The sequence below is a fragment of the Phoenix dactylifera genome, chromosome 3 (genome assembly GCF_051530095.1).
Source record: "Phoenix dactylifera cultivar Ajwa chromosome 3, Ajwa_hap1_PhDact_Kaust_v1.1, whole genome shotgun sequence".
In the NCBI taxonomy this organism is placed as follows: Eukaryota; Viridiplantae; Streptophyta; class Magnoliopsida; order Arecales; family Arecaceae; genus Phoenix; species Phoenix dactylifera.
This window is the reverse complement of record NC_143192.1, coordinates 55,829,090-55,939,352: the sequence shown is the minus strand read 5'-3', so window position 1 is coordinate 55,939,352 and position 110,263 is coordinate 55,829,090. Positions and strand designations below refer to the sequence as shown.

At 38.3% G+C, this 110,263-nt stretch overlaps 7 protein-coding genes and 1 non-coding gene across 26 annotated transcripts; 1 reads left to right on the top strand and 7 right to left on the bottom strand.

Moving 5' to 3' along the window:
- Positions 1-13,469: 13,469 nt before the first annotated feature.
- LOC103708419 (protein ENHANCED DISEASE RESISTANCE 2-like) lies at positions 13,470-26,231 on the bottom strand. 8 transcript variants are annotated; one of them, XM_039116377.3, is made up of 23 exons: positions 25,498-26,231; positions 24,685-24,759; positions 24,494-24,547; positions 24,317-24,382; positions 24,183-24,244; positions 22,810-22,850; positions 22,464-22,553; positions 22,343-22,389; positions 22,165-22,265; positions 21,658-21,753; positions 21,500-21,564; positions 21,347-21,418; positions 21,077-21,223; positions 20,647-20,963; positions 17,986-18,058; positions 17,715-17,890; positions 17,189-17,290; positions 17,051-17,101; positions 16,801-16,944; positions 16,601-16,696; positions 14,116-14,217; positions 13,712-13,814; positions 13,470-13,621 (listed from the first exon to the last, which is right to left on the bottom strand). In XM_039116377.3, exons 1-22 carry the CDS (start codon positions 25,648-25,650, stop codon positions 13,719-13,721), a joined length of 2,226 nt encoding a protein of 741 aa, XP_038972305.2. In that variant the 5' UTR covers positions 25,651-26,231; the 3' UTR covers positions 13,470-13,621; positions 13,712-13,718. The 8 variants fall into 8 exon arrangements, with proteins under 8 accessions (XP_038972305.2, XP_038972308.2, XP_088575373.1 ...); XM_039116380.3 differs by having other exon boundaries at positions 17,986-18,049; XM_088719247.2 differs by having other exon boundaries at positions 13,470-13,814.
- Positions 26,232-32,890: 6,659 nt separating this feature from the next.
- LOC103708422 (Nucleotide/sugar transporter family protein) lies at positions 32,891-38,293 on the bottom strand. The gene is made up of 8 exons (XM_008793344.4): positions 38,098-38,293; positions 37,873-38,021; positions 36,709-36,893; positions 36,462-36,529; positions 36,181-36,313; positions 35,225-35,386; positions 34,050-34,322; positions 32,891-33,196 (listed from the first exon to the last, which is right to left on the bottom strand). Exons 2-8 carry the CDS (start codon positions 37,991-37,993, stop codon positions 33,071-33,073), a joined length of 1,068 nt encoding a protein of 355 aa, XP_008791566.1. The 5' UTR covers positions 37,994-38,021; positions 38,098-38,293; the 3' UTR covers positions 32,891-33,070.
- A 4,762-nt stretch (positions 38,294-43,055) lies between these two features.
- Positions 43,056-54,908, bottom strand: LOC103708421 (uncharacterized). 8 transcript variants are annotated; one of them, XM_088719245.2, is made up of 16 exons: positions 54,678-54,908; positions 54,075-54,527; positions 53,787-53,864; positions 53,629-53,684; positions 51,184-51,303; positions 50,994-51,064; positions 50,689-50,782; positions 50,275-50,487; positions 46,584-46,835; positions 46,359-46,467; positions 44,405-44,472; positions 44,001-44,070; positions 43,835-43,909; positions 43,584-43,675; positions 43,354-43,483; positions 43,056-43,239 (listed from the first exon to the last, which is right to left on the bottom strand). In XM_088719245.2, the coding sequence occupies exons 2-15, from the start codon at positions 54,381-54,383 to the stop codon at positions 43,402-43,404; spliced, it is 1,689 nt and encodes a 562-aa protein (XP_088575371.1). In that variant the 5' UTR covers positions 54,384-54,527; positions 54,678-54,908; the 3' UTR covers positions 43,056-43,239; positions 43,354-43,401. The 8 variants fall into 8 exon arrangements, with proteins under 8 accessions (XP_088575371.1, XP_088575372.1, XP_088575369.1 ...); XM_088719246.2 differs by having other exon boundaries at positions 43,056-43,216; XM_088719243.2 differs by having other exon boundaries at positions 54,683-54,908.
- A 5,490-nt stretch (positions 54,909-60,398) lies between these two features.
- On the bottom strand, positions 60,399-66,338 carry LOC103708423 (uncharacterized). 3 transcript variants are annotated; one of them, XM_039116393.3, is made up of 5 exons: positions 64,466-65,059; positions 64,112-64,201; positions 62,917-64,028; positions 61,903-62,573; positions 60,399-61,532 (listed from the first exon to the last, which is right to left on the bottom strand). In XM_039116393.3, exons 2-5 carry the CDS (start codon positions 64,166-64,168, stop codon positions 60,514-60,516), a joined length of 2,859 nt encoding a protein of 952 aa, XP_038972321.3. In that variant the 5' UTR covers positions 64,169-64,201; positions 64,466-65,059; the 3' UTR covers positions 60,399-60,513. The 3 variants fall into 3 exon arrangements, with proteins under 3 accessions (XP_038972321.3, XP_038972331.3, XP_038972326.3); XM_039116403.3 differs by lacking the exons at positions 64,112-64,201; positions 64,466-65,059 and adding an exon at positions 65,859-66,338; XM_039116398.3 differs by lacking the exon at positions 64,112-64,201.
- Positions 66,339-67,571: 1,233 nt separating this feature from the next.
- On the bottom strand, positions 67,572-80,586 carry LOC103708455 (clathrin interactor EPSIN 2-like). 3 transcript variants are annotated; one of them, XM_039116411.3, is made up of 15 exons: positions 80,138-80,273; positions 79,464-79,534; positions 79,183-79,315; positions 78,871-78,922; positions 77,818-77,897; positions 77,656-77,734; positions 77,226-77,309; positions 76,955-77,100; positions 76,535-76,876; positions 76,332-76,373; positions 75,810-75,905; positions 75,558-75,736; positions 70,764-70,954; positions 68,521-69,571; positions 67,572-68,372 (listed from the first exon to the last, which is right to left on the bottom strand). In XM_039116411.3, the coding sequence occupies exons 3-15, from the start codon at positions 79,215-79,217 to the stop codon at positions 67,864-67,866; spliced, it is 2,886 nt and encodes a 961-aa protein (XP_038972339.3). In that variant the 5' UTR covers positions 79,218-79,315; positions 79,464-79,534; positions 80,138-80,273; the 3' UTR covers positions 67,572-67,863. The 3 variants fall into 3 exon arrangements, with proteins under 3 accessions (XP_038972339.3, XP_038972340.3, XP_038972337.3); XM_039116412.3 differs by having other exon boundaries at positions 79,464-79,531; positions 80,138-80,266; XM_039116409.3 differs by lacking the exon at positions 79,464-79,534 and having other exon boundaries at positions 80,138-80,586.
- LOC149768170 (uncharacterized) lies at positions 79,312-83,439 on the bottom strand. Its single transcript, XM_089929962.1, has 3 exons — positions 82,597-83,439; positions 79,464-79,534; positions 79,312-79,315 (listed from the first exon to the last, which is right to left on the bottom strand). The coding sequence occupies exons 1-3, from the start codon at positions 83,437-83,439 to the stop codon at positions 79,312-79,314; spliced, it is 918 nt and encodes a 305-aa protein (XP_089786088.1).
- Positions 83,440-92,095: 8,656 nt separating this feature from the next.
- On the bottom strand, positions 92,096-97,255 carry LOC103708424 (putative cytokinin riboside 5'-monophosphate phosphoribohydrolase LOGL10). Its single transcript, XM_008793346.6, has 7 exons — positions 97,032-97,255; positions 96,106-96,203; positions 95,958-95,988; positions 95,426-95,525; positions 93,981-94,051; positions 92,623-92,766; positions 92,096-92,418 (listed from the first exon to the last, which is right to left on the bottom strand). Exons 1-7 carry the CDS (start codon positions 97,149-97,151, stop codon positions 92,326-92,328), a joined length of 657 nt encoding a protein of 218 aa, XP_008791568.1. The 5' UTR covers positions 97,152-97,255; the 3' UTR covers positions 92,096-92,325.
- A 7,408-nt stretch (positions 97,256-104,663) lies between these two features.
- Positions 104,664-104,765, top strand: LOC113462811 (U6 spliceosomal RNA). Its single transcript, XR_005510806.1, has one exon. It is a non-coding gene; the product is annotated as a U6 spliceosomal RNA (small nuclear RNA).
- Positions 104,766-110,263: the final 5,498 nt, after the last annotated feature.

Genomic DNA, 110,263 nt, shown 5'->3' with positions numbered 1-110,263 from the left:
GATCAAGATATTCCAATGGCTAAGTCTCAAGAATCGCCTAAACACCAAGAACAATGTGAAACGGCAGATGGGGAAAGATTTTGGAGGATACTATACGGTGGAGACTTGATTGGATTCATTGATGACTTTTATTCATTGGTAGTCTTTTATTAAAGGTATTTGGACAGAAGTATATTAAATACCATCAATTTACAGCATCATCCCCACGCACTTGGTACTCTTTTTTTTTTGAGGATAAAGAAGGCTCAAAAGGACTCCCAGAAATTTATTGAAAAGAGAAAAAAAAGGGGTAGAATTTACGCTAGATGGCCCGCTCTTATGAATGAGCAGTTAGCAAATGACAGTGTTCAGAACACGAGAGGAAAGTAAGGAAACAGAAACCAAGCTCCAAAAAATCAGACAAAGGTGCTCCTAAGAAAAAAAAGATTAATGTAGGAAACAAAATATTCAGAAGGTCGCCAACTTGGCTTTCCCAGTAAATTAGAGGTGGCAACGCCATGGTCCCGCTGGAAGCAAAGAAACTCGCGAATTTTAGCAATCAAAAGCAATCATTAAGTCTGCTGTCTCAAACAAACTTGAAGTTGGTCAACGAATGGTCCATCCTTTGATCTTTTAGACAATTTTCTTCTATCTGTTTCTAAGTTACAGAGCCTCATTAGGGATATATTATTAATTTTGTGCATTTCCTTGTCTTTTTTTTTCTTTTTGATCGTTTTCTCTCTTATCTCCAGTATTGGGGCGGCTTTGCCTCTCTCTCTCTCTCTCTCCCCTTTAAAATAAAATGCAAACATGTAGGTCAAATATTGCAGCTAGCCTTTAAGATAAGCTTAGAAGAGTGTAGCCTTTATGAAAATCCTTCCATCTCATTTGCAGGGCGGAGGATGGATTAGACGTTGTCTTGTTGTTTTCGGAACTGGAATAGGGGCTTCACGGTATAAGCAGTATGCTTATTTTAGAGTTAGCTTAAGGTCTCTTCTCTCTTGACATGTACATTCGCTGCAGCCAAGTCAAATTCTCTGGTTGCACGGAATTCAGATAAGATTATAATGTTATAACCATGCCACCTGCATGCAAATTTAATAATATAGCTTGTAGTTGCTTTCAATCCCCTGTCGTCTCTTGGGGCAGCTAATGACCGAGTGCTGTACTACACCTAGCTGATAAGGCGTTCATAGGTTAAGAGGGGAATCGTGTGGGTTGGCCTCTCCACGTCACAAGTAACATGAACAAGAACATACAAAGAAACATGGGGTCTACAGCTGCAAGGTCCCAAAGTTTATCGTCATGCATCATTGATATCAAGGACTCATTTGCTTTGTTGAAAAAATTTTCTTTTATTGAAAACTGATGTCTGAAAAAATAATCTTTGGTTGGCCATAAGAAAGTAATACATTTCAAAATGACTTATGTTAGGTTAAACATATACTTTTCTATAAAAATTATTTAAAATATATGTTATATTTTTAATAAAGAGAAATACCTTATTCTATTAGCATTTTTTTTAAAAAAAATATCCTAATTTTCGATTGGCTGAATTTGGACTTTTCCATAGATTTTTTTATTATAAAATATAAAAAACTTATTTTCATAAAATTGACGAAACTACTTTAACCAAATATTAGATGTCTCTCCTTTTTCTTGCCGACCCTATTTGTTCTCCTCTTCCTCCTACAAACCAAACTAGTCCGAAGTGTACTTGGCAGATGCCCCCTCATCCAAGAATGAGACGAATTCAACGAGGGGATGCTTGCCAAACACCGGAACACTACGAGCACATTAGAGTATGACGAATTTGCTATCATGTTTTAATTCGAGTCGTTATCATGGATATTGTTAATCCGGCCTGCATTATACCAAGTGCTCTCTGATTGGTCACGTAGGAATGACCACCATTTCCTGACAATGGACTTCTGCCTGCTCGGCCCTGGCTTGGTTGGTCGACAAGGATGTTTCTTATCTTTAGGCTCCATGAAGGGATAAAAGTGATAGATTTAAAATTATAATAATATATTTTTAGTGCTGTCTGTGTTTGTTTTTATTATTATCAAGACTATAACGGTCTACAATACTATCTGGCATTCGTTGACATCTTTGGGACATGACGGAAGCGTCCAAAGGACAGCTAAAATTATGAGTGAAGCCGGAATGCTCCCCTCTTGTTTGGTATGTATGACATTGCAAATGAGTTGTGTTGACTGATAATCCGACGACTCAAACCAATCTATTTAGATCCGATCCAATCTGATTTAAAAGATCCATGGAACCGGGTTAGGTTCTAAAATTAGACTCGTTTCATTTTCTGAGTCAGATCTGAGTTTACTAAATTCTGACCTGACCCAACCTATTCAATTTTTGGGGCAATTTTAGATTTCCTACTCTATGACACAACTTGAACCCAATACACTATTAGGGCCCTGCAGGGGTGCTTAAGAGTCTTTACTCTATATTCATCTAATCTCTTCTTATATTTAATGATGAAAGGAATGGAAGAGACTATTTTTGTGTAGTGTCGAGTAACATGAATTTTACTTTGAGGCTTAGATTGGTTATATTAAATAGAAACACTATTTTTCTAAAAAGAAAGTTCAAACTAATGAAGGCAAAATAGAGTATAATTTTGCTACGTAAAAGAAGATGGGTTCATGATGAGTCCTTTACAACTGTTGAATTTTACTATATATTATTATCAAAACCATATTCCTCATCTTTGCCTATGTATGTTTTTCTAGTGGTATGTTTAAAAAATGGTAGTAGATGTATTCTAACAAATTCGGGGGATATCACTGTCGAGCAAAAAAGATTAGCATTGATGCAATTCTTTTCTACTCAAAAAAAAAAAAAATTGTATACATGAACAGAAATTTTTTTATAGCTAACAAGGTTGAGCCTATCATTATTATGTTAGTTTATAATGATATCAATCATTGATGCTTAAGGCGCTTTCACTTGTATGGTCTTGTATAACTTATTTTCTGTAGTTTTCATTTATTGCAAAAGAAACCAAGCATAAGGAATGACAAGTATAGGAATTCAACTTGGAGTCAATCTAGACCTGATCCAAATCTGATCTAAATTTTTTGGGTTGGAACTGGATTATACATAGATCCGACCCGACTTGAATGATCCATTGGGTTAGAAATTTGAGCCACGGACCCGACCTGACCCAACCTGATCTTCTATTAGGTTGGGTTTGGATGCAGCATTGAAATACAAATAAGAAACTAGGTTCGGTCGGGATCACTCATGACTCAGTCTGATCCGATCCATTTGCACCCTTAGGTATATAGCACTAGAGATCAAAGGGTGTATGCCCATCAAAGGGCCACAAAATAGATAACTTATTAAGTGGACCGTATCTACAGTAAACCTACGATGAAATCATCCTAAATAAGTGGACGATAAATAGGGTGATTACATCCTTATTCCAGTCCAGACCCGGTCCACCTAATAATTTCTCCACCGATCATCCTTGACGCTTTCGCAACTCGGAGTCCGAAGGGATCACAGCGGTCTATTTATTTATCCGTGGATCCGGGGCATTGAGCGAGCCATCAATTGGCATTGTATAATAATTTTGACCGAGCCCGAAGATGACTCTTCCGTGAAGGGGTAAAAGCGTCATTGGGAAGAGGCTCGCTTCGTGCTGCTCTGGCGATTAGTTTGGAAAACTCGGCGATTAAATCTGGGTCAGGTGTGGATCCCGTGGCCGAGGCGTCGGGAAGGGAAAGCGACAACCGAACTCCGATGCCGCATCCATAAGCCCGATCCCCCGATCATCTAGCTCCGCTTGATACTCATGTCCATGGAACATGAATACGCATGAACTACCGTCATGTAGCCGTTATCACGTCCCGTACGCTTCTCGATCATCGGATTCCATTGCTCATGTCCTCATTAGGGGCTCGGTTCGCGGGAAGCATTTTCCTTCAAAGGAATATGATTTCTGAAAAATAAATTTCTAGAAAGAGAATGTTTAGAAAAATACTTTTGGCATGTTTGGTTGACCATGGGAAAGTGCAAATTTCCAAAGTGCTTATGTTTGGTTGGCCATCCACCTTCCTAGGAAAGTTATGTATAATTTCTATTATGCCCTTAATAAAAATTAGATTTTTAATGTCTCTTTAATGCTTCTTTAATGCTGAAGGGATTTTTTGGAAAAAAGTAAAAATGGAGTAATTCCTGCCTCATGGGAAAGTAACTTTCCCATGTTTCTCATGGGAAAGACTTTTCCATGAAATGTGGAAATTATATTCCCATGGGAATTTAACTTTCCCTTCTCTCTCCTTTGAAAACTCCAACCAAATAAGAGGCATCTCATTACTTTTCCGTTGACCACACTTTCCCTCCTTCTTTTTTCGCGAACCAAACGAGCCCTAGTATTATTTATAAGAAGAGAACTAAGCTCGGTCCATAAGTTGTTTGGAAAGAGAGGCGGATGATGGCCCTCGTGCTCGAAAAATATTTTAGTTGGATGATAACGGCGTTACCGAAAAGTTTTCCCACGGACCGCGGCGCGCCCGCGGGTTGTTTCATGTTCTGAAAATATTTCAGATTTTCAGTTGGAGGATAACGGCGTTATCGGAAAGGTTTTGCATGGACCACGGCGCGCCTGCGGGTTGTTTTAATTTATTTTTCTTTGACAGCTACGAGACAATGCGTCAGCAACAGTGGCCGTACACGTCGGACATGTCACGGGAACGTGTCAGCTTGCTGGAGACGCCACGTCGTGCTGCGGGTGGGTGGCTGGTCACGCGCGTGGGGGCAATTTTGTCGCGTCGGACGGACGTGACAACGGTGGTGGGCTCCCACCCACGAGAATCTGTGTCCCTCGGTCTTCCCCTACTCCGCCGGGATACATGTAATTTGATGCGCACGCACGCACCTTAGGTTGGAATTATGTGACCTTGCATCTAATTTAAGGCCCCAGAAGTAGAACACCTTGCGGGAGTGTTTTTTTCGCAGAAGAAAAATGAACAGTTACATTTTTGGATGGATGCAGAGTTAGATCCTTTAAAGATGCGTGTAGATTTAAAAGATTCGTAACAAACAAGACATTCTTGGATGCCACCATTTTCTAGCTGTTTGACCGTCTAGTGGAAATGCGGGAATTTCTGTAGACAAAACTGATTTGCTTTCCTCCTTCTCTCAAGCATCTCTGTGCGAGTTTACAATAAAAGCAGGGATCGATAGATTAATCGTGACTTCGTTGTTTAAGATCAAACCATTTAAGCAATTGTTGAGAAAGTTCTTTTTGCAATTTTATAATTCAACCGAATACAACAAAAGTCTTAAATTTTCTTTCTTCTTTCTCTTTTTTTTTTTTTTCTTTCATTGGCTATGTCTTCTATTAGACAGCCGGACAGAACCTAAATATATTTTTAAGAAATTCTTTCAGTTTCGTATAAAAAAGTAGAATATGTTGAAAATATCAATTTCGGAGAATGCGAGAGAAGTGGATTAGTATTGCTTAATGCTCAGCTAAGAGTTAGGAGTAGACGTGTCGTCGGACTCTTTCATGTATTCGATGGTTGCTCGCTTGTTTGTGATCAAGTTCTCCGTGACATTAGATAATAAATGTTGGTCTTTATACAGGAGCGATGCATATGTTCATCCATCCCTAACCAAAGACAGGCAGACAACTGAACGAGACTGCCATGTGGTGTTTATTAGACCAAATGGTCTAGCTGTGTCCCATCATGTCCCTCCCAAAGATAAGCTATCTTTTAGCCTTTTAGACCAAGAAAACTCGTAAAGGACACGGGCATAGTGAAAACACGAGCATGGTTACTCCCCACATCCACCAAAAGCCGCAAGTTGTCGGCCCCATCTTGGTTGTTGTGCGTTGGGTTAAATGCCCGGTTTGTGATGGTTCAAGGCCAGCCCACGTCCGTAATCAAAGTGGCACAGGACAAATACAATATTGGCTTGGTTGAAGCAGTGATTAGCGTGGAGTGTTTCTACACTCAAATTGAGATAGTTCTACCATCGCTGGCTACATCTATATTTGTGTGGAGTTTGGCGTGATGATGCGTCTCGAGATATATCCACCTCTTTTGGCTGACCACTTTGGTGGAGTGCTTTAGATCGATATGACACTAGCTTCATCTTGACCATCATCTAGCTGTTTATGAAGTATTGGAACAAAACAATATATCTTTTGGTTATAACTACTGGATCAGAACAAAATATCTATCGTTTGTTATATGGTTGTAACCAATATGATCATAACGCTTTTCTATCTTAAAGAAAGAATGATTTTATGGGTATAACTATCGAGCAGAAGAATTATATCGCTGTAACCATGTGCTTTTGTACACCCTATATATATATATATATATATATATATATATATATATATATATATATATATATATTATTATTATTATTATTGGGAATGATAATCTCAGCAGTCGAATCATTTACCTCGTCCTTCTTTTCCTGCAATACAAAAACATTTTTGTCTGGACAAAAACAAACGAAAAAAAGATTCTTCTTTTCTCCACCTCTACCGACCGGCATCATCTTCCCATTTCCCCTCCCGCCGACCGATCCCCGCCTTCTCTGTTCTCGCCCCTGCGGCCCCTCTCATTGCTGATCCTCTGCCGGCCGTAGCTCTTCGTCGGAAGATCCTAGTGCCTTTTTTTGATCTCAACGTCCTATTCTTGACCAGTAGATCCGGTATTCCCAGGGTACGTACGCGTTTTTTTTTCTTCATTGTGCTTCTCTTCCTCCTCCATGACCGTGCCTGTCATCCTCTTCCATGCATGTGGCATTCTTGTGCACGCCCATCTTGCCACATGGCATTCTATGGGTGCGTCTCTCTTGCGCTCTCAACCACCTGGATATAGCGTGCTCCATTCATCTTTAGATGAACACATCCAATCAAGCATCTTTTTCGTTTACCCAGATCACAGTGTCCTGAGAAATTAACCTCCATAGATCCAGGCACGTTCAGTCTCAGTCTGGGCGCGGTTTGGCCTCGAAGCCAGTAGCGTGGGCCTTGTTCTGACGGCCCTCCTCCTTCTCCTCACTAGTAGTATCTTCTCCGAGTGCCAATGGTCTCTCACTCAGTACATTACAGCATAACTCATCCGGTCTCTTTTTTTCATCATGGCTGCTCCCTCTCACAACTACTCTCCTGCCGCTCAACTAGACGATCCGTTCTTTCTACACTCCTCCGACAACCTAGGTACAATTCTTGGCACTGGAAGCCAAAAACAAAATGGGTTTTGTTGTTGGTTCTCTTCCCAAGCCTGAGCCAACCGACCCATTGTTCTACGCCTGGAAATGTACCAATAATATGGTCCTTTCTTGGCTTCTCAACTCAATCCATATGGATCTCGCTCTGTCAGTACTTTACGCTAACTCTGCAGCCGATGTTTGGATGGAGCTGCACGCTAGGTATTCCCCTAGCAACGACCCTCGGGTCTTCATGCTCGAACGTGCCATCGCCGCACATCAACAAAATTCCGACTTCATCTCAAAATACTACAACTTGCTCAAAAGTTATTAGGACAAGTTGGCCACCTATGATCCCCAAATACTTTTTCTTAACCATTGTTGATGACTATACTCAATACATATGGACCTTTTTAATTAATGCATTTCAAATTTGAAACTCTTTTCGTCTTCTAGCATTATCATGCATTTGTCCACCTTCTTATGACCATATCTAGGTACTTGGATGTCTTTGTTTCGCTTCTACTGGTCATTTAGTCACTGATAGATTTACTCAAAGAGCCAAGAAGTGCATTTTTTTGGAATATCCTAATCATCAAAAAGGTTATCGTCTTTATGATCTTGAGCACCAAACTTACTTTATTGAGATGTTGTATTTCATGAATCTCATTGTCTTTTTCTTTCTTGTCCAGCCTCACCATCTTTCTCTTCCCATGTACTTCCCCATTCTATTCTTGATTTCTCAACTCCCAATTTCGCACAAGAGGAACCTCATGATGATAGGACCTTACATAGGCATGTTCCACCTTCTACTTTCACCATACTACAGCCGAACATCGCTCCTGCATGCTCATCATCTAGCCCTGCACCCATACCCGCAACCACCAACCTTCATACTACCTCCTCAAATCACTCATCTCCCACACCTTCTCAACCTCCATTACATCATTCTGATAGGCCTAAGAAACAACCTGCCTATCTCAACGATTTCTATTGTGATGCAATTCTACCCAACCACTCATCTTCCACCTTATTTGCTTCTAGCACCCACCACCTCATCTTTTCTCACCTGACTTATGACCACTTCTCCACCAAATATAAAGCCTCTCTTACCTTTATATCCAGTGAGACCGAGCTTACTTGTTTCACCCAAGCTAATATACAATCCAAATGGCAGGAAGCCATGACAACAGAAATCCAAGTTCTAGAGGCCAATAATACCTGGACAATAACTAATTTGCCCCTCGGTAAGAAATCTAATGGTTGCAAATGGGTTTACAATATCAACTATTGTTCTGATGGCAATATTGAGAGATACAAAGCCAGACTTGTTGCAAAGGGCTTTACACAAATTGAGGGCCTAGATTATAATGAGACTTTCACACCCATTGCTAAACTTGTGACTGTTCATTGCTTACTCGTGATTGCTTCAGTTAGAGGCTAGCCTTTAGATGAGGAGGTTTGCATAAAACTTCCTCTTGAATTTGCCAAACAAGGTGATTCACGAGTTTGCCGTCTTCATAAGTCACTTTATGGGCTCAAGCAGGCCTTTCGCAACTAGTTTGCAAAATTCTCATCTATGCTTCTTACTGCTGGTTTTCTCCAATCAAAGGCCGACTACTCCCTTTTCACATCTACAAGGGACACCCTCTTCACTGTTGTTCTCGTACATGTGGATGATATTATCATAACTGGGGATGATTCTCTTGTCATTACTTTTGTTGAAAGGCTCCTTGATTCCAAATTTCATATAAAGAACTTAGGACCTCTCAAATATTTTTTTGAGATTGAAGTTGCCCGATCTGTTCAATATATATATCTCTCACAATGAAAATATGCATTAGACATTTTAGCTGATGTGGGTGCTCTTGGTTGCCGTCCATGTGTTTCACCTATGGAGTCCAATCTAAAACTATTTTCAAATGGCAACCCCATTTTTTTTGAACCTTCTCCTAATCGGAGACTTGTAGGCCGCTTACTTTATCTGACCATTACAAGACCTGGCATTCTTTATCATGTCAATATTCTTAGCCAGTCAATGCATGCCCCATGTCAGTTCCATTGGAATGCTGCACTTCGAGTGGTTCGCTACATCAAACCATCACCGAGAGCAGGTCTTTTCTTCTCTTCTTCCAGCCCATTATTACTTTCTGTTTATTCAAATTTGGATTAGGCTTACTGTCCCACTTCTTGGAGGTCTGTCAGAATATATTGTACCTTCCTTGGCACCTGTCCTATATCCTGAAAGTCTAAGAAACAAGATATTGTTTCTCGTTCATCTGCTGAAGCAAAATATTGAGCTATGGCATCATCTGCATGTAAAAATCAATGGTTAAACTACTGGCTTCATGATTTGCAAGTCCCGCAACATACAACCACTCTGATAACCAATCAACTCTACATATTTCATGCAATCATGTCTTTCATAAGTACACCAAGCATATCAAACTTGATTGCTATTTTATTTGCGAGAAGATCCAACGTCATCCCATCAAGATAGCTTATATCCGGTCCAATAAGTAAATTACAAATCTATTCACCAAGTCCCTTAACCGAGAGCAATTCCAGCATTTAGTTGTCAAGTTGGCTCGTAATCTCCACCCTCCAATGACGTCTTGACCATCATCTGGTTGGTCATCAAGTATTGGATAAGAACAACATATCGTATTGGATAAGAATAACTACTGGATCATAACAAAAAGCCATATTGTTTGTTATATGGTTGTAGCCAATATGATCATAACGCTTTCCTATTTTAGAGACAAAATGATTCAACGGGAGTAACTATCGAATAAAAGGATCCTATTGTTGTAACCATGTGCCTTTGTACAACTTATATATATTTCTTTTTATAGCGCTCTTTGGGACTTGCTGCTTTCTAACTCTCTAGGATATATTCAAACAAAAATGGTATCGAACATCCGTCTTAGCAAAAAAGAAAAAGAAAAAAAAAGATCCGTTATCAATACGGATAAAAATGCGGCTTAGTTCTTTTTAAAAAAATATATACAGCTGAAAACATAGCTTAACACAAAGGAAAACCTCATGTGTGCTGGTGAGTGATGACACATCAACCACCATTTGATTAGGTCCTCATTTCTCAAACTATATATTATATCCTTCCCCCACTCCATTGCCACCGTATTTCCAATTCCCGGAGACCCCACCCTTGTGCCGCAAGCGTGGGAAATCCTGACATTGGGATCCACGTAAAAGTGGCATTTCTGTACCTTTTCTAATGGGATCATGGGGGTTGAGATATTTATTATTGCTCGATGACTAATAATGTGAATGTAGGAAAGACGCAAGCGTAGGAACGTGGATTAATTTAAAGGCAGCGTGGGCTGGGTCATGTGACACGGTCTGTCGTCTTAAGAACAAAGATTCCGGGGTCAGAGTAGGAGCACATTCCGCCCCACGTGACCACGCGGCACGCACACGTGATGCCCGCATCGCATCGTGCGGCTCCCGTGCCGCCTCAGCGGGCGCACCCGGTGCACCCGGGCGTCGCACCCGTTCGTAGGTCCCACCGGGACTCTCTTGCCCACGAATAGAATATAATACTCGAACTCGATGTATATAATAAATTAAGATATCTCTTACGTATTTCTAAATTACTAATATATTTTGTGTAAAAATGTACGTAGGCTATGTTCTGATGCAGCGGTAACACGCGAGGTTCCACGTAAAAAAGACGCACGACAATTGAGGCATGCGGTGTTGGTTGCAGCTCCAGCTCTCTCTTCCAATAATTCATGAGCTGATGTATTGAGGCCCAATACATCATGGTTTTTGGCAGAGTTTGAAATTACATATTTGTACTCTAGCATGGTTTTTGGCAGAGTTTTGATACACCAATTCATAAAATTGTATGGATTCTTGATTCCAACAAGTTTCAGGCAAATTTGCACCCATAAATGCTAGTTTCAGGCAAATTTTTTTAAAAAAATAATTATTTTTTAAGGACTCATTTGATTTACGGGAATTTTTTTTTCATATAAAATTTTTTTTCTAAAAAGCTCATTTCTAGAAATATAATGTATAAAAAATGGTACATTACAGAATTGAATATTTACTTTTCTAAAAAGGTTGTGTAAAATATCTATTATATCTTTAATAAAGAAAAAAAATATTATCTAGAAATTTTGATGGCTTAAGAATAGCTTTATAAAAAAAAAAATTCCAATTGATTGAAAAGTAGTTTTTTATATTCCTCATAATTTTTTTTATCATGATATATGAGAATCTTATTTTCATAAAAATATTATTTTTTATTTTTTTTTAAAACTCTAACTCAATGAGAAGTCTTTCATCATTTTTATCGTTGACCAACTTTTTCTCTTCTTTTTCCGCAAGCCAGTTCCTTGCTATAGTTAGAAATACCTTATTTTTTATTCTTCAACAGCAGCAACATCAAAATTTTTTTTATATTTTTATTTGTCTAATCAAATAGACGTTAAGTTGGCAACCCCCAAAGTCATTCAATAGAGCCAAAAAAAAAAGAAGCTTTATTATTTGCCGATGCATGGTCATGTACTATTTTGCTACCGGCGGCCGTTTGCTTAACAACTCAGTTTGGATGATTAGCTAGAATTTTTGGATCTTTGTGAATCCAATTTGCGATGATATTCATTAAATTAAATATGTCCAGCATTGTATGCGATCCGTCAGAAAATAACAGGGCGACTCTTTGTGACTTTTATTACACAAGCAGGCCTTTTTTTTTTTAAACAATAGCAAGAAAAGTAACAAGAGATAACAAGAAAAGTAATAAGGGCCTCAACAAGAAAAGTAATATAGTAATCCATCAGAAAAGTAATAAGGCGACTATTATATATTGTTAACTTTATAAATTATTACAATTTGCAATAACAAGAAAAGTTATCTCAACAAGACATGAGAAGAAATAAAAGTTAAGAAATAGAAAATCAATAGGTCCAACGCGATGTATAGCCAAACCTAAGAAAACATTATTTCAACCCCCTAGACATGGAATGAATTGGGCCTCTAGTTTGTCTCCAAATAAAAGCCCACCGGGACATGAACGACTATGAATCTCATTCTTTATTTAATCCTAAATCTAAACAGCGAAGTCTTCTATTGGGTTGCAAAGACCAAACCGCAGCATCCCCACATCGACAAAGGTTTTCTCCATGCAGATGTAGGCTGACTGAATTGCGCCGCAGATGGCAACAACACCAAACGAAAGTCTCGCCTTCCTTTGTGGCGCCAAACTAGCTTATTAATTGTGTTATTTAAGATGCCCATTAAGGATAAGACAGAGAGCCATTAGAAAAGACATGGTTCCAAAGTTAAAAGTGGATTTCGATCTTGGGTTTTCCAAGTTTGACCTGACCAAGCCAATGGACCAGACTTTATTTGATTTCATATAAAGTAATGGATTAATATAATGGGAAACATATGCGTCCATAGAGACATTGGACAAGCTTTGGTTGTAGAAGCTTAGGGCACCCCTATGTGAAATGTTTAGGGTTCCCATTAATAGGGTTTGTTGGCTTGATTAGTTTTTTTATTTCTTTTGCTACGAAGTATTTTAGCTCAGCTGTTGGGATCCGCGCAGTGTGTTAAGTTTGACCTGCACATTACTTAAATCAGTAGCTGTGACCTACCGACCAACTACAAAGACAATACGGAGCATGGACCGGTTGGGGATCACACGGGCCAGGCTGGGCTTGGCCGATGGTTACTATTGTCCTGCGTCTCTCTGAAAGCTAGCTGAGCCGGATGATTTTTTTTTTTTTTTTTTTTTTGGTTGACACAACAGCAGCTATGGGTGTGAATACAGCCAACAAAATTAGAAAACAATAGACTACAAAAAAACTCCTGCGTAGACTCATGATCCACCCAGATGAACCTTTCAAAGGATGAGCAGAGGTAACCCAATCACAAAATTCCACCTCATCCTGTCGCGCACCCGCTCTATATCGAGTTTGATTGAAATTTTTCACTAGGAGCCTTCTATAAGATAACTCGACTCGACCATGCTAGACCTAGACTAAGGTTGGCAACTCGGCTGAGTCGCACCCTCAAAGGAAATTATTCTCTCGAGGAAATCTTGAAAAGGGGCTTCCATTACCAGCTAATCATGATTCGAGCAAAATTGATCAGGGTCCAGGTTCTATAATGGTCCTCCATTACCGTCCAAATACGGAAAGCATGGATCTTCCAGCGAAAGCTGTATCATATTTTCTACCAACATGATTTCTAGCTTTGTTTGCCCCCATGTCCAGAATTCTAACCTATGCTTTACACTGATTAGAGCTTATTAATAATAAGAAATTAAAATGAATGATGAGAATTAACTATAAAGTGATATCTTTACAGATTTTCGTAGGGCCTCTCAAGAAAAGCTAAAAAATATACAACTTTGCTTCATGGTCGGAATTTCGATCAGATGAAAGAATGGCAAGTCAAAATTAATCTGCAAGAGAAAGGAGAAACAAAAGGACGGACTTGAGTAACTGATGTGCTCGAATCCCATTGGCCAAGGTCAGAAGGGCACAAGATTCACCTCGATATCACCATGGGTTAATTGAAACTGATTTGGAGGCATCAAGATGGTTCAAACGGCAGGTTCCAAGAAGGAGCTCTGGGAGCTCTTCTTGTGTATTGCCCTGCATGGCATTCAATTCAAATGGATTTGTTAAGATTGTATGGATGCAGAGGCAGGAGTAATAATATCCTGAAAGATAAAGCAAGTGATTATTTTCTATAGGTCTTGCATAAGATGTTCAAACTGAGTTACTTTGTCTCGAAACTCAGAATTAAATCAAATAGACCTTTTGCTGTTTCCATTGGAAGTTATGTGGTTGTGTCAGTATTCGAGAAAAGGAAATTCCAACTGATCCAGGATATGTAAGCTAAAATAAAAGTTTTGTTACATATTAACAACCAAAGAATCATAAATTTCATTACCTGTATTAGAAATGCCAATTCTATCACTAGATTGTTCAAGTAACCAAGCACAAGACTCACAACTCCCCTAGCAACTGTTGATGAGCCAGCATCGATTCCAACCTGAAAATTCACATTTGTACGAAGCCATTATAACTCAGCCATGTCAAAACTTATGAAGTTTTAAGAAGCAACTCAAACATAAATCCTTGCATGTATATACACAATAAATATAAAAGCATGCAACACATGGTGCACTATGCATGACTGCATGCTTTATCGGCACACTTGGTTGCCATTGATAGCACTATACCTATCAATATTTTCACCACAAAAGGAAATAGAACATCTTCATTTACATGTGCAAGGACATTTCGTCCAAAATCTGATACGACCCCAAGTCCATATAGGCAATTCCATTGATCCCTTTCTGACAATCAGCACACCACCATGTTTCACTACGCCCACCACCTAATGTCACCAGCACCACCACCTCTTGAGGCAATAGATGAGGGAAACTGGGGCTAAATGCAGCAGTAAGAGAGCAACCTTGATGAGAGTGTGATGACAGAGAAGAGGGTGGAAGAGGGAGGCCTGGAAGGTATGAAGCTGTAGAGGGTTGGGGTCGAAGAAGGCAATGACAAGGTGTAGATGATAATGAAGAGGTGAGGTGGAGGAAGCAACAATGGTAAGTTGACATGGTGACAGGCAAGTTGATGGCTGGTCAATGAGGGGGAAGGTAAAAGAGGGGATGAACAAGGATGAACATGCATACCATGATGGGACTAAGATCATGCTCTAGGAAGGAGAGGCCAGTTGGAGGGCTAAGTAGAATCATGGATTTAAGTAGGCATGAGAACTGTGGGGATAAGTATGATCAAGATTGAGAGGAAAAAAAAGAAAGGGGGGTACAGAGAAATGCACTGCATATGTATTTTTAATTTGTTTGGAATCGCAACAGGTTGATTAAAAGAGGGCATCAATCCTAATGGATATCAATATGGCCAGTATTGCTGCATGCTTCAAAATTTTGGGCAATAAAGAGGGGCAAAAAATGACAAATGCGGTAAAGATGAAAATTTTGAAATATATGCAGCAAAAACTAGGGAAAAAATGAGGAATATGAACAATAGAAAAAGTACAAGTGTTGCCCTTATCGAGCATGATGTGATGGACCAATCAAGATGGTTTGGTACATACAAAGTAAAGATCTACGAGGAGGCCATGATAATGAGAGATGCTTGAATTTCTATTTGAAGATCAGGAAAGAGGGATAGATAGACATATCACATAACCAGGACTGATGAAATTATTAGAAAGGAATGGAAAAGATTCAAGTAACACCACAAGTAGCCCTTGATGGGAGTAACCATGAAGTAGACTCACTGGTTTCCACAAGTGGTTGGAGCCATAGTTGATGGTTACCTATAGCACATCATGTATATTAAGATTTATGTAACTTGTCCTCCTTACTAACTTCTATTTTATACTAAAATGTTGGATGGATAGAAAAGATATATGCCATTCTATATTATCTATCTACTCTTAGTTCATCCTTTCATCCTGAAATACACCCACATTTTTTTTTAAAAAATTCTGTCTTTCCTGGTAGAAAGAGGCTTGTTAGCAATGGCCATTTACTGGGGCAAGCCTCAAATACCCCAAACCGTCAAACAATGGTAAAAGCAGACCCAAATCCATGTCTCGGGTAAACTACCAAGAGACTTTACCAGCAAGGTAAACCAGCACCTTTGTAGTTCTTCCATCTTAGTTTTGCAACCATAACAGACAACATATACTTGGTACTAATTTTTGTTAACTACTGGACTATCAAGTATGCACAGAAAACATGCACATCATGCATTCTGTAGAAAAGAAGTTTCATATGTACATAACATTTAATAACATTTGAACAGCTTCTAACCATAATCGTAAAATGCAAAGATGGATGGTTTGCAATCCATATATATAATGGCCATGTAATTTATATATAGATGATCTACATAGGGCCCAGAAGTCTCAGTCCAGTTATCGAGCCAACTGGGGTGCTACATGCCAAAAATTTTGATATATAAGTTCATGGTCGAGGATTTAACTACTGGGCCATACTGGGCCATACCAGAAGGTACCAGTACTAGCACAACACCCATAGTGGTACTATGGAGACTTATGGTACTTCACCTCTATTTTGCTGTACCAACACAAAGAACGGTACTATGTGTTGGTATAGCACATACAGTACAAGGTATTGCTTGCATCACTGTGCATGCAAGAAAGTATATATCTAGAATCACCGCTTTCATCATACAATTTCCACATATATTACATCCATTAATGTACTCTGTCATGTTTACAGATGAAAGTTAATTGTTGAAGATGCTAATGATGCATTACATGATTTGAGAGGTGACAGAAAGCACTTCAGCACTCCACATATGGCATGACCTTATATTGAATATCTTAGTTGTTTAAATGTGTGCTATTATAGTGATTATCTAAATTTTACCTCCAAGTAGTTGCTCCCACGAAAATAATGACTTGCCAGTGCTTGACCCACCAAACATGCTTTTTTGCCCACACTTTGCTTCACTATCCAAGATCCCTACAAGAAGATCAAAAGAACGGGAAAAAAGAAAAAATAATCATGCATGATAGCAAGGCTTCAGCATACACTAGTTTAGATGCTATTGTACTGCATACACATACCTTTGATATATATGGGATGAGTTTAAACCTCGAATTCCTGTATGCATCATCTCCTTTGACAAAACTTTCAAGGAGGGGAACATTTTCCAATGGAGTATCCATCATATAATATAAAGCGAGACTATATGTAGATGAACCTGGGATCTGTTTCATAGACAAAGATAAGATATTTGGATGTTGAGGGTCTAGATTTATTAGAGAAGATTGGTGTCTCCTCTTTGCACCTAAAAGGACAAAGAAGATTACTCACTTGTATGTTTACTATGAAGAAAAACTCGCTGCCACCTTGTGCTGCATATTTCTGCAAGATTCAAAACCTTTTCCTATGAAGCTGAAAAAGAAAGAAGATTACTTGTGCAGCATAAAGTATTTGTGATTACAAAGAGACCTGTACAACGCCCCCAGGCCGGCCACCAAGATCATCTTCACGCTTATCAGAATTTAGCCAATCAGCAGCTACCATTTGCATCAAGGTGCTATTGGCTTTAATCTGTTAATCCAACAAATCGATGAAATAAACAACAGAATTATCAATTTTAGCAAAACTATGAAAGACCGATCTATAATTTAGTATTCAAGAATTCATATATTAAAACTAAAACTATTTCACAATTAGGCACATCTGGAAGTTCATTTAAATGAAAAATTGTAGGACAAAGTGGTGATATTAGGATATGTAAATATCTAAGATTTACAGCTAAACAAAGTGATCCTCCCTCCTAGCCAGAAAGAGATGTTTATGACACTGTGAAATCGAAGATCTGATATTAAGGGAAAACTATGAAAGCTTCACCGTATTGTCTGGATATAAGAACACGACGAGCCTATAAATATATGCTAATTTTGCCTTCTCAAAAGTTAGTAAACATACATTTTTACAAGAGAAGAAGCAAAATCTAAGCAGGAGATTGCACCTTCTGTTGGTCTCGTAGGTAAGATTCACCGCGAATTAAGAATGATGTAGGGTCTGCCATTGCCCAACTGCAAGTCATAGTACAACTTGGGTCTTTTGGAAGAGTGGTTCCATAGCTGCAAGGTGCCATATCTCCCATCGAGGCCTCCTGTAAATCAATGTAGCCTTTCTTTTGAACTGCATAAGTACAAGAGAAACAAGTGATCATTTTAAGTATAGTAGCATCCCTGACATAAATATTATATTAATTGAAAGAAACCTAGTCAAACTACCTGCAAAATCATGCAACTTCTTCACAAAAACTGCAGCTGTTGATAGCTTGTGCTGGCGTTGTTCCTGTACCAACTGATTTTAACAACCAAAAAATGACATGCTAAAATTTAAGCTCAGTTTCTGTTTTACATATACAAGTTCATCTGTTTGACAATGCAGATTGTGTTTCAATCAATATATGAAGGATACAGCAACCAAAGAGGAAAAGAAAAATTTAAGCTAAATGAGGCCTGAGAGGGAATGCCGATCTTTTGAGAGCTTCAGTAAAACAATAAGATTAACAAATGCTCAGGCTTCTAGGTGCCTTTTAGAATATTTCGAACAGCTAAACACCACATAAAAAATGGAAGTATCCAACTTCTGAACAATGCAATCTAAGATTCATAGCATGACGGCCTTAGAAAGTATCTGAGGCATGTTTTCAATATTCGCCATCTTGGTACCGGACCCCGTACCGGTGCCACACTAGCACAATGTCCGTACAGTACGGTACAAATTTTTTTTGGCGTATTGAGTGTCGGTACGCCACCCGTACTGGATACCGGTACCGTAAAAGTATGGTACACCCCATACCACGCAGTTCTCAACTTTGAGATGGTTTCAAGAAAAAACAGACACAACATGTTAGCATTGACAAAGGTGTTGTTGGTATTCAATATACTGAACACGGATACAGCTCTCAAAGGGAGCAAACGTGCTTCAAAGACTGGAAACATTCTTCGTTTTCTTTATCTCAAAACAAAGATTTTGCAATTCAGTTTTCATTTCTAGTTCAAGTTCATTACTTCCACATGTTTATCCATACATTTTACGGCTTGTTTCTTTTCACTTGCTCTCCATGATCTCTCAGCAATATCATCTTTGTAGATTTTTTTTTTTTGATTATTCATATGATTTTTCTTCAGCTTCGTGATGAGTTATGCGCATTTACCAGTGATGGGTTCTTCTAATGCCCGTTATGTTCCCTTACATCGCATGTTATTTACAAGTTCTATAAATTCCCATTGGACATGCATAGCTGTTGTTTTCAACCTGTCTTCAGCTACGATCACACCATGACATTTACTGGGCCAACATATGGTTTTTGGAGGGCCAACATGCAAGACATCCTTCCTTGCTCCTTGGCTAAACCCAATCTACTTTGGAGATACAGGGCCCTGATAGCTTCAGACCGACAACCACATGATTTTTTATTAGTTTAAGACCTGCTCACTCTCCTCATCTTTCTTTTCTCTATGCCTCAGATTAGACCTCTTTACAATATCTCACATTTATCCAGTGCTTCTCTTTTGGTCCATATATTCTTCTTATACAAGCCACTATGAATTTGGTTGAGAGCATGTTAGATGCACCTTTATTTATTTTCCATCTTCATCTAAAATCTTCAAATTGTATGTTTCTTACCTAATATTTGTTATCACTAACAAGGCTATGCTTTGGAATATGCACATGTTCTTCAACTTATCTAGGTTGTGGTGTTCATTTCATTAACATCATTTTCTTCATTTTGTTAAATTGATGGTTATCATTATCAAAATTGCTGTCTTAGGATCTAATAAACAAAAGAACGGAGAAATTGATAAAGACTTGTTTAGTAGAATTAGAACAAGATGAATGAAGTGAATAAGTGCTTAAAGTGTCCTACATGGCCAACGCACTCTATGACAATTTAGGAGGGGAAAATTTTGATGGCAATAAGTATGCACTGCTGTGTGGCTAAAATGTTTCTGTAACAAGGGTCCAAGAAAATAGGTTAAATGTAACAAAACCGAGAATGCTAAGATGGATGAATACTAAAACTACAAAGTAAGGTTCGCCGTCTCGGTACTGAACCCCATACTAGCACCATCCTATTACTGTATTGGTACATCCGGTACAAAGGGCAGTTCGGAGTACCAACACTCGGTATGCCTCCTGTACCACATACCAGTTTGGTACCGATACAGTACGGTCCGTATGCACCAATACTGACCGGTAAAGCAAGCTATGCTACAAAGGATAGAGTCATGAATGACTATATTGGAGGAGCAGTAGAAGTTGCATCAATAAAAGACAAGTGACAATGAACCAAACTAGAGGGTATCAGCATGCAAAATAAAAGTCCAAGGAGGCTTACGTAAGAAGAGGCATTCCAATTTTTGTCGAAGGATTTAGAAAGGAAAAGGAAAACTAAGGTAATAGGAATGGAAGTTGCACGAAAGGATATGAAAAAGTTTGCAATAACATTAGGGGCAATTCTAAAATTAAATAGCAATAATTCGAGAATGAGGATTCATAAAGAAGACCAAAATACTTGGGATAAGGCTTGATAGCTCTGGTTATGGTTTAATGTCATTACTGCTATTTTCACCATCTACAGTGATGGCAGTTGTTTCTGTTCTTGTTATGCGATGATGGATGCAGTGTGCACACTAAGCTATCTGGGGACCAACATTAATGGAACACAATAAGGGAGCAGTAGACCAAAACTTAATGAATGACAGGCTTGAAGTGAATTTTGCAAGCATTTCATGTCGGAGGGGCATGGCAATTCTCATTCTAATAAGTAAAGATCAAAAAATTAAACAGAATAGTATGGTTACATGGCATCGGGGAGAAAAAAAAAAATCATGTCACAGAAGCATAATGGAAAAAGAGTGAAAATGACACTAGGCACTCACCTGAGAGTGCATGCCTTCATCAGAAGGCCACAGAGCTTCTGTTTGGTCATTATCAGACTCATCAATAACATCAAAGAATTCATCAGCTGCATCATTTAGTTGAAGAAATGACCCACTTGTGTTTGCATGGCTGGAAGGAGACTGTTGTGGCGCTTCTGCAGAATCTGCACTCTTACTATTCTCACCTGTTGTCTGCACTTCTACCTTTATGTGTTCTTTTTCACTATACGGCAATCCTATCTCCCTTGTCAATTCACCTGATGAGTAATCAGAGCATGTGCAATTACCAAGTTTTGCTCGGAAGAACTCCCGCAAAGCTGCAAAGTAAATGTTGAAATGAGATATTCGATCATGAGCTCCTTAGATTGCTATAATCATAAGGATTGTGATTATAAAAAAACAAACAGGATTCTCATGCCATAAATCCTACCTGCAACTCTCCCAAGCATCCGGATTGTAACATACTTTGCAGATGATGTAAACATATAAGACCTCCAGAATTTCCAATCAATTGCAAGCATGTGCTTCACAACTGATTGTTTTCCTTGGTTCACAGGAGATATTACATATCCCCCACCTACAGAACATAAAGAACATAAAATACTGCATGAACATGCATGTCAGTTAAATGGCTGGCATTTGCCAGCACAACTAGGAAGTCTTTAGAAAATTTTCAACGCAAAATATTAAGCTACATTACTTTTAAGGCAAGCACGAATATAGCCTCTTTCAGGTCGACAGTTTTGATGGAAAACAGAATGGTAAAGAATTACTGCAACGAATTACAAATAGAGTTAGTCCATGGCTTTGCTCTACGAGCTAACAGTTGCCAGGATCTCATTAATGGCATTACCATATGTTCCATCATCTTCCCTCCTCCAGTAACGCCGTAACAATAAATCTCTTTTGTTCATTCCCCTGAAAATTAAATAAAATCCCTTCAGAAAAGAGACAGATAATTGATGAGACAATTAATAAATTTTCTGAAGGTTTAAAGGTTTGGGATCTGACCATGGTAACCAATCACCATGCAATTTCTTGTGGATTATATCAGTGTGACCATCCAGGTGTTCAACCACTCTGCCTTCTAATAAAGAGAAATCCCATCTACAATAAATTTCAAGGCCTTACTTTTAGAATATAGAAATTCCAGAATATATTATTGCCTAGTAAAAATGTCAGATTTATCTGCATGTGCCTAGTCTCTTTTATTTCCATATCTATTTTGTGAATAACAGTTATCTATTTTCTTATTTATTGAAATAACTGATACAAAATTGCAAGATATCATGCTTATCCTATATGCGCTACTATGTTTTTTACATCTACTATAATTCAGAAGAATATAATGCTCCAACGTAATTGGTCATGAATGCAGCAGTGACCTTGGTTCTATACGTTGCTACATGGTCATGTACTTGGCATCAACTGCGATTATTGTCTTTTTACATAGGACAAAAGCAGAATATGATGTCAAAAATTTAAAACTGTATGCACAGCAGACTGTGGCACTCTTACTCTGATCTTGATGGACCAAGGGACATTACTGTCCGGAAGATGGCCTCAGAAGTTGCATCAACCACACCTACTGCCATTATTGCTGGATGATCGTCCCAGTGCTGAGCAAAGGAGCATATTTAATAATACTTAGTGGACTCGAGATAATGGATATTTGTTGATCAAATTAAATAGATACCTTCCCAAGAAAATCACCCTCATTTGACTCTTTAAAAAGTCGTAAACCTGCAAGGAAAATGTCCATGGATTTAATATAGAAGTTTTGCTACGAATAGAAAGATGAAATAAGAAACTATTACCATTTTTACAGCCAAATATCATCCATGGGGAAGGAGCAATAACATCAGACGCCATCGGATCAGTGTGCACAGATGAATAAACAGTCCAGTCTAGCAACATTTTCATTGTCAGATACTTCAGTAAAAACAAAATCTAGGAAAAAGGTAACACTATAGCAATGACAGATCATTTACAAAATTCTGTAACAATCAGATTATTTGCGATTAAATACATTGTTGCAGAAGCAATATTGACATGTTTGAATTTTTCCAAGGGATGAACGAAAAAGATATCTTGGAAAAAGATAGTTGAGCTACAACTTTTAGGAAGTCTAAATTCTGAAATAAATAAAAAAATATAGCCTACCAATAGAGTGCATAAGACTTCTTGCCCTTGTGCGACTCAACCTGATTCAAAAAAAGTCAATAAAAAGGGCATAAATAACAAAAATATTCAGCTGAACAGATATTCTTATTTTACATAGCAAAGGAAAGAATGACTTATTAATCTGCACCACAAATCATGGAACTACAGACATGCATGTCATAGCTCTCATCAAGCAGGCTTGCAAAAACATCTGGCAAGTAGGCAAGGATGTCAAAAGGGAACCATATACTTCATAGATCAGCTAGTGGCACATTAGACTGGTACACTACAGACATAAACCCTGATATAAACTAACCTCTAAAGGACATCGTATTTCTTCCCATGAGTACATAGAATAAGGAAAAAAGAGGCCAGCACGATATAATTGTTTCTTTTACAGATGAACAGAAAAATTTAATAAAAGTATAACACAGACTGATTTTCTTGAATGCTAATTGTTTGAGTATCCCCAGATAGCAAGGAAATGTGCAGAGAACACAGACAAACGAATCAATAATGACATGCAAGTAAAAAAGTGAACAAGCATCCAAGATTTAAAGTGCACATGGTTCGCCCAGGGCCAATGAGAAATTAGTCTCAAATCCCTCCTTATCACAAATTAACATGGCAATTGGTAAGGTTTAACTTTTCTCCAAAGCATAGCTATCTACTTCCCTCAAATTAGACTACATAGCAAAGAAGAAAAGGATGGATCTAGGTCTCATTTATCCCCAAACAGCCTCCTTGACCAGATTCCTCCAAAGGATAGCAAAGATCTTGGTAAATCAAAACAAAACTGACCTACTAAGAATTTCAAAGTGTCTGTTGTATTCAAATTTAGCCTTGAAACCCGCATCAATTTCTAGTATCACTTGGGAAGGTAAATAAGGACTTTATGTGATGGTTCCATTTGACCCTTTTCTCTAACATCTCTTGCATTCCCTACTAAACAGAGGAGTGTTAGGGTGGATGATAAAGATCTGTGATTCCTCAGCAACCCAGCCTTGACAGGATTTCTAGAGGATTGAGCATCAAAACAGCTAATTCGCTGTCATCTCACAGCAGCACTAAATGACAACTTCCAAAATAATAGACAAAGATGGGGAAATACAACACAAGCAAGTCCAGCAAAAGATTAAAGATTTAAAGTTAAATAAATCATAGTGTAAATTAATGGAATTACACCTTTTGATATATTATCGTGCTGATATATGCCTATCGTCAAAGATGAAGATAACTATAATCAAAGTGACATAGTTTGAATATGTTAAACAAGCTAAGCTTTCCTGCTATTATCTAAATGAAATAACAAGGAAGATATTTGCGAATAGTTGATAACTAATTTGTGTAATGGAAAGGGAGCTTCTTCTGACCTTAAAGAATGCCGTCTTCTTTTGGAACAAGCCACAAATTTCTCGTCTTTGTTTGGGCACTCCTGCAAGTAACAAAATAATGATATATCACATTTTTAGGCAATACAGTCAATTTAAAAAGTCAGCATCAAAACCTTCAACGCTGCTTCCATTAAGGATCGGATCCAGCTAGCTGCTTCTTCTGAGCTTCGAGCACCCAACTGCAGAGTCAGATTATTCTTAGTCTCCATTCATCATGAATGTAAATCAGAACCAGCAAATCACAACTAACAAACAGGTTTTTGTAACGGTAAGCAATTATCCTCCCGTACCTTAAGTTGATCATTGTGATTAGAAGAACTATAAAGCGTAAATATATAGAAAACCTGCAAAATGCCACCAAAATTCACAAGTAATTAGCTCACATGCGGTAAACCTGGAAATTATTGAACCAAATAGATGACATATGGGAGGGCAAGAAATAAAGCTCTTATGGAAAATCTGGTCCAGGCTTGTCTCTTACACTTCTATGCATGCTCGCTCTCCCATTGTCTGTGACACGTATGCAGGAATTGATCAGAGCACTTCTTATAGGATCCTGAGAATGTTAAGCACGTAGAATATTTGAGTTTCACCACTCGAAGAAAAACAGATATCATTAGCAATCTCACATTGATTACCTGAAACTTGAAATGGTTAGCATGCTAGTTTTTAATCATGAATAAGTTTCTTAGTTTCCTTTCAACCAAATAGAATTGTGTGAGACATCTTATTCACCAACCACATGGATGTCATCATTCAAATTCAAATCTTTCGACAGATTTTTTTTTTCCCCTTAACATTCGTGTTCAAATTGTGCCACCCAAAACCAGATTGCCACTAAAGATTCCTAATAAGAAATATATTATCATACAAGACAATTTTCGGTCAAACTGGCTCATATTGATCTTTGAAAAATGAATTTCCGCACTAATAACAAACATGTTCCCTTCATAAAGAAAACCCCATATATTTTTGCCAAAGTTTGTTTTTTTTTTTCTTTCTTTGTCGCCTGAATACTTTAGTTTCAAAAAACCAAAAGAAGATACCGAGCAATGGAAATCCAATTTCCAATCTGTTTTTGCGCAAGAATTCGATCCAATACAAACGAATAAAACCAAGGCTCCGAAAAGAGTTGCTCTCATCATCCAAACGAACCAACAATAAAGATCATCTTTTCCCAAAAGAAGAAACAAAACCAAATAAACCAAACACCTATTTCTCTTTCTTTACATATCAAAGGAAAAGCCCAAAAATACAAAGAAAAGAAGAAGCATCAAGAATCGATCCGATATACCTCTCTTCTTGATGCGGGCACGGCCTTGTAGCAATTGAGGGCGTTGTCCTCGAGGACGAAGTAGCGCTTCCGGGAGTACTGCAGCCCGAGTCGATTGGACCGGATGAGGTAGAGCCACCCCTCCATCCTTCGATCCTCCTCCGTGATACCCATTGAAAATCTCCCTCTCCTCTCTCACTCTCTCTCGTTGCCTCTTTCTTCTCTCTCTCCCTCCCCCCCTTTTAGAGTTCAAATTCCATTCAAGGATTCGAGCTTCGGACGTCCCTTCTTCCGCCGAGAAGAAGCGGGGGAGGCCTCAGCTCAGGGGCAGAAGAGAAAAGAGGAGTTTGGAAAACGATGGCAACGAATCTAATAAATGAAATCCTCCCACCGAGGAATTTGAACGAGAGTGAAAGAGGAAAAGAGACTTTACCAGGGAGAAAGACAGAGCCCCTCCCAGCCTCTGAAACCCCCCTCGTGAGGGAATCAGATGGCAGAAAATTCCCGACCCCTCCTAACCTCTCCCTCTCCCCTCCTTGAAATTTCCAAAAGGACACCTCTCTCTCTCCTCTCTGTCTTTTTTTTTTTTATCCAAAGGAAAAAGTGATGAATTTAGGGACACGCGAGACAAATGATGGGCAGGGGTTAAAGTTTATTTAAGGTAAAATGGCTTTGCTGGCCTCAAGCTTTTGGAGAAATTGGTTTTCCAGTTCTAAGGGAATTGAAAATGGCCTGCCTTTTTTTCGTTGTTCCCCATTGCTAAATTGGGTTTGGTGGTTATTAACTTCTTAAATTTAGTCGCTTTCTTCTGGGTAGAAATTAGAAAGAATTCCATGGGTGATTGGTTGCAAAACGTAATGAGCCCCCCCCCCCCCCCCCCCCCCCCAACATGGGCACTCAAAGCTAAAAGTCTTTAATATCCTGTTTCGCAGAGCTTTTGGTAGTACAGGAAGCATTTTATGACCCTCTTTTGATAGAAGAGAGATGTTTAGTGAAAAAATCAGAAAATTATTTTAACTTTCTAGCAAAGCTGAAATAGCTTCTTAGAAAAAACTTCAAAATAAAACTTTTTATAGCTCAAAATTCTTCATAAAATATTGGGTCAGGCTATTGTTATCTATTCTTACTGGAAATGAAATTGTGATGTTTATTTTACACTATTCGAAATATTTTGATGCAAAAGTATTATCTCTCTATCAAATAATTACTTTACCTTTTCTAGATTCTTATCAAATCGAGTTATTAATCAGCGGTCGCATCGCATGGGCAAAGCAGTTGAACCACCTATTCCGTTGTTTTCCAATCTGAATTTGAGAACATTTGTTCAAACGTGCATCACGGCCGCACCTCATATCTCGAACAAGTATTTATAATGCCTTTAAAGACATCAGAAAAGGTATGGATATGATTAAACTCGAGAGCTAAATTAACCCGACCAATGAACTAAGATTGACAGAGATGTCAATGACAAGGTTCAAAAAAAAAAGAAAAAGTGGGGGGTGAAAATGGAAGAATGTGGTCCTGTCTATGTTTAACTTGGTGGGCCCAGTGCTTACAAATTAATATTGAGATGGCCATTGCCTACAAGCCTTGACCAAGTTGAAGTTGAAGTAGCCTCCTTGAAGCCATGAGTTGGTTCGAAATTTGCAAGTGTTTGGTGAGCTCAGTGATTACAAATTAATATTCAGATGACCATTACCTACAAACCTTGACCAAGTTGAAGTAGCCTCCTTGAAGCCATGAGTTGGTTCGAAAACTGCATTAAGTGTTTGATATGGGAGTCCATAAGCGATTAAATATTAGCAGGTGGAGCCAACTGGTTTGCTAGTATTAAATATTTTAGCAAAGGAGCCTTTCACATCATCAATGGATTTTCTTAAAACAGAAAAGTCTTGAGAGAACTAGTAGAAAACTAGTCGAAGTGACCTGATCTAAGTCAACGTGAACTGGGATGCACTTAACTTGAATTCATCGAGGTAATCTTTTTCTGAAATGGTCATGCAAGCAAAATATTGATGTACAGAATCTTATCGCTTTGAATTTTTACTTCTTACAAAAATAGTTTCTAAACAACTACTTTCCTTTGAGACTGGGCATCTTTGAAATAAAAATCAGCAGAATATTTATTTAGAGTTCCATATGAAAGCGCCTAATCATTAACACTAGCGGATGGAGTCGATGATAGCAGATTTGCTAGTATAGTGCACCTGTTTTCTCTTTGTTTTAGATCATGTGAGGAGATAAGTTCTCTACAAATAAAAAGCATGAATGTGAGGAACAACATAGCAATGCTCGCAACTTATTGAGGTGCAGCTAAAAAGGTTATAGGTGGAGATGAATGGGTTTTATATCCAAAAGTTTGCATTATATATAGAAAGATTATAAATTGAAAGATTGGGCATGCCAATACTTGAGTATATACAGTCGGAGCCTAAATTCTCGAACTATTTCTAACCAACTAAATTTGTCTTAATTATTTGGTACCCGTCTCCTCCATTCATGCTGACTCCAACTTATGACTGATGGCATATTTAGTGCTATTCTCCAAATAGACAAACATATCCAAAAAAATGAAAAACAAAAAAAAATCTAGGTTACTAGCTTGAGTTTGCTTGGGTTAGGTTTTACTCGGTCGTATCTCAATTTAACTCGAGTCTAATATTTGTTTGAAATATTTTTCTCTCTCTTTTTTATTTTTTAACGTCACCATAAATCAATATTTTTTTGTCTAAGAAAATAAATAAATATCATACCAATTAACTGCTATGGGAGCAAAGCAAGCAAAACGTTTTCCGTTGATTTGTGCAACTAACAACTAGAATAGACAACTTATGGCGATGGCATATCCATTGCTATTCTCTAAATAGACAAACATACCCAAAAAAATAAATAAAAAAATCTAGGTTGCTAGTTGAGTTTGCTTGGATTAAATTTTATTCGGCCATATCTCGTATCTGATACAAATGGTTGTGTTTTGATTTGACTTGAGTGTAATATTTGTATGAATTATTTTTTTTTCTTCTTTATTTTTTATATCACCTTAAATTGATGATTTTTGTCTTAAAAAAATAAATAGATACCATACAAATTAACTATTCAAGGAGCAAAGGTGGCAAAACTTTTTCAGTTGATTCGTGTAACTAACTACTAAAATTTTATCATTTCAATATTTTCTCTCCAGGAACAGAACTTATATGTATTGGAAAAATAATTAATATTATTCCAACTTAGAATTTGGTTCATCTGCTTATTGTAGATCAAACCAGACATTTAAGATGAGATCCGACCTCCTCATTGGCCGCGAGCCTCATTTACCAGAAAAGAAAAAAAAAAGAAGAAGAAAAAAAAAAGAAGAAAAAAAAACAGCTTCGCCCCCCCTGCGTCCATACTAGAGGGGTAGTTTGGGTAAGATCAAATTAGCTATCTCATCTTTCCAGGGTAATTTTGTAAACTTGTCCATCCTGGGTCCCACTCTCCGGAGAGGATCCAAGCTGCTGAGGAATTATTCTAAAATTATATCATTTATTATCTGTAAAGTAAAGTGAAACAACTGACAGGTTTTACGGTTACCATACGAATAGGAAGGAAAGGCCTCTGAGTTGACTGGGCCCTCAGGCTCGGTGGGAAACAGGGAGGAGGAGGGGCTGCTGGTCTTTCGGTGCGGTCGCTGAAAGCCAAAGTGGTCGGTCGCAGCCATGGAATCGGACCCCCATCCGGTAGTCCCTGGTTGGCGTAGTCTCGCCTCTGCATTTTTCTGCCATATCATGGCTCATATAAAAAAAATATAAAATATATAAATAAATTTATCTAATTTTATTAGCTTAAGCTTTTTAACATGATATCAGAATAGAAGTTCTGAGTTCGAACTCTATCTCCACACTCTTTAACTCCATTATTAAAAAATTTCACATGTTGAGCTCACTCATTAAAAAAAAAGTCCGGCCTGTATATGAGAGAAAGAGCATAAAAAATATAAAATATGTAAATAAATCTACTTCATCCTATTAGCTTAAGTTTTTGAAACAAATAGCGATTTTAATAGCCCAGCCATGCTAATATCAAACACGGGCTTTTCCAATTTTTGGGTGCGTGACCGCCCCCAAGGTTCGCATTTTGTCACTCCAGCCATGCTAATATCAAACTCGGGCTTTTCCAATTTTTGGGTGCGTGACCGCCCCCAAGGTTCGCATTTTGTCACTCCTCCGTGCCTTTGACATCTTTCATATGCCATCAATCTTTTGCACGAATCTCTCAGCCGGTTGACATATGTTCTTCATCCGCATTTTGTGGAGAAATTATATCATGGCCGTAGATGCTGCCCATCATAACTGCTTGTTCATGCAATGATGTGCCGAGATGAATGCTCGATGAATAAAGCTCATGGAATGAACAGCTGTGCTGGTAATATGCTCGGCCATGTAGTGCATGTCATATAAAATATAATTTTTTTATTTTCACATCGTTCCTATCAGTTAATTGAATATATCATTTATTTTTATATTATTCTTTTAGTTATCCACTAGAGGCATGTAATATGATCACACTACAAAAAAAATTGATATATTCCGGCGTTTTGTTAAAGCGTCGGTAGGATCTCTGCCGATGCTCCCAAAAGTGTGGGTAAAACGTCGGGCAGGTGGGGGTGGGCATAGTTTGCGCCGATGCTTCCAAAAAGCGTCGGCCAAAAATGGAATCCATGCTGACGCTTTTAAGCGTCGTTTTACTTGGAGTCAACTGACGCTTAAGACCATATGTTTGTTTTAAAAGCGTTGGTCTATCTTCGACATTGCTCGACGCTTTAAAGCGTCGATAAAGGCGTGCCAGTTTTCTGTACCATTTGCTATTGTCAACGTTTAAAAGCATCGGTAATAGTGATTTTTTTTAAAAAATAATAAAAGCTATTTTTAATACTGTATATATTAGATTCCAACAAAACAAATACACTAAATCACATAGATAACAAAATGCACGCCACAAACAAGAACTTTTCATTCGAAATGTTCATATTATCATATTTGATTATATTGTACTTCAAAAATATTAAAAACATACATATCAAATTCCTAAATAAACAATCTACGATGTATCAAGGGTCGTTGGCATCATCATCTCTACGAGTAGATGAAGTATCAGTAACCTACAAGAAAAAAAAAAGACACTTTAGAAACTAAGAATACGAAAGTTATCATGCTCATACAAGAATACATTACAATTACGTAAAATATTCATATAGATTTAGTTATTTACCGGAGAGGCAAATCTCTGCAAAAAAGATGAAATATGGTCAAGCTGATTCTGCAAAGATTGTATCTTCAATTCTTGGCTTTGCTTCAACTCCGCCATATCGGTCATATGACTCTGCCTCATCTCCTCTATCTTTGTCTCATATGACTGCTTTATCTGTGCCATCTCTGTCTTCAGACTACAAACCTCTGCAGTGCTAGTACCTTGTCCGGCATCTTGGGTATATCAGCTCACTGCAGACAACTGAGTGGGTGTAACTCCAACGCTATAACCCCTCACTCGACCATAACGTTCTGGGCCCATCAATTCGGCATAGATCTGAGCTTCGACGGGACTGGCTGCGTCGAATGATGATAACTCTCCGACGCGCTCCGAAATAAGAGTTATAGCTCTTTTCTATATCTCTCTAAAAAAAACAGTCACATTAATATTTAAAAAAAGTAAAATTAATAAAAACATCGTCCTAGGTTCAGTTTCCACGCTTTCCAGCAACACTTTTGTTTGAGGACTACGACGATGCTTGTAAGAGTCGTTGGTTCTTTCAAATTGCGGCAAAATTTGGCGACGCTTTTTTCTAGCGTCGGCATTCAAGAGTCGGCTTTGCTTCTTTTTTTTGTAGTGCCAGTTTGGATGGTTTGTCGACTAGACGAAGAAAATGGTCCAACATCTACGGGGTGGGTTCTTGATGCTGAAGATATTGTTTTGTTTTTGTGTTATAATTATGTATGATGGAAAAATCTTGATTGAATACAAGCTACAATGGCCGGGTCGCGGGATTCCCCTTCATAGTTTAATGATGCAAGTCTGCAACATCGCCCCTCGAGGTTCATATATATATATATATATATATATATATATGAAGCTAGTTGCCCTCATAAGGTCTCCTACGGATAAATTGAGTGCATGCACGGAACCTCATCATCAACACCACAAGGTCCACAGCCCATCTCTTCATCATCTTTTGTAACTTTGTTCGTTGCGAACTTCCAGGTTTTCTCGTGTTTATGCTACAGAAAACTGATGATTAGGCTCCAGGACTTGTCTTAAAATATTGATTAAAATAATAGTTAGGTCATCTCTATGAAAATAAGGCTACGACGAACATTCATAGTGTCAATTGTCGGGAGGGAGGAAATTTACGTTGTTGGAAACAAGAGACAAAAATGTCGCATCTTTCGAGGGATTTTATATGATCGCTTGTTGGGCTTTACCCATCAACAGCCACCTACTTGCTTATATATAATATAACACCCTTTTGATTATTGAGTTCCTAAAAGTGGAACCACTTTGTTATCTTGTAAGATTTTTGCAATTATTTAGCTCCTAAGTGGCTCGGCATGACCGGGTCCCGAAGGAAATTAGCTTCGATGTAGAAGGCCAAACCTGATTTTGGGTCAAGTCTTTAGCATCTTTGTTTTTGTTTTTGTATTTTTTAATCAAATATCGACTAAAATTATTCTGGCCGGTTTCGGTCAGTCCCGAACTAGTTATGTCGTATCTCTATTACAAATTGGCTTAGATTTCAATTTCGTGCCTAACTTAGCGGGTCCAACTTCCCAATTCATTTATCTACACAAATCTCAAAGGAATCATTGTACAATCCAACAGTGGATTCGGAAGATAAATCCTCCTTTCGCATGAAAGCTACAACATCCATCCTTATTTATGTTGGATATAATGTGAGCCGTGGTATGCTTCATCTTTTAATTGGCCATGAGCATATACTAGAAACCTAACAATTTATATTTAAATTTGAAAAGAGACACGATTAGAGTTTAGAATTTTAGGGTGCTTGAAGAGAAGTGAAAGAACATACCTAATGATGAAGTTTTTTTTTTTTTTTATTTCATATGGTGTTTATGTAGCATTGTATGTCCATCATAAATTATGTCCTCTAACAGTGTAGGCAAAGAAGCTTCTGAAGTGTAAGCATCATTACTGGAACATGGTGAGATAATGTTGCTCCATGCATTCATTACAGGACTATGATGTTTACAACCAGCCAAGTGGTATTAAAATATCTCTCTTTTTGAAAAAATATTGATGAAATCATTCAATAAATGTAGTTTCTCTTCTAGTGATAGTTTTTTGTTTTATTATTCGGCCAAATGGGTTGTTAAGAGTACCGTTGTGAAATCTAGCTCTCTTGTTAGATTGTAGTCACGTTGGATGAGCTAAAGAAGAAAAGATTTAGAGATTATTAAAGAATACAAATGATGTACGCTCAATTGACAAGAATGGTATGAAACACCATTCCAAAACATTGGAAGGTTTCCGATTCCTACTGCCCGCTAGAACAAAAACTTCACCATGCAAGAGATTTTTTTTTTTTTTTTTTGTTCGAGAGTAACTATGCAAGAGAGTTCTTGGCAGCTGCAGGAATCCCGTCAGCTTTTTTAGTCTCGTTGCCAGCTTTATCTTGATGATGCCCCAAACTTTTGGTAGCCAAAAGAGGCGTGCTCTCCTTGTCCGCCATCTACAGTAACACCAAAAGAGTATAAAGGTAATAAAAGAATGTGAGTATGGGTGTCGTGAATTCTAAGACTCAAACACCTTGTGCTGAAAAAAAAAAAGTTATTTCTGGTCTTATGATTGATCAGCCACTGTTGACTGATAAAGAATTCTTTTTTTAAAAAAAAAACCTAAATAGACAGTGCACCAATTTGGTTTCTCGTGGCCAAAAGATTATATTCAGATTCATGGAATTATAATTTTTAAGATAAGTTTCCATGCACTCAAGTTATGTCTCTCTTGCTTTCAAATATTCCTTCTCTACTATCTTATGGTCATTTTTGCTTTCTACAAAAATAAAAGCATAATCTGTAGTAACTTTTCCCACTTCTGTTTCAAACTTCTGTTAATGAAACATGAGGACATACTTCTACAATTCACAAAAAGGTAGAGTAGGTTTGTCTCACTCTAGCTTCTCCTGATTAAGAATAGATCAAGTTATTTGTGGAAAATTGAGGCTGCAAAAAATCCGAGCTGTTTATGAACAGCTCGGAATTAGCTCGATGATGGATCGTTTAAGCTTGTGTCAACTAGGAAATTAGCCGAGCTTAACCACATTCTACTGATTCTAGAGCTTGGCTCATAAAGGAGCTGAGCCAGCTGAAATTTTAGCCAAGCTTATACAGACCTGCTATATAGCGAGCCAAACCATATTAGTAGCCCACTGCTGGGCTCCACTTGGCTCGTTTGCACCCCACCTCTAGTGAAAATAGAAAATTTCGAGAAGCTACAACTATGAATAACTGAATCAGGGAGCTAACACTAGTAAGATATATGATTCATTATAATAAAGGTGAGATATATGAGATGAATCAAACCTGCGAGATAGGCAAGACATCATTGGCCAATTTCTTCTTGGTCTCACGTACACAGAAGTATGAGTACAGAGCCATGCCAAAGATTGCAATAAGGATGCCTACAATGTTCCTTGCAGTGAAGGGGTCATGCAACAGGATGTAGCCAAAGGAGAGGACGAGACATGTTTTAAGGTGGCCGAGCACTTGGTATGTCACCGGAGATGTCGTCCCAATCACCAAGAACGTGCTGAAGTTTACAGACACCGCGATCAAGCAAGATAGGATGATGAACCCCTAAAGACGGTTCACCAGAAATTTCAGCTGTATGGGCTATTCAAAAATGCATACATGGTGGCATTAACATGATGATGTCACATGATTAACGATTTGCATATTAGTAATGATATCGAACTGACCTAAGCATTGGAGAGTATTATCTTAAAACCACTATACTATTACAGTAATTTACTCATCAGATGATACAGGTGATACAGTAATTCACATAATTCCCAACACTGTACAGTTGGCACTTTGGAAAATTCAGTGATTCATCAAAGATGTGTAGGATTATGATTTCTCACTGCAAAATATGAACTAATTGCCCTAGGTCGCTTAAATATGAACTAATATTTAAGCAAAACATCCAGTATCCCATTTCACTTGCAATGCAAAGTTTCCCCCCTTATTCTGAAGACTTCATTTAACTAAATTCAATATTAGTGGAGATGCCAAAGCAAGAAGTTCTCTTGAGGAAAAGGGCTGCATAGTTATACTTCAATTAAACGAGCAGTTGTTCGCCACCATCTTGCTTAAATATTGGATGATTGTTCAAAAAATTATATAAGCAATGCTATAAATGTTACTTATATCTGATGCGTTCAAATATAGACTCATGAGTTGCCACGCCATGTGAATTTATAAAATATTAAGCACTTTGCAAAAGTAGGGCATAAGATTAACAAATCAGCATAGAAAAATCATAACTAAATCTAATTAAGAAATGGCATGAACAAATCAATATGGAGACATGTATGCTTGAGCCATTTGATTCGCATACATGAGACCTATCCGAATGTATGCATGTACATATAATCACCATCATATAAGCATTCTTATGCACATAATGAACAAGAGGGTGCATGCACGTATTGACATGCAATGCACAAAATACAAGGTTGGAGGTAATGATAACATACCAAAACCACAGGAGTATAGCTGAAGGCAAAAACACTGCGCTCGGTTAGCAACCGGTCCACAAAAGGGCCAGTGACAAACAAGATAGCCGCCTGGTAGGGTGAGGACTGGTAAAGGAGCTGCGTGGAGGAGACCTTCAATCTCTTCTGTATTGTGTTTGTCATCTTTTGTTCAAATTAAGGGTTAAGGAAAGCATGCTAACATCATCACACGTTGTGATAATGAGATACCATACCAATTTTCCATGTGAAAGAATCACGCACAAATTTACATGGCTAAAATGAATAAAAAAAGCTGCAACCCAGCCCATTGCCAATAGGTTGAACCACAGTAACAGGGCACAAAGTGAGGTATATATCCATTAAGAATTAAGCCAACCGTAGCTCTAGTGAAAGCAAGCAGAGTAGCTATGGTTCTACCATGTGCAACTTGAGTTACTCAGCATGCTTAGGACTCGTTTGGTTCGCAGAAAAAGGAGAGAAAGTGTGGTCAACGAAAAAACGAAGAAAGACCTCCTGTTTGGTTGAAGATTTAAAAAAAAAAAAAAGATGGAAAAGTAGTATTCCCATAAAAATAAGATTCTCATGTTTCATGCGAAAGAAAAACTAATGAGGAACATAAAAAAGCTACTTTTCCGCAGGTTGAAAATTATTTTTTTTTCCTTTTCAAAACTACCCTCAAGCCATCAAAATCAATACATAAGGTCTTTCCCTTTATTAACAATATAATAGATATTTCTCACGACTTTCCCAAAAAAGTAGATTCTCAACCAAGCATAAGCCACTCTGAAATGTACCACTTTTTCATGGTCAACAAAATATGCCAAAACTATTTTTTCAGGCATCATATTTCCAAGAATCAGCTTTCCAAAAAAAATATTTCAGTGAGAAAAAAAAAAATAGTGAACCAAACGAGTCCTTAGTTACTAGCACCCAAATAGGAACTCAATGCAGGATACAATTTGGCCAACACATGTAGTAGCAATGGCAAGAAGGGAAAGAACGGAGCCAAGAAGATTGAGCTTGAGATCGGTGATAGATGCAATGGCAACTCCAATGAGCAAGACCAGAAGTGAGAGCTTGATACTCTGGCTGCAAGAGAGAGCAATTCATGATGAACTTTGAATTAATTGCCTTATTTGCAAGGAGTTTTGCTCTACTAGATACGCTTCAGGAATGAAAAAGAAATCAAAAAGACAAGATGAGAAGTGGAGTAATATCCACTGGTGGTTTGTACGACCTGAATTTTTTCTTTAGGAAGATAGTCTCTAGCAGCACTGTGAAGGGTATGATGGCGAGTTTAGTCATCTGCATACATATCAACACATAATATTGATTATATTAACATTGCATATATTTGTTAGAAAAAAATATATATAGAAAAAAATTGAAATATTTAGAATGAGGCAACTATTATCATTTAACTAGATTTATAAGATGATGATGGTTATGGGATGTGAAGATGAGGTAGTAGCAGCAGCACTAGCCTGGTAGAATCCGATGGAGTTGAAGCCAAGGCTAAGGTTGAGGAAGCCAATGGAGGTGCCATTAAGCAAGCCAAAGAGGACCACCGTCCTTCCATCAATGTACTTGGGCTCGAAGAACTGTAGGCGCTGTGCAACATGGAGCGTGCAGAAGGTAACCATCAAATGCCAGCTTGTCAAGGTCGTCGCTGCCCAGATTCAAATCCACACCGAAATTAGAGCAGTGAAACTAGTCTCCAGTTATTATGCCATGGCAAACTAGTCTCCAGGTGCAAATTTGATTCAAAGATTTATGACCCTCGACTTGGTGGCAACGTTAGGTCTCCTTTTAGGTTAATCTAAGGACTCGTTTGGTTCATGGGAAGAGGAGAAAGAAAGTGTGGTCAACGAAAAAATCAAGAAAGACTTCATATTTAGTTGGAGTTTTCAAAAACGAGAGATAGAAAAGTAGCTTCCCTATGAGAATAATAATAATAAAAAAAACCTATATGGGATATGAAAAAGTCCAATTTCCATGCAAAAACTACTTTTTCATGCATCATATACCCATGCATCAACTTCTCAGAAAAAACATTCCATTCCAGTAAGAGAAAATTTTTCGTGCAAACCAAGTGGGTCCTAAGTTTTTAAGAGAGTTTTTGTTTTTTTTGGATCATATTCAGTCGGACTAGTTCAAATTTACAAGATTCAAGTCAAATCTGTTGGGAGTCGAGTCTTGATCCGAGACCCTGTCTTGGCCTGACAGACCTGCCTTGACTTCAAGGATGGCCGGGTCTATGTTTGGTTGCTTACTTGGGTTTTGCTTGTTTGGGACCACCAGCCCACTTGCACACATGAGGCTAGCTGTTATTTCCATTACGAACGCTAACTCAGTTTTGGATGGGAAATCATCGCCTTACCGAAACCTTAGATCAAAGTCATTCACGTAACAAGTATCACCCTGACCAGTCCTAATTCATGTCAGATTAAGGCCAAGTTTCAGACTCGACATTATGAACTCCACAATAATCCAGTCTACTCGAGTTCGGCTATTCTTCATCCGGACTTTGTTTATTAAAAAAAAGAAAAAATTACAATTTGTACATGGCCCGGGTAGCTCTATTATTCGCAAACATATAGAATTGGAAAATGACAGCAACAGAGAGAGAGAGAGAGAGAGAGGCGAACCAAAAGGGAAGCCGAGGGAGCTAATGAGAGCCTTGTTGCAGATGACAATGGCAACAGAGGATGCAACTGAGAGAGCAAGCGACCCAATCACACCCAGCTGAAAGCCTGACCGCTCCGACATCTCCTCCGGTCTACGCTAATCCGAATGGCTGCAAGCGAACAACACGGTCGTCATTTATCCATAAAAATGAAACAAAAACTCTTATTTAACCAAATAAAAATTACCCTAATATTGCGAGATCCTCTTCCTCTCTCCCGTCCGGCGTTCTAAAGCTCGAGCAGCCTCCGGTGAGACGGACGGACGATATCGCCTGCGATCAGGAGGGATTGGGAAGGGAGGGAGGAAGGGAGCGAGAAGGGCAGGGCGGCTCAGCGCTGCTCTCTAATATAATGGAGGAGCGAATGCGCCCTTTTTATTTTCGATCTCCGGAGGCTTGACGCCGTTACGGATTTCCGCCCCGGGGTTGGTGGGGGGAAGGGAGAACGCAGACGGCGACGGCAAGCAAACAACGCGGTCGTCATCCTTTCAATTCCAAGGTACAATTTTACCCCTACTGAATTAAGTGCGCCCGGGGGAGAATGTACCGCCAAAAACTTAAGAGGACGGTTAACCGGGGGGCGGTTTTGGGCCGTCCGTTTATCCGAGCGATCGATGATAGTTTTGGTGGACCTGATGTGGGCCACTGCGCGGCGCGGGTAAATTGTTGCGGACGATTGGGAAAATCTCTGACCGTCCATCTACTTGATCCTGATGTTGGTCCCACCAAATATGCAAGCGTAGCCGCTCAAATTGCAAGCTGAAGATGGGGACTCGAAAGTTCTCCATATAATTTGGCAAGATCACAAGAGTATGTGGGACCCACTTGGAACGCATACTTGAATATTAATCAATCTTGGTAAATACAGAAAAAAATAATGACATTTTGCTTTTGTTTTGAATGTTAAATGTATCTTTCTTTTTTTTTTTTCCTTTAAAAAACTAATTTTAATATTTTTTGAACACTTTTGTCCTTACACTTATGGATATATTCTAATTTATGAGTGAACAAATATATTTGTTGAACTTTCAGGTTAAGTATGTATTTAGAGAGACTAACGGGGCTGTACACTGGATGGCCTCTTATGTGGCCAGTCACTCCGAAAGTACTCTATGGATCGAGAAAGGAAAATTGCTTAGAGCGCTCCGAAACTTATTATTGTATCCGTACTGAAAATATATGAATCATTCGTTTTCAACAATATATATATATATATATATATATATATATATATATATATATATATATATATATATATATATATATATATATATATATATTGAATATTAATAGTATGTATATTTAATTCATCATAAATATAGGTTGGAGTATATTAGTTGGTAATAGAAGCAAAAGCATCCAAAGAATTTAAAACGGAGCAATTACCACAAAACCCTATATATATATATATTGAATATTAATAGTATGTATATTTAATTCATCATAAATATAGGTTGGAGTATATTAGTTGGTAATAAAAACAAAAGCATCCAAAGAATTTAAAACGGAGCAATTACCATAAAACCCTATATATATATATATATATATATATATATATATTGAATATTAATAGTATGTGTATTTAATTCATCATAAATATAGGTTGGAGTATATTAGTTGGTAATAGAAACAAAAGCATCCAAAGAATTTAAAACGGAGCCATTGCCACAATACCCTAAAAATGGTTTTTGGAATTGTTTTATAGCTTTCTATCATGCGATTTTGGAGCAAATGCCCCTTGGAATAGTCCATGGTAAATGCAGAAAGGCATCATGTCTCAAACGTAACTCTCAAAACGTATAATTAGCTCACGAAAGTGGACAAAGTTTTCTTCTCCACGGTGAATTTAACCCTCGACGAACTTTTGACTGTGATACTCTACCCATTTTAAATTATTTAATCCTATAGATTTAGAGTATTGGGTTGATTTGATCAACTGGGTTAGGTAATCTTGACTAGTTGATGGATAATTTTGTTCTTTTATGTAAAAAAACCAATTGAAAGAACCTTCACATCGTCAGATGGATTTTTCATGCAAGCTTTTACCAGAAAGGTTAAAGAAATAGAGAGGCATAGAGAAGGGCAATTAGTTCCGAAGGACTGTGAGATTGGTGACTTGACTTTAAAAAGTGTAAGAGGTTTAAGAAATATGTTCCTTTCCATGCAAGCTTAGAAGGTGGACTGGTCGATGTAGCTTGAACTTTCTGTGAACGCAAGCAAAGGCAATGGGCCAACAGCCAGGCAAAATTATGTGGGCGTTTGGTGAAGCTTAGAACTCACTTTCTCTGAAAGGAGCTCTCCTACCAAAACTGCCTTTTTCCATCTCAGTATTCCTTAGAAATCAATTGAGTTTCCCTGCGTATACCTGGAAAAGGAAGAAATTTGGAGAGAAGAAAACAAATTCCTGTGCTTTATTTATTCTTTTAATTTTGCAGATAAAAAACTCTCTTCTGGTTTTTTTATTTAAACAAATTGATTGGACATCAATTTTTCTTCTCCTTTTTGGATTTCCTTTTTTTTTTCTTCTGGTTTTTGGGGGTGGGGGGAGGGGTTGGAAGGGATTGTTGTATGTCCATATTCCTGGACAAATACTTTTTCACAGAGTAGGCCTGGTCTTCGACGACTGCGGCTTCTGAACAGGGCTGAACCACCCTGCTGCAGGCAGCTACATAGAGTTTTAACTACTGAACTTGGAGGAATCACCAAGAAAAGTCGCTTTGCTTAATTTAATGGCACACTTGACGATGCCAATTAAAAGAGCCAAGTGATCTCTTGAGCGGCCTATCACTTTCAGTCAGTGGAGTGTCAATATCTGGGCCAGTGTATGAACCGGTAACGTATCTTCTATGGGTCATCGGTTTTGTACATTTTAGTGAGAAATTGATGCATTGGATGCCAAAGTTATCAGCCGTCCATCGGAATACAAGGGACTGAAAATTTCCCTGTTAACATTTGGATTTGTTTTTTTTTTTGGTACAACGGTGGCTTACGCACAACGGATGTGAATGCAATAAAAAAAATCAGAAAAAAAAATAATATAAAAAATAAAACACCGACACATAGTCTATTCAGGTGAAGCCTCCAGAATGGTGAGCCATAAAAAAGGCTATCCAATTAGCAATGCTATTCGCCTTTCAGTAAATATGTGTAGTCCGAGAGAGACCATACTCATCTTAGAGTCTGCCGATGTCATGGAGTAGTGTTTTAGAACTTTATTCAGAGTCGTTGTAATCATGTAATTTAGTTGTGGTAATCCGCAAGAGCACTGCTACCGATCACTGCTTAGTTCACAGGGTTAATGTGGCAGTCTGGGTTCGTGAGGTGCCATCGAAGTAATCAGCGAATTCCACATCATCCAGTGATCGAACTGAGCAGTGATCTGGCTTGCGACTTCAAGCATTTTCCTAAATCATAGCAGCGAGGCCAGCACTTCGGCATTTTCAATTTGATGGGCCGGTTAGTGTTGGGCTTTGAGCGGTTCTTTTAGTCCAACATGCTGTAAGGTTGATTCTGCTTGGAGTGGGCCTTGATAATTGGGATGGCTGGCCTTGCCGCCATTGTGCTGAAAGAAGCATTCGAGGGGTCGCACGGCATATGAAACACGTTTTAATTCGTCGATTGAGGGAATCTGCTGACAGGATCATGAATGGAATCATCATGGAAGGTGGCATGAAACTAAATTGCTGACAAGCGAAAAGCAGCGGGAAAAGAATCAAAAAATCATAATTGCAACCATTTTGGCATTTTCAAAGATGTCTGTTGCCCCACGACATTTGCAAAGCACCGGAAGAGTTTAACTCCTATCGAGTCATACATGTATATCGAAAAATGAATGGTGCTACAGACTGAATTGCTTTCTTCGCGGTTCATCACTCTACAAGTTTCTTCGGAATAGACCACAGGACCGTGCTAATGCTTTTGTATAGTATTTTATTTTCTGATTTTGTTTGCTATATTCATATCCGTCAAATATCAGGCGGCGATATATCAAAAAAATAAAAAAAAAATGTCAGAAAAAACTAGCATAATTCAAAATTGTTAATGTTTATATCGATCCTTATAGAATAGAAATTTTCTTTTTTCTTTTTATTAATTTAAAAGTTGTTTCCAGTCCTAGAGCCAAAAATATGGATACATCCCCAACATAAGCCTCCACCACAACCGTATCTCAAAATAAAATCAAACAACAATCGGCTGCATGGTCATTATTTTTCCAAAACTAAGAGATTCTAAAATCATTTTTCTTTAAGAATACTCCTTCAGGGGTGTTCACAATCATCAAACACATCATGCAAAATCAACGCTATTATATATAATAGAGGGAAAAATGTGTCATCCAGCCCACAGCTAAAAGGCCGCCCAGTTTCGGCTCAGTAAACACCAACAACAATCGGATGAATCTTCATCTCGACTTTCGCCGGAAGCTTTACCAACTCCGAACACTTGCCAACCAAGTTCGAGGTGCCTCTAGACAAACACCGACGCGTCCCGACCAAGTTCGGGACGCCAAACCTCCAGCGGTACGCTCAGATCTTCGAGCTCGAGGCGCACCTCCGAGCACACCCCGGAGCCCACGAAACCGAGCTACTCTCAGTATCTGCCAGGCCGACATCGTCAAACGTATGACATGACTACTTAACGAATTCGGCCTCGTCAGCGACCGCACCAGCGTACGAGCCCATGCCCACCTACGCGGCCGTACTCCACCACACTACCGCGTCATGCCTCCATAACCGACTAATAGCAGTCAAACGGCACCGTGACTACTCCAGTCATACCCTACTGTGACTGTCAACGCCCTACTGTTCTTGAGAACGGGCTGTACCGCACGTCACCTGCCCATATGGGCTGCACATCATCTGGTTCAGAACCATACCCCCTCATGATGGGGACTGACAGTACCTCCGTCACCCGGACCACTCCACTAAGGCTATAAATAGCTCGGTCAGGTAATTCCGAAGGGACTCTTTTTTTGGATAGGCCTACAAAACTCCACTCTAACTTGAACGCGAAGGACCCTCACCGGAACCCTCACCAGTGAGGCTTTGTGCAGGTTCGCCGCCCCGCGGAAGGTGGCGCTCGTCCTCTTCCTCCACTCACCGGCAGCTCCCTCGACTCCGCCGGCATGGTCATCCTCGGGCCAGATTTGAACCACAACAATATATATGTAGGAAAAGATCATATTTTGCTTTTGCTGCTTTTCCAACAAATCAAAAAAAAAAAACTCTTAACTGTAGCTTCAATTTTTCCTTGCCAAAACCTTGCCCCCTTTGCATAGATTCCTGCGAGCCAATGAAGATAACACGCTGCAAACCGAGAAAGACACCGCCTTTACATACAAAAAAAAGTGACAGCATTTATTTCTTGTTCTTTCCCATTGTGGAAAATACAATCAAATAATTCCAAAACTACAAAATTCAAGAGATGGGCAAACTGCTCTTACACGGACAACGATCAAACGACACACTGAATATACAATAAAGCCACGAGATCATGCAGAGTGCCTTTGGTAGATGTATTTCGTTCTTGGATCAACAATTACACCCTTCCCTCCATTCACCTCAAGATCATGTCTGGAAAAGAAAAAGAAAAAAGACACTATTCAATAACCAAATTCTCCATGAATTATGCATCAATTTATTTAAAGTAACATAAGGGTTATGGTACACTCACTGGAACACAAAGTCGGGAATAGTCAACTGCTCTCGAGGCACATATCTGAACAGCTGCAAAAGTCGATCAACATATACTACTTTTTTCCACACCTACATACAATGATTAAAAAAGTCACTTATAATGAGAACAATATAAGCTTTATTGGTTAATCTAAGCCACCAATAGAAGGCGCATGCGTGCGTTTGTGCGTGTGCGCACAAGAGAGAGAGAGAGAGAGAGAGAGAGAGAGAGAGAGAGAGAGAGAGAACTTCTCCATCAACAAATAGCTGCAATGCGAAGATTGCAGCCCTCAGACCCAGGGTTGGATGGAGAACATAAATTGCCTGCAAATGTCAAGGGAATGATCACTTTAAACATGGCAATGGATCTTGCATGGGCCCAAATAAATATACCAAGTTGAAATTAGGTACAAACATGTAGATTACGCTTGTGTTTTCGACCAAGTATCTGCTGTAAACGCTTCATCCATCCCAGATCTGGTTGCCTGTTATTTTACATAATTAGCATAAAAGAGACTAAATTAAGAAAAGAAGCAAATAATAATTCCACCAAATGGAGGTTTACAGGCAATAGAAATCCAAAGCTATAATGTGACAGGCAAAACTCTGCATCAAATGGCAGGCATCAGAAAACCAGTTAAATCCAATCTTTGTGACCACAATTGGTAGATATAATCCAAGATGTCCAGTCTTGGGGAGACTGAGCTATGTGTATCTCCAAAAAGGAGCCAGAGCACCGAGCTATGTATATCTCCAAGTGTAAAAGACATTTTTAAGTGTGCTACTTTCAGGATTCCAATTAATCCATAGCATACTTACAACTGTAAATTTGCTGCAGAATGAAAATAGACAATTGTGTAAGGCTTCTGAAGCAAGGGTTCAAACTCCTGTAGATTGAATATAATATTAGTCTCGCGGATATTACCATGGAGAGTGAAAACATAGATGAAGAGTATCATAAGATGCAAACTAAGCAAAGTAACTCCAGCATAATCTTAAGAGCAACATAAGATGAAGAGTGAAACAAATGCTACATTCCTCTTGCAATGACAATATCCACCAGACTACAAACAATGGAACAATATTCCATTTGCTATTGTTATTGACCAAGTTGTCGTTAAAAAACTTCCGCTCTAATTAGCCAGAACTCCCTGAAAAAGGTATACATGCTAATGAACTATAACCATACCATCAAGACTTGGCGGTTGAGAACTATTTTTAACATCAGTACATGATAAAATAGTGGCAACGTAAACTAATAGCAATGCTGATAAGATTATTTGCAACTTTGAGATTAATGGTTCAAGTGATCTATCATTGTTTTGTGCAAATGTATGGAGATGATCACTTGCTTGGGCGTGAATGGAAAGATACACAAACACATACTCTACAACTAACCTGGATTTAAAAGTTTTGATGTTGTGAGAAAGAATGCCAAAGATCCGTTTAGATTAGAATATTGTAAAGATCTTTGAAATAGAATTTCTGATACCAACTTCATGAACAATGTATACCAACTTCATGAACAATGTATACAGAGATAATTTACGCAATTTCTACTAATTGTTCTAAAACTTTATTTCCAATATCAAATTAAGGCGAATCATCCATCATGACCTAAAAAATTGTGAGGACAAATGTGCTGTTTTTGTTAGTTCCAGAATTAGAATTTCAGAAATGTGTTCATTTTTTGACCTACACAAACCTGATAAACAAATGGCTAGTGATTGGTTCCAAAACCTCAAGCTATGATTAGGTTTCACAAAGCCAACACAATCAATCTGGCATGGGTCATGCATTTTTTATTTTGTGCTGGTTTCAGGCCAAGCAACTTGATGCAGAATTATAAAAGGTCAAGTTCTTGCAATGACAAGAACATTTAGATTAAGCTGGCCTGCTTACCTATAGCCCATGCACAATCTACAACCACTACAGGCATCATTCCCTCTTTTGATTAAAAATCACCACAATGGTATGTCAACAATGAGTTACAGTGAGATATTCCACAATACCTCATGAATGACAAACCAACTGTGATTTTGCCCTCGTTGCCTCTCTCCCTTTTGGTGAAGTGGTGAAATTGGGTTCTACTCATTGAAACAAGAAATAAGTAGAAGATTTAAGAAAGAAAAGGTTTGTTAAACTGTTGTCATCTGGGAAACTCTTAATTCTTTATTTACCAAACAGTTTAACAATTTAATATGAGAAGCTATGGGTTCAATAGACAGAGAAACACGGTCAGCTTTGTTTTTTTTTTTAAGTATTTTATGATTTAAAACTTGATTTTCGACTATTTTTTCTAACATGTCAATTTAGGCCAATGTGGAGCCCGCTTTTTTGTGGGGCAAATGGGCTGGGTCCAGTTAAGCCTATGCAGATGGGTACGTGTCAAGGAATAATGAAATGTGCGAGTCACTCTAGGATTACTTAAGCCTTTTGCTGCACTGAAATTTTGTGATTTACATGGTACTGGAATCAATAGGTAATTCAAGCGGCATTTATCAAGGCCCACTGAATTTCAACTGAAAAAGAAATGATTTCAAGGCCATTTTATTGAGGTAGATGAAAGGACCACCTTGTCGCAAAAGACCCTGATTAAATTATTAAAACTTAAAGCATGAAATTTATCCATTATTAGCAATTAGAGAAAGTTCACAATTATGTTGCTGAGAATTTTGCGGAAAATTATTGCAAATTAACAATCTAAAGTGCAAAACATAAGCCAAACAGATCTAGAAGAGCAAATAATGTGATTCAGCATATGACTTGTTACCTTCACTACATAGAGAACAAAACGTTCCAAATCAAGACACCGTAAAAGAAAGTGAGCTCCTACAACAACCATTACAGGACGTCCCTCACTGTCTACTCCACCACGATAACTGAAATTAATAAGCAAAATATATTAAAGATATGATAATGACCAAAATCAACTTCATTAGAATACAAGAGATTTTAGCATATGCATTTACAGCCAATATAGAAAGGAGGAACTTACACAATTTTCATTTCAGCAATCTCTGAAAGGTTAAGAGAATTTGCTTTAGCAAGATATCTAGAATGAAGTGAGTACTCCTCAGCTGCAGATAATGGAGGGCCACCTAGATCACCAAATCCAAGCAGCTTAGCACAATTAAATCCACTTTGTGCTTGGGCCTTCTTTTCCCATTGCTCTTTCCGTCGCTGATCAGGGTCCTTACTCAATGACATAAACCCAGGATCCAAATATGAATCCAACTTGACAGACTTCCTGGTGGCATAGATAAATTAATGTTATTTTGAGCAATGTTTTTCTATATAGTAAGGAATTCAAATATAGTAAGCCCCAGATCCCCAACTGCACCCCCCACAACACCCAAAAAAAGAAAAGAAAAGAAAAAGAATTCAGTATTTTCCCTTTTTCAATTGCAGGAAAAGCAAACTTCACATAAAAGAGAATTATCTCAAAACTACAATCCCTGCTTCTCCAACCAATTATAAGAAAAGGAAAATAAGCCAAAGAGTGCTGAAGCAGACACTAACCAACCTCACCGGCACACGTACAAGAGCAAAAAGCAGATAAAAAACTAGAAAGTAACTCACTCCTAGCTTAAGTCTAGTTATGCTATAATCTACAGCAAGTGGGCCAAGCCGTCTATATCTATCTTCCAGAGACAGATATAGACTCCCATCACTTCAAGGTCATTAGTCTACAGAAACAAAAAAATAGTTGGGGTCTAACCTCCTAGCCAATCATCCAATGAACCACCCCTAACAAAAGATAAGAGTTTGATCCACCGGAATTTACCTACCATGATGCACTAACAGACACTAACATAACAATGAAACCACCTTCATGATCTCTATAAACATATCCTCTAGAGTTCCTGCCAAAGCAGTGATCTCTCCCATCCCCACCGAGTGACTTCTTGTTCTTCCATTGAGTATCCTCTATAGAATAAATTACAGAAAATTTGAATCATTGCAAATAATGTACCATCGGGACAGCCTCCAACTAGCAAGATGACAAATGTCATTCGGACCCTCCTTACTGGCTCCAACATTAATAGAATATCATTCAACATATTAGCTTTCTTGTTTTCAGTTTTTTCTTAAACACTAGTAACATTTGTATAACAATGAAAAATGATACATACACTTCAAGCCATCACTAGTCATTTCACTATTAAGGTCCTTTTTATATATATAAAGACCAGGACACTTGAGGAATTATCATGAGACTCTTCAAAGACAAAAGGATTGGACATATATTGCTGACCAACTAACAGGCTGGATAGTGTGTATAAGAATGAAAGCTCTCCATATCATGCAACTCAAACTTGAAAAATCAGATCACAGTTGTAAGAGTTTCAAATTAGCTCCCATGTGTGCACATCAATTTGCATATAATGAACAAGACCTTGATAATATATTAAATTATCATAATTTAAAGCTTCATGTGATTTCCAGCATTCAATTATATAGTGATATTATATATGTATGATATGTATGTGTAATAATGTTTTTGTTAGAGGTTTAGGAGTCTGCTTTTATCAAAAATAGAATATATTTTTCCATATTTCATCAGAGCATTTAAGTATTGTACTCTTTTAACCTGTGAACTTTCAAGCTATGATCACATTACATTTTGATAAATTGAATATAATGTTTAAAATTCCATAATATATTGAGTCAAGTCACAATCACATGGTAACTTTGTGCGGTATATTTTTAGCATGAACAATCTGCTTAAATGATCTGGCCTGGAACATCATAACTTAACCATAAATATATGTAAGATTTTTTAATGCACCCTTAGAAACTAGCATCTGACAGATAAACACTTGTAAAACCAATATGGGTGCATAAATCCTTGAAAAGAAATTAAATTGCGCATATGCAGCCCTTACATAGGTCTCCATTAGCTAAACCTACTTTAAGTTTGGGGTTAAACAGATGAAGAAATCAAAACCGAGCATAAGCCCTAGTAAATCAAGTGTTATTATGCGTTCTGACTCCATAACTTTAAATTTCTGAGCTATGAAATAAAAAAATCAAAATACATAAGATGAAAACTCAAATTACATTCCTGGTTGATATGGTCAAGTTATTATGATAACGGCAAGTGATGCATTACTAATTTACTATATTATGTAACATGATTATCCTAGAAAGTTCTGCCGTCTTGGATTAGATATGACAACGAACTCCTTTCTATTGTCAAATAATTCTACTATCACTTATTACTAAAGGAAAAGAACTTCAGGAATGGCCTCCTTATTCTTGATTTTGGAGAGACAAATTTACAAGATCCAAGTATCCATCTGTACAAAAAAGTTTCCCATTCAAGGCGATGATTGTCATCTTTATATCCTATAATTCTTATCTTTTACACAATTCTACAAGCATTTATCTTGAAGAGATAATTTTTTAACCATGTATTTCATTCAATCCACTATTTATTCATGATTATCAAAAGTCTCCTCACAATATAACCTTTCGGGTACCCAAAATCTATTTATAGCTCAGCAAAACCATCAACCAATAACCTTTCCTAGTTCCTCCAATTCTCCTGTTGCTTCCCTAATAATAATCCACTTTCAAGCTATCAATCTCCTCATCAAGGTGAAAATCAAAATTTTAAGTTGCATCTCTATCACCTTTAGCCAAACTAAACCCTCTCACACAACCTCACGACCTAACAAGTCATTTTCTTAAGACCCTATTTTCATTCAGTGTATGTTCCAAGATCTGTTATCAATCTCTTGCCCTTTAATACCTTCCTTTTATTCTCCTCTTGCCCTCCCTAATAATAATCAGCTTTTAAGTAATCAATCTCCTCATCAAGGTGAAAACAAGCAAATAATTAAGATGCATCTCTATCGCCTTTAGCCAAATGAAACCCTTCCCCCTTGTTCTCACACAATCTCAAAACCCGACAAGTCATTTTTTTAACACCTTCCCTCTTTCCATTTAGCATATGTGCCAAGGTCTCTAATTCCTCAATCCTACAAGTAGGTAAGCAGCAGGCTAGGCTGATACTTATTTGTAGTCTGATTGAAGCATAGAAGATAATTTTATACCCATGAGTTGTTTGAGCAATAGTATTATACTTCGCAAACTCTTTATTACTTTCTGAAGCTCACTATGTATAAACAATGGAATGGGTGGTTTAAATTTGATTTTCGGACATAATGAGAAGGGAAAACTATTGCAAAAAGATTATTTGTCTCAATAGTGAGTCAGTGCCCAAATAATCGGTACTTTATTTTCCATATTTTGTTATTTTGATGGGTGCCTAATAAGCAAAGCTCCTTGGGGATCCTTCTGCACTTTCACATGATACTCATTAGTTTTCTATTAGTTTCTGTTCACATACTAAATCAAAATTATGCTTTATAATAATAAGAACATAGTATCCATGCAGAGCGAACTTGAGCATGGGAATACGGTTCACTAAGATAATGTCATAAAATAGGAAGTTATTGGAATACATCTCGTAGGTTTTTAAATTGAAAAAGAGTAAGAACTGGTGGTCCATACATGGACATTAAGAATGTGGAGATCATGCCAAGGCCTGGCTTTCAGATCAAAGAATTGGAAACTAGCTTAAGGCTAGCACAAGAGAATAACCAAAAAACAGAAAAAAATCTTTGGAACTGTCTTACAGGCTACTGAAAACTAATTAAACCAAAGATTTTGGTACTGACTGTTTCATTGTCAATCCAACATCAGCAACAGGAGAATCAGCCAGGGATGCTGAAGGTTTTGGAATAGATGCTGACACTGCGGGCAATGGTTTTATTCTAATCTTTCGTTCATCTATTACTGTCTCACCATTCTCGTCTCCTACATCTGATGGAAGCTTGGACATTGCAATCTCTTCTTCATGCCGATCCCTAGGGAAATAAAGTGGAAGCAATCTGCATAATGAACTGGTGTCAGAATAGAAACCAATGAAGCAAAAGAAGAATATTGTCAAATGATATTAGAGACTTTCAAAGCAAGAGACTAGTTATGGCATAAAAGACAGATCACAGTATATAAATTTCAATTGAAACCTAAATATCTTGATCTGGATGCCACATTTCCTTTTCATATATGAGACATGTAGAAGCAGGTACCTTTTATATATTTCTGTATCAGATGATGTGGTAGTGCAAAAAACAACTGCAGTTATTTTGTCTTTCTGCTTCTCCAGAAACCGCCTGACAGTCCCTAGCCCATTCTCAAAACAAAACTAATATCAGTGAAACAAAATGACAAGAAAGAAATTGCATACAAGCAAATGCAAAAATATTGCACACATTATATGCGAGCACGTCCGTGCATATATAAGAATAGGAATTAGGTAAAATGAGAACAAAAAGGCACCATGTTCATGATAAACAACTGAGCACACAATGTTAAAGCATTTTGCATCACTCACTTATTGCAACATGTGCAGCTGGCTCACGAGGGTAGTTTTTCGCCTCTGTATATATACAGCCTGTGGCAATGCTGCATAAGGGTGTCAAACCTATAGTTAGTTTCATCTATTAGAACAAGACAGAAGCTAAGCCTATAAAATATTCAGAGTTTAAAGCATTTAAACATTTGCAGCATTCACCACACCCAACCTCTGAAGTCCATTCTCAATCAGAAGCTCCAAGCAAGAACGATAGCAGTGACTAAGTGCATTCTCAGCAGCAGTGTGGTACTTGACAGCATACTTAGGACCAACAGTATGTATAACCTTTCTGCAAGATCAAGTTGAACAAATGCTAACCTAGTCAGTGACAGTATGCACCCACAAAGCAAGCTTATATATGGATAATAGCCAAAGTCAAAATACACACAGGACCAACACCCCAAAATACGCAGGACCAACAACACTAAGTGTTCAATAATAAATCAATAAAAACAAGCTGGAGAAGTCACAAAAATAGAGAAGCATGTGTTCTGTAAGATATTTTAGAGGCATTATTGTTACTAGAATTGGCCACATAAGATGCAAGTGAGATGCTTTTCACACTGTTCCATGCAGTGCCTTGTTGGCAAGAGAAAGGAACAAAATGGAAAGGGACAATTTGGAATTAAAACTTAAAACAGGTTCAAGTCAGGGCAGAGTTAAGCTAGAACTAGCAGACTTAACCCACCTATGGTGTAAGGTTGGTCCTATATCTCACTTGTCTTCCAAAGATCTTGATGTAGAGAAAAAGTTTTAGCTTTATTTTTCTTTTGTAGTGTTGTAGGAATTATTTTTAAGGTAAACCTTTGAGTGTCTTTAAAGTCCTCAAATTGGTTGGTTAAGATCCAAGATGGTTTAGGCTATATCCATTTCAGAAAATTCATAATGTTGAATCAAATACAACCTTAGATTGATTTAAAAAGTGATTTTGTTGAACCAAAGTACGCTCAAAAAAATAATGCAGGGAAATTACTAGTAAGATGAGAGCCCTGATGAGGCTAGAAAGCATCCATTTTTCGAGCAAGAAAATATCGTTTCCTAGCCCATTCTTGGGTCTTTTAATAAGAAACCATGTTATGACATTTTTTTTCAAGATAAACCATTTTTTTTTCAACAGCTTGAGTCAAACCATTGAACGAAGAATTCATGGGACACGTAAACCTATCATTTTTAGAAAGGCTGAGGGAAGTAACCAGGCTTAGAATGCAGGGGAGGTAGAGTTGTGGTTAGTTGCAGAGAGGCAAACAAGGTGAAACATGCTTATTAAATAGGATTTGTAGGTCAACCTAGTCCTAGCTTATGATTTTTAGCATTTAAGCTTGAGAATGATGTCATAATGAGCATTTTTTTAGAGAGAGAGACCACTACAATTTACCATGTTAACTGGATAACAGGGATGATTATTTTGATGGAAGCACATTAATATGTAAATAAACACAGCTGAATGCAGAAAATCATGCCAACCACCATATCTGACTGGACTTGTGAAGAAATTTTAACACAGAAAAAGTTGTGGCTTGACTATTTATAGTGTTTTAGGATTTATTTTTTACTTGTAAACCTTTTGAGTGTATTTAAAATTCTTGAATTGGTTGTTTGTGATCCAAGATGCATCCATTTCAGAAAATTCACAGTGTCGAATCATCCAAGATGCATCCATTTCAGAAAATTCACAGTGTCGAATCAATTGTAGCCTTAGATTGATTAAAAAGTCATTTGTTGAACCAAAATATGCTAAAAAATAGTCCTAGGGAAAGCACTAGTACTAAAAAGAGTTCCTCCTTTCGGGCATGAAAACATTGTTTCCTAGCCCATTTGGCATCTTTTAGTAGGAATCCACGTCGAGTGTCATTTTTTTTAAGAAAGACAATTATTAATACAATAGTTTCTGGGTGGCCCATGAAACACTACACACAATATTTCTCAACAGCTTGTCCAAACTATTCAAAGAAGGATTCATGGGACACATAAACCTATCATATTTAATTACAAGGCTGGGGAGATGACCAGACATAGAATGGAGGGAAGGTAGACTTGTGGTTAGTTGCAGAGAGGCAATCAAGGCAAAACATATCTGTTGAATAGGACTTTTAGGACAACCTAGTTGTAGGTTAAATTATGACCAGTTTGCAGATCAAACTTACTACAGGAAAAAACATAAGTCGAAGATATTGAGATTAAGCAATATCAAAGGCTTGATAACTTAGCAGATGGAAATTTCTATCTAGGATATCTTACTTCACAGTCTCTCTAGAAATCCCCTCTGACTGCTACATCCTAAGCAGTTCCTTACTCTATTTTTCTTCCGACCTATGCTTGCGCTCGCCCAAACCTGCACCTGGTCCTGCTCTAGTTTCTGATTTTTAGCATTTAAGCTTGAGAATGATGCTATATGAGAATGATGCTATATGAGCACCTGATCCCTGTTAAGTGGATAACAGGGATTATCATATTGATGGAAGTGCATCAATACTTAAATAAACACAGCTGAATCAGAAAATCATGCTGACCAACGCAATAGATGATTTTATCCTAACTATCGACTTAGTTATCATAATGACTTGACAACTTCTGCATTATGAGTACTCCTGTTTGAGGGCTTGCAGACAACTACCTAGCAGGGAGATCATATGCGTTGGTCACTTTTGCCATTCCAGTTCGACATCCACCCTGCAGAGGAGACAAAAGTCTGATTGCTGTCAATGCTTCGACAAAACGAAGCCCAGATTAGTTGAGCTGATTAATATTTTACCTACAGTATTCCAAACTTACCAATGTAGCACATTCTTCTGCAAGACCAGGTCCAGCAGCGGCATGCAAACCAGGGCAGCTATGTGCTTCATCCAGGCTCTACCAAGCAATTTGAATAAGAAATTAGTCTTGTATCCAACTAAAAGCATCATACACTCCATATTTTGCAAGTTTGATAAGCCTTCTTTGGTAAACTATGTAGAATTTAAAACTAGTTTTACTTACAAGCAACCCTAAATGAACTCAAAAGTACCTAGAAATGTGCCAATTTTTTTCAACCCCTAAGCAGACTGCATATCAAATGCTCACCTCATTGGTGGAATTCACAACAGCATCAACCTCAAGATTCCACGGGTTGCCACGCCACAGATATATCTTCGAATTGATTTCATGATCCACGGGAAAGATCGAAACCACCCCATCACCCCCGGTCTCAGCTCCCGAAGACGACGTGAGAGGATCAGAGAAGTGGAAGAAGGGCGATGAAGTATCCCCAGCGCCGAAGGCTCGCTGGTCCGCATCGCTCCACCTCGGCACTTGATCGAGGGTCACCACCACATCTCCGCTGTCCGTCGCCATCCCGCCCCGCGTGGCACCTGTGGCCACGCGCTGGTACATCTCTCGCCCCCAAAGATCAAATCTTTATGCCTCGGCCCGCAAATTCCCCGCAACCAAGCACCAAGAACCCCACAAGATTCAATCTATTCTAGGGAATCTCGTGCTTCGATGCGCGAATCTAAAAACCCCAGTCCTGAATTCCTCCTAGAATACAAAAAAACGCATCAACGTCCACACAGAGAGCACCTCGCCTCCAAACCCTAACAACAACGCTCGGTGAGATGAATCAAGAAGAAACCCTATTGAACTCCGAATTGAGAGAACCGAATGAAATTTTTGATCAAAAGGCAGGACCTTACTCCTCGGAAACGCGTCGCTGCTCGAAGCTCTCCGAAGATCCGGAAGCTTCGGGTGATTGGACCCCAACCGAGCGAGATTTGTGCGAGAGGTGTCCACGTACTCACCGTTTCCGATCGAGGCCGGAACCCTAGGATTGGGCTCCCGCCGAAGGAATAAAGTATAACGAGACGAAATTAGACAACGAGAATTTTGGACATGATTTGTTCCGAAAATATAAACAGGAACAGTCTAAGTAAATAGTATGTGGGGTATTTGTTACCAAAAAAAAAAAATCCTTATCTAGTTATTTTATATAATAGAAAATTTTGCACAGTGAATTTTGTCCGATTAAGATGATGATTGTGTTAGTATTTCCTGATTAAAATTTCCTGACCTTCCTTGGATATAATAAATTAACTACACAGGATTCAAAACTGACCGTCTTAAATACTTAATAATCTTATATTTGTTGTATCAGCCAAGATTTTGTTGGGACCTCCAAAATTTAAGAAATATTTTCAATTTTTTTTGATCTTCCATGTCAAAGAATTTTGGATTTATAGCTCGTGCCATTGAGTTTAGTCTCATTGGTGTATGGCTCGTGCCAAACCCGAATAATTGTTTATTTTAGATGAAATATATTGGATCAGATTAGATTTAAATAGGATTGGAATGGGATTGGATCGAACTAGGTATAGATTAAGAGTAGAACTAAATCTCAAATAGATATTATTATTTGAAAAGCTTAGTTCCTTCATGCTAATTAAAATTGTTCGGCAACATTATAAACTCAAATTATAATTAACAATTTTACAAGAAACTATATAATAGATATAAATATAAAACATTTGATAAAATATCGAATATGAATTGGATTCCAATTAAAGTTATTAGATAGGGCTAATGAAAATCACATCCAACCGACATAACTTCAAGTTAGATAATTTTTTAGCAAGAACCACCACACGCTCTTTAATATTTTGATTCACATTAATCCCAAGCATTATACTTATCACTTAGTTGTGACTTTTTCATAATATTTCGAGTAATAAAATTGTTTTTCCAATTTCTTTCCAAGTCAAATATGTTCGACAGTAAAATTTTGATCTTAGATTGCAGTTGGTAGAGATGACTTTGGAACTATGCAGTTCATTTTATAGAACAAGTTAGCTTTGATGAAAAAATTAAATGCGCACGCAGCCATTCTCGGGCCGCGTGCGCAATAGCCAGGCGCCCGCTGCCATTTTTTCTTTTTTTTCATTTAAATTTCGCGAAATGCGTTTGTGAAAAAGATCTATTTGCCCCTGCACAATTATCCCTATAAATACCCCTTGATTTCATTTCTTTTGGGATACAAAAAAATTAGAGAAAAATACCAGAAAAAATCTAGAGAAAAGTTCTTTCTCTTAGTCACTTCTGATTTTTATTTTTGCAATTATATTTAGCTTATTTTATTCTCTTTATTTCGTTCTTCGCTGGATCTGAAAGTCTGATCGGATTCAATTTGGCTTCTTCCGAGACGTACCAAAGAAGAAGTTTAGGATCGTCGTATCTCTAAGGATGATTGCTGGAAGACCCGTACGTGAGGGCAAACACTTTTTTAGGACAGCGTCTACGCGCTTCGACCTGCCTTCAATCAGGCTATTTTTTTAACTTTTATTTTAAATTTAATATTAGTATATCTATAGTATTTGCAATTTTATGATTTAAATATATTAAATGAATAGGTTTATTTTGTGCTAAAATAGATTTCTTTTGTGTTAAAATAGAATTATTTTGATGCCGAATAATATATACATATATTATTTCTTTTAAGATTTTTCATTAATTGTAATTTTTAGATTTATTTGTTTATTTAGATAATATATTGCTAACAATCCAAAGAAGCGTCTGTTTATTTTTTTGTTAGTAATATATAATTCAGTAAATCATTCTAAAAGACAATAATTTGTTTAACCTCTAAGAAGTTTATCATACCTTCATTTGGACTCCTCAAGGAGTAATTTCCAGATCCTATTCAAATAAAAAATTTGAAAATTGGTTAATACATAATAATTAATTCAATTTTTTTTTGACACTATTAGTTAGTGGATATAATCACTAAAATCACACAAATTCAATTTTTACAAAAGCCTAAGTGCAAACTTAAATTTGTTGTTACGAATTAACCAAATTTTAGTGCAATCTTTTGTCATAGACTTTTTGCCTTCATTCAGATTTCTGTCTCTTCTTTACAATCTTGAACCTATGGCCTCAAACACTAGTGACTACCTTAGTGTCAAACCTGAAAAATTTGATGGCCATAACTTTAGAAGGTGGCAGAACCAAATGCGGTTCTGACTCACCACATTAGGGTTGATCTCAGCCATAGGTGAGAGCACCACGGAAGTTGATAACGGGTCCAACCTAACTACTTCACGATATGCTACTCGCCAAAACTCAAATCGGAATTCATTCTCCTTCCACACTAAACCTTCTGCCTCCACTAGCACACCTTCTAGGACACCTGATGAAATAGACTATCATTGAATTCTAGGTGCCCTTTCTGAGAGGCTGTATGACATTTATTATACAACCAAGAGTGCCTAAGAACTTCGGAACACCCTAAAAAGCAAATATGGTCTTGATGATGTTGGGGTGAAGAGGTTTAAGGCCTCCAACTTTAATAACTTTAGGATGGTGGAATCAAAGCCTATGAATAACCAAATTCATGATTTTGAAATTCTGATCTACCAGCTTAGTGCTAATAGAACCAATTTGGATGAATTATTTCAGGTAGCCTATCTGATAGATAAACTACCAAATTTCTGATCTGATTTTGCTAAGACTCTGGGCCATACTCAAGGAGGTCTCACCCTAACTCAAGTTTTGAACTCTATTAGAATAGAAGAGCAGCATAGGCATAGGAGTAAAACCTCTACTGGACACAAGAATAATGCTTATAATGTAGAGGCCCCACCTAGGAAAAATCATAACCGACCCTTCAAAAATAAGCATTACAAAAAGAAACCTTACAACCCTAAAAACCCTAACCATCATAATGGAAAATCTATCCAATCCCAGGAGCAGAAGAAGAAGAAAGAGAATGGTGGTGTCCATTTTTGTTATGTATGTGGTCGGACCAACCATTTGTCTCCCCAGCGCTTCTATAAGAAGACTGCACCTCTTTAATCCAAGAAAAAGGGTTCACACACAACCAGTGCTCAAGTCAACATGGTGACTTCCGGCGCTGGCTCCTCTGAGACAGCTTTCAGGTCTATTTTCTTCACTCCTGAAGTTAACATGACTTTACAAGCACTTGATTGGTGGATTGATACCGGAGCTGGTATTCATATTTGTTCGGATCGCTCCTGATTTTTCTCTTACCAGGTCTCAAGTGGAGGAGCTGTGATCATGGAAAACAGCTCGGAGGCGCGTATGCTAGGAGTAGGACGAGTGGACTTAAAGCTTACATCTGAAAAAGTTCTGTTCCTGTACGGCGTCCAACATGTTCCGGTTGTTAGAAGAAACCTCATTAGTGGTTCCTTGCTTATCCAGTAAGGCTATCGTCTTATTTTTAAGTCTAATAAAGTTGTAATTTCTCATGGTATAATGTTTAAGTGAAGGATTGTATAAGTTGAATATTATAGCTCCTTCAATGAACGAAAATTCTTTGATTATGAATATAGAACCTCCTTCTATTTAGCATGGTAGATTAGGTCATGTAAATTATAATTCAATTAAGCAACTTATGAACCTAAATCTAATACCAAAAAGTGATATTAAGAACCATGAGAAATGTCAAATTTGTGTAGAAGCCAAACTCCCTAGGAAGCCTTTTAAATCTATTAATAGGGATTCAGATCTATTAGAGTTGATCCATAGTGATATTTGTAACTCGGGTAGAACTTCTAGGGGAGGTAACAGATACTTTGTAACCTTCATAGATGATCTATCCAAGTTCTGTTATATCTACCTAATTAAAACCAAGGATGAGGTGCTTAGCAAATTAAGATTTTTAAGATCGAAGCTGAGAACCAATAGGAGAAGAAAATTAAAATTCTTAGATTAAATCGGAGAGGTGAATATACATCAAATGACATAACTCAATTTTGTGAAGATTATGAAATCATTCATGAAGTGACTGCACCATATTCTGCCCAATCAAATTGAGTAGCAAAAAGGAAGAATAGGACTTTAATGGATATGGTTAACTCCATGCTTATAAGCTCAGGAGTACCAGAGAATTTGTGGGAGGAAGCTCTAGTTTCAGCCGGTTATATCCTCAATAGGATTTTCTCTAAAAATAATGATCTAACCCCATATGAAGTTTGGAAACATAGAAAACCTAATCTTAGTTATTTGAAAGTGTGGGGGTGCTTAGCAAAAGTGAAAATATCTGATTTTAAAAAAAAAGAAAATAGGACCTAAAACAGTGGATGCAATATTAATAAGATATGCAGCCAATAGTAATGCCAATAGATTTCTGGTGATTAATTCAGAAGAAAATGATATTAGTAACAACACCATCATAGAAGCCAGAGATGCATAAAATTTTGCTATAGTAGATAGTGATATAGCTGGTAGCTCTAGTAGAATAAGGACAAGTCAAATAGAAGTAGAAGCAGAACCTAGAATGAGTAAGAGATCCAGGGTAGAGAAAACATTTGGAGATGATTTCTATACTTTTCTTATAGAAGACTCTCCAACTACCTTTGAGGACACAATGAAATCCTTGTATTCACCTTTTTGGAGAGAAGATGTGGACAATGAGATGCAGTCAATTATCCAAAATCATACTTGGAAATTAACTGATCTTCCTCCTGGCTGTAAAATTATAAGGTGTAAATGGATCTTTAAGAAGAAACTTAGGCCTGATGGCTCTGTAGATAAATTTAAGGTTAGAATAGTTGCCAAGAATTTTACTCAGAGATCTGGGGTAACTTTCTTTGATGTTTACGCACGTGTAACTAGGATTACAACTATTAGGGTTCTTATAGCATTAGCCTCCATCCATAGATTAATAATTCATCAGATGGATGTCAAGACAGCTTTTCTAAATGGAGACTTAAATAAATAAATCTATATGGACCAGCTAAAGAAATTTGTAATCTCAGGCCAAGAAAATAAAGTTTGCAGACTAGTCAGATCTCTCTATGGTTTTAAACAAGCACCCAAGCAATAGCACTTGAAATTTGATGAAACCATAATGATATTTGGATTTGAAATCAATAGCACAGACAAATTTGTATATCATAAGAGAGTTGGACACAAATTTGTGATCTTACGTAATCAATAATAAATAATTAATTAACAATTATCAAATAAATCTAATATAGGATTTATTAATAATTAACATATTTATTTATATATCAAAATACACTAAATTTTATTTATAATAATTAATCTATTCTCTCTCCGCTCCGACTCCCGTCAATGGTTAGTGTACTTAAGACTTCCTACTCTCTCTATAAATTTTCATTAGACTGTCGATAAAATATGGCTTCTTACATCATCGATCTACTCGTTACTTCATAGTTTCCTACCTAATATGTTAAAAGAAAACAAGAAGTTCTCTAATTAGCTGAAGTATTCTCAGCATTGAATTACCTACAACTGGCTTGCAACAGTTAGTCTCTCTGCATGTTTCATCCTCGATCTTCTCAGCCTAGCCAACGTGAATTCAAACGTCGCAACTGCCTCAGAGAGAGAGAGAGAGAGAGAGAGAGAGAGAGAGAGACCACTTTTGGTTATATTATTGAAAAAAAAAAACCCCTTTGTCTTAGGGTTAGTAACCACAATCATCAACCCTATTATGCTCACAAACATGACATAAAAAATCAAGAACTATTTTTTTAAAAAAAAATCATATTCAGAACTTGGTACAATTCTTAGGCAAGCCGGTACTGTGATCAACAATAACAAGCTCTGATTTGCTACAGCTGATCACATCTTGCCCGAGCTTCGCCCCTGCTGCTTTCAATCCCTTCAAAGGGATCGGCTGGTTGAATAGATCGATCACCGGCAGCTTCGAAGCAGGAGGCAGCTTCCCCCCGGGCAATAAACTCGTGAAGTCATCTTTTATCAGCGGCACCTCAAAGTCCTCCTTGCTGTGCCTCACCGCATTGTTCATGGCGTTGATGTGCGCGCCGGGCTCCATGTGGTTGGTCGAGAAGCTCATCTGGCCAGGGAAGTTTGGGTACAGGCTCACGTATCCTCTCAGGTACATCATATCGATAAGGAACTTCTTCCAAGAAGCTTGCCACCCGTTAGTCCTGGACCTGGGGATCTGAACTGGGTTTTGCTTGGCATCCACGGTGAACCTCGAGCCCATGTAAGCGTAGAATTCTCTCCAATGCTTGGGGAAGAAAACTGCGCCCCAACTGCACGGGAGCTGATGGAGATATGGGGTGTTGGGGTGGATCTTCTTGAAGAAACCAGTAGCATTCCATCTGGGCCTTTCTTTCAGTACTTCCACCAGGCGTGGGGTGTAGAGAGAGATGGAAGAGAGCTCTGGGAGCGAGACCTGGGGGTCGTAGTGGTAGGCTAAGAGCGCATACTTTATCCAGAGGTAATAGTAGGGAGAGACCTCGATGTCGTCTTCTAGCAGGAGGCCGAAGTCATTGTCGGATGACGGGTACCAGCTCTCGCTCACAGCTCGAATCAGCCCACCTTGGATGATACGCCTCCGTGTGAGCGTAGGCCCTTGCTTCCATTCGAAGGATCCCACAACCTTTAGTGTCTCCTCATCAACCTTGCTGTCCATGTTGAAGTTCAAAGGGATCTCATCCCCGAGATAATAGGCATTCTCCAGGGATCTCAGGAGCCTCTGAAGAGAAGATGCTCGGTTCTGGGTGATGATATTAACAGACACTCTCATCTTGTTCCAGTCTGCAAGAGAGATGAAATTAATCATTTAGCTCTCTGAGAAGCGTAATGCTTGCATTTATTGCTACTCTGTATCTTTCCAAGCTTTTTTTTCTTTTTTTTTTTTGTTGGAAGGAAAAGGGAGGCTACGCCCACCCGATTTCTTAGAGAGCTAAAAAACACAAAAGGAAACAGGAAGTTAAACAGCTAAAAACAGCGAACAGAATAGAATAGAAAATGCTCATTTATGTAACATGATGCAGAAACTGAGAAATGCAGTTCAAAGTTGAAAAAGAAATAAAATAAACTATAGTAATCTTTCTCCAAGTCTAAAGAAAGAGTGAAGTCGTCAACGTATATGGTTTAAATTGGGTCAATGATATTGGGAACTTACTTGGTAATGCTGTCGATCGTAGATTGGGCATCCAAAGAACCTTGGGTATTACAGACCTCGGCAAGAGAACCAATGCAGAGCGGTTCGAATTAGTTTCAGCTGCCATTTTAAGAGCATTCTTCACGTTAAGATCGATATCAGCTACTGCGATGAGCAAGCTGGGGTTGTGAATCTTGACGAGTCCTTTCATGCTCGAGTACGCTGCTTGTAAAATGGGGACCTCGGAGTTGGACGCTCCCGAGATGGCTGCAATCTCCAAATCAAAGATCTTGAACCTTCTCTCCTTGCAAACAGATATTGGCCACTTAAGAACAACCGCAGCCCCTTCACATGGACAGAAGCTGCCACCTGAGACTGCAATGTATGCTTTCTTTCCCACAGTCGATCGAAACCTCTGAAGAAGAGGAGCAAGTGCTTCAACCTCTCCAAGGGAGTGAGCATAGAAGAGAGCATCTATCTTCTGAGGGTACATTGCAGCCCATCGAGTAATGTAACCAGTGGAGAGGGCCCTCCACCACTGATCATCTCGGACTCGGACGATATCCTTGAAGATTACTGTGGTCTCAGAGACGTACGCAAGCCTGTGCTCACTATCTCCCCAAGTTTCCTTGTCATTTGGATCGACAGGCAAGACGTAGGAGCCAGCATTCCTGTATTTCTGAAGCTGGTAACTGCAAGATTATGCGTAAGTAAACAAATGAAGACACTAAAATCGCATCAGAAAAATGAAAAAATTAACCTCTCAAGCTAAAAGCTTCATTTAAAACCGTTATAATTCACCTACCAACCCAAATCATAGGCAGCAACTAACAAAAAGCATGGAATTTGTCTGCTATATTATTTGAGAAATTCTAGATCCATATCGACCAACTAAATGTTATGTAGGCACTATTTGCTACTTAGATGGTAGTTCGCAGCTCTTAATCATCCTTGCGAGTCCCTCCCCCCATATGCTTTCAAAAACTAGACAAAACCAATTAACATGGAGTTCTGTTCCAAATGATCATCACTTACCTGAGATGCAGATCTTCACCAGTCATAAAAGTAGATGGTTTCTCAACAAAGAGAGTCTTAACAAGATCGGCGGAGAGAAACCACGAACTTGACAAGAAGTCAACCTGCACGATCCTTTCGACAGCGATATCATAGGCCGGATCGGGCAAATACAAGCCTGCCTCCTTTGATCGGAACTTTCGGTAGCTCGGGAATGTAAAGTCCTTCTGTCTGAAAGGCAAGATTCTTCCTATACTTCCCAAGACTGCATTCTTGTACTTCTCCGTCCCCCCGACATGTGATAAAATCTCCAGCATTCTCCTTCCAGGAATCATATCATCATCCAGAATATAAACGAAATCAGCTTCTGTCTGCAGAGCCATCTGAAACCTTCCATAGTACTTGAAGTCATAGCTTGAGCTAATGAAGCTGATCCTGGAATCGTTATAGCTCTCGACAATTCTTTTAAGAGAGAGCTCATTTGGGCTTCCAAAAGAAAGCACCCAAACATGGCGGAAAGGCAAAGTCTGATGTAGCAGTGAATCAAGCTGAGCACAAAGTGTTTTCCTCTTAAAATGGTTTAAGATCACCGTAATCTTTGGGATTTCCGAACCTCGTAAGCTCCACTTAGACTTCATTCTCATGATCTCAGCAAGTGTTTCAGCTCCTGAATTTTGCTTCTGAAACTCCAGCACTTCATTGTAGAGCTCCTGCTTGAGCTTGATCATCAGTGCATCATCCGACTTCTTCTGTAGGAAATCAAGCTTCTCGTGCTCGCATACATCAGATGGGGAGAATGCAACATGATTCTCTCGGAAGCTTGCCAGCATTCGGGGTTGCAGGATGAAGTGCTTCCAGTTTCGAGCGATACGAGTGGCCCATGAGAAGTCTGGCTTGGAACGTAGATCAATGGTGGGAGTCATGTAATAAAGAAGAAAGGTTGCATATATGGCAAAAGTAAATTGAAGAAAAGTGAGGGCACAAATGAAGCGAGAAGAAGACTTCCTTGGCATCCTAATTTTATTAGCTTTTCGAGAGCAATATTCACTGATTATCCCTTCCAAGGATTCATCACTTCTTATACTCGGACTTCGAACTAAACCCATCGGAGGAATTTGGACTCGGAGAGAGATCTGCATTAACATGCCAAGTTTAGAGAGATGTACAAATGACAAATATTTTTTTTTTCAAGAAGAAGCCTCTAATCATATAATACCAAAGTCGATCTACAATGACTTCGATAGAACCAGCGAAGATTTACAGGGCTCAACATGTAAGTGCTGGCTGGAAGATAGTCAATCCACGACTGGGAGGCAAGAAACAAGACCAGATACGTCAAGAAGATCTTGACATAAGAACAAGGTCTATAAAACAAGAAAGCAGTGAAACAAAATGCTGGAATTGTATGTCCAAACAATAGAAACAAGTCCAGCAAAGAAGCACGAAAATTTAAGCAAATAGAACAACTGAAAATTATAGTTTCTCCTAGATATCAATTTTTATCAAGGAAAAATAAAAATATACAATATGAAATGCAATTTAATGGCAGGAGCATATAATGAAAACATACTATAATTCTGATGAATGATGACAAGCTTCAATGCAGGGGGAAATCTATTTCAGAATGAGCATCCGAAGATTTTTTTTCTTCTTCTCAGTAATGATATCCACCTTAAACAACCATAAGTTCAATGGATAACACTAGTAATTCGTGGTCATGAACTACTAAATAATACAGAGAGAGCTTGTCTCTATGCTCCGAAGGAAATCAGAATCAAGAAATAGGGCTAAATTCCAGGCAACTCAAACAAGAGAAGAATTGAATCGACTAATTAGCACTGCCATGAAGTTTGAATTTGGACAAGGGAAAAGCATTGTCCAGGGCAAAAGAAAGCTTAATCCAATGAATTCATAGATATCAGTGCGTAAATAAAGGCATAAACAAGCGCTGAAGACAATGGTTACACTCTCATAGAATGATTGAGGCTAGGAATAATTGATTTCATATAATGAAAGGAGAGAACTTTTAGTCAAATGCCGGAAGGAAGCTTTGAGTCCAAGAACTACAGTTGAGGTGGAGAGAGGGATCAAAAGTCAATAGGTCCAAAAGGGGAAGAGGAGTGTTTGTTACTCTGGAAGCAACAAATCATGTGGGGAAGCTTTTAATACGCGAGAGACATGCGTATATGTGCTACGTAGAGACTAAACATAAACTTGAGTCCTCTTTCATATATTAACTTGTAGATTTTGGAGACCTTATGAGAAGTGCAATCAAAGAAGGGTTCACATGGGCACACTTCCTGACAACAATAAAGTGCCAGATTTTGGGTGGGGAAAAAAAAAGGAGCAATATCAGCTTTCCTTATATATTGTTACTCCATTCATCAGATATCCGATCTGATTCGATTTGAATGGGAAGGATTTTACCCTTTATAAATCTCCTTCTCAAAGCAAAAAAAAAAAAAAAAAAATTGTGCAAAAAAAAAAATAATTTTGATGATTTTATCTGGTCTCATTTAACTCTATCCTCCTTCTGTCTGTCTTCAGACTATACCTATTCTATCTCATCTTGAGATAAATATAAGACCGGCATGGATGTTGACTTACCCGATCTCTCTCTCTAGTCTGTATCTATCTATATCTAGTTGTATGTATATAACTTTTTATATTGCCGACCACATCGGCTGAGATGCCATTTTTTACCTATCGAAAAATATGAGATCAATACATTGCACTAGGTTGCTTTAACCGGACATGTAATGTTTGATTATTGTACAGCAAATATGAAATGCCACAGTTGAGGGAAAATGATTAAAGATTGAAATTTAGATGCATAATAAAGATTTAAATTTGAAATTTAGACTTCTAAGTAACCAAAAAAAACCATTAATATGGCTTACGTGAGGGTGGGGGCATGAAACCCGCTCCCATTATCTGTAAAAAAAAAGGGCAAGAAGGCTTACGGAAAAATAAGGTTAGAACCCGGATCTGAAACCTTAGAATCTGGTATCCCCAGATGGCCAAAGTGGCAGCTCGTCAAACCTCTCAAGAAACCAAGAAGCAGAAACCTAGAGGAGTCCCGCTATTTTCCTGGTTTAATAAATAGCAAGAGAGTGGGGAGGAGAGAAGCAGAGGCTAGCTGCAGCTAAAGCCACCGCCATTGATGGATCTGAGGTACTTAAACAGCGTTGTAGAGTTGAAATTACTTCGAACGAAGGTGGTGTCTCCAGGAACATTTATTTAGATTGTACAGAGGCTAGCATCTTTTGACTTGCAAGATACGTGCATCTTGCCGAAGTTTAGGCCAGTCGTAGGGAAAATTTTGCTCACAGTAAAGGAATTTTGAATTGAATATTTGCCATGTTGCACAGAACACAGATAGCAGGCAGATCACCTTATTTTACTCTATATATTTTGCAGCTTTTTATCAATTTGAATCAGCTTACCACGGAAGGTTAGTTCGGATGATATGACCCTTCTCATGTGCAGCAATAGAACGGGTTTGATTCCGCTTCAATCCGGAGTTGTATGTTTCGTGCGAAAGAAGGATTCACCCTCCTTCCATCGTTTCGAGATCTGTACAGGTCCTGATCCAAGAAGTTCAGAATACTTTAAAATCTGTGCAGAACGTTGAGATCATTGAAAGAAGATCCATCATCATTCGTTCATGCCAAATATACAACTCGAATCCGTGTTTATGAATCGTCGGCGTCATTTGAGGGCTCAGGCTGCGGTCTATGGATTCGCGCGAAAGAGAGAACGGAAACTAGCCCCTTTCACTACTTTAAATTAAAAAATCAATTCGAGTCAACTCATATTATAATAGAGAGAGAGAGAGAGAGAGAGAGATATGTGAAGAGACGCGCGTCTCCATCAAATCCAATCAAGTAATGCTTATTCTTGGGGTACGTCAAGAGATGCTTGCCTTGTACCAAATTAGTTATAAAAAGGTCCACTCCTCTCTTAATTTTTTTTTTTAAAGTTTCACTTCCAATAAGAGAGAGAAGAGAAGATGGGGAGTCGAAAGATGCTTTCCTGTGTTTTTCCCAGATAAAATTGTTGTTTGTCTTAGGGATATTGTTTTTGTTAAATCGAAGTGTTAATTAGTTGCGTTTACCGATACTTCTAGCTCTCACCATTGGGCGTTGCCGACATATTAAAAATTCCTAAAATTCCTGGGTCGGTGATCCGTCTTAGCGTCTCGTTCATATTAAAAAAAAAAAAAAAAAGCTACTAGCAGAAGCTGCCTGTACGACCATCTTTACTGGCAGAAACTGGCTGTACTACCATCTTTGCTGTCCCATTGTCAATATCGATAGAGTCAAATGATAAAGTGAGCATGCCTTCATTTTCGCCATGAAATGATTAAATGAAGCTGCTCGGCTTGCCAGGTTTTTGCTCTTTTTTAAAAAAATAAAATAGAAAAAAGTGAGCATTCCTTAGTATTTTGTATTTTGATACCAATCAGGACGTTTGTTTGTAAGCATTGAGGGTGTTCCAGGAAAATGGAATGATATTTTCAGAGGAAATCTTAAAATTTTAACATAAATAAAAGAGAATAAACTAGTCGGAGAGTGCTTCATCTGCCATAGTAATTGTACGATATCAGCTGTCATCGTGCCAAATTCAGATGATCTTATGGAAGATTTGTTAAAATTCAACAAGGTTTTCCAATATGAAAAAATGACAATGAAATTTATTTTCCTTCCAGCAAACATGCTGTTACAAATTTCAAAAATAATCCACAAATGAACCTAGAACAATCTATCATCCAGTTAACACCGCATCAAATACTCGCAGATCAAGCCTGACTTTCAATACTAGACATTCATAGAATCCTAACGCCCAAACAATGAATGCAATTTACACAAGTACATCTTAATCAACCAGCTCAGGAATACCAGTGCCACCAATTCTCAGGCTTGGGTTCGTTTCTCCTTCCCAGTTTTATTTAATGATTAAACTCTTTCATCCATACCCACCTCCATATGGCTGTTGTGATCCATAGTTGTCCATACCCATCATGGGATTGTAGCCAATACCTGACAAGCCAGGAGCCGGAGGCATGCCAGGACCGGGAGGCAATCCAGTGGGCGGTCGCGCGTGTGCTCCTTGACCCATGCCCATATTCACTCCCATGCCCATACCCATGTTCATCCCCATTCCCATGCCCACAGGTAATTGATTCATGCCCCAACCATACCCGCCCATGCTCATGCCGACACCCATTCCCATGCCAGTTCCTCCGCCCACTCCCATGCCCATGGCCATTCCCAAGCCTGGGTTGATTGTGGGATTTGGAGGTGGGGCAAGGCCACCTGCACCAGCTCGACCGATACCAGAACCAGCTCCCATAGCTTGGCCCATGGTGATGGTAGATGTAGCAGGAGTCGCAGAGCTTTTCATCTCTTTTCTCTTCTCCCTCCGGTTCATGGTCTCAAAGTCAATTCCAATATCTGCTAAGGGATTGACTTTAGCTGCAGCAGAAATCAGAACCCAATGAACAAATAGTTAGCAACAACAAAGATCAGAAACAAGAAATTTTATCCTACATTGGGGGGAATTTATAATAATAATGGAAAGACATTTACTGAAAAAATGTAAGCGAAAAACGCAAGCACTTACGTCCAGATATGTTCAGATCGATAAGACCTCGGCTCAATGTGTCTGCCCAGACTGCAGATTTTGGCTGGAATTTTGATGGCTGAGCTTTCACAGGAGGTAGAGCCAAGGGAGTGGAAGCTGCTTGTGAAGCTACCGGAGCTGATGCAACTGACTGGAAGGGAAGGATATCAGATGAAGCTGCAGGTTGAGCTGTCTGCGTAATAGCTGGATCGGCAAAATGAGCTGTCTGTGATATAGCTGGGGCAGATTGTGGAGTTGATAGCTCAGAATAGGGGTGAAAACTCATTTGAGCACCATGTGTAGTTATTGGACCTGTAGGTTGAGGTGTCTGCATACTAGTTGGAGCTGCAAAATGAGCTGTCTGTGATGAAATTGCAACTGCTTGTGGAGTTGATAGCTTTGAATAAGGGAGAAAATTCATTTGAGCGCCACGTGTAGTTGGAGCTGTGGGCTCAGCTGCCTGCATACTGGCTGGAGCTGCAAAACAAGCTGCCTGTGATGAAACTGGAGCTGCTTCTGGAGTTGATAGCCAGGGACACGGGATGAAATCCATTTGAGCACCATCTATAGTTGTTGGAGCTGCAGGTTGACCTGCCTGTGTAGGGATTTTGGCTGCAAAGCTCATCTGTGGTAGAACAGCTCCCCCTGACTGGGGAAGGAAATTCATTTGAGCACTTGCTGTAGCTGTCGTAGCCGTATGCTGAACTGCCTGTGAAGGGATTTGAGCTGCAAGGCCTGTAGGTGGTAGAATATCTGCAAGAATATCGCTGTTTTCCTGTGCGTTGGGAAACTCTGCAGCCAAAAATGTAGGACCAGCAGAAGAATGTTGACTATTTGCAGCAGTTGGAGCGTAAGTAATACCATCCAAGGTGTCACCAAAATTGAAGTTTGAGAATGCTTCCAAGGTGGGGGCTATTGGCTGTTGAGTTTCAGTACCACCAGCTGATCCAAGAGGCTGGAAGGAAGGGGCAGGTGTGAAGCCTTGTGGCTGAGCCGGGAAATCTTCTTGAGTAGCCTTGAAAGGAGAATCTCCAAAAGGATCTTCAACAGGCTGGGCATAGATAAAATAGGAATCATGATTGTTCCGCAATGGAGAATGAACAGAAGAAATACAAGATTAGAAGGGAAAGAGACAAGGTTGAAGGATTCTCATTCTAGAGGAAAAGAATTGCTAATGAAAATCATTTGTGATTACTAAAATAAATCCAGACCAGTATTTTCAAAGTCAGTTGCTGCATAGAGGGCAGAAGACTGGGTAGCACTTCTGCAGCAGATGATGCTTAGATAGATGCCCAGATGGATAATATCAAAAAAATTTAAAAAAAAGCAATTGAGATTCATAAATATATAGAAATACCCAGAATATTAAAATAAATATGAAGAAATTTAAGGAAACAATAAATTAAAGAAACAACTGAAACAAGGTGAACTTTACATTCCTTCTCAAAAAGGAAATTACGAAAATATGTCTTTTATATTTTCTAAGTCTTAGGGATATGTAACCACTAAAATAGTAGTTTTCACCTACAAATAATATAATAAAGTAACTTGATAATCCCAAAAAACTGCTCAGTAGTTCAATTAATCAAAAAGCAATCATAGAAAAACCAATCAGAGTTGGAAATAAACAACTATTACGAATCAGCAAGCTTGTAACTTGTACACAAAACAAGTGTTTACGCACCAAGGTGTTAAGGTGAAGGGTGTTGATAATCCACCCATCTAAAACATCAAAAGCACCCATTCACCCATCCTAACACATGATTAACTCCAAACTACTGCCCAAATCTGACCCGTCTAGGCCACTTTAAGACTAGAATGGGTGCCACTAAGCAGCACGACCACACACGGTGGCCACTTTGGAATGAGGCCTTAAAAATGGCAGCCAGGTGATTGCCCAAGCTCATGCAGTCACCTAGGCACCCAAAGGACCACCTTCCAAAACAGTTATTTGGCAAAATATACAACATAAAAGTATGTTCCATTTCTGTTCAACATCTATAAATATTTGGCATAAAAAAGAAACAGATTCATCTGAGTTTTGATACACAGTATTATCTAGGACTGGAAGTTATACTTTTTGGGATTTAGACTAAAAGAAAAAAAAGTTCACTTTTTAGGAGAATTCGAAGAGAGAAAATAATGACAAGTCATAAGAATACTTGATTAACTAGCTCCCACGACCAAATATGATACTAAAACTTAATCAGATTTAAATGCCCACTATAGATGACCAAATATACCTGGTTCACAGTAGCAGAGGATGTTGATGGGACAACAAGATTTGTCCCAAAACCAGAATTAATTGGCGTATCAGCTTCAGAACTTGTGATGCCAGAAGGTAATGTCGCCAGAGGCATTGAATTTGCACAATCTGGTGCTGATAAGGATCCAAAAATGTCCAACTCTTGACTACTTGCAGCCAGTGGAGCAGCTGAGAAAGAGAGAGGAAAAGAAGTCAAAGTAGGTTGGCATGTGGTACTTGCAATCATTGTGTAGCCAAAATAACACTTGCTAGTTGATAATATTCTTTTTTTTTGGTAGAAATAGCTGACAGTATTAAACAATAACGAAGCACTCGTGCTTTAAATTCTTCATCAAATTTACGAATACCACTCAGATACTACTACTTGCTTCATTAATTGATTTGTAAATTTATTTGAATCATACAATGCATATAAAGAACACTGAGAAGCAAGCAATCCTTTGACAGCTTGAGACTTCTTGTTGTCACAGCCACATCGACAATGGTACATAATTATCATTTAACAAAACCTCATGATTTTTTTATTAATGATAATAAACTAACTTCATAACATTTTAATACTAGCCCAGCCAGCAGAAGGAATGTCTCCAATTACAAAGATAAAAAGGATCTACATGAAGTATCTACCTAGCAAGTGATTCTTTATATTAAATTCTTGCACATGTGCAAACCTTTGCTGCTGAAAAAAAATGCCTGAGCAAGTTGACCTTTTGGTGTTTCTAATGTAAAGTGGTTCCATACATAATACAGATTGGAGATCAAGAAACATTAAAGAGAAGAAAAGAAACACAAATAGTTGGATCTAAACAGGGAGAATCGGCACTGCAGCATGCTGAAAAAATTTGATGCAAATTCCAAGCTTTCGTAAACCTTTAAATAGATCAAGCTTCTTTTAGTTTTGGAAAAAGTCAGAACTTGCAATATTTGCAAGGAAAATGAAGGAACCGTGTTACATTAGTACTTCTGGATATGTATGGTAAAAGCAAGAATGGACTGAGCCCATAAACTTTACATCTTGGTATCAGGAATCTTCCATTTAGGGTGACACATCTGCTTGTGAATCTCCTCGGAAACTAGTCCCTGCACCTCCTTCCTGACTGTTTTCTTATTAATTTTTTTTAAGAGACCTGTTTCCATGTAGCAGCACTCAACACACTTCCGTAACTAAGCTTTACGCAGATAGTTTTAGTTCTTCTGAAATTAAAGGTGAAAAGAATATGATCCTTCGAACACAAATTTTAGGGAAACAGATATTGAGAACCTATAGAAAGTATCATACGATGATGAGCTGGACAGAATCCCAGAGAACATAAGCATAGTATTACTTGGATGGACATAATCTTAAAAACCATATTGCTAGTCTCAAAACTATACTATTAAACAACTTAAAACATCTTATTAGCATAACTTCAGTCAAACTGATGAGTTTTAGAAACAATATTACTAGATCTAGTCAGGCAAAATGAGTACATGTATCTACTAAACAATTTAGATATACAAAGTAGATAATGCATAGGCATAAATTGGGGAAAAATAGAGGAAGGAGTCAAAAGGTATCAGAAATTTTACTAGAAAAAACAGCATTTGGTTTATTAGGTAGAAAGCAAGGAACTTGAAGGCCAGATAGAAATGTTTGACAATTGTGAAAGCGACCATGAACGAACAGCTTGATTTTACAAGCCTGAATTACTATAAAGTTGGGAAGAAAATGAAGTCCAGTTTTGACCACCATCAACCACTTGTTAGCGACACTGGCTTAATTAGTCATCGATAAAGTAACAAAGCCAATTTAATGAGAGTAAGGGAAATGGTTCAGAGTTCTAATAATAAAAGATTGAAGAATTATAATATTCATTTGTTCCCAAACGTCTTCCATGAGCTTTAAGTTCACGATTTGAAAGGTTAGAGAACTCCCGAACCACCTAAACTGTTTGTGCTAAGCTGTCTGATTTTAGGGCTATAGGATGACGTATGATTGGTATCTTTCTCCAACGAAGAATATCAGGGAGAGCTTGCATTAACTCCAATGAGAGAAAATCGGTCATTGTTAATCAAATATATGATTCATCCGATATTATCAGTATATAGAAACTAATGAACATGAATGGTCAGCATATCAAGCCACTCACAAGTTTAAGAAAAGCTTATAGCTCTGATGTCTAAATTTTAGATATCAAAACTTAACATGGAATTTTTAGGTAAACATAGAACATCATGTAAAGTTTAATTAACTGGAGTAGCTTTAGAATGCTGGAGTAGAATTTGTCTAGAATAAGGAGATCAGAAGAGGATCCATGGTCTTTCTTTGAAAAATATAATTTGGAAATAATTCTGATTTAGAAACAAGATTCTTAGTGGGTAAAATTGCTCAAGATTGTGAGGGATCACAAGGGTCATTCTTTCAAAGGAATTAACTAAATGTACTAGATTTAGACCAGAAATTTATATGGCATCTGATTTAGTTTTATGTAAAGAACTGGAATGAGGAAAATATAATGACAACAACAACGATAAAAAAAGACAGAAACTAAAAAGTTTTCGGCAAAAAGAACTTGACCAATAGTCACAAATCACAATCCACCAGATATTCATCATCTTACTCCATTTAATATTATAAATATATCAAATCATGAATAAGAAATATTTTTGATGCAACATGAACTTGCCTAATCAAAAATGGACTTAAACAATGATTTGTGAGAACACCTTCCAACAACAAAATATGTTAATGATGAAACAAAAATCACCTGATCAGAATTTTTAAAAACTAAATTAATGATTCTCAGAAACCTTGACTCCAATAACTATGAGAAGTCTATTACAAGAAACCATGTCATCACCACTCTCATCACACGGCACCCAAACTTTACAAAAAATTAGACATGGATCGCCATGCTTTGGTCTAACTGGAATAGAAGATGAAAAGTCCTCAGAGATGCAAATGAACATACAATTCCTGAATCCAGATGGTTTGTCATGTTCTTATATGATATCCATATGTTGTATTATATAATAATAATAGAAAATAATGAACGATTCTAATCAAGGATGGACTCTTTGTGTAAAATTTTAAGTCTCGATATCAGACCCTATATTATTACTTTCTAAGTACAGGAATGCCTCTGTACTGAATACACTGTTGGAATCAGCACAGCACTTGTACCATGTGTTGGTATGGGGTGTACCAAGCCTCCATACTGGAGCAGTACCATACTGGATCACTATCGTATGCCCCCATACCAGCCAATAAGAATCGATACTTAAAACCTTGCTATGGGGTAGCTCATTAGGTCTTGGTTCCCAAAGGAGATTAGATATCAGCCATGACCTGAACAGTATCAACTTTCTGGTCACTGAGATCGTAAAATGAACATCATAATTAAGGGATAAACAGCATGGAAACTGTGTGTTCTGGAAGGCCTAAGCTTAACAATTAGTCTACGCAGACCTTGCCTTAATTAGTGAAATAGCCTTTTGGTCTGCTCGTATCAGTTGTGACTTAGTAAACTCAAATGTTTCCTGATAAAGGCTAGAATTCACCAAGGCCTTCACCTCAACTTTCTATACCAACAACCTCATGCATGCATGAGCGAACTACAATGATTGACCCTCAATGGTAGTCGTAGTCCATAACTTCTTCCTCTACCCCAAGAAAACTATGATCAAAAAAATGCAAGAGCAAGGCAAAGAACTGTTGAGACTTGAATATCCATGGTGCATCTCTCATGGGTTTTTGAATTACTAATGGACTCTACATCAGCTGCTTCACTCCTACTACTTTTTCTCTTCAGCCATACAAATAGACTTCAGCAAACGCAGTGCCCATGGCTTTGGATGTATTTCTCAAACAGAAGAGAGCAGTCACATGGATAGATTAATTCTACATGGTCATTCAATGTGGAACTAGCACAGCATATAATTGACTCAAATGAGGAAGAAGGATATGATGAGTGGCTATGATTCCATTAACTAATGAAAAGTTATGGATCATATCTCTATTGCAATGATACTCTGTGAGAAATGATAAATAAATATATATGAGAATATATATGAGTGACTCGTCCTTTTCAAAAACATAATCTATATAGAGTAAATCAAGAGTGAATAAACTGAACACAGTGTACTTAGTGGCTTCATAGTATATGAGGCATATAAGGTATATTTGCACGGAGCATGGGACATGCAAGCCTCACAGCCTTATGGAATCTTCCAGTCAAAATAAAGCATTAGTGTTATATATAGTAGAAGATGCATTATTGATGTTTATCATAATGTTTCACGTGATCAAACATATATTTCTGCTGCAAGATTTGGTCACCACTTGCAGTGGTATACAAAACGTCAGTTCATGTATTTAGGGCACCCATGTCATGACAGTTTCAATTTACTTCCAACTTCATTACGTGTTTCGTACACTGTGGACCGGTGACAACATTCACAGTGGAAGTTGGCATATGGATAGCAGAAGTGATCATTAACAAAGTTAATGGGATTCTAGTTATAATAACAAAATAGCTACTACACTTGTTGGTAAAAACATATGCTGAAGTAAGCACAAAAATTATACAACTGCAAATATGAACATGAGATGGTTTTGGCAGGAAGAAATTTAACCAAAATATCTTTGTTTAAAACCCATGCTTGAACATGTACGCCATAAATATTAATTTTAACTTTTAAATAAACATAAATTACGCAGTTGTGACATCAGTTTAGATGATTTTGGCAGCAGATTTGCAGGAACTCAACAGAAAGGCCAGATCTTCGTTACCTGCCACTGAAGCACGCAGATCAAACTCATCAAAAGCATCAACTATGTTGTCTTCAGCTGCCACTGATCCACCAGTGACAGCAGGGTCTCGACTTTGGCTTGCATCTTTGGAAGAAGTTGCCTTAGGTGCAGCTAGTGAAGATGTATCATCTATGGGTGCCTTTAAGGTCCCTCCATCCCTTAAATTGAGCATGATGTCAGAAGAAATAGACTGCATCAAAGATTGTTTTCCCAAACAATGGAAATCTTTACCTCTCATCCTGCACATAGTTTTGGGCATCCCTTGTTGCTTCCTCGTAACTGGGTGGGGCACTAACAATTTCCTCAGATAGCTTGCACTCAAGTTGTCTGGTGAAACAACTAATTATTTCGGTTTCAAACAATGGTTTGCGAACATGGATATGAGCAAGGATTAAAGTTTCGATACTGGTACTTGTGCCAGTTTCGTCTTGGGTCACTACGGTACAAGGATGGGTCAGGATGGACAAAATGGCCATTAACAACATGAATGAAGAGGGCAAAAATGGAAAAAAGGAAAATAGTATGGGATGCGAAGCCATCCCGCCTATCAGACGCAACCATTCCAACTTCCAAGCCATCCTGACAGGTATACTGGGAATTGGTGCCTTGGGGATGTCCTGAGTACCATTTCCTCATTGGAACTGTATCAGTTGGACATGCTAGGATGCACTAGTACATTAATCCTTAGACATGAGACATCCATGAACTCAACAATTAAAGGATGACCATGAAGCACAGTCACTTGGGAATTACCTTTCATGCTGAAAATGGTCATCAGCCCTTGTATCACCACTTCTGCACCATAAAGAGGATATTAAGTACCTTGTGTATTTGAGAACAATACTTACAGAACAGAGGGTGTACTCTGGAAAGTAAATATTCTTTAATTTAATCATGATGAAAAATCAAAATATAAATATATTTTATTTGAAATAAAAGGAGGAAGTAGCATGTACCGATATGAATAACGGTCATCATCATCAACAGAACGATCTGTATCAACATCAACACTCCTACTTCTTGACCTAAATCGGTAACTATCACTGCCACGCCCTCTATAACTCTCATCTCCATAAGCATCTGTTCTGTAGCGTTCACCAAAATCCCGACTGTAGCGATCTCCATCCTGACTAGATGAGTCCCCACCTCGGCCATATCTGTCATACCCTGAATCTCTTTCCCTCTCATACCCATTGCGTTCTTCATCTCTATTTCTGTAACGACCCTCAAAATGATTATCATCAAAGCGATCATCATGTCCATGAGAATCAGGCCTATATGTTCTGCCACCACGATACCTATACAATATCACAAGATACTAAATTTGCAAAATGTGTCGCATAATTCAACATTATTTGTTAAAAACATAAGCTCACTTTTCTTTGTTAGCAGCAGCTTTCTCTCTGACCTCCTGTATTCTTTCTTTACTGTTTACTAGAGCAACGAGACTCTGAGATTTCCTCCTAACATTGCTTCCCTGATCCCTCCCACTAGAATCAATATACTGGAAGTCGGACAAAGTCTGACAAAGCAGACAAAAGCTAAACTCATAAGCATTGCAAGTTTGATAAATTCATGCCAAAAACAAGTTAAATAAGTTTTATATTCAAAAATAGCAGAAGAATGAAAACAGATGGCATTGACTACCGATATTTGATAAGCATGTTCCCTGATTTCATCAATTACACGTTCAGATCCATGTGCTACTAGGTACTCCAGAACAGTCAATGCCTGAGGCTCAATGGAATAAGCTATTAGTGTCACTTGCAAGTGGAGAGCATGCCAGAAAAAGATTAAACAATTTACAAAGTACAAACAACTTCATCAACACACCCATTATGGCATTGTGTCAGTGCATAATTTGTTAAAAAATAGTGCTATATTCAAAACATTTTAAAAGTTTACTGAAAACCATTAACATATACAGCATAACAGATTGCATGAAAGGCGGCAAATGATAACATGGAAGAAGATTGTACAAACATTTTGAACATTTAGTAAAGGTCATTAATAGATACAGCATAACAGTTTACATGGAAGGCAGCATATGACAAGATGGAAGGAGATTGTACGGCACCTTATAGACATGACGCCAATTTTTTCCAGTATCATTAATCCTCTTCCAGATGACCACCATGATCATCTGAAATTCATGACTGCATGATTTTTTGAAATGTGATTAACCTTGCTGCAAATAAGGAATGCAGGTAGCCTAAAGCAGATGAAACTGCAAGCTTACTAGTTCCGGGTGGCCTGTGCAATATCTGCCAGGTGCGACCCATGAGGACCCCAAGCTTCGTTGCTTGTTGCATCAAGCACCTGAAATTTAGAGACAAGATTACATATATTAATTCCCTGAAGGTGAATGAAAAAGAAAATCTTCATCTTCATTCATAGTATTCTTGTTGAAATCTGACTTGGAGTTTATATAATTCAGGAAGTTACTGTTTCTACAGCATTGCTGTGTTAAAAAGATACTTGGCATGGGTGCGAAGTGTCTAATTGTCCACCCAACCATTCATCATTTCAACCTCCAAAAACCCAACACAGAAATACTTCCAAATAGTAAATTTTACAGAAGTAAAAATATGTAATATTTCAAAATAGCTGGCAGCTAGAATAGCTTTGACTATTTGCTGAAACTCTTTTGCTAAAGAAAACTCGGATTAATGGCATATAAACTTTTGATGTGACTCTCTACTATAAGAGACTGGACACCTTAGTGATTAGCAATAAAATAATTGAGAACTCAAACACATGACTCTCTAAAAATCGTGTGACATGCCGATACTTTTAATCAAGTAGGACACTGCATTCCTGAAGTGTCTTCAGAGTGTTACGCCATGTCATCTCCAAGTGTCCAAAAGAGTTAGCACTCCAGAACTCTGAAAACCTAAAGCGTCCAAGCAACAAAGCTGGACCATCTCAGACTTTGTAGTCTAACATGTACAGCCTCAGTATAAGTTTTCTCCTTTTGCTTCATTGATTGGAAGGTCCTGGAGCTCAATGGAATTATGTATTTGGAGGTTTTGATTGCCTATCTCCTTTCATTGGTCAGCTTGTAGTCTTTTATGTGTTCACAATGGTGAAATCATAGCATTCCTCAGGGGGGAAAGAGTTGATTTCATGCTTCGGCACTAAGCTTAAATTTAACCAAGAAGCCCACCATCTACATGGAATTGCTAGGCATATCAAAGTCATATATTTCTTTCCCTACTAAAACATGTTGCTTAATAAAGAAAAGGCATAGAGTACATGAAAACTAAGAGGACGCCAAAATAAGATAACCAACCTTCCGCTCAATACCAGGCACCTTTAAGACTTTCTTGTTGACCTCTCTCTTGCTGCAAAAAATTAACAAGAAAAAAGATGGAAATAAGACCTGGCCATACATCTGAGGACACCGCAATCCCCACAAGTCACATTGACTGAAAACTTAAAATAGTTCACGATATTATCAGATCTCTTTATCCAATGTTCCAACCTGTAATGCACTAAAGTGACAAATTTTCAAAGATATTCCAATTTCTGGCATAGCGTACATCAGATGAAACAAAATTCACAGAATCGGATGATCATAGTATACTTCATAAATAAATCTTACAGGTCTCTAAATGTTTGATCAAAAGCTTTTTTCATGGTTCCTTTGGTTCAGATACAAAAATTTTCTCTTCAGCTGAAACTTCCTTCGAAGTCTTTGTGCATAATCCAGGCAAACAACACTCGTAGACAGTCACCTACATGTAACAATATAAAAGTACAAAGCATAGAATTAAAAGGTGTGAGAATCCATTAGTGGAATGTTAAAAGAACAACTTAATAGAGAGTTTCATAAAGAAAATCAGAAAGATCAGTTGTTATAATTTTGAAACGAAAACCAGTAACCATGTGAAATGTTTTCCAGAAAGAAGCTTAAAGAACAGATCCATCTGCCCTATTATTGAGAATGGAGACTTCTACAAAGCAAAGATAATATACAATAAGACTGGCATAAGAAACCATTAAGCAATTTAAAACCCAAGAATTCAAAATAATGGATAACACCCAAAGGGAATAAAGAAAGAAAGAAAGCATTAGCTACTGTCATGACTTGTCAACAATATAACAAACTATTCTTTTGTTTTCCCAACCATGCAAAAATGCTACGTGAATGGGACATAACATTCTCGCACTTTATATCGAGAGCTTGATTCAATAAGGACCACCGAACCAGAGCGATGTCGCACAAAAAAATTCTTTCAGCGTCCAAAACTTTCTCCCCATCTATAACCAAAACATATCAAACCACATGATAAATTCTGGATGATAGCAAGAACCATCTGACGATCCAACTAAAAATTTCATCCAGTCAATCATTAACATTGCAACCAAAATGCACAATATTTAACTCTGTAAATTACAGAAGAAGAATGAATACTTTACAACCGGTCAAAAGTGCATCTAAAAACCTGATAAATAGAATTTAAAAAAATCAAAGTATTGACACGACCAGATCAATACCGATGATGCAAGGCAAAAAGAACAAGATAAAGAAAAAGAAAGAAAAAATCTCGTCATACCTTCGAGCTGAAAAATGGGAATCGAGACGTGATCCGATTAGATCCGAGGCAAGACGGAACCGTGGAAAGGGGACCAAACGAAGGAGGGATCAACCAACATTGGCCGAAGGAAGGAGATCAAGAACCGAACCGCTAAATGCCGAGTGGGAGAAGAATCGGATGGATCGAATCGAAGGAGAGAAGGGAGAGAAGGGGAAGGAGTGGGGGGAGAGGGAGGAGGGGGCGGGGATTTCGCGGCAAATATAGCGTAGGGTTGGTGGGAGAGAATGGAAACGAGGGGTTTCTATTCGTTTCTATTCTGTCCCTCTCTCCCTCGCTCTCTCCTCCCCCTCTGCTCCCTTGTCTATTCTTTCATTGAGAGAGAGAGAGAGAGAGAGAGAGAGAGAGAGAGAGAGAGAGGGAGTATGCGTTTTGACCAAAAAAAAAAAAAAAAGGAGTATGCGACGCGCGGTCGGCGAGGGATTCGCCGGCTCTTATTTGACGGTTATGGGTGATTGCGAGAATTAGCTGTTACACCGTAGATTTCGCGAATTAGCGAATCACCCTTCCAAATCATGCCCACGTAGACCATCACTCACCAAATAAGCTTGGTTTAAAATAATTTGACTGTTCCCCTAAGGTATTAAGAGTGCTATAAAATTAATAATAAATCAGGGTTGAATAAATTAGCGATGGAAAAATTCTGATTGGATCGGCAAACCTTCATGAACCCATGCCAAATAAATAGGTTCAAATTGGTCATTTTTAAATTGGGTCAAAACGGGTCAAACCAAAATCCACTTGTTTATAAATGGGCAAGTTTGGGTTTAGCTTGCAAAGTCAGTGGGTCATTAGAGTCAGGCCAATTGGAAATTAGCTGGTTCCAAACCCATGAATCATGTTGATTAGTTTATTTAATTCTTTATTAATCATTATATGTTCCAAGTTTTTGTAGCTATGATGATAACTTGCAGGTGAGTTAGGAGGTTGCCGCTTCTTGACCCAAACCTGCTTCAATCTGCTCCGGTCCATAGGATGGACCAGTAAGATGAAAGGTGTGGAAGAAAAAAAATCAGGCAGACCTCTTTCTGAAAAAAAAAAAAAAGAAAAAAAGAGAGAAATACTTTACTTCCGCAAGCTACAAGAGGCTAGTGCTTTGTACCACAACCCTAACGTTTACAACGCCACCATGCATCACATGGAGCCTTGTAACTAAAGGAACAGAAACTCTCATTTTGACATTGTAGAATTTGTCGAGGGATAGTCTAATTGGATTGATGTTTTAGGTTTTCTGTACTGCTAGTGGTGCGGACACCAGTGCTAGGTCACCTGTTACTCGGTTCTACGGTTGCCACAGGAGGATAGTCCAGCCAGTTTGATTTTATTTTGGAAGTGATTTTATATTTATTAGGGTATGTTGTTATTTGACAGCTTTTATGGCTTATTTTGGTATTTCGTTATTTTAAGAGTCTTTTGTGAGACTAGTTTCTTTTAGAATTTTTTTGCATTTTTGGGGTTATAAATATGTTGGACCGTATATCGTTTAGGGTTATGCTATGAATGAAAATTGATTCTGAATTCCTTTCTTTTAGCTCTGGCATGTGAAATTCTGAGTAGGGCTAGGTGTGAAACCTAGTTCTTCTTTCTTCATCCTCCTCTCTCCCTCTTCCCTATTTCTCCTCTCTCCTTCTTCTCTCTTTCTTCTCTTCTCCCGCTGTCCGGCATCAGCTAGGTCATGGAATAATGGCTTCTAAAAGGAATGAAAACATCATGATCAAAGATGAAGGTGCTGGTGTGGAGATTATAGAAGAAAGTTCCGGCTCTGCATTCACTCGCTCAAGCTAAGCAATGTGATTCTTATCTACCAATAGTTTGTTCTTATAATTATCAATTGTTAGAATGAGGGAGTCTTGCACATATTGTTCCTTTTTTTTTTTTTCGCTAAAGCGGGCGATTCATACATAGCGGGTACGAATACACCCTATAGAGTCAGAATACAAAATGTCCCGAAAAGCTCTGGGCATATCTCTCTCCCCAACCCATAGGGTACCACCCGAGTGGCATGCTACATACGATGCGACCCAGTCGGCCGCCCCATTAGCCTCCCGATACACATGCCTAGCCTGTAATGTCACTCCCTCCCTCGCCAACATCCAGATGTCACGAAGTAAGGGATGGTCACCCCCATGACTACTCGGGCCCCTACGGATCCAGCTGACCACCGTAGCAGAGTCACCCTCGAGCAGGATCGAGCTCGCGTGGAGCACCCGCCGCGCGTAGGATAGACCCATCCAGGCCGCGCACAGCTCTGCCCCTGGAACTGAAGTATCAAAAATCTGACAGCCCCCTGCTGCCATCACATCAGCGCCCGGCCCCCTGACAGTAAATCCGGCCCCTCCCCTCCTACCGCCATCCAAAACAGAGCCATCAAAATTGACCTTGAGGAAACTCGGGGGTGGGGGCTCCCAGGTAAAAAATACCCTATGAGGAGCTGCCGAAGCAAAGTGGGAGCCCCAGGTGTCCCGAGCTATCAAAGGTCTGTAAGCAGACTCTACATGGATCATCTCATCAGCTTGGGCACAGGCCCGCTCCATCACAAAACGCTGGGAGAGCCGCCGCTCCCCAAATACCCGGGCGTTCCTGGCCAGCCATATCTGATATGCTGTACAAGACGCCCTAATGGCTGATCTCCTCATCTGGGGAATACCAGCCCAATGCCGAACTGCATCCAGGAAAGTAACCCTCCCACTCCAGACGTCCCCCTGGATCTCAGTCAAACTCCAGACACCTCTCGCCCTCTCGCAGTGGAAGAGTACGTGATCCACTGACTCAGCCATCCCGCACTCCGGACATAAAGGGGACAGGGTCATACCTCGTCTACTCAAAACTGAGCATGTCGGCAACCGCTCCCAAGCCACCTTCCAGAGGAAGAGGGCCACTCTCTGGTGTAGTCCGAACCTCCACACCCAACCACAGTCTAGGCCCGACTGTAACCCAAGCTGAAGAACCCGGGAGACCTCGCAGATCCTCGCACTGGCTCGACAAGTAGTGCTCCAAACTCTGACATCTGGACCTGCAGAACCCGGAAGGGGGATCGCCCGTACCCGCTCCGCAAGATGCTCCCCAAATAGCTGTCCCAGCCTGTCACTATCCCACTCTGCCTCCCCTGGCCTGAGCAAGTCCGAGACCCGTAGTCCTGCCCCTGCCTCCACACTGATCGCTGTCGGCCATAGTCTCAGTGGAAGTGCATCCACCCAAGGGTCCTCCAATACATCGATGCTCCGTCCGTCACCGATCAGCCACCTCGAGTGCGCTAGAGCCATAGGCACATACCTCCCGATCTCTCGCCACATAAAAGATCTCCTCCGAGGAGCTATCACCAGCCCCTCGGGTCCCGCTCGGCCATACCTGGCAGTCATGACCTGGCTCCAGTGACCATGCGGCTCTAAAATAAACTGCACCGCCCTCCGTGCCAAAAGAGCCTCGCGCCGCACTGACAGTGACTGCACCCCCAGCCCACCCTCCCTCAATGGCTGGCACACTCTCTCCCAGGCTATCAGGTGTATCCCATGCCCCCCCCATAGGAGCCCCAAAGAAAGCTCTGCATAAGCCGCTCAATCCTCTCCAACACAGACTTCGGCACCGCTGTGTGAGCCATCAGATAAATAGGCATGGAGCACAGAACTGACCTGATCAATATCAATCTCCCCATCATAGACAGTGACGATGCTCTCCACCCCTCTAGTCTGCTCCGCACCCTCTCCAATAGGGGAGTGCACTCTGCCACCCGTAGTCTCCTCCCAGTGATGGGGACCCCTAGATAAATCAGAGTCCCCAACTGCTCCTGCATCCCTAACATCATCCTGATCTCCCGTCGCATCCTCCCCTCAGTACGGGGACTGAAAAGGATAGCGGACTTTTGTAGATTGACCTTCTGCCCGGACATAGCACAATACTCTGTCAGCACATCCTGAAGGGCTCTGGCATCCCTCGCCCCCGCTCTAGCAACTAAGAGACAGTCATCTGCAAATAACAAATGAGAAATAGGTCGGGCACCCGGGGCTGGATAATAAGGCACCAGCTCCCGGTTCCGACAAGCTGTATGCAATAAGCGGGAAAGCACGTCAGAACAGATGATAAATAAGAACGGGGACAGAGGACATCCCTGGCGAAGTCCCATAGTAGCTCTGAAGAAGGGCGATGGCGTGCCATTGATCAAAATGGAGAAACTCGGCCCCTATACACACCCTAGGATCCAGTCAATCCAAGTCTGGTGGAACCCAAAGCTCTGTAATGCCTGACGTAGAAAGTCCCACCGGATCCGATCATAGGCTCGCTCCATGTCTATTTTAACTGCCATCAAACTTCGGCTCCTGGAGGCCCGCTGCAGATCACCCATCATCTCCTGAGCAAGCAAAATGTTGTCCGAGATACTCCTCCCTCCCACAAAGGCACCCTGCTCCTGACTGATGATCCTAGGCATCAGGTGCTTCATTCTCCCCACCATGATTCTCGCCACCACCTTGTACAGGGTAGTGCACAAACTAATAGGTCTGTAGTGACTCGGCTCCGAGGCGTCCAGGCGCTTCGGTATCAATGTAATGAAAGTTGACTTCCAATCATCCGTCATCCTCGCTCGGCTGAAAAACAACTGTACTGCCTCCACCACTGTCCTCCCAACAACACACCAATATCTGCGATAGAAGAAGGGTGGAAATCCATCAGGCCCGGGGGCCTTATCCTCTGCAAGACTCCAAACCGCCTCCTGCACCTCCAAATCTGACACTGGCCGCACCAAAGTTGTATTCTCCACCTCTCCTACTGTGGTCTCCGGCCGGGGGAGCAAGCCCATCTCATATACATCACCAACATCCGTCCACCTGGATCTGAAGAACTCAAACAGGGCATGTCTAACTGCCGACTCCTCCTCCACTCGGTGGCCCTCCCCGACCCTCAAGGATCGGATCATATTCCTCTGCCTTCTAATAACTGTCGATCTGTGGAAAAAGGTAGTATTCCGGTCGCCATCCTTGACCCAATGAATCCTGGACATATTGTTCCTTTCAATGGGTCCATCAGATGTGGGGTCAGGTTTTATTTTGATTCTTTACGGAAGATATTATAAACAAGATATGCTCCACATTTTCCTGAGAAAGGATAAAAAGGCTGTTTGGAAAAGGTTAAGGTTTTACTGCTGTCTCAAAAGCCATTTTAATTAGTTTTTAGGTGCTTTCCATTTCATAGGTGATAAGTTGCAATGGATGCCTCATCGAGCATATTAATTAAACATCCACATTCTAAGCAAGAAAATGCTAGAATTTTTTTCACTCCATTATCACGCCAAAACAAGATACGTGGATACCATGAGATTCCCTAATCATTATTCATGAGTTTTAGTGCCATGCACTATATGAAAAGGGGAGAAATAGATAATTTTAATCCTTTCATTAAAAATTAAACATAACTTTTATCATTTCAAAAAGTATTTTACAATTTTTCGCAATGATGAGCACGACTCTACTGCATATTGTGTGGGTCCCAATTGGTCCAATTTACAAAAGTTACTCGAGAAGATCCCACCTGTATTATTATAAATTTATCCTTCTAATAAATTGGGTTGGGGCTACAAAAATATTGCCATTAGAGAAGAAACGGCAAGTGAGATAGCAAAGGTTACCATTAATATTTGTCAACAAATTCTAGCTACAATGAGAGCTTTGGAGGCAGGGATTATTGTACTTGTTAGTAGCTATGGTCGGTCAAATTGGGCAAGCGGCCTTGGATTCAAGAAAATAGAAACAACATCTCTATATGTGAAGATAAGGTTGTGTGCATTTAATCTTTTTCAAACCCACAATAATAAGAATTTTGTAGGCAGAGGTGCTATTTTTCTTTAACCTCCGTAGTTGATATCTGATCTAGATGTGCTCATTGTGGTAGAATACATGACATATCACTCCTTAAACATAAATAATTTTTGGATAAATAATATTTTATTTTATCTTTTACAATTCTTTTTTAAAAATATTCAGTACAATAAGCCCAAGCTAGAGTTGCAGCATGGGAATGAATTGAAAACTCAACCAGTATCAAAGAACTTGAGCATCCTGATAAATTATCCACAAAATTTATGCTCAAGAGGGCTTTATATGAAATTATTGTTATGTTATATTTCAACTAGTCGCGGCACCTGACTGTCTGGACTAGTTCAAACCTGATATATGGCACTTTATTCAATATATATAGGATGCTTTGTTCAAGTATCATCATACCAACAATGGACTTAATTGATAGCAATGGATTGCCTTCGATAGGAAAGTATCTGAAAAGTATGCTTTAACTTAACAATGTGAAGTATTTCATGACCCCAAACAAGACTCCTTATCAAGGATATCCTTTCTATTTTATTAATATGTTGGAGTTTTATTTTTTTTTAAAAAAATAATTTTTTATTTTTGAATCCTATTTTAAATGCTTTAAAATATTTTTTTTTGAGACTTCTTTTTTAGAAGAGTTGTAATTTTTCGAAAGAGAATCACACGTACCTTCGGAACCGTCGCGTCTCTTCGGTCTTCCGGATATAATCTATAAATAGACTTCTTCGGAATTAATCAAAAAATAATCGAATCTCTCTCACACTGGTATTCTGTATCCCAAAAGTTTCTTCTACAGACAGAGTTTTTTCACTCTTCAACTTTCTGGTTTCTATTTTTTTATTTTTTTGGGCTGAAGAAGACGATCGGATCAAGCCTACACAGCGATCGTGCTCGATCGTCGCAAACCTGTACAGAGGGGACGAATCATGTTCTTAGGGCAATGTATATCACACGCTTCAATTTAGGCAAGTTTTTTTCAATCTTCTGATTTATTCTAGTAGATTATTCCTTTATAATACTTCTATAAAATAAAGATATAGCAGTTTCTAGGCAAAATATTTTCAACATAATACATGTATTTTCTTGACTTAAAAAGTCTATAATGACCATTAAACTCAAAGAAACAAGGTCCAGGATGCCATTTATGAAATGGTAAAATGGTAAATGAATTAGTACATAGAGCAATTCTGCTTCATATCTGCCATCAAAATATGAAGTGCTTGGCAAGGATGTATGTATGCATTGACCATCAGAACAAAAAAGAATGGATCATGCATGCCATGCATGCTCGAGGCTATCTCAGCACAAGAAATGGTAAGGCAAAATTATCAGCATCTGAGGCCATATGGAAAACTAAAGCATGAAACATGGCCACAAAAAGTTCTTGTTCTTGCATCAGCAGTAATATTTCCACGCAAGAATGCCTCAGGCATTCATTAACTGGCAGCCTCAATGGTAGATAGCCGACATGCTGACAACTTATTGCAATGATAGACAAGTTATAGAGGCAGAATATATAACGAGTTGGAGAGGAGGAAACACAAGTGCACATAATGAAGTATACTTGGCGCCCTTAATTAAGGAATCTATCAAGGGGATAAAATCATCATAAACTGAGCAGAGAACTTTTAAAGGAAAAGAAACAGAATTTTCATTCAAGAACTATTTTAATCACCTCTACCCATACAAGGCTGATGTTTATTTAAGTATACGATCAACGTATCATTTTAACTTTCTGCATCTATGGGTACCTAGAATGGCCTATTTATGTGAGGACCCGTGCGGATGTGTGTTTAGTCAAACATTGATTATTTGCTGAATAGATCTTGGGTATTTATATAGGATTAAAGAATTCAAAAAATACCTTTTGGCTAGCCTTTTGAGGTTAGATCCTGAATTATGACAAATAGTGTCAGAGCTAGAGGGACACTGCAATACGAGTTTATGCAAGCTGATCACGAGCCGATCGTGATGTTTATGATTAGATTTGAGTGGATTTGAATCCTTAGCCTAATGAGGACGTCAGAGCTTGAACGGAGAGAGTATGTGAGGACCTAAAAGATACAAGATTAAGGAACCTAAAAGATACCTTTCGGCCCGTCATTTTGAGTGAGGTTGTGGGTTGTTACAAATTCTAACCCCCCTCAAAAAAAAGATGGAAGACATTTCAAAAGCATGGCTTCTAAGGACAGGGAAGGACCTTCTTAACCAGGTAGTTTTCATAACAAATAATCCAAGGAGCCTACTATAACGCTTACTCTGCTGCTATTCTCTCTGCCATCGGACTCAGAAGCAGTATTCCTTATGGAAACAAGGCTTGGCTTGTAATTGTTGCAATATCTTCCATTCTGTCATGCATGGAAGAGGTTGTTGTGTATGCAAATATTTTGTTGAAAAGACAAAGGTGCTTCGTTATGACCTCTTAGATCATACAGACAGATACAATCCCAAAGCCAAGCCAGTAGAATTCCATCATAATCCCACACAGACAGGTACAAGAACTGAAGTTTTAAATAGTAACCCAAGGGCATCGCATAGATACTAGGCCATTCACAAGACTTCCCAACCATGGAAAGGCTTCACCTTGTCACCGATTTCAAAGACATGATTACCCAAATTGAACATCTCTAAATGAGATTCTGCATTTATAAATCAACTCAATGGTTTCAAAAGCATTGTTTTATCACATCTATTACGTCAAATAACAAGTAATGAAAGGTATGAGAGAAAGATATGAACTTTATGGACGAACAATTCCTAATCAGCAAGAAAAGCACTAAATTTGATCATCAAGACTTACTCCATCTACATGGGACCGGCTTAATGGATCAGGGAATGACCCATCAAGATCTGGAATCGAATTCCTAGCCAAAGATAATCACATATATATAAAAGAAAAAACGGAAGGGTAAACCCAAAAGCAAGATTCTCAATCCAAATCGAATTACAGCAAACGACCAAGAAAAAGAGATCAAGAAGGATCTAAAGGAGTAGTCAGATGAGATAGCTGTCTTCGGATTCTTGAAAGCCGGCGGAAGGAGCTCTTGTTTCGTTCGCCAAGAGCCGAGAGGGAGCGACACCGTTGAGGTTTCGTGGAGCGAAGGACTGACGAAGGCGGCTCTGGGAAAGCGGAAGGTTACAGAAGCGAGGCAATAAGCCAGGGCCGTTACGATATTCTAATGGCCGTTATAACGGTTTTAAAGAGTCCGTTATGTTTTATACTTGTTCTGTTACGGCGGGTTGTTACATAACTGAAATAACTACCTTGATTTATTTTGACGTTGTTCGATACTTGGATATGCTAATTTGCTACCAGTATATTTTCTACTGGATCCGACCATTTTAAGTAGCACATGTCCGCGTGTAAATATATCATCATAATCCACAGGTAGAACCGGGCGAGCAACGACCGTTTTCGTTGAACGTTCGGGATTCTCAATCTCATCCTCGGCCTGGTCTCCGGCGGCCGGTCGCCGGCGAAGGACCGCCTTTTTATCCTTCGGCGCACAGATCATCTCGTTAGGCGTTAAATTTTCTCTCCCTTTTTTCTCAGACTTATTTTCTTCTTTATTCAGACCCTTCATCAACCCTAACCCTAAAACTTTGGGGTTGGAGTCGATCTTGGATTTAGGACGGCTGGAATCGGTCGTTTTCTTCGTCGTTTTCTGTATGATGTAATAAATTTAAGAATAAAGTTCGCATTTTTAGGTCTGGATCACGGCTTTTTTTTTTTACCAGCCACCGCGAGCACTTGATTTCTTCATTAGATTTCAAATCTATTTGTTATCCAACCACGCCGAGAGGTTTCTTTCAGTTTTGCTTGATAATTTGGATTTTTTTAACTTAATTTGTCCCGATGAACTGAGCTGAGGAGTAGCTTAGGGTTTCCATTGCTTGACGGAAAAGATCATTATAGCATCTAGATGACTAAATTTTCTGTATTTTTGAAACCCCTCCGTTTTCACCGGTCGGCCGACAGGGTAAACAGCTTCACTTTTTCAGGCACAATTGCTTATGAAATTACCAAATATCCTGCTGGCAATAGCCCTCCAAAATTCAGAAGTTTGTAAAATGAGTTAATGGTGAAACACCAGAGGAAATCAACCTCCATATCACAGAATCTCTTTTATTAGCTGGTGACAGAATGTTCAGAACTTGATACAGAACTATGTATTCCTCCAGATGAGCTTCCTCCATGCTCTGCTTAAGCAAAACGTTTTCAGTTTTGTTTCTATATGCAGTCTAGGCATAGTTCTGAAGAAAAAGATAATCTGACATTGATGGGTATATACCATATAGAGGGAGCTAATTTCTTTATTTGATGGTTATTTTGGTTCTTGAATTTCTCAAATAAGTTTTCTAACAGTTTATTTATGTCTTCCATTTTATCTTTCTTCGATAATCTTTTTGCTTTACTATAGACTTTTGTCTCCCTTTTTATCTTTACACAACTACCACCTGTTTTATCAATATCTAAATTTAGGTGATTGGGTGTCCAAGGAGGCCCTTAGAATACTATTTGATCCATTGATCCTATTTACTCTGCAGAAGTGAACCACCATCCATTTATAAAGTATGTTTTTATCAAGCCATTCATTGCTACAAAGCTGTGTCAACATGCATTAGCAGGTGTACATAGTCATTTTTGTTACTAGGGGTGAAAGTGTAGAACTATTTTTGTGTTTTCATGTGTTCTGTAGCCTAACATTAGTTCATTGATCGTCTTAGGATGATGATTGCTTGAGAGACTGCCATTCGGAATATTTAAAATTAACTGATCCAAAAGCCCTCATGCATGTGGTTGGAACCAAGATGGATTTTGTTGATGATGCCCTAAAGTATGCTTGCTCCTGGCTGATCATCTAGCTCGATTTTTTGCTATATTTTTTCTTATTGGGCCAATAAATTAGAGTCATTTATTCATTCTGAAATAATTATCTCTGCGGTTCTGAGTTCATATTTATAAATCCTAATTCAGAAGGGTAGTGTGGTTGTGGTGAATCCTTTATGATCGCTGGCAGCACTCAAGATACTAGACGAGGTAATATCATTAGGGAGCAACTGAACAAGAAATTGAGTCTAGTTGGTGCTCATGTTCTGCAGTTGTCAGATGAACAAATTGAAATTAATATAATTAACATAGTAAGAAGAATATAAAGGTACAAAATGAAACTGATATGCCATTCCACTTCTGAGCTTTGAGAGTTCGCATTTTGTTAACTAAACATAGCTGATCTTTCATAATACTGTGTACGACAGGGAGCAGTTCATGCAGAGCAGTTGCTGTAATAATCTATGATCTTGTTATACTGTTCAACTATAGTTGTAAAAACTGTTGTGGACCTGGCTGTAAGCATTTTTCTTACGCATTTTATGCAATGACATCGTCGGATGTATCACGACTATTTATTTTCTTAAAAGTTTTCTCCTCGCTCGTGTTGGATTTGCATTTTACAGCATTTAATATTATTCGTGGGCGTAAATTGCCGGCGCATGAGTTCAAACAAAAGCTGTTCAGAAAGTGTCCTGTTTTATCACTCAGAAATGGGAAGTGAGATAAAATTAGTATATTCACAAATGCCCTTGTGGTATATAGATGATTAGAACAACCCTATTAGATCCGAGCAGATGCCTGGTCCAATTTGAAAGTGATAACTTTTAGCTGTCGCCAGTGGAGGACTGGGATCAGGTAAGTTGACTGATCTATTATATGGCTTTTTTTTTCAGTAAATCTGTTAAACTGGGGCAGGTTTGGGCTTTGTTTGCACAAAGATTTTGTAAAAGCCTGCCAACCCGCTCCTTTTTCCTATCTTCCATCTTTCACCACAAAAAGAGGAAAAGGAAAAGCTTTCTTGCATCTCAGGCCAAATGATTACATGACTGAAGCCTTGCCTTTTTTTATGCAATAATAAAGTATTATAAGACCGAATTCTCTCTTAAGGATGGATTGTGATATTAATGTTTGCTCAGTAGATCTCACAATCATAGAGAATGAAAACAGGACCGCATCTATAGACAGCTTATTTAGGTGAATGCTTTATTTCACTCTTTAGAGGTTTGGCCAAGAAGAAATACTAGATGATATTTTAGAGTCTGTTTCTAATATTTGAACATAGACAAAACCATAATTTCTATTTAAGAAAAGTTGAAGGAACTGTTTCCATGTTGAGGTGCCTTGTGATAATTACAAAAAAAGAAGAAGAAAGAAAGAAAGAAACAAGAAACACTAAGCATTATCTCATACAACAAAGTTTTGGTCATTTCAACCTGCCCCTAACACCCTACCAAAATGTGGTTTAATGCCTTCCAAAGCTTGCCCAAACTTCCTTCTACCTATCTAGAAACATCACATTTCTGGCAGTGTCCCAGATGCTCCATCTCCCAGTTCGGCTTGGGAGCAACTCTTTCATGACGAGGGAAGTATACCTAAAAGAACGCAAGAACATGGAAAAAATTCAATGTTTGCAAGTTGTAATCTGAGATCAATGCATAAAAATTATATTCGTGCTTATTGCTTATGCCTCTTTGTGTGATTATATACATTAACAATAGGTTTCATGTTACATGAATGAACAACATCAACAGCATATAAACTGCACTTGGCTGCAAGTCCTGTAAATTTCTAAGTACCTCTAATTTCTTCACCAATTCCTTTGCTGTTGGAGCTGAAACGATGATATGGCGGGCGCTTGGCATGATGAAACCTTCCTCCACAGCTTTGTCGATGAAAGATAACAATGAGTTGTAGTAGCCATCTACGTTCAGCAATCCCACCTGCAAGAAGTCCGAAAAATAAAAAGATTTTTGGGAATGCAGCTGCTTAGTCTCCAGTGCACAGACACATATAGATCCAAGAAACGTTGACATTATCAAAGTTCATAAAGTTCAAAACTCACCTCATTTTCTCACTAAATAAAAATGGTAAAAAAAATAAGCAAATTTCAGCAGAGTTGACCAAATTACTTGGTGTTTGAGGTGAGTCAACCTAACAAGTTGGATAAGTCCGAAACTCAGCTTGAAACATGATTTTGTGACTGTTTTAAGTTGACTTGAGACCAATGTAACAAGAAAAGAGACTACGGTTGACTTGCAAGTCAACTAGGCAAACTTTTAAAATGTGTAAAAGATAAAAGAAAATAATGAAAAATAAATGCTGCTTAGCAGAGGTGACCTACTTGCTACTTGAGTTTGGTGTCAGTCAACTTCACAAATTGGATAACTCTTGAACCAACCATGAAAATTTTGCTATGACTTGGAAAACCAAAATGATTGAAAACGCAAGCTGAGTTTCCAGTCAACCGAGCAAGCTAATAAATATCCAAGAAACCAGTCATCACACAACAAAATTAAACCACAAATAATTCATACCCTGTAGATCATAAAAATGCCTTGGAGAAATCTAATATTAGAAATGCAAGCATTCCATTTTTCCTTTTTTTTGTTTTTTTTTTTAATATGAATCTTATAGTTGGATACTAAGGCCCTTCCCATCTTGTGCACAAGGCTTTACATGCCTCAGCAAATTTGAACAAGCTTAACAAACCTCTGTATCATATGCATTTGTTTGAAGGTCTTCCGGCATTCGTGCAGACATGTGTTTAATCCCATATTGGCTATGCACTGGATATATCTTGATATTTATACAGAACTAAGGAATCGAAATAACACCTTCTGATTAATCTTTTTGAATAAGATCCTAAGTATGACAAAACTATCCCTGAAATTATTCAAAAATTCCAATATAGCTTTGAGGGAATTAATAACTTGACCTCCACCAAATGGAGACCACTTCTATTAAGGCTCAACTAGTTTTGTGGGTTTTAGTACCTGTAGTAATTCAAATATGCAGTTCTCACACAAGTCGTATCATAAAATCAAAAACATGCAGAAGCAAATAATAATCCAAGAGATGACAGGTGACTGCAATCGAAATACATACACAAAAACCTTGGTTGGACCCAAATTACTGTAAGAAAACTTCTCATTACCGGCTTGTCGTGTATTCCCAGTTGAGCCCATGCAATCACTTCAAGCAACTCTTCAAGAGTTCCATAACCTCCTGCAAAGTCCACTAAATCAGCTTCGAGCTATGACGAATCACTGTTCTTCGACTGCTTTAACATTTTTCTGCTAGTTATTAGACGTTTTCCTTGGTTTAGTCCTTTCTTGGAAAGCTCCTAACAAATTACCTTCTGCTTAAGAAAATTAGCTTCTGCAGGAGTTACCTCTGAGGATAACAGTAATTTAGTGACAGGAAATGTGAAGCAATGGAGTACCCAAGAGGGATACAGCTCATTAATTTCTCATCTGAGCCAAGTTGTTCACAACACAGCCAGTAACTTGACTAGAACCAAGTTAATTCTTATGCATTTAAAGAATAAATACAGACAACTTAATGAGAATAGTTTTAACATGATTTGACTGGCAAACTTTATAAACTTTGACAGGCTGCTAACCAATAGCACAAACAATTACGTGTTCATACTTCTTAGAAAATCCTAATTTTCAGCACCACATATTGATAGTTTAGAGGTTTACTTGTAAAAGCCAATTCTCCTATCATGTATTTTTCGCTTAAGGTGATGCTCTACACTTCTACCATTTGGGGAAAATTAAGAGAGCAACAACAACTTTTTTCTTATCATACAATTATTTTATCCAAACATTCAGAATTTTTTTAGTTATGACATATTAGAAGGAACATAATTTTAAAGCATATTATTCAATTCTGTATACTTTTATCATATTTTCAGAAAATTATGTGGAGCTTCTCTCTTTTGCAGTTTTAGAAATTAGAAAAGGTTTTAGCTGTATTTTCCCCTCAAGTTCACGAGATTGTTTTGACAGTTTCAACTCCTATTTACTCGATCATATTAGAATCCCATCTAGAGTCCAAATAATGAGGAGCTTATTCTGAAATATTAAAACTGTTAAAGCCTTCGCTTCATGTTGCAAGAGGCATACAACATCTCCGAGAAAGATTAAGTACATGAGAAAGATTAGCCGAGATATATTGCTTACCATGAACCATAACTATCCAGCCTTTTCCCAACTATTTGGGTGCAAAAGTTACATTACATCTTAAAGAAAATTAGTGGTTCCATTGAGATAAAAGTAATCCAAAAACTTTTTCTTAGATTTTAATTAAGAGGACCTTTGTACATGGTGTTTGAAATCTTGAGATAACCTAAAGCTGAAAAAAAAATTAGGCATCTTGGTTTCAAAACCAGGAAAAATGAAAGGAAAGAAAACATGGATATATTAACAAAAAAGACAAAAAAAAAAAATAGAGGAAAAGTTCAGAAACTAGCATGGGTTCTACCTTGATTTTAGTTCTCTTTTTCTAGAGTCTTAAATTATTAAATACTAAGTAGTCTCAAGAGTATCATTTTTGTCTACTTGATCTACCATAGAGTTCAGGTGTTACACTAACCAGGCAAGGCAATAAAGGCATCAGACTGTCTGGCCATCTCTGCCTTTCTCTGGTGCATATCTGCAACTGGCTTCACCTCTCCCACAGTCTCACCAGTTATCTGCCAAAAGTTTCCAACAAAACCACATGAGGATAATCTTTTTGCATGAAATAGGAGGTTCGAATGAACACAGCTAGAGAGAGGAGGAGGAGTGGGATTGAGGTTCCTCAAGCTGCAAGCACTTCTTTAAGGATATCTTAGTGTGCTATATGCTGAGAAGCATTAGCAGTTCTTTCACACCCCTAAGAAGCAAGGGAATTTATGCTTGAAGGGAAAAAAAACAATTTCTTATTTTCATGAAAAAACAAAAGTAACATATAGTAAATGAACTTGGAATCTTAGATGCAATAAGATGATCCAAAGGCTTATTAAAAAGATTTAGATTTTTTCGGCTTAATTGACTGTATCAAAGGGAAGGTGTTAAATTGCAGAGGAAAACAGGATACACATTCTAACTTTTTTGAACTTAAAATTAGTTAATAGCAGACATACCTCTGGAGGCATGAGAGTCTTGGGAATAACTCTGCATAGAGGCAATGATATGTTAAAATGAGCTAAATTAAAAACAAAACAACAAGATTTCTCAAAAACACCTAGAAATGTATAAAAATACATGAAATAAGTAAGAAATATAACTTACCCTATCACATGCCTCCCACCATCATACACAGCTTGAGAAACCAGACCCATTAAGCCAACACTCCCTCCGCCGTACACCAGATCAATGTTCCTCGACACCTGAAACAATCCAAACCGTTAGAACAATAATACAGCAAAAAAAAAAAAAATTCAAATACAATGAAATCCAATGACGTATTAGTGGAAAATAACCCATGCCTTAAAATTAACAGTGCAAAACTCTCGCATTTAAATTGGAGATAGAGAGAGGTAGGTGGGGGCCTCTCGTACTTTCCATCGGTAATGGCTTTTAGTTTTGAGGTTCCATAAATGAGAGGGACCAATGGATTAATGGCTATCCATATCACTGGGAAACATGTTGGAAGTAAAGATAAGAACAGATAGCGGGCAAAAGGAAAAAGACAAAGGAGGATATATGACAAAGACTCCAATAACTAGTGGAAGGGTAGAAAGAAAGACAGAGGCATAGAGAGACAGAGAGGGGGAGATGCAAAAAAAGAATAGCTAAAGAGTCAAAGGATCGATGGAGGCACACCCAGTTGCCGTTATACGTTCTTGAGAAAAAATCATTACAAATATATACAAATATAAGAAAGTTTCCTCAAAATATTATATTAAGAAAGAAGAAGAAGAAGAAAGAGATGATAGCCAATGACAAGCACCAAATTTACGCACCCCAAAAATTACAAAACCGAGTAGCACGCAAAAACTTGGGTTTTAAACAATAACCAGGTAAAAATAAGATGCAGATAAAGTTAATATAAACGAAAGAAAAGAGAAAGAATACACGAGTTTTAGACATCCCAATAGTTAGAAATCTACACAACAAAATAAGAATTTTGTGTTAAATAGTAAGTAACAAGATGCACTCGAAGTTAGTAGTAAAGAACGAAAGAAGTATGTAGGGACCAAGGCAGCATAGGATACCAGCTCCTTGCCAAGCTCGATGGCAGCATCCTGGTAGCTTCTCTTCTTCCCCTGGCTACTCCCGCAGAAGACACAAATCCTCTTGAATTTGGACTGATTCATTTCCTTCTCCCTCTCCATTCCTCTCTCTCTCTCTCTCTCTCTCACGCCTTTTCTCTCTTGCTCTGCTTTCCCTCCTGTATTTTTAGCTGGTGGAACAGCAGAATACAAATAACTACTACAGCCTCGAGCCCTTGAGTGCGCCACCAAGCGCTCATATAAAGCACGCAGGGGGCCTCTCGCACGTGCCAAAGCCGCACTCGCGCGCGCCCACAAAACACGTGGGAAAACAATGGTGGGGCCGACCAAATAAATACATGAATAAATAAATGCTGATACCGTGTCAGGCCGTACGTTTTCTTATTAATGGATTTATTTATATCCATATTACCTGCTCGATAAAAATGTTTCCTCTATACTCGCACTTGATTCGAGTATTCGACGCACTGACATCCAATAATTCAAAATAAAAAAAAAGCGTGCGTCACATGAGCCATTAATATTTATATGTGGCAAATTACTATAATAGAAAATAATTAAGATAATTTATCTTTTAGCAAAATTAAGATAAAATACTTAGATGAAGTAGGGAACGATAATGGTTTAAAAAGTTTATAAAATAGAAGATATATAATCATATTGGATCAAATTAGAAACTCTATAGAAACTATATAGAATTGTAAATATTACTAGCATGTTGGTTTGTATGATATTTGTTCTTCTGCTTCACAAAATGGCTGGATATAACCTTAAAGATTTACAAATTTTCTTCCATCATTGTTCTATTGCAGGATATATTAAAGTAGTTGACGATGAAATCTTAGGCTTCTGTAAAATATCTTTAATGGAACACGAAAAAATATTTTATTTAAATCTTAATTTTTATATTTTGTGATTCACTTTGCCCAACATGGACATCTCATGACTGTCATAACATACAAGCATAGTCTATACTAGAAAGCAACTATACAAGCATATCATTAATGTCATAACAACTTCTTAAATGAGCAATTCATTGGTTAAATGCTGAGACCTCACTCTCCCTTCATGGAGGGTAATGCAGCGGAGTTCTTGTTATGAGCATAAAATAATTCTCTTGCCATATAACAAGAGGGAGCAGTGCAAGTTATAAGATTTATTGTCTCGGATTAGTTAATTATGAAGTTGCCAAATTGGGTAGATTTTTTTTTTGTGAATTTTTTATGTGAATAATAGGTATCTCAAACCAATTTTCTTTTTTGAAAGTTGTGTGTATGTAATATATAATTAGATAAAAATACCACCTCTTACACTTCTTACTCCATTGCTTTAGTTTTCCAATTACGTTCGGGATTGATTTAGTTTTTCATTTCTATCTCTAATTAGACACTCCTCCAACTTGATTAGGAGTCAAAATTTTGATCCAAGTATCCCGCATCTACTTTTAAAGCAATAAATGATCATAGTCCTCTATCGAGCATTTCTTATATAAAAAATGTACTATTACATGTGCATGAAATCTAACTCATACAACATTTTTTAAAAACATTTTTTAAATTTTTGATTGGATAAAACTTCATAAGTAAATTGATCTGCTAATTATCTTCTAACTATTCCGCACTTACCAAACTTCATGTTATAAAAATTAGGCGCGTACGTCGATAACAGCATTGTAAAAGTTTATTATGTTCGATTTGTTAAATTTATTAGTATTACACCAGCCTTTTAGCATAAATTTTTATCTTATTATGACATGGTATATCTTAAAGTACAAGCATTTAATTTGGATGATGTCACATCTCACTTCTCAAAACATGGGTTAGACGCCAGGTGGGGTTTCAAGGTTGGGGTTCGGGCGAGGCGGCTAGAGCCACCACCTTTTCAAAAAAGGCTCAAAAAAAAAAAGAAGACTCAAGTCATCGTAAATTTTGTAAAAATTCATGGGAAAAGTTTGCAACACCTTTTTGACGTCCAATGCACATTTAGCCCTCTTCTTCTTCTTCTTATTTTTTCTTTTTTTTTTTTTTTTAACAGCAATTCATATAGCTCTAATGTGAGTACATCCTATCGAGTTACAAGAAAATAAAAAGTACAATGAGAGCAATAAATCAACTATGGACATCTAAGGACATTTAGCCTTCACTTGTATTTCTTTCATATAGTGGCCAAAATATAAAAGACATAGAAAACCAAGAACAATTCAAAGCAATACAAGAGGCTGCCAAGGGTGGCAGAGCCTACAGGCAAAGATGGCATCTAGTGCATTCAAGCCATATGAAACAAAGAAATTGGTGCTATTCATTGAATTAGTATGATACAGGGTGGAGTTATGGTGTAGAGTCCGAATGCACTTGTTCCTTGTTAAAATCACTATTTATCCCAAAAGCTTAAGCTTCTAGAATGAGGTAGATTTATTTATATATTTTATATTTTTTTACACTCCTCCTCATATGTGGGCTGGATTTTTCTTTAAAAGATGAGCCCAACATATGAAATTTTTAATAATGAAGTTAAAGAGTGCAGAGATAGGGTTCGAATTCAGCACCTCTGTTCTGATACTATATTGAAATCACAATTTATCTCAAAAACTTAAGTTTATAGGATGAGATAAATTTATTTATATATTTTATATTTTTTTATATTTCTGAATGACATTTCATTTAGAAAGAGGGATAGGGACAAAAAAAAAAAAAAAAAAAAAAAAAAAAAAGGAAAGAGGGAGGGGGGGGGGGGGGGGGGTGAATATTTGCTAATGAAGGTCATGTACTTGTGTGTATGGGAAGAGAAAGGGGTGGTGGTGGGGAGCCAAACGCTTTTTGTCCAGGGACATGGAGAGTGTGGTGGTGAAGTATAGCCAATAAGACTCCAGCACTGAAGAATTGGAAGGACACCATCCATATCAGTGGTAATAATATATATTATGGTCTTCTCATCTCCATGCACCCTTGTTGCCGCATGAAGAGGAAACAAATGTATTTTTATTCCACACGCTCACCCAATTCCCCATACGTCCCTTTGCAGGCCTCCTTTCCAGACCAAGCATGCTCTCTATCATCCACGCCGCTCCCTTCCGCTCATTCCGGCCGGTTGCTATCATTCATTATTTATATACTAACTACCATTTCTTCTATTTATTTATGCCTCTAGATTACCACAATTGCGTCATGAGCTTTCTCTAAGGTTTCTCCACTGTTTTCTACTGTAGCTCCCACTCCCCAAGACTGTAGGAACTGAGTTTTGTCTGTTTGAATAATGCTAACTCTTGTATAATATTCGGAGGTCCCAACCTCCCTGCTCTCCTGCTCTTTTTCTCTGTTTGTGGCTTTCTATGGTCTACCTACCCACAGTCGAAAAGCGAAGACAGAAAAAAAACGGGGTTAAGCAAAATTTGTACAAGAATCCATGTTTAGCTCAGAGTTGATCGTATTTAGCTCAGGGATGCACATTTCAGTTGGTACTACTCGACACGTAGCTCGTCTATTAAAGCAGTTATCCTTCTGACCCCCACCAAAAAAAAAGGGAAGTATTCCGTCAATCCTTACACTCCATGCACGTTTGCATCATTAATCTGCTATCTACTAATCAAGCAAACCAGCCAAGGATGAAGGGAATCTATCATGTAGTGAAGTGGATAAGATGAACTTGGACTGGATAAGGCCAGCATGTGAGATTTGTGCAGCTGACGTAGGATGCAGTTTGAAGCCCTTAGAGACCTATGCAATGGGCAATTCAATAGTGGATCCGTGCGAAGAAAGGTGAATCTTTTTTTTCTAGTGAAAGATACAACCCTTGTCTCTCCGAGGATTTGGGTTGTATCTTTCGCGTGAAAGAATGATCGATTGCATCCTGCACAGATTGCAAAACACTTTAAAATTCTCAATTAATTCGCCTGCCGGCACAGAAGTAGAAGCATCCATTGCACGATCGAATGGCAATTTGCACGAAAGAAGGTGGATCCTTAATTTCCTTCTATGCACGAAAGATACAACCCCTGTCCTCTACCTGAGTGGTCCATTCGTTCTTCCACCGTAGCGTGGCCGGCATCATGATGTCCATGCAACGTGGATAATCCCCACTCTCAGCTGCCGGAGGCCCAAAGTATCCCATTCGCATGCATCACCAAAGCGGATGGAAGAGGGAAAGGGGAAGAGACGACGGCTCCATCCGCCGGCCATAGCGGGTGGGGACTTTTTGCAGCATTGGACGCATCATGGTTAAGATGTGACGCTCGATCCAATAGAAGCTGCAATGCGCCATATATTTATCAATGGTGTTGTGGACAAAGATTACGCATATCTTTGTTCACTTGCTGAAGAATTTCCAGAGAGTAAGTTGCCCGTCTTTTATCACTGGAAGTCAGCTTCTTAGTCCCATGATTGTGAGTAGTGCTTGATGCTGTCGTAGTAATGGTTTTCAATGGTTCTCACTGGCTTGGCAAGGAGTGCATTGCTATTGGTAATCTGGTACTCGTCTGCTTTTTATCACAATTGCCCATGTGAGATCAGTCATCTATGATGGCAATTCTACTCTCTTTTTTTTCACTATATTTTATTACATATTTGACTAGAAAAAATATTTTTTTTAAATTTTTTTTTATAAAATTCAAATTAAAAAATCCAGTAAACCTAGCTTCATTTCTAAGTAACACAACATTTGACCGTAGGTACCGATGGGAAAAATATTGGACATGTTGACTTCGGATTATCCCGATCTCTTTGACCTCCATATTTACGGAGGTGAGCAACTTAGGTGAATACCGAGGTGTTGTTTGCTCATGCTAATAAATATCGATAGTTATGGTAACACAGTAGTCAATGCACGATTAACGTAATTACCGCTGCGTGCTGCTTATGTGGGACGGTTCTACATTGTTAACATGCAGCCAATTATTATCTTGCAATTAAAGCACGCTGCGCCATATCAGGTAGCAGGTATTCTATGCTATATAAAGGGGTGGTCTAGGGATTCTCAGGTAATTTTATTTTTGGAGACTACTTTTATAAATTTTCTTCATTTCATACTGTTGTTCTACTATTCTTATTTAATCATCGAAGGGCCCCCACCATAAATTTTCCAGTAAGTGGACCTTTTGAAGATTGACGTCGAAGGCGACTAGATCTTCCTCACCTTGATCTCATCCAACTTCATTCAACTCGGTTCTCACCGACTTCAAGGCAAGCCAAGCGCCATCTCAATTTAGCGGCAACAAGTACAAAGAAGAGTATGGTTTTACCTCTGCCTTGTTCTTGTAATTTATTTATTTATTGCTCGTGCAACATTAACCCCGATGTAAAAGTTACAAAAAGGCATCGGGTTTATGTGTAAACTAAACTAGGTTACGCGTGTGCGGCTAGAGCTAAAACTAGTTTCTTTGCACTAGAGATTCTCACGTTAACCAACAATTACATTTTTTGCAATTCTGAGAACGGGGTTTTATTTGGCAATCAGCCGATCAAAAATTTCTATTATGTTGTAGATACTAATCATTTCTAACAATATGTGATAATGCAGGATGTCATATGCGAAATACTTGTGCTCTTCCCCTTGTGGTATTTGGTCTTCAAAGAATGGATACAAAGGCCTATTTTGCTCAAAAAAAGGAATAAAACAAAAAACAAACTTCTTTCATTAGCTTAACCTAGGCTTATATTACTTATCCTCCGTATAAGTTTTCCCTGGTGATTTATTCTTTAAAAGTTACGTGCAATGATCTTTAGTTTATCCATTATTGCCATCTTCCAGCACTAGAAGTTTAGAATGGAGCTCATGGATACCAGGGAAAATCTAAACAAATTTCCTCTGTTATGACGTCGGATACTGTAACAACTCAGAAGTTAACCCAAAATGACTAGTCGGAAAGTATTATTTGGGTTCTTTGATCCCGTATAAGTACCCAAGATCTTCTCGGCGAATAACCGATGTGGGACTAAACAGATGCCAGCACGGATCCTCACATTCTCTCCTCGTTTAAGCCCCGACGTCCTCGTCAGGCTAAATGTTCAAATTCATTTAAATCTAATCACAAACACCACAATAGGGCTTATGGTCAGCCTCTATGAATCCGGCTGCAGTGTCCCCTAATTCACATAGTCTATGAGCCGAGTTCGCTCTGATACCATTTGTATCAACTCAGGACCTCATCCAAATGACTAGCCGAAAAGTACTATTTAGGTTCCTTGATCCCATATTAGTACCCAAGATCTCTTCAGCGAATAAATAATGTGGGACCAAACACACGCCAACACGGGTCCTCACAGATACCATTATTGGTCGTTCTAATGATCATTGTTATTTGAAAATAACGTTTAAAGTTTTTTATATTAAAATAATCACAGATATAATGGATTACGTAATATAGTTAATATGTAATAATGAACTAATAATAATAATATCTTTTAATTAATTTAAACAATATTTTTAACCATATATTCTCAGAAAAAGTTGAAATATTAATCAATATTATTTATTAAAAAGAAAGTGCAAGTGCAAATAACAATCATTGTTTGTGTTATAGCAATTATTTATGATGAAAAATAATGGTTGTTATATTTTTCTACATTATTTATCTCAATAATGGACTGAAGGGTGGCTAAAAATGTTAAAATTCTCGTTGTAACATTGTTATTTAAAACAATGCTAGATCCTTGGACCGCCTCTGTTATTATGCTTTTGGACCCTAACTTACTCCTTTAACTTCTTATCCAATTACAGCGATCAAAAAATATTCAAATAATCTATACCTAATATTTTTAGATGCTAAAATTTGGGTTATCTTTTAGAGATTGACTGCTAGGGCTACAAATGATTGGATTAACCCGTTTCTGATTTAGAATTGATTTGAAATTAATCCATTTCAACCTAAATAGAAATTATCCGGATTAAGCTTGGATTCAAAAGGCTGACCTGTTTTAGATATAGATTGGATTTGGAATTTTGAATTCCCAATATGATTGCAAACCTAACCAAATCCATCGAAAACTAGTATACTATATATTTCAAAATGCTTCCTGCTATAATAAATTAGTTTTCTTTTTCATGATATGAATTGTTAATAATTTATGCTATTAGCTATAGATACTTGGTTAATTATCCATCAAATCTTATACGGAAAATGTCTTTAGCCATATTTGCATAGTTGCTTGCGATTACTTTACTGTATAATATATTATAATATGATTAGATAATCAATTTGTATATGTTGTTGGTTTTTGTTTAGGTTCCTTTTGATTCGATTTGACCTGAAAAAATTGATGGATTAATAAAATTAATATTAAATCTAATCTGATCTAGCTTGAGAAAAGGATTATATTTGGATTTAAAATTTGAACTGATTCAAATATATTGGATTTATATTGTACCTATCTCCCATCCAATTCACCTTGGCAAGATATAAAAATTGAGACTTTTCAAGATTTTTGGCCTAACATATAAAAACCAGGATATCAACTTCCTGACTAATTTACCAAAATTCAAATCTTATTTGATAGAAGCTAACATTTGCAAAACCCTACCTAGCTAAGTGGAAATATCATTCACCAACGGCCCCATTTTCCAAGGTAAATGTCGAAATTCAATGGGTTACCTTTTAAGAGACAAAACAATACTTCCCATTTTGTCATGTAGACATCCGATGAAATTGGAATAGCGATATAGAGAAGATTAGCATAACCCTATGCAAGGATGACACGCATAAATCGAGAAATGGTCAAAATTTTTTGAAGTAAATATGATTAATCTTTAATAAAAGCCGGGTGGCTCTTTTTGCCACCTTTTGCATCAAAAAAAATTGTAGTGTAATGTCATCAAACTTAAATTACATCACCATCCCCAAAGCCATAACCTACATGGTAGAAGTTTACAGATGACGTGGTGGGGTATAAATTTTGACTCCCAACCATGTTCTCACCCTTGAGAGAGCTTTCGTCAATGTTCTAAAGCCAATTAAGATGCGTGCAGCATTTGGCCGGGTACATTGACATAGATAAATATGATCCTTTGGGTGCTGTCGGCTGCTTTTATTTGTTCTGTTCTTCTTCTTCTTTTTTTTTGATTGGCACGTATCATTGGCAAAATCCTGGACAAAAAAACAAGCTAGGATTTTGTACGTGGACTCCCCAACAACTTGGCCATCATCAAAGTTTTCTCGTACAATAAAGAAAGATGCAGGCTTTCTCAATTTAGACTTGAGAGGCAGAAAAAAATAAAGTATGAAGTGGATCTCAATCAACTTTATATAAAGGGATAAGTCTGAAAGGTGATGCCTAGTCTGCAAGGGGTTAGAGGTGTGGCTATGGCAAGATCCAAATTGGTAGGAAACTTTAGCACCCAAGCCAGGCTCTGGTCTGGTGGCAAGCTGGACCCCATGCATTTCTCAAAAGCACTTTCTATAGTGTATCTCTACAAGATCTCATATGAATGTAGTGTTGTCATAAATCCATACAAAAGCCAAAACTTTTAGGGCAAGATGGCAGGCGGATTTTGTTTTTTGCCAACCATTTGCCTGACAATGCTATCTTCTAGCCAGGTGTATGAAAATTTCATGGATTTTGGATCCCTTTTTATCCATTCATGATGCTCCTTTGTGAAGCTATCCTACTCACTTGTGTATGTGGCATGGTGCTTTGGAGAAAAAAGAAAAAAGGTGACACCCAACATCGTATCGGGCAGATGGAGCATGTCCGGGGAAAACTACAAAGTCTAAATCTAGAAAGATTTTCATACTCAATATGAATTACTTTGACTATTACAAGTGGGGCTGAATAGGGTTCAAGAGCGAGATCTGACAAATCGAAAAACCAAGTTGCAAGCCAAACTTCAAGAGATCATAATTTAGTCCTACGATCCTAGATTGAGAGGATCTTTTTTTGAAATTGTGTATCTTTTCGATATTTATTATTTTGAGCGAACTTCCTATGAGGTTCAATCGAACTAAAATTCCATCATTTAGGCTCCAAAACAGGCTGATTAAACTGAAAGTTTTATTTTTAGATAAGACTTTAACCAGCGTATCTATCAATTCGAGAATCTTTTCAAAATTTTTAACTTTTCTAGAAGATTTCTACTAGTAATGTCTATTTTAGTAAAGAAAGACCTATTATAATTAGAAAGAGAAATCCAACCTAAATTGTCTAAGGGCAGACCTCGCATTATAAATAGAAGCTATGTACCTCTTTTTTTTTATCATCAATAAAAGAAACATTATAAATCTTTCTTCTCTCCGATCGGATTAGCATAAATTTGAAAGATGGTGGCGTCCATCATTTATCAATTGGAACCAATATACTACTTTAATTAATTCTATCAAATGATCATTATACTCGGATCATCACAGTACCAGTGAAACCGTATCTTTTTTTATCCTTTCAGAATCTTGATGTTCTTACTTTGCCAAAGGTTCCTGAATCCTGATTTTGCCCCTAAATTTCCTGCTATATTGTTTTTAGGAGAAAATTATTGCTAGAATTCGCCCCCTTCGAAATGTAGATATTTCCTGTACATATAATGTGAAAGGTATAGTTTTAGCTTTTGCCCCTAAAATCCTTGCGAGTCAATGGCTTGGCACCGAGAAGAGAGTCCACATGACAATCCACCCACCAATAGGAAACGCCTGCTTATGCCTTGTCTCGTATTCGGCTCTTTTATATGGATGTCTATGGGCATTTGCGTTTGGGCAACCATCTAGTTGCTCAATTGTTGTCCTCTTAAAACTCATTTATCAATTATTTTTATTTAAAAATAGAGTTATAAAAATCAAAAAAAAATATTTGAATATTATTTTTATTTATTTTTTAAACAATCAATTATATTATTTTTAAAAAGTTAATTTTTTTTATTTTCACTCTTTTAAAAATAAATAATTAATATTTTTGCTATCACACCCAACAACGCCTCGATCTCCACCACGACCGCTACCGCTACCACCGCTATCATGTCACACCATCGCCATCACCACCTTCATTGCCTCTACTACATCACAAGCGCTATCGTTGCCGTCTCCACCATATTGCCAGCATTCCTGCCACCACCGCTGCCGCCGCTACCATCCCTGCTACTATTGTCGTAGCCAACTCTACCACATCACCACCACTAACGCTATAGCTACCTTCATTGTCTCCACCATATTGTCAGTATTCCCGCCACCACCATCACCGCCATCATCATTGCTGCCATTATCGTAGCAACTTTACCACATCACCACCTCTAACACCATAGCTATCTCCATTGTCTCCACCATCACTACAATCATCTCTATCATCATTATTATATTTATGTTTTTAGAAATAATTGACTGTACTAAATATTCTAATATTTTAAAGCTTTATAAAACATACCAATAGAATTTTTATTTGTTCGTCTTTTAAAGCAGAAAAAAGTGGAAGTGATGCCTAACAACATCTAAAATTTATCATTCATAAATATTAACTTTAATGGTTAAACATATTTGATGCAGATTTTCTTATTTATGCATCTAAATATATGTATATGTATGCATGTAAATCTGTATGCATGCATATATGCTATTTTTTTGTATAAAAATACAGATTTTCATTGGTGAAAATGGGATAGATATATCTAAATCTGCATGATTCACCGGACCATACAGTCAATATAGACCTATGGGTTAGGGATGGACCCCAAACTAGGACTAAGCGCCAATCAGATCCAGCACTTGGATCTCATGATATAATTGGAATGGACCTGATTTAATTTGATTAGACACAACGAAAAAGTAATTTGAAACTATGAATCTATGTCCATCTGGATCCAACCTGAACATTAGGTAAGATTTGACTCTAAATCTTGGACCTAGAAAGAGATGAGCACTTTGGGTCAAGCAGGATGCCGACACAACCCAACCAACATGCAACCCTGCAACACTATTTTCTAAACTTCCTCTATGGCATTTCTCATCTTGAGTTCGAATCTTTTATGACGCGTGATTTGCATCGCAGAATGTTGTACAGCTAATAATAGCCACAACATCATCTCATCACGAAGACAGAAAGTTGTCAAATATAGCACATCATGTTCGATGCGAAACATAATAATAGGATGCTGAACAACCATACATCTCCTTTGGAGGATGGTGTCGTGCAAAACACAAACCATAGAGGATCCTTCGACAACCACAAAGCAAAAACTTGATTAGTTTTACAAAAATAGGGAAAAATAGAATCAAGCAAATTAGTCACCGATTATTAGATTCCTGATTACTCAAGTTAGTTGAAACGTTCCTATAATCATCCTTAAGATCCTTGATGATGCAACCATAGCACCCGACCGTCAAACCAAGAAGTGGTTGGAGATTGACATGAGAGATGCATGGACCACCTAAAATTTTCACAAGACTTTGGGTCCTCATGTCGGCAAGGTGTTCATGTCTAGTTGCTTAATTTGCACTCAGAGGGTGTGTGAAGGAACTTTCAAACTTCCATGAGCAACTCCTAATGCTTTGCTTTAAGAAGTTAAAAAAGTTATATAAAGGATGAAGGGGAAATGTCTGGATAAGGTTGGAGAGCATATGGGTCTTACTAACAAGCTCTTTTCTTATATCAATCTGACGGTGAATCCACTCACTTCAACTACCAACCCATCTTGTACAAGCTAGAAGACTATTGGCCAGTTTGGTTCTAATGCAATGTCCTCATGATAGAGCCAGTATTCTCGAAGGAGAAGAGAGGATGGATAACTGTGAGAGATTCAATGGAAGAACTTTGAGACAGAGATAAAGATAGATAAGATCCATAAATAGAGGCCAGAGGGGGTGGGTAGGTGGGAGATATTTTGTTACCTATATATTTATATTCATGTATATGTGTTTATATGTATGTATGTATGTAACTATAACCATAATCATCCAATCCTTTTTCAACTACTTGGGTGATATTCAGTCGCAAAGTATATTAAAAGACAGTATGGATACGTACAATGAAGAGTAATAAAAGGTATTTTAGGAGGGGGTTACCTAAAGCAACATGGATGGATGCTATAAGAAATGATTTAGAAACTTTGAATGATATTAGAGATCGGCGAATAAGGATTCATAAAACTGATCCCAAATAGTTGAGAAAAAACTCAATAATTTTAATTATAGTTATATTTATAATATATAAATTGATGGATGGAGAGATGGATAGAATCTAATTTTCATTTCATGCTTAAAATATAGCATATACAAACCCATAGAGAATTATTGTAGGATGAGATCAATGGAACAAAACCCGTGTAGTTTGATTCTTATATGGTAGTTGAAATTAAATGTTGATGTTTATGGAATTTTTATTATATTTATTTATAATGAATATATTAGGTGGAAATTATTTTCCTCCCCCCATTTTATTTTTTTAGAGTAATTTTTTCTTCCAACATAAAGGCCCATAGGCAAATGTGCTACATGACTAGGGGTAACCATTCCCTTAATACCTTTTGTAACAACCCAGGATCTCACCCAAAATGGCTAGCCGGAAGGTATTATTTGGGTTCCTTAATCCTGTATAAGTACCCAAGATCTACCCAGCGAATAACCGATGTGGGACTAAACACACGCCCGCACGGGTCCTCACATATTCCCCCCGTTCAAGTCCTGACGTCCTCGTCAGGCTAAGGGTTCATATCTATTCAAATCTAATCACAAATACCACGATTGGCCCGTGGTCAGCCCCAATGATCCGTGCTGCAGTGTCCCCTAGTCCACATAGGTTATGAGCCGGGTCCGCTCTGATACCAAATGTCACGCCCCCGCCTCTGCGAGGCACGTGAGGCACCTAGTGCCCACGTGGGGGCCACATGAGGGGGGAACACGGGGCTCCCCTGCCAGATATTGTCCGGTTCTGGGGTTTCACGCAAGCGTCCTTCACCCCTCCCCGGTTTTGTTTTCCACCCAAAACGCGTCTTCAGGATTTGGAGTCACCCGCCTCATATGCCCAGGCTCTGGAACGAGTCTTTCCGATGTGGGACTATTGGGCCTCACACCCTTTCCACCATCGGACAAGAGCCGTCCTCGGCTCTGATACCATTTGTAACAACCCAGGATCTCACCCAAAATGGCTAGCCGGAAGGTATTATTTGGGTTCCTTAATCCTGTATAAGTACCCAAGATCTACCCAGCGAATAACCGATGTGGGACTAAACACACGCCCGCACGGGTCCTCACACCTTTAACCCCCAAAATGTTGGGGCCAAAACAGGGATATTGCGGAATAAACTAGGGCAAA

What these genes read in the sequence shown, in the direction of transcription:
- LOC103708419 (XM_088719247.2), bottom strand. Translation starts at nt 25,650, where the DNA reads ATGGGTATCACGGAGGAGGATCGAAGGATGGAGGGGTGGCTCTACCTC. An exon ending in TATTCGTGCTTGCCTTAAAA is followed by an intron (nt 21,224 to 21,346) that starts GTAATGTAGCTT and finishes TATGTTCTGTAG; the next exon opens with GTGGGGGATATGTAATATCT. An exon ending in AATTGGCATTTCTAATACAG is followed by an intron (nt 13,815 to 14,115) that starts GTAATGAAATTT and finishes AATGCCATGCAG; the next exon opens with GGCAATACACAAGAAGAGCT.
- LOC103708422 (XM_008793344.4), bottom strand. Translation starts at nt 37,993, where the DNA reads ATGTCGGAGCGGTCAGGCTTTCAGCTGGGTGTGATTGGGTCGCTTGCT. An exon ending in CTCCCTCGGCTTCCCTTTTG is followed by an intron (nt 36,894 to 37,872) that starts GTTCGCCTCTCT and finishes GAATCTGGGCAG; the next exon opens with CGACGACCTTGACAAGCTGG. An exon ending in CTACATGTGTTGGCCAAATT is followed by an intron (nt 35,387 to 36,180) that starts GTATCCTGCATT and finishes TTTGAACAAAAG; the next exon opens with ATGACAAACACAATACAGAA.
- LOC103708421 (XM_088719245.2), bottom strand. Translation starts at nt 54,383, where the DNA reads ATGTACCAGCGCGTGGCCACAGGTGCCACGCGGGGCGGGATGGCGACG. An exon ending in CAGAAGAATGTGCTACATTG is followed by an intron (nt 53,685 to 53,786) that starts GTAAGTTTGGAA and finishes TCTCCTCTGCAG; the next exon opens with GGTGGATGTCGAACTGGAAT. An exon ending in ATTGAGAATGGACTTCAGAG is followed by an intron (nt 51,065 to 51,183) that starts GTTGGGTGTGGT and finishes ACCCTTATGCAG; the next exon opens with CATTGCCACAGGCTGTATAT.
- LOC103708423 (XM_039116393.3), bottom strand. Translation starts at nt 64,168, where the DNA reads ATGTTGAGCCCTGTAAATCTTCGCTGGTTCTATCGAAGTCATTGTAGA. An exon ending in GTCATTGTAGATCGACTTTG is followed by an intron (nt 64,029 to 64,111) that starts GTATTATATGAT and finishes ATGTTAATGCAG; the next exon opens with ATCTCTCTCCGAGTCCAAAT. An exon ending in GGTGAAGATCTGCATCTCAG is followed by an intron (nt 62,574 to 62,916) that starts GTAAGTGATGAT and finishes ATAATCTTGCAG; the next exon opens with TTACCAGCTTCAGAAATACA.
- LOC103708455 (XM_039116409.3), bottom strand. Translation starts at nt 79,217, where the DNA reads ATGAAAAAAGCTTTTGATCAAACATTTAGAGACCT. An exon ending in GCTGCTGCTAACAAAGAAAA is followed by an intron (nt 76,877 to 76,954) that starts GTGAGCTTATGT and finishes GATATTGTATAG; the next exon opens with GTATCGTGGTGGCAGAACAT. An exon ending in CGATCTGAACATATCTGGAC is followed by an intron (nt 68,373 to 68,520) that starts GTAAGTGCTTGC and finishes TTTCTGCTGCAG; the next exon opens with CTAAAGTCAATCCCTTAGCA.
- LOC149768170 (XM_089929962.1), bottom strand. Translation starts at nt 83,439, where the DNA reads ATGGCTCTAGCGCACTCGAGGTGGCTGATCGGTGACGGACGGAGCATC. An exon ending in CTTCGGCAGCTCCTCATAGG is followed by an intron (nt 79,535 to 82,596) that starts GTATTTTTTACC and finishes TTTGCTTTGTAG; the next exon opens with AAGTCTCCATTCTCAATAAT.
- LOC103708424 (XM_008793346.6), bottom strand. Translation starts at nt 97,151, where the DNA reads ATGGAGAGGGAGAAGGAAATGAATCAGTCCAAATTCAAGAGGATTTGT. An exon ending in GGTGGGAGGCATGTGATAGG is followed by an intron (nt 95,989 to 96,105) that starts GTAAGTTATATT and finishes GCCTCTATGCAG; the next exon opens with AGTTATTCCCAAGACTCTCA. An exon ending in AGACTCTCATGCCTCCAGAG is followed by an intron (nt 95,526 to 95,957) that starts GTATGTCTGCTA and finishes AACTTTTGGCAG; the next exon opens with ATAACTGGTGAGACTGTGGG.